Raw genomic sequence first — 144,179 nt, 5'->3', positions numbered from 1 at the left:
AAGATACAAATCTATTAAAAAACGAATAACTAAATAATACTAAAATGTACTGAATGTTATATGCATATAGTATTATATATTGTCCAAAATACATATATTATTCGTTATATAATATATAAAAATAGAATACTACAATCAGAGTGCAAAAAGTACTAAAATGTACTGAATGCTGTATTTCGTATAATCATATATATAATAGTCAAAATACATCAGATTGTTAATGCAACGATCATCTTTTCAATAACTCTTACAATTTTCATCTGATCGCAATCAAATTTTCACAAAAAGTTTGACAATTTTATTCTATAAATTATATAAATTTCAGCGGTTTGGAAGAACACAATTTAGTATTGAATTTTACATTTAAATGTCTTATATTAATTGTATGAATTTTATTATAAAATATTATATTATATATATTATATTTTAATTGTATATTATATTAATATTATAAACTAAAAGCACTTGTAATCTTTGCACGCAGATCAATTTTGCTTAAAATTTTTGCCACGCCCGCTTCCGCCCCCGCAAATCAACAAAATTTAAATAACACGCTTAAATTTAAAGTTAGCACGATTGTTGGTACATAGAATATTAACTATATGGAAGTATTTACGAATCCTGAATTTGGTTCCAATCAGATACAAATTGTAGAACTTATTAAAGAAATTTTTTTGTATAGGCAAACAATCTGGTATATTTCGCACTCTATGTCATGTTTCAGTATTTTCAGTATTACGGTATAATAATTTGGTTTATTTAAGGAATAATGTCGAACTGTTTTGTTTTCAATTTCAATAATTGGATAACGAGTATCTCAGAGTCGAGAACACTCGACTGTAGCTAATATTATAAATAAATAATAATAAAATAAATGTTGCCACTTCATTAAGCTGTCAATATCTGTACGAAATATGCAAAATTCTTGATCGGCACGTTATATAGTATTATATAAAGTACTGTGTAGTGAGTAAGTAAGTGTCTCGGCAGCATACTTGGTATTTATGGGAGAGTGGCAAGTGGTTATAGTATTCAACACCGACATTCACATAAAATTTCTAATTAACCAAAAAGCCTATTAAGGCCAACAAGGCTAACAACAAGCCCAGCACACACACACACACACACACACACACACACACACATACGCAGTGGAAACACAAACCAAATGTCTCTCCACAGTGCTACACTATTTTATGATTAGGCAACTGGCAAACATTCAACACCTTTTAGCGGTGCCTAATGAAATACTCGCCTCTCATTTTCGTTTCGTTCTCGTTCTCGTTTTCGTTCTCGTTTCGTTTTCGGTGCTCGTCGCTTTGCCTCGCTCTCGGCATAATTTTACTTATTACAATTTTATATTTTATAGATGGCAGCGATGGGGAAGAGGAGAGGGAGAGGGAAAAAGGGTGTCAAGGAAAACATATTCCAAAAATTACCAATTTTGTTGCTTACGATTATTACTTTGACAATGTGCGAGTTGCACTCTCGTTGCTTCGTTTTGCGTTTTCCGTTCGGCGTTGTCGCTGTCGCTGTTGTTGGTGTTGTTGTTGTTGGTGTTGTTATTAGGCTTGGCTTTTTGCTACACTCTGGAGATGACTTAACACGTAGCACATCATTAAAAATTTGGTGCCATTAATGCATAACACACACACGCAACATGATCAAATTGCCAATATGTCACACACACACGCACACACACTCCGTTGGGGTTGACTCGGAATGCATGAATAAGCAAGGGAAAGAGGAAGCGAGGGTTTCAGCGGGTAAACTAATAACGACAACAACACTGGCGAAACATCATCATCTTATTTACGTCTTTTTAACACCTTACCTGGGCCCAAGCAACACTCAAGGCATATGCTTACCCACCCACACAGCCACACACCCACACACCCACACACAAATCCAGGCATCGTATGCCGTTGAACAATTAACAAAAGGTAATGTAAAATTATAATTATCACACAAAAGCACATTTGTTAATTTAAGCTAAAACAAACACCCAGCCAAGCTCACCATACATGTATGTACATACTTCTTCTATATGTGTGCTCTTCGGTTGTATTCGTTGTAATCTGCTGCTGCCTTTGTGGGTCTAATGGGTGGTGCAATGGTTCACCAACTCCCCCTCTTCCTCTCTTCCCCTCTCAAGTCGCTTCGTCTTGGAAGACAAATTTTGTCGCCTAGTTTCTTGGCGCTGGGCAAAACGACCGATGCGTAACAATGAAAACTCCCCAATGTAATAAATATAAAAACAGCCGAAAAATATGCTATAAAATTATTTCGAGCCGCAACATCTATGAAACTTTCAACTAGAGGTGGTCGCAAAATGCTACGAAAATAATACGAAAATTTTTAAAAATTACAATTTAGGAAAAAGCAATAATTCAGAATTCGCTAATATTTATATAAGTGAACAATTTAATTTCAATGTATCATTAACAACTTATTCAAATATCCATAGTTTAAAAATGTGGTATTAACAGAATTTATTATAATGATTATGGAATAATTAATAACAAAAAATATTTAAATTAAAATCTTTACTTAATTCAAATTTATTATGAAACGCACAATAAAATACAAAAAATATATTTGAAATTTTAATCTAATTTACATTTATTATGAGATGCTTAATAAAAATACTTGTATAATGAATAATGTTGAATTAAAAAAAATATATGTAATTTAATATAAAACAAAACAATCAAAGTAAAATTATAACTTAATTTCAATTTATAATAAAACGCTTAATTAATTTTTCATAGTTTAAAATTGTGTTATAATAATACTATAATAAAAAATGTAGACTTTTCTAAAAAATAAATTCTTACTTTAATTCAATTTAAAAAAAAATAAAAATAAATAAATAAATAAATTATACATTATTTAAAAATACTTTTAGGACATAATTAAATTTTAATCAATATTGCAAAATTTTCTGAAATTCGAATTATTTGATATTTATGATCAATTTTGAGACTTAAAATGATTTAAATTAAAATGTTTATTTAATTTAAATTTATTATAAGCCACTTATTAAAACAAAATTTGCTAAAATAAAAAATATTTCAATTTTGTTGATTATATTTGAAAATTTGTATTTGATATAAACTTCATATGATAAATGAATTATTGTGTCTACTAAAAGTCAGTTCGACATATATTTTGAAAATATAGACAATTCATTTTTCTTCAATTATGTAAATGCGATATACGATATGTGTAAAGGCACGACTCACGCGACCATCGCTAACAGCGTCGCTGCTTAATGGGCACATGGCGGATATGGCACAGGAACAAGTAGATTTAATAGATATAAAAAGAAGGAGAAAGGCAGTCACGAGAAGGGGAGAGGGGAGAGGGGAGAAGCTGAGATGCGAAAGGCTTTAGACTTCATTGCATTGATAGTCAGTTGCTCAGCTGTCGGTTGATTTTTGGTTCGCTTGTCCTTTTTGCGGCACATAAATTTTATGTGCCAGGACCTCTGGCCTATCCCATCTGAAAATACAGGCACACACATACATTAAACCCTTTTCGTTATACATCACACACACACACACATGAACGCAGCTCATTTATGGCTCGGTCTGATAATGTATTATCATTCTCAAACAACGCGGAGACCGCTTATAGTTTTTGTTCTTGTCGCGCTGTTTAGAGACGACGACTCGAAAATATTCACACCCACACACACACATACGCACACACACACACACATACGCACACGCCTTTGAGGCGTTAATAATTTTTGTGTTTTTATTGTTGTTGCTTTTGGTGTTGCTGTTTTTTGAGTATTTTTCTTACTCTTTGCCGTAATTTATGGCCGTTACATTGTGGCGCTTCTTTGCATGGCAAACACTTTGGCATTTTAATGGGCATTAATGGCATGGTGTGAAGTAGTAGGTGGACACCAAAGGGGAGGTGAGGATGAGGGGGAAAACAGGAAGGAAGTTGTGCGCCTTCTCGCAGAACACATTAAAATTATTGAAGCCGACAATGGCCATTAATTCGTTGCGCTTAGCGCGCAATAATGCCGCACATAATTGTTTATTAATGAACTATAAGTATTTTTATTGACAACGCAGTTTCAGTTTCAGATTCAGTTTTCGTTGTCATTAAAGCCAAACTCCATTCATACTTTACCACAAGAATGTTGAAGGATTCTTCCAAATAAACAACAAGAAATATTGTAATATTGGCTTTTTTTATAATATTTTTGATCCTTTTTGATTTAGATATTTAAGAATTGCAATCGAAATTTGTTATAATTTGATTATACGTATAATTCAACTGCGTTGTAATGTAATTTGTTCAAATCCGAGTTTTTATTGATCTATTAAAACTATATGAAGTAGTTGCATTCAGTTGCATTCATAACCTCAAAGATAATTGTAAAGACGTGTCGATACTTATTGACAGTGTGACCAGATGAACTCAAGTAGGGTTGCCAGTTTCATATCAAACAAAATTTTAACTGAATTAAAATTATTTTGTTGATTTATATTGAGAATAGAAGTCGGGAAATGAAAATAGGTGCCAAGTCATAAAACATGCTAAATTAAGTTCAATCACATTTTTTTTTCGTTTTTTTATTTCTTATATCGATGTGTAGTTCTCATTTTATATACTCTCAATTTATTACACTTTCAGCTGGTTTGCTGCAGGAAAAATAAAACACAACGATAATTTAAAAATTGAATTACTTGACAACAATCATTAAGATCATTCGGATGACATATTGTTGACCTTTTCTTCGAAAACTCTGGCTAAAGGATCAAATCATTTTTGTCAGGTATTTAGTTGCATTACAACTGCACTATTAAGGTTGCATCATTCTATAAAAATGCAAAGAAAGCCAATTCGAAGCGCTGGATATGCTTGACATCTGACCTGTCAAGCTGCACACAAAAAGAATTCTAAGCTCTTAAATCGGTGGTGGTATGTAAGAGGTAGAAGAAGACAACTGGTATATATTCCGCTCTACGGTATGTTTTTAACGTAATATCATAAATAATATTTCAGTATTTTTTCGTATACTCATTTGGTAATAGAAAATGGCCGCCGAGTATCCCATACGAAAACATGCGAGTATTATTCTTCAAATACCGCAAAAATACTAAAATATATAAAATTCTATATTTTATATGGTATTAAAATATGGTATATTTAATGAGAAATAAATCAAAATTTTGAAGATTGACCTATAATCTAGAGGCTAAGTGTACAAAATAAATCTTGTTAAACTAATATTCTCTTTGCATATTCTCCATACCCAAAAATATACTAAAATATAGAAAAGCATATATTTGATATGGTACTCGAAATTGCACTCCAAAAAATGCAAATAATGTTGTTATATATGTATACACATGTATCAGCAATCTTGATATAAATTGGGAATCCCGCACAATGCATGCACTGACTCGCATACACACACACACAATCGCATGCATACACCCACACATATGCATATGTACATATACACTCACACCCAACGATGCGAAAGGGTTGCTTGAAAGCAATTTTCCATCCCCCATATGAATGCGCGCGTCGAAACCTATTGAATACGCATCAGATATCAATACTTGGCCACGGTCACGACCACGCAGAGAGAAGAGTGCGTGTGTGTGTGTGTGAGTGTGTGTGTGTGTGCTACCCTATGTGTGGAGGATTCGATTTCGGTGCCACAAAATGTGGCAGCCAATCGCATGAGTGCAGGCAGCTGATTGGACAAATTTCATGCGACTTTGACTAGCCAAATGGACAAAAGAACAGAGGACCCAAGGACCGACAACCATATAGTAAAAATACTATAATATATAAATGTGTATATGTGTGGGTGTGTGTTTGTATTTATAAATAGCAAAGATGCTGAAGCTGTATGGAAGTCGGTTGCAGTTGGCTTGGGTCGACTCCGAATGCCGCGCTGTAAGCTGTTGGAAAATGTGAAAAATTACATAATATGCGCTGAAAAATGTGCGTACATTTTTTGTTTGGTTTCTTTGGATGTTGCTGTTGTTGTTGTCGGGCTGACCAGAGTAGCTGTTTTGTTTTTTCGTTTTCGTTTTCGTTTGTTTTATGCAAAACTTTTGCGTTTTACAATTCATTGCATATTCAATTTGGTTGGGTCGACAACGAGAAGGACGACTACAACGATGAGGAAGCTGAGGACGAGAACGAGGACGAAGATTGCCACAAGGGCACCCAAAAAAAAGCAAACAAACAGCAAAGGTCCAAAGCATATTAATAAGGATTTCATTAGTTTTATACATTTCGTTTTTCTATTTTTTTTTTTTTTGTGGTTTTTTTTTTTGTTTGCGTGTGTTTGTTTGTGTTTTTAACGACACACTCACACATTTACTAATGGGTCGATACTTTTTATTTTCTTTCTAGAAATTTTCTGTTCGTGTTTTACTTTGGTCATCAGTCGAGTCTCAGTCCTAATAAATGGCTGAACGTTTAGATAAATGTCTGTTATTTTGTATTATCGTAGTTTGTTTGATATGAAAAGTTGAGCAACTGAGCGATGAAGCAACCAACCAACCAGCCAACAGGACAGCTGGAAAGTCAGAGGTCAGTTGAAGTAATTCGGATATTTGTCGGAAAAGCTACTTTCCAGGGGAAAACGCACTCTATGGGGATCAATCAGCCATGCGTTGGCCGGCAATCATATCAAGCAATATGCTGAGAAGTGTTCAAAATAAGCAATGTCAACGTAAAGATACCCTCTAAATGAGACGAAAGGAAATTGAAAAGATAATATTAATTGGGAAGTGTAAAAAAGTAGATGTACCAGTATATATATATATATATATATATATATATATATATATATATATATATATATTATAATTATTATAATATATATATATATATATATATATATATATATATATATATATATATATATATATATATATATATATATATATATATATATATATATATATATATATATATATATATATATATATATATATATATATATATATATATATATATATATATATATATATATATATATATATATATATATATATATATATATATATATATATATATATATATATATATATATATATATATATATATATATATATATATATATATATATATATATATATATATATATATATATATATATATATATATATATTATGATTATTATATATATTATATATATATATATATATATATATATATATATATATATATATTATATATATATATATATATATATATATATATATATATTATATATTATATATATATATATATATATATATATATATTATATATATATATTATATTATTATTATTATTATTATTATTATTATTATTATATATATATTATTATATATATATTATTATTATTATTATTATTATTATTATTATTATTATTATTATTATTATTATTATTATTATTATTATTATTATTATTATTATTATTATTATGATTATTATTATTATTATTATTATTATTATTATTATTATTATTATTATTATTACTTATTTATTTATTAATTTATGGTGATCATGACAACCCTACCTAGGGTTGCCAGACTTGTTGCTGGTCTCGGCATTGGGTCACTTCTTTGGGGATCTCCAGTCAGTCTTCATCATTCGCTTCCCAAGCTAACTTCTATTACCATATCCATTGTTGACTTTCGACTCAACACATACACCAAGCTTGTATATGTGTGTGTGTGTGTGTGTGTGTGTGTGTATGCGAAGGCTTCTTGTCTCTATTAAATTAATCGACGCTCATTTTTCCAACTTAACAAAACGCAGTGAAAAAAAGTATAAACGATAAAACATTTGCTGGCTGCTTGCCGACTGCCTCCCCTTCCACCCTTCCCCCCACCGCCCACACTCTTCGACGCTGCTACTGCATCCACTTATTTGCCAGTGTTGTCCCACCCATTTTACATTTTTTTTACGTCGTTTTGTTGCTTTTAAGTAGCACTATTTTTTAAGGATTCTGTTTTGGGCGCCCCCAACCGCCGCTTCGCATCTAAAACAATTTTATTTTCTGTGCGTTTTTCATGCTTATCAAATACAAAACAAACGCACACGAGGGTTGACTATGGGATTGTGTGCAGGGTTGGGTATGGTTTTTTTTTCCTTGTTGCTGGGTTGTTGCGGTTGTCGAAGAGAGGAAGGGAGAAGGGAGGAAGCTTGGTGCTTGTGGCATTTATGTTTCATTTGGCATTTTTGATGCGTTTTATTTTTTAATTTTTTGTCGGTTTTCTCTTTCGAGCATCACATTTAAAGTGACATTTCAATCAATCAGCGCGGGTCACTGGCCATAATGGCTGCCAGGGGTCTGAGGCATTTAAATGCACGATTTATGGCTGGCCATAGATTGTCCGATTAGTCTGTCGAATAATGAGCCCAAGCCCAACAAAAAAAATGGGTACGTGGAATGTCACTTCATTTCTCCAAAAAAAGGGAATACAAAGAACGCAATTTAACACTTTGCACATTTCGTAAGCTGTCTTATTAATTAAAGTACGGGTGCATTCACAGTTATGCACCTTCATCATGAATTGAAAAAATAATAACAAGTGAGAATGCTACATTCGAATGTGATTGACTGTCAGATACTTAGCCACTTTCAACAAAGGCAAAATATTGCAATATTATTGTTAAAATATACCAAATTAATATACCGGTAAAATACTAAAAAAAAATAAATAAAATTATCTATAATTGGTATATCGAAATTGAAAATATACCATTGAGTGCAAAATATGTGACAATCAAACCAGAGTTTTCGAATATACCAAAAATATGCCGAAAAATACTAAAAAAAATATACCAAAGACCAAATTTGTTATATTGATTAGTGCTACAATCAATATATACCATAGAATGTAAAATATACCAGATTGTCAGCCAGAGCACAAAAGATTCGTAGTAAGTTGCTGTTTTTGCCCAGACAAAAGTATTTTATAAATAACTTCCAGTGCGTTAAAACTAAAATTATATCTCTTATAGTCTCAGAGTCCTATGTGTTCATACGGATAGACGGACAGACAGACAGACGGACAGACAGACGGACAGACAGACATGGCTTAATCGTCTCGGGTGTTGACGCTGATCAAGAATATATACATATATATGTTACGTTCCTTCTGTCGGTATTGTGCCTACTTACTTACCGTATGGGTAGATCGTTCGAAAAGTGGGCTGTAATATATCGAACAAGAGCGTGTTTCTTGTATTCTAGAAATCTTAGCAACACGCATGCAATGCAGGGGAAATCAGTGAAAATCATAAGAAAGACAGCATAAATAAACACATCAACACAAAGGCAAAACTTTTTCTGCCCCACGGCAGATTCCACAGTTCTATGGCGTCTCCAACTTTGAGTTGGTATTGCCGTCTAAAGGATTCAGTCCCCCTTCCCCCAAATGCTAATCCCCTTCACATGTGTGAGTGCGTATGTGTGTGTGTGTGTGTGGAATGCTCTTCGGCTTTGTCTGAAGACGACGACAACGCAGCGGAAGTCGAAAACAAAAAACATTTTTTAATTGCTTCAGATAAGACACAGCACACATAACTTGTCCCCCATACCACAACAATTCCCCCCTCTCCCACTCCTGCCACCCCTATGGGGCAACAAATGAAAAACACAGATGAAGAGTTGGAAAAAAAAAAAAAAAACGTGCAAGACGAAGGCAAAGCAAGCAGTAATTTTACAATTCAGCGCACATTTTGATGAGCTTCATAATTTTTGCTGCTCATTGACGTTCCCACTCATATCACTTTGAAAATAAGTTACTCCTTCTCCAACTTCTTCTTGCCACTTCCACTTCCACTTCCACTTCCACTTGCAACTTGCCACATGCCACTTTCCACATTTGCCACCGCTCGTTGGCTAAAACTGAGCTCCTCATTTACACATTTGAGCTACGAAAGCAGATAAGCCACATTTCAGAAAGAAGCAAGTCAAAGACCAAATATTAATCGATTCTCTATATGGAAAGTTGAAGAGAAATGCCAAAATATAGAACTATAGAAAGAATATAGATGTGTCAACTAAATCGAATGCCAAAAATAATAAAATGAATTACCTTCACTTTCTTCGTTTCAGCATTCCACATAGTTGAAAATTCCCTATTCTTTCATTTTCTATAACAAATAAAACTTACAAATATGACATTATTTCAAGGTATTTCAAGGTATAAAAAAACAAATGTTTTAGGACGCAACAATAAAAAAAATTAGTTACAGAAAAATATTGAACTGAATTTAATAAAATATATCAAAAATGTTTAATACAAAAAGAAAACGATGAATTAAAACTGATTTAAGAATTTAAACCTAAGCTGCGAAAATGTTCGCAAATTTCTTTGAAAAAAGTATTTTATCAAAATAATTTTTTAAATTGTGTAATAATACATTTTCAGAATGTGTTATATTGTGTGCTCAATGGTATATTTTTAACGAAATAGTATATCAGTAAATAAAATAAAGTGTTTGGTATATGTTCGAATTTTGTCGGTATAATTATATGCTTTATTTTTAGAATATTACATTACAGTTTTGCTTTTATAAAGAGTGGGTACCAGGTATCTCATAGTCGAGGACACTCGACTGTAGCCCTGTAAAAGAAAAAATAAATAAAAATGACTCTTATTCGAAAACTCAAGTTTCCTATCTTAAATAATGAAGCCATATTTTTAGAAATTATAATATAATAATATAATATACGATAGAAAGGAAAATAAATAAAGTAAACAAATTTAAAAAGAAATAATTAAAATTTAATTTCAAATAATTTAAGACACCAGAGAAATGAAACAAATAAAAAATAATTTTACCATTTTTTTTTACGAATTTTGATAGAAAGCATTAAATGAGGCAGAAAGTAAAGTAAAACGCAATAAAAATAAAGGGAACTAAATTTTTAAGCAAATGTAAGAAATAATACATCTAAAACATGAAATAGTCAAGGTTTGATAAAAAAAAAAGAAATAAAACAAACCGAATGTGCAATTTAAACAGTTTCCGTGGCATAACAAGAATGTTTTTTAAAAGATAGTATTTAAAAAAAAAAAAACAAAATAACAAATTGTACTTTCAAATAAATTTAAAAAATGTTTTGTCTGCAGTTAGTGTAGAGTATTCAGAGTTAACAAATTTATTTTAAAATTAAATAAAATAGAATTTTTTGCCTGCAGTTATTGTAGAGTATTCAAAGCTCTTGAAGATACACCAAAATTAAAATAAAACAAGCCGAATGTGCAATTTAAACAATTTCCAAGGCATACAAAAATAACAAATTGTACTTTCAAATAAATAAAAAAATGTATTGCCTGCAGTTATTGAAGAGTATTCAGAGTTCTTGAAGATGCTTCAGAAATAGTCGTCAGACTGCTCGAATTTTATGGCACAGGTCTTGGCGCTGAAATGTCGTACATTCGTTGCGTGAACTCGTCTGTCACACAATAATCAAAGACTCTATCTGTGCATCAGTCAGTCAGTCAGTCAGTCAGACAGACAGACAGACAGACAGTCAGACAGTCGCAGTTCCACGTTGAAGATGTGGCACCTCCGCCCCTAGCTTGATGGTAGGCAGGCAGTTGGTGTGTTTACACAATTACATGCATTTTACGCTACATAAACGAGATTAGTGCGTCGCTTACTTTTGCCTAACTTCTTTTGACACAATGCCACACACACACACACACACACACACACACATACACACATAGGGTACGCGCAACGTCAGCCCCATTAACAGAAATCCTCCTCCCACTGCTCTCCCTTGGAATTGCTGAACAACAGTTCAGCCTAGACGAAAGTTGGCTAAAAAGATACGAGCCAACAACTCTTTGAGCCTTGAATGACTCTGACATGGCATATAAGACCATGAGTAGGAGTAGTAGGAGATGGTAGCGTCAATTGCTTTTGTTTTTTACTTGCCTTGAACTTTTTTTCACCCACCCCCACCTCGATGGGAGGGGAATGTTTATCAGTGTATGTGTGTGTGTATGTGTGTGACTCGTGCGTTTACATTGTTAACAAGCGCAAATTTTGCACATCTTTTGTTATACAACGAAATTTATAGAGAGAAAGAGATCCGAGCACACTTATACGACGACGAGTATTCGAGAGGATTCACATAATACTCCTCCTATTCCTCACATATCTATATTTTTTATGACTTTTTGTTGATCTTTGTCCTCCTCCCCTCACCTCACAGGCTCGTAGTTTATGTGTTTAACAAGCTCTATCAGCGCTTGTAAACGGGACTGCATCTTCATTATAAGTCTCTTTATTTAATTTTTTCCCTTCATTGTGGGGGTGGTGAGGAGGCAATGTCTTAAAATAACACATAAACACATCCTCGTTCCATTGTCCGACTTAATTCCCCTTAGAATAATATAAATATAGATAATCCTGAGCTCAATAAAATTTGTATTTATAAATGTAATGAAGACTGTCTGAGAATAAAGGAAGTAAAAAACATATACAGTAAAACATTTGTGTAATTCAAAGATGCATTAAAAATATATTTAAAATACATTTTAAACACACTAGCTCTTATGCTAAGAATATACCAAAGTAACTGCAAATAAACTAAAAATATACAGAATGTCATATTTGTTATATCGATATATATATATTTATATTCAATATATACCAGAGAGCACAAAGCGATCACGACCCGACATCATTTCATCAAATTTAAAGAACGCTGTGTAACAAAATTCGAATTATGCATCTAACTGGATTATCTTCTAATGCTCGACCATGAAATACTCGCCATTCACTTTCAATAAAAGCAGAACAGTCCGATTTTATGCTAAAAATATACCAAATTAATATACTTAAATTATACCAAAATATACCGTAGGCTATATTTGGTATATCGATATACTATTACATTGAAAATATGCCAGAGGGTATAAGATATCCCAGATTGTCATCCAAAGCAGCTAATACGCGACATCAGCTTATCAAATTCAAAGAACAGCTTGTAACAGAATTCGAATTATGCATTTAGTTTAACTGGATTTTTTTAATGCTCGACTTTGAGATAACCGTTACTCACTCTCAATAAAAGCAAACCAGTGCGATTTTATGCTAAAACTATACCAAATTATTATACTGAAATTATACTAAAAATATACCGAAGATTTTATTTGGTATACCGATATACCATTACATTCAAAATGTTCCACAGAGTGCAGAACAAAGCGATATTATACTAAAAATACATAAAATTGATATACCAAAATATACAACAATATACCATACGCAATATTTGGTATATCAATATACTATTTATTATATTCAAGATATGCAAAAAAACACAAAATATGCCAGATTGTCAACCAAAGTAGACATCAGTTTATCAAATGTAAAGAACTCTGTGTACCAAAATTCGAATTAAGCATTTAGTTTAACTGGATTTTTTTTAAATGTTGTTACAAACAACAGTCAACTGTCAACAGCTGTTGGACGCGGTGACAAAAAGTAACTGCCAAAGGCGAATGAAACAAACGAACTAAGTGAACAACGAGGCGGAGAGGGAGAGAGGGTGATACATAGGAAGGGGAAGGGGAGGAGGAGGAGGAGGGGGAAGAGCTCAAATCAAAATGCCATTAAAGCGTGTGACGTTGTCGCTTAAGTGGAAGTAAATATTGTCATTACTCAAGCTTAAAATTAAAATTACCCACCTGGATGGAGCAAAATGATAAACTGCATAAGCCAACAGCAGCAGCAACAGACCAAAATTTCGAATGCAAAACTTTTTCGCACAAGTGTGTGTGTGTGTGTGTGTGTGTGTGTGTGTGCATCCCCAACTCTCCCCGCCCCCAAAACTTGGTTGCCATACAAAAAACAGCAAAGAGCAAAGTCATTTTCATAACGACAACGACGCTAACTTCTTGACTAAGGTGCGACGCTTTCCTTCTCTCTCTCTCTCTCTCTCTCTCTCTCCTTAGACCATCTACCTCCCCCCTCCTCATAGCCAGCTGATGAGCTGTAACCCTGGTAAAACGAGGGGGGAGGAGATGAGGGAATCGGGGAATCGGGGAATGGGAAGTCGCGTAAAATGTGCTACGTTAAGCACATCTGTTTTTTATTGCTTTTAATTTGCCATTAATAACGCATTCCAAGGCAAACGGACGCCGGCCGCCGAAAATGCTAATTTATAAGCATATAGATAGATATTGTAGTAGTAGTAATAATAATAATAATAATAAGTATATATACAATTTATATGTATATAGAGCTATTTTGGAAATCCAATTTTAATATGCCCTTAGCCAGACAAACATTAACTCGCTGGGGGCAAAAGTCACAGCCCAGCTCAGCCCAGGGCAACTGCAATTAGAGACGCTGCGAACACAACAAGCCTTGGCCCATAAGTCAATGAGTTTTTGGCACTTTTATGGCCAAACATTACGCTGATGCTGTTGCTGATGCTGATGTTGTTGCTGATGTTGTTGCTGATGGAGGAGGAAGACCGAATGGAGGCAAAAATAGAGTTCATAATATGGCAAGGTGGCCAGAATGCCAACCTTTGACTTCAACTTGCAACCAAAATCACTCTGACTTCAAATTTGAGCTCATTGATTGATCCGTTCACAACAAAAACACATATGCTCATCAAAATAGACCAATTTCATTTGTCTTAAAAAACTGTACTCTTAAAACAAGACAGCTTTAAAACCAAATTCTTTAAACTAAGAACATTAGTATGAAAAATGCATTAAGATGTTCATCTTCTTGATATAGTTTTTAGTCAGAAATTCTTAGTACTATGTTAAGACCATAATATTGATTTTATAAGTTTTTTCTGTATATATGTAAATAAAGTTAATAATTTTGAAATATTTTGAAAATCAAAATTATTATTTGAGTTCGATAAAATGCTAAATACACAATTTAGCAAATAAAACATATTAATCAATGATTGCAAAATTCCAATTATTTTTTTTTCCATTTTTTAGTTGATCTTATAACTACTGATTCTTATATTCTATAATCCCTTAATTATGTAATTATCTCGTAATAAAATGAAAGTTAAATTGGGAAGTTAGGCAAAGGCATTTCTGCTTTATACATTTTTTTAGAAGAACAATCTTCTAATGTGGTGATATTTTTATATTCTATGGCATATTTTGAATGTAATTTGGTAATGGTAATTTCATTTGGTAATGAATTTATATATAGTTCATTAATTTGGTATATTTTGCGAATAATGCCGCACTGTTTTACTTTAATAGAAAATCACTGGATTTCAGCATTCATCAAAATATTTATTTTCATATAGTTAGAATGAAATCAGATTTAAAATTGAATATTGTATAAACATAATTGTAGATTCTTTTTTGTATTCGAGTATATCGCGCTTGCTGCAATTATGTAAATATGGAGAACAAGTTCATTAACAATTGAGAGAAGGGTAATGCACAGGGCATTTCGATAAAATGCGAAGAAAATTGTTGGGTATTAAATAAGTGTGGGCATTATCAAAAGCATTATTTGCATTATTGTGAGGGCTTTTGTATCCTGCACAGGACTGAGGTCTGTGAATTATGCAATAGACAAAGTCAGAAACGAACTGAAGGAAATAAAGCTGATGGGTGGGCAGTGTGAAGAGAGAAGAATGAAGAGGGGGGAGGAGAGGAAAGGAAAGGGAATGCAATGGTTTGCCACTAACCAACCCGTTCGTTGTCGTCGTCGTCAAATGCAAAAATCGCGAGGCGAGCTTCCTTTTCCTTTCACTGGCTGTGCAGCAAAATTTCCAAAAATTCTATTATTATTAATAGAGGCGAAAAGGGGAGCAGAGCTAGTGAGCGAAAGGGATTGTGGAGGGAGGGGCAAGTGGTGGAGAAAGCGGGAAAAGCTGGCAAATGAATGTGCAGACAACGATGCAAATGCGGCCATGACGACTGCCACCAGAATGAGAATGAGAATGAGAATGACGATGAGCTTGAGCTTGAGCTTGAGCATGGAAATGTAGAAAAGGAATGTTGAAGGGGTTAGGGATGAGAACAGGGGAGCAGGGGGAGCAGTGCTGACTGTCGTCGTGGTATGCGTTTGTCTTTTGCCCAAAAGTAGACTACAATAACCCGAAAAATGCACACAGTTTGCATTATAATGCGAAATTTTCGATTGCTCATTTGTGGCATTTACTTTTTACTATAAAAGTTTTATAGTGAAGCGGCTGAAGATGGCGCGACCAGCGACAGCAACAACATCGAGAGCAACAGCAAAAGCAACGGCGACGACAACGACGACAGCTACAAAATTTTACACAATGTCATCAACGTCGCTGACAATGTTGGGCTGCTTCTGCTGCTCCTTGGACAGAGCTTTTAGTCGGTCCGGCTTCTGAGCCACTATTCGACTGACACCCTCTTTCTTCACTGCCCCGCCCTGTCCTGCCATGTTCTCTCTTTTCCCCACCACTCACTTCTGACTGTCTACGCCCATCCTGCCAATTGTGTGTGCAATTTTTGCGCTCTAAACTTAAAGGATTACTTTTGGCTAATTTCGCAATGGAATGGAATAACAAGAAGAAGACAACAACAATTGCCTTTTGGCCAGGTCCGCTGAGAGCTTAAGAAATCGTCCAAATGGTCGTTCACTTGTTTAGGCATTGCCACGACAAGTTGCTTTGATGTTCATGAATGTGCATTCATTGGAATGGTGCATGGCATCTGTTATAAATATAGATATAGATATAGATATAGATATAGATATAGATATAGATATGGATATAGATATAGATATAGATATAGATATAGATATAGATATAGATATAGATATAGATATAGATATAGATATAGATATAGATATAGATATAGATATAGATATAGATATAGATATAGATATAGATATAGATATAGATATAGATATAGATATAGATATAGATATAGATATAGATATAGATATAGATATAGATATAGATATAGATATAGATATAGATATAGATATAGATATAGATATAGATATAGATATAGATATAGATATAGATATAGATATAGATATAGATATAGATATAGATATAGATATAGATATAGATATAGATATAGATATAGATATAGATATAGATATAGATATAGATATAGATATAGATATAGATATAGATATAGATATAGATATAGATATAGATATAGATATAGATATAGATATAGATATAGATATAGATATAGATATAGATATAGATATAGATATAGATATAGATATAGATATAGATATAGATATAGATATAGATATAGATATAGATATAGATATAGATATAGATATAGATATAGATATAGATATAGATATATATATATAGATATAGATATAGATATAGATATAGATATAGATATAGATATAGATATAGATATAGATATAGATATAGATATAGATATAGATATAGATATAGATATAGATATAGATATAGATATAGATATAGATATAGATATAGATATAGATATAGATATAGATATAGATATAGATATAGATATAGATATAGATATAGATATAGATATAGATATAGATATAGATATAGATATAGATATAGATATAGATATAGATATAGATATAGATATAGTCTTTACTCTCGGCTTACTTTCTTGCTCTGCGGTTCATCTGCAGATGAGAGATGCTTCCCCTACTCCTCGCCCAGGTAGATTAGGCACAAAGACGAAGTCAGCCACATCGTTGTCTCGTCCTTCGCATTCGCTTATATTAAAACCATTTTTCGCTTATTACCAAAAAATTTAAATATTTTGAAAATAATAAACTGCGGGTGAGTTACTAAGTGGCTGGCTGCCTGGTGGGTTAGCTGATGGCTGATGGCTGATGGGCTGTGGAGTTGGGTTGGGTTGAGTGGTTATAGGATCATCATAGCCCCATCGCTGGCATTGGCATTGCCATCGACAACAGTCGCAGCGGCAGCCGCAGCAACGCCCACAAAAGAGCAAACAATGTTGCTGGTTTCGGACCGAGTGGGATGAATAGAGGAGGAGGATAAAGGGGAGGCGGCAACCAAATGATGCTAAGCATGCGCTGGCCCACCTTTAACCCAACCAGGCTGCTGCTGATGCTGCCTGGCGTCATTACTAATCCTCCAACCCAAAAACCAAACCATTCGCCGACGACGCTCGCTGTGCGCTATCAGCGCGACTCGTGTTGATTGTCGCGCGTTGCCATCAATGATGCCACACACACATACACACACACACACAACAGGCAACTGCCACCTGCCGCATGCCACATGCCCCCGCCTATCATGGCCAGCATATCCATTTAGCCGGGTGTTTGTGGGTTTGCTGTAATGAGCATCATGCGTTCTATCTTGTTTGGCCGCGTCTGAGCTTCTCATCATCGTCATCATCATCATCATCATCATCTTCAGCATGGCGATGATAATAAGAAGAATCGGAGGGATGGGCATGATAATGATGAAGTCGCATAGTGTCATATTTTTATGATTTTTATGTTAATTCATAACCAGCCCCTTCGCGGTTGAGGCGAGAGACGCAAAGGCGAGAGACGAGCGCCGTGTTGCTGCCAAATGCTTTTTAATCCTTTTAATGAAAATTAGTTCCTCTCAATATCATTTAATATATTTTCTTTCGCTTGGGTTTTCATTACTCTGCAACTGCTGCTTCCCTTGCCCCAACCCCAACCCCAACTCCAACACCAGCCAGCTCATGCCACCTTGGCCTTTTTCGGTTCTGCGCTGTTCTGTTCAGTTGTTTTCACAGGCATTATCATAATTTCTGTTTGCAACCCTAAATCAACACTTGCCCCATGCTGTGCGTCTCGATAAAGGGTTACTGACTCTTCCCCCTACCCCTCTGCACCCGCTTTTCGCTTTTCGGTTGTGGCATATATCACAAGTAGCCGCTGCTAGTTGCCTCTGTTTCAGCTGCGGCTGCGGCTACCGTTGTCTTTGCCTTTGTCTTTGACCTTTTGCGTTTGATTTTCTATGCGGCGTTAAATGCCCCATCCGAGCACCCACCCCCCTCTATTTCCTCTCCCTCTCTCTCTCTCTCTGTCGCATCATCGTCGTCGTTCACGTGGCTTCTTTGGCAAATTGAAAACCCAAAAGCACTAAAAATTAATGTCCGTAGCGAAGGTGTTGCCATATTTCTTCAAACAACTGCCAGACCGGCTATCGACCGTAAGCGCAGACTGAATTCGCGATGCCACAATAAGCGAAGGCAAGCTGTACTCGTAGTTACTATACAAGCCAGTAGAAGTTAAACCTTCAACTTGATCTTTCTTAAGCAAACTGCATTTTGAGCAATCATTCTTGGAAGATATGCTCATGTTTTCATTTCATTATTTCTTTAAGTAGTCAAACATGTGCGATTTCATATACAAATTTCATCATTGCATACATATATGCATAGATATGTAATCTCTTAAAATTCATATAAATACATTGACCAGTAAGTCCAAAAATTAAGTATACGTAATTTGAAGTTTCATTTGCTAAATTCATACAACAAAAGGAGGAAGCTTAACTGAATAGTCAAAATATACGAATAATATATGGGTAATTCTCTGAGGGATGTCGCGTGCGACCAGCTTTTCAGTTACAAAAAAAAACATATTCTGAAACAATTTTAAAAATAAGTAAAGGTTATTTTTATAGCTCTAGATTAGTACTTTAATTAGAGCTAAGAATGGTTTTGGAATTTTTTTTTGTTTTGTTTTCTGTTCTGATAATTGCAAAAATTAACAAATTCGTACGCAAAACCAAAAAATGAACGAATTTATATATTTTATCGTAAAACAGAATAAGTTACTAAAATCAATCATACATAGCTGTAAAAATAGTGTCAATCCAAAGCTTTAAGAAAAACCTTCACTTAATTTTAAAATTGTTTTAGTTTATGTTTTTTTTTTGTCACTGTAAAGCTGTTCGCACGCGACATTTACCAGAGAATTACCCATATACAATAAACTGAATAAATATACGTGCTGAAATCAAGAATAAAATCTTAAATCAATATTGCTTGTATGTCAAAATTGAACCAAGATCACAACTCTAATAAATTTCGAAATTTTGAAATTCAAAATAATAATCTTGTTTAATAATCTAGTCCATTTTGAATGTATGTATTATACGGAAGTAGTATATTATATAAAATATTTGAGTATTATCGGAATATTAACTTGGTACTTAAAAAAAAAAAAAAAAAAAATAATTATATATTTGGTATACATATTTGTCAATAAAATAATGTCACGGCTATGCTTTTTTTTTTAAATGAGTAGCGGATATCTCAAATTCAAGCAAAACTCTGTATGTTTATGAAGGTTAAATATATAATGATTTTGGTTTCTTAACCAAACACGATAAAGAGGTCAATGGACAACTGAGCAGCATAATGAAGAAAGATTTCTAGGGATAAACTTGTATAGCATAGTTTACTCATTTTTAATGAAATTGTGCATAGCAGCGTTTGACATAAAGCTTACTAGATGATTACTGACAGCTTACTTTATCCGTGTCAATATATATTTAATAATATATAAAATTCATTTTCCTGACTGACGTCCGCTGTAGGTAACAATTTGGAATCTACTTACGACAAAAAATTATAAAAGAATCACAAAATACATTCACAATCAAAGAATTCATAGTATCTGGATTTCAAGTTTGACATGGGATTTTGAAAACGATAGCCATCTATATACATACATGGGGATATATACATATAGTAGATATATCTGTGTTGCGTACATTTTCGTTTTCGTTTCATCTCATTTTGTGTACATCCACCTTGAATATCCTTATGTTGATGACAGCGTAAAATGTGCTTTTAATAGCTTCTCCAAACAGTAGCAGCAGCAACATTGCTCCAAGTCACTATAGGGCATTTTCCATTTTAACTGGTGTGGTACCACCTCTACCGCTCACAATAATCGGAAAAATTTAATATTAGTACTTTATCAAATTTTGACACCAATTTGTACTTAAGTTTCAGCATATATCGGGCAATTTTAGAGCAAATCGCTCCATTCTTGGCAGTCATGATATACATACATCCTAGTCCGGATGTGACCTACAAATTTCGTGTTGATCAAATAAAAAAACATGAAAGTAATTTAGAAAAGTGAATAACATTACTCCAGCCTGCTCTTCTCTCTATTCCCTACACAGCACAAATCGGTGTTGGACAACGTGATGTTCTATGAGAAAAATGCAAATTGTGGCAATTGTGCGGAAAAGTACATAATAAGATAAGTATTGATGGATTCAGAATTAACAATGCTACATCATAAACTAGGGCTTACTGCTCAATAATGCTTAATTAATTTCTAAAATCCTTTTTAAATTTGAAAATTGTTTCTCAAAATGTAGCATTTATAAAATAACAAAATAAGCATATAAACACTCCCAATTTCAACAATTAAATATATTTAACATACCTAGAAACCTGCAAAATTATTATTCATGGCTTCTATTTTTTATTAATGGTTTTCAACATTAATAAATGAATAAAATTTGCAATCTTAGCTCAGGAGCTTTCGAATGCAACATCTGATTTAACAGCTGTTGTGCTGAAAAGAACTGTTAAGTTCCAATATTTTCGGAATGAACAGATTGATATCTTGTTAATGCATTGAAGATGAATGAAATGTTTCCATTGGGACAGCTACAGTCGGGTATGCTCGACTGCGAGTTACACGTGACCCACTTTGAATAAAATGTATCATACGGATATACCGCAATAATATTAAAATCAATAAATATGTAGCATACAGTGCAATTAAGACCCATAGTAATAAGGCGTTTTCCCTATACAAAAATATATCTTAAACTTCCTTCTTTAAACTTCCACAATTTTTATTTGATAGCAACCAAATTTTTTAGAATCAATAAAGACTATTGGTATTAGTGTGTGTTACAAAAATTAATATGCGTGCAAACATTTCAAAAAATTCGATCGAATATTTTTGGCCAAGCTATTGCCGGTGCTGCCACAGAATCTCGCAAATGATATTGAATTCATTTGAAAACAGCAAGTACTGTTCCACAGCGTTTCTAGACATAAAACAAGTTCTCGATCGTGTCTGGCATTTAGGCTTTCTTTACAAGCTCAAGTCAAGTGGTACCAGCCCCATTCTTCCTAAAATCCTACTTACATAGGTGCCTCTATTCTATGTTAAATGCGAATGGGCCGAGTCTGAAATCTTCGAAGTAAAAGCAGGTGTCCCCCAGGGAAGCGTGTTAGGCCCTATTTTGTATACCCTTTTCACTGTAGACATTCGAGTGCTTCAAAAAGAAGATCTCGTTTTTGCAACATACACCGACGACACAGTATTTTTAGCCACTTCAAGCATCAACAATCTTGCAGCTAGAACTCACAAAACTGGAACCGTGGCTGCTAAGATGGAATGTCGCCGTCAACGAAAGCAACTAAGCCCACTTGACATTCGCAACCCGCCCTAAAATCTACTCGGAGGTCCGACTAAATGGCACTACAACGCCTGAAGTTAAAAAAGTCAAATATCTCAGCTTAACCCTCGACAGAAGACTAAACTGGGCAGAACACATCAAAACAAAAAGAAAACAGCTGAGCCTGAAACTCCGCAAATGAGGTGGCTGCTGGGTTACAGATCCCAACTGAGCCTTAGAAACAAAGTCCTGTTATACAAAGTGGTACTCAAGCCCATATGAACTTCTAACATCGAAGTACTGCAAGGCTTCCAAAGCATTACTCTGCGAATACTAGTCAAAGCACCTTTCTATGTAAGAAACCAGGTGATCCACAAGGACCTTGAGATTCCAAGTATAACTGAAGAGGTTAAAAGGTGCGCTTTGATATACCAGGAAAGACTAGATCGACATTGCCACCCGCTGGCCTTTAACGTGCTTGACAATAGCCAACATCGCCGACGTCTGAAAAGGCACCACCCCCTTGATTTTCCCTTTAGGCCACTCAAGGAGTGGTAGTAAACATTTCCTTGTAAATATCCCCTGAGTGTACAAAAAACTACAAATTTTCTGACATTCCCTTCGTCATAGCATTTACTTATTATCAAAACAAAAAAATGAGTGCAAACATAACAAGTGCTGTTTATATAACTATAGTAGTTATGATTCCTGAAAATTTGGTGGCGATCAGATAAAAATTGTCGAAGTTATTAAAGAAATACTTTTGTATGGGCAAAATCGCCTACTTACTAGGGGTCTTAGTTGCTTTGGCTGAAAATCTGGTATATTGTGCCGTCTATGGTATATTTTGAATTCGGTACTATATCGATATACCAAATATACCATTTGGTATATTTTTAGTATTTTTGCAGTATAATTGGTATATTTTGAGAATAATACCGCAAAATATATTGCTTTTATTCAAAATGGGTAGCGGGTATCTCACAGTCGAGTAGACTCGACTGTAGCTTTCTTACTTGTTTTGTTATGTCTCTATCTCTTATAGTCTCTGAGATCCAGTGTTTCATACGGACAGACGGACAAGAGTATATATCGGAGATGCCTCCTTCTGATTGTTACAATCAATAATCAAAATATTGTACATCTACTACTGTGGGCAAAAAGTAAGGTGAATTTGTTTGTAAAATGAAAAATCTTTATTTATTCTTCTAAATCAATATCATTCCCTTCAAAGTGATCCCCTCCCGATAAAATACACTTATGCACACTTTTTTTCCTATCCTCGAAATATGCCAAATAGTCCCTTTTCGGTATAGCCATCAGTGCCTTCTTCGATTTAGCTTTTACCTCCTCAATCGACTCGAAACGCATTTCCCGAAGTGGTCTCTTCAGTTTTGGGAATAGTCAGAAGTCACACGGAGCCAAATCAGGCGAATACAGTGGTCTTGGAACGATATGCGTCGAATTTTTTGCGAAATGGTCAAGAAAAACGTGTACAGAAATTGGTCGTTTTTGGTACCAAACGAGATTTGACTTTTCGTAGGCCCAAATGGTCTTTCAAAATGGTTTTCACAGATCTTTCTGATATTCCGATCATATCAGTAAGGTCTCTAATAGTCAACCGACGATTTTTGCCTCCACTTTGTTGACGTGTTGGTCATATGTTGACGTCGATTGTCGTCCGGAGAGCTCCAAGTCATCAACACGTTCTCGACCCTCTTTGATGTCTTTGTACCACTTAAAACATTTTTTGTGACATGGTAGAATCACCAAAGGTCTTCCGCAACATACTCGGCGTTTCCGCAGCCGAAATTTCATTCAGCAAACAAAATTTGATGGCACTTCTCATTCAGACATTGTAAAAAATCGAAAAATGCACTCTTGGTCGTTTGGAAAACACAAGCGTAAATATATTTCTGATAATGACATTCAAATGAAATTTGGCCCAGATGTCATTAACAGTCTTGCCAACTTAAGAAAAAAAGAATTAGGCCGAATTGTTAGGCCCGCGAAGTTTAAATTGAAAATTCACCTTACTTTTTGCCCACAGTAGTACTTCACACACTAAAATTTTTGCATGGAATATAATGCATGTTCCATGTAACAGTTGCCATTAGCTGTTTTTAGAAATATTGCGACATTGAATAAAATACATTTTCTTTCTAAGTCAGATTTTACGAACAATAAGACATAGAGACATTGAAAAACCTGTCCTAATTATACTTCTGAAAGAAAACTACAGAAATTAAAAAAATACAAATTACTTAGAACAAATAAAATAAACATTAATGAAAATAACTATCCAAAAAATGAAATTAAGTATTAAGTAACCTTTGTTAGAACAGAAAAAATAAGAAATTGTCTTAAAGTAATATTGATTGTTCTTTTTCCAACTGTTTTATAATAACTCTAGGCAAAAGATACCAGAAACTCTTTACTGAGACAAAAAATGTGTTAAAATTCAAAATAAAATCTTGAATTGTATATCAAAATTGAGCCAAGAAGGATCATTCTTAAATAAAGATCGAAACTCTACAAAAAAAAACTAAATTGCCCAATCTTGATTATAATCAAACCAATAAAAATTAACATCTTATTTCAAGAATGGAAAAATCTCACAATTAAACCAATAAGGCAAAATCTTAAATCAAGGTCAATCAATCTTAGGCTTAGATTGTTTTTACAACAAAAAAATAAAATAGATTGCCTGTCAATTTTTTACACATTTATGTATCTTGTCTTATTTTTTTGAATATTAGTTAAAATGACCCAGGACCATAAAGATTTTCGGCATCTCTACATCTCTTTTTTACTAGAGAACTAGCAGAAACAAAACCACAAATAAGGTTCTAATTTTAAAGAGAGGAAGTTCCAACATTTTAAGAAACAAAAACAAAGTTCTTGAATTTGATATATTCTCGATCTTAAAAAAGATTTATTAATCTCAAAACGATGATTAAAGAACAAAATTTTGTTTTAAGATTTGTTCAACCTAAAAATCTTGTTTCAAGACTTTGTTAAGATCGTTAAAAGTTCTTAAATCAAGATTTGCGATCTTCTTTTCAATATAGAATAACACATTCTTGTGGCAAGATTTTAATCTTAAATTAAGATGTTTTTAATGTTTTGCATAATAGTCTTAATTTAAGACTTAGTGATTAAAAAATCTTATTTCAAGATTGTTTTTTTGTTTTAAGATCGAGAAAATCGTAAATCAAGATTTACTTTAGGAATGAAAGCGAAACAAAAAAGGTTTATCGAGGCTTATGTTTTAATGGAGACCGTGTTATCCGTGAGCAGTCCCAGTCCCAATCCCAGTCCATAGAAACTTTCAGATCGTATCATTTATGCTAGTATATAACCATTTGTTGGCATATAGAAAGCTTCTCGCGCAAAACCAACAAACGGTTTGGCCTTTTTCTCTCACATTTAGATGCTGATTTTTTTGTTAGGTGACAAACAGAGGCTGAACAGAGAGTTCGGACCGCGACCTAATGCATTTCTAACCTGACAAAAAGTGCGTCAAGCCAGCAGAGGGAAGAGGGGGAAGGGTACCGGATGACCGGGTCGAGTGGGAGATTTGTTGACACAGCGTCGCCACAAAAACATTGGCGGCCGCGTTAAATGAAATGAAAAGCCAAACGCGCGACCGCGAAAATCAAACAACAATAAAAAATAAAGAACAGTGACGGGGCAAAGGGCAAATGAATGGGTGGTGAGGGGGTTGTAGAGAAGAACAGGTAACCGTGTGGAAAAGGGGTTTTTGTTGGTCTGCTGATGGGCCTTCAGAGTGTGTGTGTGTGTGTGTATGTTGTGTGGGTAATGTGCAATGGCAATCGCAATCGCAGCAACGCAACGCAAAACACAAAAACGAAAAAAACAACACAACAGTAGCAACCGCAGCCGGAGCCAAAACGCGGTGGCAGCATAAAAAATAGTAGTTAAACCCAATTTGTAATTTGTTTGGCCAAATCGCGCGCGAGTGGCGATAAAAGACAACAATAAGAGCAACCACAACAAAAACAACAACAACAGCAACGTGGCAGCTAAACGCCGCTACAAAGCTAAAACAAGTAAGAAAGCTACAGTCGAGTGTGCTCGACTGTGAGATACCCGACTAAAAGCAAAACAGTGCGGTATTAAATTTAAACTATACGAAGATAATACATCGCTAAAAACTTAAATAAAATGATATATAATATTTGGTAGTACTGCATTCAAAATATACCATAGAGTGCAAAATATACCAAATTCTTAGATCGAATAACTTGATCTGCGTACAAACATAAGAACTGCTTCGAAACAACTTATATCTCTATACCTTATAGTCTCTGGGATCTAGGCGTTCATACAGACGGACGGACAGACAGCCGGCAGACAGACAGAAAAACAGACAGTCGGACATGGCTGGATTGTCTCGGCTGTTGACGCAGATCTAGAATATATATACTTTATACGTTTGGAGATACGTTTTCTGCCTGTTACATATATTTCCCGCAATCAGAAATTCATAATACCCTTCTACCTTATGGGTAGCGGGTATAAACAGCAGCAGCAGCGGCCCTTGAATCCTTTTCCACACTAATACACAGGCCAGCAACCTGTATGTGTGTGCTGGCTCGCGATGAGAAACGTGCCGATGCATAATCATTGAGGCCATTATCATTTATTTTACTCAAAGGCTGCGCTCTTGTTGCTGTTGCCACCTGCGCTGGAAAAATCAAAAACACACGCACCAACCACAACAACAACGACAACAACAGATACAACAACAATTATTGCCAGTCGCTCGGTTAGTTAAACCAGCGGCTAATGCAGCAGCTGATGACTAAAGCAAAGCAACCACGCGCCATCCTCTCAACCCTTTCTATAGACATTTCTTTTCGGTGTTGCTTTCCGCCAATAAGGGACAAATGCTTTAAGACCGGCAATGAGTTGATGTTGGGGTCTAAATGGACAGCAAGATCACTGACGAAGACGTATGTACATACATTAACAAAATAAATATGGTTTTTTAACACGAGTTCAATACTCTAACTTTAAACTACAAATCTTAGTTCATCTCCTATGTAGCATTATTTATATATTTTTTATACCCGCTACTTATTGGATAGAATGGTATTATAAGGAAGGAGTCAGAAAATACATATACTCTTGATTAGCAAATCTGTCTGACTGTCCGTCCGTCCGTTCGTCTGTATGGCAAGCTAGATCTCACAGACTATAAGAGATAGAAATATAACTTTTTTTGACAGCATTCGTTATGTTTTGCACGCAGATATACTTTTGTTTCACATTTTTGACTATTTGCGCTCCTTCAATTCGACAAAAATCGAATGATAAGCATTATTTGATACAGACAATGAAACCTGTAATATTTTTTATTCCACAGAATATCTATTGTACTTATTTCTTTTATTAGTTGGTATCTTGTATATCTTACTACTATATGGTATATTTCATAAATAAAATGAAAAATAAAAAGTAATAAAAAATCAAAATAAGAAAAAAAAAAAAAAAAAAAGAAATAAAATGAAAATAAAAACAAGGCAAAGAAGACTACGATAATAAAGTGTATTATTGCGGGGCATAAAGAACTCGGTTGAGCTGTCTTTTTTCATTAGTCTCATGAATACCTTCCATATAAATTCATAAATTAATTAATTAAAACCAATGTGGCCCGCGGATAGAGAAACAAACAGCATGGGGTCGGGGGAACGTTCTACGCGTTCAGCGACAGTTGAACATTGAATAAGCATTAAGCGAGAGTATTGTAAGATATTGTGAAAATATTGTAGACTGGACAAAAAGGGTTGTCGCAAAATGCAAAGCGCAATCAAAGTAAAGGTAACAGTAACGGTAAATGTAGCTGGTAATGGTGAAGATAAAGGTATTAAAGATATTGCCACGACCCGCTAAAAGTTTATAATTCTTAATTAGCAGCGATGATGACAACTCGCTCTTGGTCGTAAGCGAAAGCCAAGCACCAATAAAATGACACGTGCCCCTTTAGAGGAATGAAATGTCATATACATATTTATCTTCATGTAGTTAAGGGACTCTCTTGAGGTGGGCCGCAGCAGAGCAGTTAAGCATTCCAGTTTCCTTCAGTTTCAATAAAACTTGCTACACAGTTTTATTAGAAATTTTGTGTTCTACATATTAGCTCGCCGTCTATGCTTTCGATTGAACCAATGAAAAAGTTTCCTGCGATTGATTTACTCATTCAGAACAAAACATTTATGCTACACTAGGAGAAATGACAACAAGAATGAAGAGCTTTTCGATATTTGAAACTAGATTTCATTCTGAACAAGTAAGAAAACTACATTCGAGTATGCTTGGAAGTGATATACCAAATTAATATACTGAAAAAAGTACTGGAATGTGAAATGTACGAAAGGCAGCGAAAGCGAACAAAATGTGCCAGATTTTCAAAGGCAGCAGTCTTTAATTTTCATATAAAGATTTTTCGTATATACAGTGGCGAGCAAAATTAAGTGCATGTTCAGAACTCAGACTTTCGTCACCCACAAAATCATAAGCACACAAGATAATCCAAAAATGTTTTTTGTTTTATTTTGATTATTTTATTCATAATAAATTTTAAACAAAAACAATTAACATCAACAGCCAAGACGATCCAGCCATGTCCGTCTATGTGACTGTCCGTCTGTCCATATGAACACCTAGATCTCAGAGACTATAAGAGATAGAACCATAATTTTTTTTGACAGCACTTGTTAAGTTTGTTTTTGCCACGCCCACTTCTGTCCCCGCAAATCAATAAAATCGAATAACAAGCGTAATTTTAAAGCTAGAGTTGTGAATTTTGGTATATACAATAACTACTATAGTAACATAGTTATGATTCCATGAATCTTGGACAACACTTTTTTTCATCAAACTTATACTGATGGTGAGTTAGTAGTCAATAAGTTTCTACTATGAGTGTTTCTTAATTTATCTTTATCTTTGTCTTATCAGATTCGTCGTTACTTCACGCATCCTCGACTGCAACTTATACCGGATCACAAAAAACAAAAAAACGTTCTTGGACCCATTATAAAATTGGAATTAACTTCTTCGCATGAAACTTAACAAACTCAACTCGAACTCTTAAAACCAGTGAAGTTTGTAAACAACATTTTAAATGTTTGTTCACTTTTAAGTTGATACATGTATGTATTATGTAATTTGAGTTTATATTGTTACACTGGAATTGAAAGAAATTAATTTGAATTGCATAAGAAATGGAAATGAATCCTTTATGTATATATGTTATATCTAATGTTGAAGCTACAAATTTAGATATAAATTAAATAATTTTAATTTATATTGTTACGATGGATTTGGAAAGAATTAATTCCAATAGAAGAATATATGCAAATGAATGCATTTTTGGAGTGAAGTTTGAACCCAACATTTAAAGAGTTTCTTAAGTTTTTACTATATATATCTGTAACGAATTAATTTGAATTTAATAATAAATTAATGCTTTTTGTATGAAGAGACAAAAATGCTATCAAACTATTTTGAACTATGTAAAGTTTTAGTAGAAATGAGCGTTACTTACGTATAGTACTAAATGGCCAACTGTTGGGGCTTTTAGCAACTCAGTAAAGCGAAAAACTCAAGTTTGCACCACATTAAAACAAGGCAACTGCACCTGCACATCAAGAAGGCACCATAAGAGTTTTGCAATTCTTATTTTCGTTAGCTCGTAGCAAAATACTACAGGCTCCAGTGTCATCCGCCAATTCTACAGTATTAATTACACTGAAAAATATTAGCGATAAGAATAACAGTAATAAAATTGTAACACTAAATTTAGATTAATTCTATATTACTAAGTCTAGTCAAACCCTTAACGCCTAATTTAAATCTGTTACTTATGTCCAATACTTAAACTAAAACCACTAACCATACAATACATAGATGCGTCAAGTCATACATCCAAAATGTATCATTAAAAACAGTATTATTGCAACCCTAGTCGGGCCGAGCGCTGCGATTCGAACACCAGAGCCACTTCGGCTCAAACGAAAATTTGAAGTTCTATCGCAGCGCGCCAGTGGTGTCATTTCCGCTTTTTTCCCGTCAGAATTGGATTTTTTTATAGTGTGATTGCGGGAAAAATATGAAAGCAGCGGACAGCGGGAATTCTGGCTTTTTGACCAAATATAAGCAGCTTTTGTTTTAGTTTACTATTACTCAAATTTTAGTTATGTTTAAATTGAATTTAACAGCTGAAATGTTAAAAATATATTTCTATCGACAAAATATCGATATTTACTTGTATCGAATAACTTCCCTCAAAAGTTTGCACCTAAATTGGAGCGACTTGCATAACTAACATTGTGAAATTCGCTTGCGCTAAAACAAATTGACGATGCCAAGGGAAGTCTACAAGCTGCGAATGGTTTTGGAATTTGTTTTTGTGTTTTGCTTTTTTTTCTGATAATTGCAAGAGGCAACCGCACGTTGCACTGAACGCTGCGCGCTGCGTTAGAACTTCGAATTTTCATATGAGCCGAAGTGGTTCTGGTGTTCGAATCGCAGCGCTCGGCCCGACTAGGGTTGCAATAATACTGTTCTAATGATACCTTTTGGATGTATGACTTGACGCATCTAAGTATTGTATGGTTAGTGCTTATAAGAAACAGCAATTACACTAAAACTATATTTGTTTAGGAACATTGTTCCTTAACTCTAGCAACGTAACTGATAACATTTATCTAGCTCAAACTAATTATTAACGTAAAGTCAATCCCAATAGGCAACATGTACCTGTAAACATTATCCCTAAGGCCAAATAATTGTTAAAGTTGCTATAAGAGTAATAGATCAATAAAGATCACCATCAGTTAATTGCATTAACAATAGTTAACACTTCAATTTGATAAATTGTTAGTCAGCTGTTAGCTAGTCTTGAACCCCTTTTATAAAATTACAAAGATGGTTTGCGTATTGGCTAAACAAAATTCAAGCTTTTTGCAATATGTAAAAATAAAACGAGCTCTTCAAAAATTTTCAACGATCCGGTCAGTGTGAGATCCCGCAATGTGACCGCACCCGTTTTTTTAATGTACAGATATGGCCACACTGTAGCATTGTCGCCTAATTGACGCCTAATGGCGATTTACAATTAAGTTTATACCACAACGTTGAGCATCGCAATGTTGAAGGCACTATGCGATAATTGCCAATTGGCAAAAATTAAGAATTTAAACTTGACCGACCAGATGGCACTATACGAAACCATTGATGACAATTCGAATCGCATAAGAAAAAATCTGATCTATACCTGGAGACAGCAGTCTCGCATTGAACTTTATTCAGAGGATTTTGAGATGCTTAAAAACAACCGAACATTGTTGAACATATTTATGTCCAGCATCAGGGTGAAAGTGGAGCAAATGAAGCTGGAGCGTGCACCAATGGAATTTTTGAAGATCTGCGAAAATTTCTATTTACCCAGGGTACAAGCATTATCCTACACATTGGATGACTCTCGTAGTCGCGTTGAGGCACAACAAATATTGACGAAAATCTTTCCTGACGTGCGCTGTGTGAAGCCTGATAAACGCATTTGCTACTGCTCGTTGTCGAAGTGGACGCAGTTTCGGACGCTAATCATTAGAGAAGAGTTCTTGTGGCGCGACCCAAACCATTATTGTAACCTTCGACATTGCACGTTGATTGAGGATCTGATTGCACCTGACATCTACATTATGAGCCATTCATTTGATGGATTCATGCCCTTGCCCAAGCTGCGGACCATTACTATTTGTGTGTCCCACAGATATATAACCACGCCGCTTACCGCTCTCAAGGGTATAGACAAATACGGCGGTACTGAAGGCAATACAGACAACATACGCGGTTTGATGCTAGACGGAGTTTGGTGCACATATTCCGATCTATGCGGTGTGGTTAGCTCTTTAAGAAACCTTGTGCATCTGGATCTCGACCACTGTAGCTGCTTAATAGAGACACACCTCTGGACAATTGTAGCCAAAAGCCCATCGCTGGAGATCCTGGATATAACAAGCATGATTCTTGGACGGCACTTTTTTTTCATCAAACCGACGTCTCATGAATAGAACAATGCGCAATCGCCATGCTCATTTGACAGTCATTTACGCTAATATTGGCCAAAACGAAGGGCTGGTGAGTTAAAAGGCGAAAAGCTTATACTGAGTGTTTCTTAATTGATCTTTATCTAATCAGATCCGTCGTCACTTCACGCATCATCGACTGCAACTTATTTCAGGGCGCAAAAAACTAACAGGCATCCCTGGACCCATTATAAAATTGAAATTAACTCCCAAAATTGAAATTGTACCCAACATTTAAAGCATTTTTTAAGTTTTTTACTATATATATCAGTAACGAATTAATTTGAATTTAATAATAAATTAATGATTTTTGTATGAAGAGACAAAAATGCTATCAAACTATTTCGAGCTATGTATGTAAAGTTTTAGTAGAAATGAGCGTTGCTTACGTATAGTACTAAATGCACCACATTAAAACAAGGCAACTGCACCTGCACATCAAGAAGGCACCATAAGAGTTTTGCAATTCTTATTTTCGTTAGCTGGTAGCAAAATACTTAAATAGATTTATCTCGAGTTATATGTAGCTGCAGAGATCTAGAATTTTTCTAGCAAATTCTGGTTGTGGCCAGTTGTTATTTCTCTAGAATTGCAAACTAGCAACAGTTACAATTTAAAATAATTGCAAAGCATAAAAATTTGAACTTTATTAATCAGCTGATTGTCATGAAAATCGTATTATATCGATATCGATAATATACCGATATACTTGCTGAGATACATCCACACTTTGGTTTTTTTTTTTTTTAATTTGTCCACCTGTGTGTGAAAATATTTGTTGGATATTAAGAAAATATTAATAACTCAGTCAGTGCGGGAAAGGAAGAATAATAATTTCAGTAGCAATAGTTACAACTTCAATTTGATAAATTGTTAGTCAGCTGTTAGCTAAAACGAGCTTATCAAAAATTTTCATCGATCCGGTCAGTGTGAGAACCCGCAATGTGACCGCAACCGTTTTTTAATGTCATGAAAATCGCATTTTTATCGATAAGAATACCGAAATATTTGCTGAGATACGTAAATATTTCGGTTTTTTCATCTGTCCACCTGTCTGTAAAATTTGTCGGTTATTAAGGAAATAATAATTCAGTCAGTGCAGGAATGGAGGAATAATAATTTCATCAACAATGATTAACACTGTAGCGGTTTAATAAATTGTTAGTCAGCTGTTTGTTAAAACCAACTTTTTAAACATTTTCATCGACTCGAAATTAAATACCGCAACGTGACCGCACTTGTTTTTTGAAATGCCCTTTTACATATACGTTGATGGCCACACTGTAGCGCTCCAAGGCGATTTACAGTTACATTGATATACACCACGATGTTGGGCGTACTAAATGATTATTGCCAATTGGCAATAATTAAATATTTAAACTTGAGCGATCAATTAGCACTTTCGGAAGCCAGTGAAAACGATTGCAAAAGCATAAACATAAATCTGATCTCCACATGGGAACAACAATCCCGGATAAAACTAAGTTCAAAGAATTGTGCGACGCTTAAAAGAAACCGATCGTTGTTGAGCATATTTCTGTCCAGCATCAGTGTGAAAGTGGAGGAAATGGAGCTGGTGCGTGCACCAATGGAATTTTTGAAGAACTGCGAAAATTACTCTTTACCAAGAGTACAAATATTATCCTACACATTGGATGACTCTTGTAATGCTGTTGAAGCACAAAAAATATTGACGAACATCTTTCCTGGCGTGCGCTGCGTGACGCCTGATAAACATTTTTGCTACTGCTTGTTGCCAAAATGGAGGCAGTTCCGGAAGCTAGTCATTAGAAAATTCGTCAGAGTTAACGACCCAACCCGTCATTGTGACCTTCCACAGTCCCGGTTGATTGAGGAATTGGTTGCATCTGACGCTTACATGATTGGCCATTATTTCGGCAATGTTATGTATTTGCCCAAGCTGCGGACAATTACCATTTGCCTGCTCGACACATATGAAGAAACAAGTAACCCAACCTACAGACCGCTTTACATTTTCAAATTTTTAAACAAATACGGCGTCACTGAAGACAAGATTCGCGGCGTGATGCTGGAGAGAGTCTGGTGCTTCGGTGTGTGCGATGTGGTTAAATCATTAAGAAACCTTGTGCGTCTGGGTCTCGACCGCAGGAGCTGCTCAAATGAGAAAAGTCTCTGGAAAATTGTAGCCAAAAGACCATCGCTGGAGATCCTGGATATAACAGGCATGAATCTTGGACGCCACTTTTTTTCAAAGAACCGACGTCGCATGAACAGAACAATGCACAATCGCTATGCTCATTTGACAGTCATTTACGCTAATATTGGCAAAAACGAAGGGCTGGTGAGTTAAAAGTCGAAAAGTTAATAATAAGTGTTTCTTAATTTATCTTTATCTTTGTCTTATCAGATTCGTCGTTACTTCACGCATCCTCGACTGCAACTTATACCGGATCACAAAAACCAAAAAAACGTTCTTGGACCCATTATAAAATTAGAATTATCTCCTTTACATGAAATTTAAACTCAACTCGAACTAATGTTGAAGCTACAAATTTAGATATAAATTAAATAATTTTAATTTATATTGTTACGATGGATTTGGAAAGAATTAATTCCAATAGAAGAATATATGCAAATGAATGCATTTTTGGAGTGAAGTTTGAACCCAACATTTAAAGAGTTTCTTAAGTTTTTACTATATATATCTGTAACGAATTAATTTGAATTTAATAATAAATTAATGCTTTTTGTATGAAGAGACAAAAATGCTACCAAACTATTTCGAGCTATGTAAAGTTTTAGTAGAAATGAGCGTTGCTTACGTATAGTACTAAATGGCCAACTGTTGGGGCTTTTAGCAACTCAGTAAAGCGAAAACCTCAAGTTTGCACCACATTAAAACAAGGCAACTGCACCTGCACATCAAGAAGGCACCATAAGAGTTTTGAAATTCTTATTTTCGTTAGCTGGTAGCAAAATACTAAAGTAGATTTATCTCGAGTTAAATGTAGCTGCAGAGATCTAGAATTTTTCTAGCATATTCTGGTTGTGGCCATTTGTTATTTCTCTAGAATTGCAAACTAGCAACAGTTATAATTTAAAATAATTGTAAAGCATAAAAATTTGAACTTTATTAATCAGCTGATTGTCATGAAAATCGTATTATATCGATATCGATAATATACCGATATACTTGCTGAGATACATCCACACTTTGGTTTTTTTTTTAATTTGTCCACCTGTGTGTGAAAATATTTGTTGGATATTAAGAAAATATTAATAACTCAGTCAGTGCGGGAAAGGAAGAATAATAATTTCAGTAGCAATAGTTACAACTTCAATTTGATAAATTGTTAGTCAGCTGTTAGCTAAAACGAGCTCTTCAAACATTTTCATCGATCCGGTCAGTGTGAGATCCCGCAATGTGACCGCACCCGTTTTTTTAATGTACAGATATGGCCACACTGTAGCATTGTCGCCTAATAGACGCCTAATGGCGATTTACAATTAAGTTTATACCACAACGTTGAGCATCGCAATGTTGAAGGCACTATGCGATAATTGCCAATTGGCAAAAATTAAGAATTTAAACTTGACCGACCAGATGGCACTATACGAAGCCATTGATGACAATTCGAATCGCATAAGAAAAAATCTGATCTATACCTGGAGACAGCAGTCTCGCATTGAACTTTATTCAGAGGATTTTGAGATGCTTAAAAACAACCGAACATTGTTGAACATATTTATGTCCAGCATCAGGGTGAAAGTGGAGCAAATGAAGCTGGAGCGTGCACCAATGGAATTTTTGAAGATCTGCGAAAATTTCTATTTACCCAGGGTACAAGCATTATCCTACACATTGGATGACTCTCGTAGACGTGTTGAGGCACAACAAATATTGACGAAAATCTTTCCTGACGTACGCTGGGTGAAGCCTGATAAACGCATTTGCTACTGCTCGTTGTCGAAGTGGACGCAGTTTCGGACGCTAATCATTAGAGAAGAGTTCTTGTGGCGCGACCCAAACCATTATTGTAACCTTCGACATTGCACGTTGATTGAGGATCTGATTGCACCTGACATCTACATTATGAGCCATTCATTTGATGGATTCATGCCCTTGCCCAAGCTGCGGACCATTACTATTTGTGTGTCCCACAGATATATAACCACGCCGCTTACCGCTCTCAAGGGTATAGACAAATACGGCGGTACTGAAGGCAATACAGACAACATACGCGGTTTGATGCTAGACGGAGTTTGGTGCACATATTCCGATCTATGCGGTGTGGTTAGCTCTTTAAGAAACCTTGTGCATCTGGATCTCGACCACTGTAGCTGCTTAATAGAGAGACGCCTCTGGAAAATTGTAGCCAACAAACCATCGCTGAGGATACTGGATATAACAAGCATGATTCTTGGACGGCACTTTTTTTCATCAAACCGACGTCTTATGTGCGACGTCATGCACTATCGCCGTGCTCCTTTGACAGTCTTCTACGCTTATACTGACCAAGGGCTGATGACTTAGTAGTCAATAAGCTTCTACTATGAGCTTTTCTTAATTTATCTTTATCATTGTCTTATCAGATACGTCGTTAATTCACGGATCCTCGACTGCATTTTATACGGGATCGCAAAATACAAAAAAACGTTCTTGGACGCATTATAAAATTTTAATTAAATCCTTTGCATGAAACTTAACAAACTCAACTCGAACACTTAAATTAAAATTTAAAAATTGTAAATTTTAAAATTTCAAATGTTTGTTCACTTTTAAGTTGATACATGTATGAATTATGTAATTTGAGTTTGGTTCCGATCAGATAAAAATTGTCGAAGTTATTAAAGAAATACTTTTGTATGGGCAAAAACGCCTACTTACTAGGGGTCTTAGTTGCTTTAGCCGACAATCTGGAATATTGTGCCGTCTATGGTATATTTTGCATTAGCTATATCTATATCGATATACCAAATATATTATTTGATATATATTTAGAGTATCTTTGCAGTATAATCGGTATATTTTGGGAAAAATACCGCAAAATATATTGCTTTTATTCAAAATGGGTAGCGGGTATCTAACAACCGACTACACTCGACTGTAGCTTTCTAACTTGTTTCTACTTGCATCAAGAATGTATGTACTTTATAAGGTAGGAGATATCTCCTTCTGCTTGTGACTTTCTTTTCCTGCAGGCACAATGTTATGATACCTTTCTACCCTATGGATAGCGAGTATAAAAAGTTCTTCAATAATAATTTTAAATTTCAATAATCGTGTTGAGATTAATCATTTTTGTTTTTCGATCGAATAGTTCTTCAATATGAAAGCTAATTTACACACACATAAGATTTCGCACCCTGTATTATATTATATTATTTTAATATATATTGCAGCCGATAACTCATGAAAATTACTTAAAAATTTATAATTATTTAAAAACAAGAATAAAATATATGAATACATTTTATTTTGTATAACAATAAAAAAAATATTTAAACATGAATATAAAATCAAAAATTTGATTTGATAAAACCCTTTTTATATGTATGTATATAACTGTCATTAATAGTGTGAATTAATTAACGGGAAAACAAAGCTCAACCAATTTATTGATGAGCAAAATTAAAGTAAAATTGAGTAGAAAAGATATACACATCATACAAATTTGTGGAGTAGTTTAAGAACAAATTCTTAAAACTACGAACATTAGTCCAAAAAATGCCAAATATTTGAAATAAGACCAAAAATTCTAGATTTAGGTTACAAAACGCTGTAATCCATTGAAATTTTTATAAAGTTTTTATTTAAGTTTTAGTGTTTTCGATCATATCTCAGTTTGTTGAGCTAAAAAGAGAGAAGATCCTGGGTTCAAATCTGCGCGAATCGCTGATTACGGAATCGTAAGTAAGGTAACCAATCAACTGAATAACAGAATGCGATAGTTAAATCATAAATTGATAAAATATTAAATAGGTATACAAAAACCATTATATATCATATAATTTTTGTATCTTATAATAAGATTTAAAACTAATCGATACACTATTTTCTTCTTATCAATAAGAACTTGGGTCTTGTATTAAATGTTCTTGAAATCAAGATGTGTTTTCTAACGTTAAGATTATCATGTTCTTATCGTACTTTTGAGATCAAAATTCTTAGTACTTGATTTAACAATTTTTTGATTTCAGTGTAACTATTTCTATGCAATAATCTATCGATTATATAATAATTCGATTGCATGATATTCTTGACTTGGCTAACTTGCTTTCAACAGAAACACTTTATGTAATTATTAGTAGCCTTATAACATCAAATGTATGTAAGTAAGCAAAATCATAAGCAAATTAAAAAAAAATATGCAAAAGAGACGAAGAGAAAGCAATGAAGAAGAAGAAGAATATAGAAGTAAAGGAAAGATGAAAAAAATGCTGCACACACATAAATTTTATAGTCATTTGCGCATTTAATTAAAATTATGATAAAAGCATGCAAAATATTTCGCAAGCGCATATACGACGACTTATGTGTGTGTGTGTGTGTGTGTATGTGTGTGTGCGGGAGTGTTATATAGAGAAAAAAAAAACGGGACAACATGGAAACGGATAAATGAATATGTGTTGGAGTGGTGGAGGCAGGAGAGTGTACAAAAAAAAAGGAATTAAAATAAAAATTGCTTATAGCAAAAATCTTGCGCTGTAATTACATCATTTATGCAGGACGAATATGTCGTTTTGTTGGCACTGACTACCATCCTTATACCACCACCTCCCCCTTCCCCCTTCCACGATCTACTAGCACTTGGCGGCGGCCAGACCACATAGCGAAGCCGAAGGACCAGGACGAAGGATGCGAGCCAAGCAGCACGCGCACTCCGAATGTACATATGCGAAGTATATCTGTGTCTCTCTATATGTGTGTCCGGTATGTGTGTGTATGCGTGTGTGTGTGTGTGTTTGTGTGTGTGTGTGTGTGTGTGTGTCGCTGCCACTAAGCGAGCGTGTGGCAAATGCCTTTCAAATAAATACGAAATGGTCAGCGGAATAATAATCAGCGACGACGACGACGACGCTGTCTCGGTGACAAGGCGACACGTACAGCTCCACAAAAAATAGAAGAAAAAGAGATCAACGTTACGTTGCCTGCAACAGGAAACGGATATGCGAGCACACACCAACACACACACACACACACACATATGTAGACACAGAGGCAAGCACACACAGAGCATGACGAATGAAGAGTAAACTAAGTAGCGAGTATTGCTCACTGCAACATTCTATTAGACTTAGACTTCAAAGTATTTCAGTTAATAATTACAAAAATTAGTTTAGTTTTGCAAGAGTGTGTCAAGAGTGAGAAGAAGAAATAGTACTGATTATTAATATTATTATGAGTATTATTATTATTATTATTATTATTATTATTATTATTATTATTATTATTATTATTATTATTATTATTATTATTATTATTATTATTATTATTATTATTATTATTATTATTATTATTATTATTATTATTATTATTATTATTATTATTATTATTATTATTATTATTATTATTATTATTATTATTATTATTATTATTATTATTATTTTTATTATTATTATTATATAATAATTATTTTGCATTAAGAGCACAAATTTTAAGGCTTTAGAACATGGTCTTTTTCCAGTGTATAAAGATAGGGAATCAAGAAATACAAATGTTGTAATAAATTTATGTTATGTTATGTTATGTTATTTAATTGAAAATACATAATAACATATTTTCAGTCAAAGAATTAAATAAAATAAAGTAGTTTATTTCTCTAGATTGTTGCGAGGCATTTGCGTCCGATTTGTATCAAATACTCTAACTCTTCCCGGTTCTCTCGTACTCTTCTTTTAGCTGCGGTCATATCTCACTCTTTCCACACTTTCCACACACACTCATTATTAACCGTTGCCATTGCTGCCACGCCCACTCGCTGCACCACTCGGCACACATTTAATATGAGAAAGCATTTTCAATTTTTTATGCGCTCAGAAAAAAAATGATGACAACAACAACAACAACAACAACAACGACGAAGACGACGACGAAAATTGTTACTTGGGTTGGGGGATATGCATACCTACATATAGTAGTTGAGGGGGAAGGGGCGGGAGTTGGAGCTGGCCACATGGAGCCTTCGTATGCTCCACATGGTAGCAACACTCCGGAGATTCGCTGATGTCGCTGCGATACTTCCGCCAATGTGGCACAAACAACTCCACAAAAAGCCAAATTAAAGTCGAATTTCCGATGCACTTTTCAGCTAATAAATTGATAATATTAATTTAGCGAATTCGTGGGAATAATAAAAAAGAATCCAAAGAAATGTATGTTATATTACACATAAATGGAGTGGAGGTCAATTTGAATTCTTCTACTTAAATGGAATAATTGAAAGAAAAGAAATTTAAATTAAATATATAACCTAATTTTTAACGACATATACACATAGAGAAAAAATCAATCTTGAAATAAGATTTGTAAGTTGAAGAAGTTTTGAATAAACACTTTCATATTTTATTCCAGATTCAAAAGTAGATTACAAATCATAATTTAAAATTTTTTCAATCTAAATATATACAATATTAAAATAAGATTTTTAAGTTGAGGAAATCTTGAAATAAGATTAAAATCTTGATTGAAGAATGTTTTAATCTAGATTTAAAAGTAAAGTACTTATCATAATTTAAGATTTTTTCAATCTTGAAATAAGATTTTTATTTTGAATAAATCTTAAATTTGTATTTTAAGATTAAAAACATCTTATTTTAAGATTAACACAGATCACACTTATCAAATTGAAATAGATTGATTTCAAGTCAACAGAGTTTAATTTTCTTAAAACAATTATTATTAATCTAAATATAAAATTTGAATTCCCACTTAATGCTGAATTCCTATTTCTTGAGCACAATCTTTGAATACATTTTTAAATTCTATTTCTATATCATGTATTTTGCATGGTAAATGGTTTGATAATTCAAATTGGCAACAGTAATTTACCTAGAGTTTTGCTATATGTCCTCTGTAAGAGTATGAAAGTTAAGGGAATATGTTGAAAAAAAGCGCTTCGGCGCAGCGCTTTGTGGGCAGCCGAAAAGAAGAGGGAAAAATTGTAAAAAAAATAAATGTATTGCAAAAAAATTGCTATATATTTTTATACTCGTACATACAAATGTAAAGGAGCACTAATTTTGTAAGGACACGCGCGCAAAGGACGGACATAAGAGAACAGAGAGAGAGAGAGCAAGAGAAAGGAGTGGTAGTAAAAGGGAGAAAGACAGAGAGAGAGAGAGAGACTGAGGCGGAGGCGGAGGAGCATGTGGCGCATAAGTAGACGACGGCGACGTTGACATAAAAAGCGCTTGCCACACATGCACACACACACACATACATGCGTGTAGGGTTAGGAGTAGTGGTGGGTGGGTGGTAGAAGCGGAGGGGAGATGGAGGTTGGGGGTGGTTTCGCTCATGCTAAATGGCCGCTGGTCAGCAGCGGCGTACAAATGACGGCTTCCGCTTGTGCATATTAAGCGTGAAGGATAATAATTTTACACACACACACACACACACACTCAGATATTAGACACACATACGGCATATATAAAGCATAATTTTTTTCATAATGCATTCTTAACTTTTGTCTTTTCTTTTTTTTGGGTTTTTTTTGTTGACCAAAATGGGTATTAATATTACTTACGGTTAAAAATAAAAGCGCAACTTCTGTCTGACATGCTGCGGAAAGTGTGCTGTAGATAGAGATGGCACATGATGGGTGCGAGTGAGAAAGAGAGAGAGAAATAAGCAAATACATTCGCGCATTCGCTAACTGCTGTCAAAGCTATTCTCACAGCACTATCACAGCATCAAACAAGGCCAACACTATCGCATTTATTCACATGTACAAAATGCTTCGAATATTCGAGAAGAGATCAAGAAATACATGTATTCATAAATACATTCAAATACATATTCATTAAATAAATTCAATCGCAACTGATTTATATAGAATTCAATAGGATGCAATGATATCGAAAAAAAAAATCTAATTAATGTCAACTAGGAGTCGATTGCCTTAGAAGCTAGCACTTCCTTCTTTTAGTTATTATATTATTTTTGTATAATAATTTAACACGTAAATAAAATAATAATGCCAGAACAAAATCTAGATTGAAAAAATTTTGATTTACTATGATTTTTTTGATCTTCAAAAAAATAATCTTGACATAAGATTTTTAGGTTGAAAAAAATTTTAAATCACGATTTTTATGCTACATTTGCATTTGAAGATTAAAACATCTTATTTTAAGATCAAAATCTTCATTCGAAATTGATTTATTATAGATTTAAAAGAAGATTGCAATTCTTTATTTAAGAATTTTTCGATCCTAACAAAATCTTCAAACAAGATTTGGTTCTTCAATCATAGTTTTGAGAGTTTGAGTCGACATTCTGAATAAAAGCAAAACAGTGCAGTATTATTCTTATAATATATATATATATATATCTAATAACATACCGCAAGTGTACTAAAATATACCGAAGGCTTTATTTGGTATATTTATGAAGTTGTACATTCGAAATATACCATAGAGATCAAAACATACCAAATTGTCAACCAAAGCAACTAAGACTCTAGTTAGTAGGCGTTTTTGCAAAAGTATTATTATACTATAACTTATACAATTGTTATCCAAATGTGCAGGAATTACAAATACTGTAGTTATTATAGTATATTATGTAACAACTGGCTTCAAAATTAAGCGTGATATTTGATTTATGTCGATTTTGAGGAGCGGAAGTGGGCGTGCCAAAATTTCTAAGCAAACTTGATCTGCGTGCAAACATAACAATCTACATATATCGAAAAATTATATCTCTATCTCTGAGATTTATGTGTTCATACGGACGGACAGACAGACAGACAGACGGATATGGCTATATATATATACTATATCGCAGATGACTTCTTCTGTTTGTTACATACATTTCCTGGAGGCACAAAGTTATAATACCCATCTACTAAATGAGTAGCGGGTATAAAAAGAAATATTATTGCGCTGCTAGTTGCATTTTTTTTAATCAAATGCTGGAATCCAAGAAATGTTCCATTTCGGTAATATGAGTAAATGTATTTAAGCAGAGTACGCACTGCACTTATTTATGGCTGCAGGTGAGACAGCTATTGCTAGTGGCATTGACATTAAAGGGGGGGTTCTTTAGGGGGGCAGAGTTGGCAGAGTCAAAGCTGCTGTTGTTACCACTGGAGACTACTGGTGGTTAGCCAATTCGAGAATGTTCAAGCTAATCACATACAATTCAATTCGTTTTACAATTTCGACTAATTTCCATTTCAATTAACTTGCTAAAATGTAATTTAGAGCGCAATGCGAAAGAGCCTTGTACCAGCCAGTCAGCCAGTCAGCCAGCCAAAAAGGGACGATGATGGCACAATGATGATGATGTAGTTGTTGTTGTTGTGGTTGTAGGTGGTGGCAATGATGATGCTGTTGCTGTTGCTGTTGCTGTTGCTGTTGCACTGACAGCAACAGGACAGTCAGAGTCCAGACGGAGCACACATAGCTGAAGGCACAAATCTGTGCGGTTGGTAAGCGCTCAAAATCGTAATTGGACTACAACTGTAAAATCAAACAACTAACTACTCCCCAACACACAGCCTCACAGACTCACAGCCTGGCCAAAAACACACCAACTGACTAACTGACTGACTGACTGACTGACTGACAGACAGACAGACAGACAGACAGACTGACTTCGCCGACAGGTGAATCGCATCGCCCACGTTCCATCGTGTTTTTGGGCGCGCACTGACGAACTGACAAAAGCATAAACGAATCATCTACATGGCTGCATTTTGCATACACTTACACATACATACCCTTTCACTCACACACACACAGAGATAGACCCTTCCACTCACACAGACAAGCTAGCTGAACATTTTTTGTTGCCTGCAAGGCGTGAGCGCAACAGTTGCAAAATAGTCATTAAGTCGGATGCAGTCGACGGCAAAACAAGCAGCTAACTTGCCCAAATGCTTCGTTGATCAGTAATCAACATTTCCAAATTATGCCCCAATGACACTGGCTCTAACTCTCTGTAGCCCAACACAAAATTCCTAATTACCTAAAATATTGTAAAGAATAATTCCAGAGATTACATTTTTTACGACCAAATTTAAAAAAGTCTAAAGATTGACATTAATTTATTGATTTCTACCAATAGTGTATAAATTTAAATGCCCCTTATAAATAAATAAATTACCTTAAGTAATTAATGTTTTATAGTACAACCAATATTGCTAGGAAGAACTGCAACCAGTATGATTATACCCGCTTTCCAGCCAAGAATTGATCTAGAACGTTTGATCTTGATTTAAAATTTTGCCTCCTTTGTTCAATTTTAAGATTTGTCCATTCTTGAAGAGATTATAATTATGAGTTTAAAGATTCGAAAATCTAGATTTTTTGTAGATTTTCGATCTTGATTTAAGAATAAACCATCTTTGTTTAATTTTGACACACAAAAAATTTTGATTCAAGATTTTATTCTTGATTTGGCACGTTTTTTCTTTCTGGGTATATCTCACAGATTATAAGATATAGAGAGTCGATAGCATTTACAACGCCCACTTTCGCTCTCGAAAAATGAAAAACAAGCTAGAGCGATTTTCGCTACATACAAATTTGGTTGTGATCAGATAAAAAGTGTAATTATTTTGTATGGCAAGCAAGTAAGAAAGCTACAATCGGTATATTTTGCACTGTGTGGTATATTTTGAATATAGTACTACATCAATATACCAAAAATAGCCACTGGTATATTTTTCGAGCATACTTTACCGGAGCTTTCTTACTTGCTTTAATTACAAATTATAACAATACGTGCTATTGCTATTTTTGATCTAAAGATTCATTATAAGTTATTTATTTCTATTAAACAATTTTTTTTTATGGTATAAAAAGTTAATGTCATTTTTGTTGTTTTTGGAAATTTCTAATGTATAAATAATATTGAAATATCAATAGATCATTGTTATAATAATCTAGATACGTTTCAACCACATAAATAAATTTATAAATTTGGTAAAGATTTTGCATTTAATAAATGATACAAATGGTTTTATTTGATTGTATTTTAGAGTTGATTGAATTACTTAACGGATTTTTTAAAATTGCTCACGTACAATAAAAGTTATTAAAAAAATAATAATATCAATCTATTAAACGTCTATTCGACATTAGACGCCAAACAAATTTCAATAAAATACTGCAAAAAAAATTAAAACAGTGCTGTCGACATTTGGAAATTTATTTAATTCATCGAGGCAACTTTTAGACCCCACACAGTGTTCCGTTCCGTTCCGTTCCATTCCATCCCATTCCGTGCACTATTTTGGCCTATGTAGCGTTAAAATGTCGACGCTTTGCAGTTGCATGGCACAAATTTCACGTGTAATAAATTTATTTGACTTGGCCAAGCCAGAAGGGGTTCGTTCTCTAACCAATCGCAGTCGGAATCGCAGCCGTAGAAGGAGGAACAACGGATGCACCATTCGCCAAAGTTACGAACTCCTGCGACAAATTTTGCACCGGGCAAAAGCTCTGAAAGGGCTTCAAATATGTTCGGCAATGAACATTAAGCGTTACTCACAATTTCCTTCACTTCGCGCATCAGCAATAAGTCCATTAACTATATGGCTGGATTCACGCATTGATTAAGAATTACAATTTAGTAGTTATTGTATGTTAGTTATTTCGATTTTATTTTAAATTCGAATTACTCACTAACAAATTATTCCCTTATTTTATAAAATATTATAGTTTCGTAAATAAAATACATTTATTTTGTGACAATCGTCTGGAATGTATTTAATTAGTTTTCTTCCTATATGAAATGATTATATTCTGAAATAAATTTTTTACATTTGATTTTCAAGGTGTGGAAATAAAGCTTCAATAATAATACTCTACAACAATAACGGAAATTATTTGATTCTTTTCTTTTACATTATTTTATTTGTTGTATTTTCGTTGTTATTGTATTCCTTTATTTTATTTTTTACTTTAATTTCTTCTTTTCATTTATATATTATTTTATTTTAATTTAACTTAATCTATTTTTTTTACTTTATGTTATGTTTTTTTATTTTATTAAATTTTTATTTATTTTCATACTTCGTCTATTTACTTTTCTTTTCTCTTATTTTCGCTTATTTATGCCTAATTTTCTTTTCTTCCCTCCAATTCCCTCATATTTCTTGTATTTTCTCTTATTTTTATATCATATTATTACATATTATTTTTTCTTATTTAATTTTATTTTCATTTCTCTAATTTCATCTTTTTTTTCTTTTTTTACTCTATGTTATATTATTTTATGACATTTTCGTTTATTTTCATATTTTCCATTCTATTTTCTTCTCTCTTCTCTTAATTCCTCTTGTCTATTTTTTATTTATTTTTCTTTTCTATTATTTTATTTTATTTATTTTATTTTATTTTTATTTATTTTCTCATATTTATGCAAAATTATTAAATTGTAATTTTGTCGTCTTAACCTGAAATTCATTTGGGATTTGTTTTTGAAATATTTCTCTTTTTGATGAATTACTTAAAATATAATAATATATATTTTGGCGTTGCTCCTTTTCGGTATGGGCAGTTTCACTGTTAAGGTTTTCAGATATATGTATGTCGGGAGGAATCTATCTGAGGTGCATGAGCCAAGGTTCTCTGCTAGATACACGAAATGTGAATGTGGAGGGAGATAAAAAAAGAATTATAAAACGCAAAGTTTTATACAGAGCTGGGAATGGCAATGACAATGTTTCCTCTGCGTGTAACTTTTGCTCAAGGATTTATAGTTGGTTGGTGGATGTGAATGGGTTGCTGGCTTGGCTTGGGTTGGATGGGGACTTGGCACAGGGCAAACCGAGTTGTCATGGCGACGCATCATAGGCACAGCATAAGCGCCACTTGGAAGCTAAATGTGAGCATGTATAAGTAAATTGTGAATGTGAATCTGAGTCTGAGTCTGAGTCTGAATTTGAATCTGACTGTAACTGTAACTATGACTGGTTATGGGCTTGAGTTGGAGTTGGAGTTGGAGTTGGAATTGGAGTTTGGGGGTCTGAACACTGAGCACTGAGTACGTGAGCGTGCGCCGACGTCGCCGCCTCAAAAGCCATTTGTGCTTAATTGCGTGTAGGGCAACTAATGAGCGGAGTTATATACCGACCGAGGACCAAAGCGACGATGCGCGGCTGTTTATAATTTTCGAAAAATAAAAAAATAGCGCAAAAGAAATGAAAATTATATTTATATTTATATACACAGTCAGCTAGCGTCGAGAGATATAATACAGAGGTGGAAGTGTAGGACAACAGTCGCTGGCATTTATTTATAACACAGCGACGACGACAGCAGTGCTGCGAAATATTTTTTCAAATAAAATGTAACATTCATTTGCGAATGGGTCTTTCGCCTTCTCTTTACGAAACTTTTGCATTTGAATTATGCGTGCCAAAGGGTTTGCCACTCGCCAGTTTCCAGTTTCCAGTTACCATTTGCCATTTGCCACAGTTCGCAGTTCTCTGTTCTCAGTTCCCAGACTTTCAGCTTTGTCGAGCTGGGGCCATTAAGCGAAAATTATATTGGCCCGAAAAGGTAACAAATGCGCTGCCAAGGTGCTAATATCGATGCTGACACTGCCTACCAGCTGAGAGGCAGAAAATGTTCGCAAAACAGATGTGTTTCGAATATAATGAAGCTATTTCTTAATTCCAATCCATATTTAAATAATACGATTAATTTATTTTTATTTAAATAGCTTTGCCAATACAAAACTCATGTTTTAAAGAAAAGTGAAAATAGTGAACATATTTTCATATGTTCAATATAATCAAATGATTAATTATACTTAAACAGTTTTAATTTGTATACCCTCATCCGGAATGGTAAAAGGAAAGAATATGTTAGCCTTGTGCCTTCAGAAAAGATATGAAAAAGGCAGTGTTCAGTCAAACACTTTTCGAAATCATTTTGTATAGATGTTTAACATATCTATGTTAGTTACATTTACAAATATATGTACATCCGCAGAAATTTCCCACTTTTGCTCAAGTACAAAGATATATTATATATTGGTTCTTCTTCTTCCAGTAGAAAACTACAACTCGATAACACGATTCATTTAAACTGCTAACATTGACTTATAATATCGAAAGTTCTTTCCACTAAGCTATACCACACCATCACAAAAACTCAACCATAAAAAAGCAAAAAATTATTCATATATATATATATATTAACCCCCGCTAATAAACTTATCGGAATCAATACATGCACTGCTATCGATAGCAGTTGATTGGTTGGCATCACGGAATAACAACACGCTGTTTATACCCGCTACCCATAGGGTAGAAGGGTATTATAACTTTGTGCCGACGGGAAATGTATGTAACAGGTGGAAGGAGGCATCTCCGACCCTATAAAGTATATATATTCTTGATCAGCGTCAACAGCCGAGACGATCTAGCCATGTGCGTCTGTCCGTCTGTCTGTCTGTCCGTCCGTTCGTCTGTCCGTATGAACACCTAGATCTCAAAGACTATAAGAGATAGAGCTATAATTTTTTTTCGACAACATTTGTTATGTTTGCACGCAGATCAAGTTTGTTTCAAATTTTTGCCACGCCCCCTTCCGCCCCCGCAAATACAATACAATAATTGCTATAGTAGTTATGATTCCTGAAAATTTGGTTGCGATCAGATACAAATTGTCGAACTTATTAAAGAAAAACTTTTGTATGGGCAAAAACGCCTACTTTCTAGGGGTCTTAGTTGGCTTGGCTGACAATCTGGTATATTGTGCCGTCTATGGTATATTTTGAATGTGGTACTATATCGATATACCACATATACCATTTGGTATATTTTTTAGTATTTTTGAAGTATATTTGGTATATTTTGAGAAATATACCGCAAAATATATTGCTTTTATTCTAAATGGGTATCTCACAGTCGAGTACACTCGACTGTAGCTTTCTTACTTGTTTTCATTTAAACGAATATACTCAAAATTGTATTTTTCCACATTGGCTATGGCTTTTACCTTTGTTCACAGAACGCTCAACTAATAGCCCCTACGGAGAAAAACTTAATAGAAAAACAAACAAAAAATATGTACTTAACCGATAGTTTGTCATATCGTTTATCGATACGCTGTATTAAAAGTCAGTTGAATCTTTAACCTTGAAACAGCACGTACTTTTTTCGTAATAATTAATTGTTTATTAATGGATTTAGTCACCGCCCAAACTGATAGTTTTATGTGGGTAGATAAAAATCTATTTTTCAAACAGCAGAGTCAGTCATCTCCGACCCTATAAAGTATATATGTTTATTATCGATCAGCGTCAACAGCCGAGGCGATATTGACATGTCCATCTGTCCGTCTGTCTGTCTGTCTGTCTGTCCGTCCGTATAAACACCTATGCATTTGTTATGTTTGCACGCAAAACAAGTTTGGTTTAGATTTTTACCACGATTTAAGATATATTTGAATACTACTCGTATATTGGTAACTTTAGCTGAATTTTGTACTCAAATGTCAAATATTGGGTATATCTTTGTAATTTTTCGGTATACTAATTCGATACATTTTTATGAATTACGCACTATTTTGGTATTACGGAAAATCAGTATTCGGTAACCAGCACGCTTGACTGCAGCTTTCTAATTTGTTTTGCATACATTAAAAAAGTTATCGTAATTGCAAATTTCTTATTGCCATCTGAAATTAAACCCTAAACCATCGGCAATTTTATTAATATAATATTTTATTAAAATTGCAAATTGTTAAAAGGAACAAAATGTGGCATTAAGTATTAATCATTTTATATGCCTTTAATATGATCAAATTATTAATTGTAATTTTCAAACTTTGTAGTGTTGAGTTAATTGTGAGTAAAGGTTTTGCTGTTGACACAAAAATTGGTTAAACGGGTTGCTGTCGCTTATCTGGCAAATGAATTTTAAGTAAACAATAGAAATTAAATCTAGAGTTGCGTCTCATTAAGTGAATGGGGTTTTAAGTGTTCCACGGGCGCTGTTGTTTTTTTTTTGGTTGTTCAGTACAGTTGTGCTTAAGCCTAGTTAGGAATTCATGAGCGTATCCCAAGGCAGACAAACACCATCATCACTTGCGGTCACTCACGAATGCTCGTAGTTGGAGTTGGAGTTGATGTTGGGGTTTGGGCAACGCCAGTCGCACTGATTCATGTGGCCTGGGTCTGGGCATGGACATGGGCACGAGAGCAGCTGCTACTCCAGCTGGCTGGCTGGCGAGACCTTCTTACGAATGTAATTTTTATTTACACAATTTTAAGCTAATATTACGTTTGAGCCACTACCAAAGCCGGACAGAGAAACCGAGAAAAATACAAAACAAGAATAAAATAAACCAAGTAAGAAAGCTACAGTCGAGTGAGCTCGACTAACAGATACTTGCTACCCATTTTGAGTAAATGCAAATATTGCTGAATTCATTTTATAATATCATAAATTAATAAACCGAAAAAAAAACTAAAAAAATATACCAAAGTACATTGTAGGTATATTGATACAGTATTATTATTATTATACCATATAATGAAAAAGCCAACGGAACTAGGTCTTTCTTTAATATCTTCGTCATATTTAATCTACTCGCAATCAAACAATCAGGATTGATAAGCACTGTATTTATTATTGTTTGTGCCGAAATTTGCGACTCTAGCTTTAAAATAACGCTTGATAGTCGAGTTTTGTCAATTTGTGTGGGCGGAATTAGGCGTGGCAAAAATTTGAAACAAACTTTATCTGCGTGCAAACATAACAAGTGCTGTCGAACATTATATCTCTACCTCTTATAGTCTCTGAGATCTAGGTATTTATACGGACGGACGGACAGACAGACGGATATGGCTATATCGTCTCGGCTGTTTAAGAATATATATTCTTTATAGGGTCAGAGAAGTCTCCTTCTGCCTGTTACATACATTTCCTGTGGGCACAATGTTATAATACCCTTCTACTCTATGGGTATCGGGTATAAAAATGAGAAAAAAACGCGCCGGCGAATTTGTCCCAAAAAAGGATTAATGAAATAAAATTATCTCTTTTTCGGCGTAACGCGAACCACTCGCGCTCTTAGTGGGAGTGGGATAAGGAGGGGGAGAATGAGAGGGAGATGAAGATAGGCGGACATATGGGGGTGTGGCAGGGGGGCGTGTAATGCGACAGCCTTCTGTTTTCTCTGTGTAGCCGAGTTCCCTTTATTTTTACTTGTTTTTTTTTATTTTTTATGCTTTTTCCCCTTTAATTATAATGCCTATTTCTACCGTGTCTTTGCAGACGATTTTTTTGTTACCTTTTTTTTCTAACTTTATTTGTTGTCGTTGTAGTTGTTGTTGTTATTGCCGTTCAGAGCAATTCTCATATTTTAACATTTTTAAATGCATTCAAATTAAGTAGCACGCGATGGGTTAGCTAACTTAAGGAAAGGTGGTTGTGTTGGCTGTATAAAGGGTTGCACAAACAAGATAAAACAAGAAGAAAATAAGAGAAAACTAAATTGCATATAAATAAAAAAGTCTATTGCTCGACCAAATTCTTGTTGTAGCAAAAAGGAAGGGTGGCATTGTTAAGTGCTGTGGCATTCTATGACTAAACGTAAACGTGCAAAGACAGCATCAATAATTGTTAAAGCAGCCAGAAGAGTCCAGTCTATGATATTAATTGAAGAAAACCCTGATGTGTCAAACGTTGTTGGGCGAACTGCTTTAGATGTCATTTAATCAAAATCCCTTTGTTTCACTTAATTCATTAAAATCATTCTCTGAGAAATTAGGTAGGTAGGTGGGATCATAGACCAGTGGAGGTCCGTAGATGTCTCGGTGGAGGGTATCTTGGTCTCAGAAGTTGCACAGCATGGATGCATTTTTGGCAAAAGCCAGCTACATCTTGGGTGGTAGCCGTGAAACGTCACGAAGTTCGTTATGGCACGGCTAATCGAAGTATTTCATCCGGAGTCGGGATAACGTTGAACATCCGTTACATTTTCTGCATTGTTCGTAATACTCAGCTTTGCAGCATGGACATCCGACAAACAGTGTCAGTTAAAATGCCGAGCATTAGCCTACAGTCTTTCATTGAAAGCTGCATGACGTTTTTGGTTAAGTTATTGTTTATTGAAGCACTCATCAGCCTTGCAGATCTGCGATCTCTTTGCCTTCGATGCCCTGGTTGCTTGGGATCTCGTAGATGCGGACCTCCGCAAATGGGTTCAGCGACTCTATTGCTCTTCTGCTTTCAGGACAACTTTGGACTTGACCACATTGATCTTATTGCTGGCTATCATCAAAGATGTTAATCGAGTCGGAATTGCGCTGTATACCCCGAGCTCTTCTTCAGCCTTGCCAATGGCGAAGACTTACTCCTGGAAGTTGCTGCAATGGCCAGGGAATTTGTAGGAGTGTTTGGAAATCGGGTCGGAGCAGTATACGGCGGTCCCGACTCCTTTATCCATCTTCGAGAAATTAGCTATTAGCTGAAATTCGATTACACTCTGATTGATTGTGCTCGACCCGCAACTCATTTTGAAAACCGTGCAGTGTTATTCTTAAAGTATACCAACTTAATTTGCAAAGAAATACTAAATTACACCAAATTATATATTATACATTCAAAGTATACCAATATTTCTTAAATAATATTAAGCTGATCTAAAATAAGTAAGAAGCATACAATGAGTTTGAGATGCAATAATACCAGATTCTACAAATATACCAAAAATATACAACAAAAATACTAATATATACCGAAGAAGCATGGTATATCGATATAGTATTATGTATATTAAAAATATAAAGATAACATAAATCGAATAACAAGGGTAGGGCCAAAATATTGGTATAGACAATAATAAATTTAGTATTTAAGATTAATGAAAAATTGATTGCGATCAAATGAAAATTGCCGACGTTATTAAAAAATTAATTTAAACAACAATTATTTCTTTAATAATTCCTGATCACAATAAATATAGTTTTTATTGTATTGAAATAATTAGAGCTCTATTTCTTATAGTCTCTGAGATCAGGTGTTTCATACGGTCAGACAGACAGAAGGACGGACGGACATAGCTCATATGTATGTATATCGTGTTGGCTGGTGACGCTGATCAAGAATACATACAATGGGGTCGGAGATGACTTCTTCTGCCTGTTACATAGATTTCTACCGTCGAAGTAGCGGGTATAATAAACTAGTTAAAAAATCAAACATTTACTTCTTGATTCGGTATTTAAATGTTCAACTAATTCAGTGTGTGGAATAACATGGTGAAATAAATCTGCAATCCTAGATCTAGGCTACAAAATTCTGAAATCAAACGAGTCTTCTTTTACAATTTGAATATCTTTGGCATTGTTAACATCGAGATTCAGTTTTATTTTTATCGTGAATAGTAATAAATAGTAGTAAATGCTACATCATATAATAAATGCTAATTAAATAGGAATAATAAAATTACATTTTTTGTTTTGTAGCATTTTCTTAGTTGTGTGTTGAGTGTTCAGTAATTCAGTGCTCGATGAATATTCAGAAGTGTTGCCCCGTTTCTGGTTTTGCTCTGCTGTCGAAAAGTGTGAATTAATTCAATTAAGCGTAAAAGCCAAGGCTCAAAATGTGGTCGGATTGAAATTTGCTGACACATAACAAGAGAAACAGCTTGCTTCCGTCTCTTGCCGGTTCTCTCCTCTCATTTTCTAGTGGGTGCAAGTCCAGAAGTGGACGAGAAGTTGCGCTCGCTCGCTACTGAGAAGTTTATCAAACAATGGCCACCAGGATTTGAAAAAGTCGCGCATCATTTCGAGCGACAAATGACTACTGACTAACAGTCGGACTGACTGACTGACTGACTGACTGAGTGACGACAGTGGAGTGTCTATCTGTCAGGCTCTTTAGCTGTAGATTTGGCGTCGGCTCTGCTGCTGTGTTGGCTAAATGAAATACATAAATGTCATTCATTCATTCATTCATTTATGCAAAACTTGTAATAATGACAACTGTGGTATGATTCGGTAGCTCAAGTATTGTGAGGAAGGGGTGTGGGGGGTTGGGGGCAAGTATTCGTGAAATCCGTGCAGGCGATGAGCAATTTTTGTTGACTCCGTAAGATTTTCATGGCGCTGGCGCCCAACGTGGGGTGGCTGTCAAAATTTTCTGTGAACGCGCGCGAAAAATGTTTGTGCCAAGGTGTGTGCAATGGGTTTGCTGTGACGACGACGACGATGAGGATGATGATGATGACGATGATGATGATGCCAGGCGACGACTGACTATTAAGCTCACCTTTTCTACGCTCTCCACTCTGCATCTCCCTCACCTTTTCTTTATATTTATATGTGTATATATGTATTCGGATTGTTGTTGTTGCTGCTGTGTGCGGTAATAAAATTCTTAATGTGCCATTAAATCCTTCCACTGGCAACGTCATCAGCGCGTCATGACTTTTGTGAGCCGCCGTCGCAAGCAAGAGGAACGCCGACTGGTCTTTGGACCTGGATAACTGCTTGCTGTCTTGGAATTCCGCCAAGCCAAAGAAATCTAACGAACATTTTGCTACGAAATGGCACGTAAATAAATTGCAAAGATTTGTCGTCTGTTGAGGATGCGAACCTGGCAACAACAGAAACAACAGCAACAACAACAGCAACGACGACATCGACATCGAGTGGAGTGAGTCAAACACCTGCCCCATAGACAACGCTGCGCTGTGGTTTATCCGTCTGTCCGACTGTCCTACTTTCCCCCCCCTCCCTCCACCTATCACCTTTTCTGCTGAGCAAAAGGACAACAAATGAGTTAACATTTTTGGCGTTGCTTTGCAAAAGCCTTGGCAATCGTTGTACCTACTGATGACATACTCTTCCTCTCACTCTCCAACTCCAACTCCAACTCTTGCCCGCTGGCTGCTGTCATTATGATTATTGTCATTTGGTTGAGGTGATTCAATGCATTTAGATTGCATAATTAAGTAACGCGCGTATTTTATGAAAATCTTTAACGCAGACTTCTTTAATTTTACTCTTTTATCTCAAAAGTAAATGCGATTTTTTGAGCCAAATTCAAAATATGAAATACGAAATACGAAAATTTCGTAACCACATGCACAGTGGTTATGAGTTTATTTTTGGGAAACATTTTGTGGCTTGTGCTGCATGCGGCACGCTTGAGTTGTGGCAAATACACAGACCTATCACCTGCAGCGCAGAGCAAGGGAGCAGAAGAATGAGTTTTTGCAGTACTCACAAGCACAAAAAGAAATGCGTGCTTCACCCAGTTGCAAACAAAACAAAGTCTAGCAAAATTATAAAGCACTCAACCTGTATTACAAGTTTTGTTGTTTAGCCTATGGTTTCGATTGTGACAAGTAGCACAAGCACACACACACATACACATACACAGCGTTAGCGTTTTGCAGTTGCAACTTCGAGTATTTAATACCTGTCGTCATTAATATTCGCTGCTTCTGCTGCTGCGGCATGGAACAAAAGCCCACTTGTCGATATTTAACATAATTGTGCAATTGTGTGGCAGGTATGCATACATATGGTATGTGCCACATGTGTGGCACATGCATGCAAAATCAAAAAAGAGTTCAAGTGTCTGCATTTAAGTCGCAAGCGGTGCCCCCAAGTGTCGCCTGCCTCCGCCTTCGCCTTCTGTCTCCTGCCTCTTGCCTCTTGCCTCATGCCTCATGCCACACTCAGGCAGTTAATGGTTCTCCTTGTTGCAAGCGGATGTGCAATTGCAACAAGATGTGTCCTCCACATGCCCCCGATAATTACAGGCGTATTGTTGAGCTGTGCTACAGCCACAGAACTTGCATTTAGTTTGGCTAGACCCCAATTTTTTTGTAGAATCATGTTTTCGAATTGATTTTTATACTCGGCACAAAAAAAAGACAAAAGCTTGTGGCCAAAGACAACAACATAAGAAACAAGTATGAAAGCTACAGTTGAGTGTATTCGACTATGAGAAACCCATTTCGAATAGAAGCGAAACTCTGTGGTATTAATTATAAATTATACCAAATTAATATACTACAAAAATACGAAAAATATGCCAGATGGTATACGCGATACCCATTTTAAATAAAAGCAAAGTAGTGCGGTATTAAGTATAAAATATACCAAAATTATATACCACAAAAATACTGAAAATAAACCAAATGATGTATATTTGATATATTGATATGGTACTACATTGAAGATATATTATACTATAGAGTGCAAAATATACCAGATTTTCCCAAAAAGTATTTTTCCAGCAAAAGTATTTATATAATTACTTTGTCTGTATATTTTAGGCGAAACAGAACGTTTTTTATAGAATTTTTTCCCCTTCCTAAGCTCAAGAAAGGACCTCCTCTCTCCCTTGGAGCAATACGGTCCTTTACACACTAAAATTTGATTTTTTTCATAGTTATAGTGTATTGTCGTATAAATTACAATAATAAACTAAATTAAACTCACTTTTCATAAAATTAAAAACTATTTCGGCTTTTTTCGTGGAAGAAAAGAAAAAACTGCTTTTCCAATGTTCAGCCCAAAAGTGGTGCACTTATGTAAAAATATCAAAATTTCAGAAAAACTGAACAAATCTAACGGGGTTTTTGGTTGTTTCCTTTCTTTATGTTCCATTTTACAAAAATAATGTGCTAGGGATCAACTAACAAAAAGGAATATGCTAAAAATTCGTTATTTTGTTTTTTTTTGTCGCACTGCTATTTCAAAGATCACAGCTGTATGTACATATGTATGAATGTATATCGTCTCTACTGTTGACCAAGACTGGGTGATCAAGACATGCTATGTAGTAGTTGCTTTCACAATCTCGTATATTTTCAACCCAATGGTTTGAATTTAATAGTATACCGATATAGTAAATAAAGTCTTCGGTATAAAATATATTTTTTTTTTTGGTATATTAATTTCATACATTGTTAAAATAGTAACGGTCCTTTTTGTTTTTTTGCCTTTTTTCGAACACACTTCACTGTAGCACTCTAAATTGTTTTTCAAACCTAGTAACTTTTGTTGTCCATATTTTTGTTGGATTCTTTTAGAATCGAGTATTTTTTGTCTCCCAAATTTTTTTGCAATTGGTTTTTTTGTTGGAATATTTTCAAGTCAAGTTCTTAATAATTTTTTGCATTTTTTTTTTGGGTTTTAAATATAGCAATCTTTGTATTTCAAGTCTATAGTTTTATTGTAATAAAACTGAGACGAAAGTCTTTTTTTCTTCATAACTTTAGTAGGCGAACAATTAAAAATTATTTAATCAAAGTAGGCGATAAGTTGACCAGCGGGCTGTGCTCAGAGATTTAGTCTCATTCGGTTGCCGTTCACAGTACAGAGCTAATGTAAAGTAGTAAATTTCAGAAGTCAAGTCAACAGTACAAAAAAAATTCTGGCATAATTAATTTTCTTCGTTTTCGGCTTTCACAAAAATTTCTTCAAGTTACCATTCAACTCATTAGGTAAGAAAGTGCGCTATAATTGAATTGAATACATCTAAATTAAGTCGCAACACACACAGATCGAACACACTCATCATGCAACCAACATCATCGCGGTTCTTCGGCTGTTTGTGGAAGCAGCAGCTCTCATCGATGATGCGTCGTCAACTGCAATTGCAGAAGATCACCTCACGTCAATTGGCATCGAAGGGCGGCCGCAATAAGGTGAAAATGATGTCACAACGCGAGACTTCGACTCAGACTCGGACTCCGAATCTGGCTCATAATCCAATGCATCCGGCGCATCCAATGAGGCGCGAGACGAACATGTGGAAGGATCCCCTGAGCACGGACACCAAGTGGTTGAGCGCCCGCGATCCCCGCCGCTATAGACCAGACTTTGGCCAAACCGAGCCACATTCGTTGCGCAAACAATTCATGCGCAGTCCCGACGAACGCACTCGCGACGCGATGACTCGCGATTGGGAGGCGGCGACTCAATTGAATGAGATCGGTCGCCGTCAGGCGCAGTTGGTCGCTCAGCAGCGCCATCACGATAAGATGTACAAGCAGTTGGACAAAAGTGAAGCGACTTCTCGACTTGGACAATCTCGATCCAAATATGCGGCCAAGCAGCAGCGTCATCATGCAGCTGACCAACGATCCAACGAGGATTAGTGTGAATACCAGTAAAAAAAAACGGAGAGACGACATCAATGAGAGAACAGTTCATAATTCATTTCTACCATCAACTCCTTCGCATTGTCTATTATGGTGTGTGGGGTAAGAGAGAATGAAACTGACTTTTATTTCTACGGTAGTCGATGGCATTTAATGGCCACGATATCTGCCGATTGCCACAGCCACATTGTCTATGAAATGTGTATAATTTAGTATAGTATTATTTAGCATAGTTTTATGCTCTCTCTCTCTCTCTCTCGATATGACTGACAATCTCTCCTTACACTTTGGGCATTTGACCACTTTCTCTGACATTTAGGCGTTTTTTGAAAGTGTCCTAATTAGAAAATTGTTCTGTTCAATGCATTAACAATGCATCAAACTGTTAATTCTCAAAATATTGGAACTTAACAGTTAACAACTGTAAAGACAGCTGTTGCATCCGAAAGCTCGTGAGCTAAGTATTTCATTCATTTATTAATGTTGAAAACCAATAATAAAAAAAGAAGTCATGAATAATAATTTCGCAGCTTTCTAGGTATGTTCAATACATTTAAATGTTCAAATTGGTCGTGCTTATATGCGCATTTTGTAAAGCAACATTTTGAGGAACAATTTTCAACTTTGGAAAAGATTTTTGAAAATAATAGCATAATTTAGCAGTAAGTCAAAGTGTGTGATGTAGCTTTGTTGATTCTGAATCCATCAATGGTTGTCTTATTCTGCACTTTTCCGCACAATGTGCGCCATTGGCATTCTTCTCAGAAAACCTTACGTTTTCCAACACCGATTTGTGCTCTGTAGAGAGAAGATGAAATCGCAGTAAAAAATGTCGAATGGTTTTCTCGAAATAATGAATGTCAGTTCAAATAGAAAATGCCCCATAGTGCAATGTAAGATTCGTCCAAAGATTCTTTCAAAAACTGAATTTTCTTAAATTATTTGTATTTCGAGATAAGTAATGTTGGTTGTGGTATCGAACGTAAAGTCTTTTTATACTCCGATCTTAAACAGTTATATTTTCGCTTGCATTCGTCTACTAAAAATGTTAAATGTTATTTACAGATATTTGCCGATGGGAATTTCATTTCAAGGAATGTTGTTAAATTTTATTAATTACCGAAAGCGCGATGTTTTCCAAAATATCTTGGCTACTTTTCTGTTTACAAAATTTGGATGTGCTTTATTCCATAATTCTGAATGATTCTCAATGAAAAACAATAATTTATTCGAATCCAACATCTTAACCAATAAAAGCGATTTCAATATCAGTTACTTAAAATAATTTGTTTTTGTCGACTTTCTTTTCAAAGCTGCTGAGACTATTCCATTTGGATCATTTTTATTTCAAATGATTTATCACAGTTTAATGCTGATTTTTTTTATCTCAAAATATTTCTAATGATTCGATCTATTGCCATAGATCGTAATAGATAAATAAGCTGAAGGAAGTTTTTTAATGGCGACTGGAACAAATAAATTTTGTAATTTGATTGAAATATCGATGAATATCTGATTCCCGGCAACTTGATATTGTCTCGATGGAATTGATGAGCTGTTCTCACAATATTTTAATATTTCTTTTTTTTTCAGAACATAAATTTGCAATATTTTTCGATAAATACCGCACTCTATTGCTTTTTCTGAAAAAAATATTGCCACACGATTTTAGCTGTCTTACTTTTTATTTACAAAGATAATTGAAAATTCGTTGCTTTTGGCAATACAAACAAATTAAATACCTTCGATATGGATTGTGATTTTTAAGTGTATTATTTTTTGGGTAGCAGCAATATCACAAAAAAAATAAAAAAAAAATTTTGGAAACGAATTAATGACTCATTGACTTCTAATTACTTTAATATTGGTAAACAATTTGCAAATTAGAAAATTTAGCTTAATTGATTTTACTCGAAAATTTGAACGGTTCCACAGAAACCCAAAAATTATTAAGGTTTTTAGCAATTTTATCAACAATTTCGAACTTGGATGTTTAGCATTTTATTATATTTTTATCGTTTTAAAACCATTGGCCTTAATTTTTATATATTTTTTTAAATTTTATAATTCAGGAAACAGGAAAGTTGTCTCGAAATGCATGAAAAGTTAACCAACAACTCTAAAACCTATTCACAAGATTACTCTTTGTGATTGGGAGTAATAAAATACAATCAAGATAAATTCCCTCGAATATTTTCACAAATTACACCATAATAAGAATGTGGCATCGCTGACACGGACTTCGAAAATCTCAATCGAAAAGGTGAAAGCACTAAACGCCAGAAAGCCGATTAATACCGAAATCATTGCGCTCAAAATTTGTCAGCGGAATGGAATTGAGGCGGAATTGAATAGAAGAGTATTAAGTATAGTGTTTTAGCAAATTTGGTTAATGCCAAATCAAAGGTTGCATTTGATATTCTCAAATGATTTTGGATATTTTGTTCTGGGCTCGTCGTCTTCCCTTGACGAAAGAGCTTTTTGAAATTATGTTTGGTTTTGGTTTTGACCAAAGCGCTAGCGTTGAATGAACAAAGGATTTCGACACCACAATTGCAGCGAGCAATTTAAATGTATTAAGGGTCGCTGTTGAGCCACAGAACACGGAACAGAGAACACAGAATGTGTACATAACACAGAACACGGAACAGCTGCCCAAATCGCAGAAGGCCGCAAAAGGCGCAACAACTACAATGCAACAACATTGGGTAATGGCAACATTTAAATCAGTTTTAAAAACTAAGCAGCGAAGCTTATGGCACGTCTCAAAGCAACAGCAAAAGCAACAACAGAGCTGACACAACATTTAGAATATAAATTTCGTTGAACAAATCTCAGGCGCGGCATCCCCAAGGTACAACGCGTTTGCAGCGGGGTGATGCGGGGTGCGTGGAACGCCGAACGGGGAACGAGATGCGGTAGCCAAGTCAAGTCACATGTGCACCGGAAGAGCGACAACGACATGGTCCAGGGTTGCCAACAGGGTTACCAACTTCCAAGTGCAAAGCAAGTGAACATGGCGTCAATGATTCTCTCTCTTATAATAATAATAATAATAATAATAATAATAATAATAATAATAATAATAATAATAATAATAATAATAATAATAATAATAATAATAATATAATAATAATAATATATAATAATATATATATATATATATATATATATATATATATATATATATATATATATATATATAATATATATAATGATAATGATAATGATAATGATAATGATAATGATAATGATAATGATAATGATAATGATAATGATAATGATAATGATAATGATAATGATAATGATAATGATAATGATAATGATAATGATAATGATAATGATAATGATAATGATAATGATAATGATAATGATAATGATAATGATAATGATAATGATAATGATAATGATAATGATAATGATAATGATAATGATAATGATAATGATAATGATAATGATAATGATAATGATAATGATAATGATAATGATAATGATAATGATAATGATAATGATAATGATAATGATAATGATAATGATAATGATAATGATAATGATAATGATAATGATAATGATAATGATAATGATAATGATAATGATAATGATAATGATAATGATAATGATAATGATAATGATAATGATAATGATAATGATAATGATAATGATAATGATAATGATAATGATAATGATAATGATAATGATAATGATAATGATAATGATAATGATAATGATAATGATAATGATAATGATAATGATAATGATAATGATAATGATAATGATAATGATAATGATAATGATAATGATAATGATAATGATAATGATAATGATAATGATAATGATAATGATAATGATAATGATAATGATAATGATAATGATAATGATAATGATAATGATAATGATAATGATAATGATAATGATAATGATAATGATAATGATAATGATAATGATAATGATAATGATAATGATAATGATAATGATAATGATAATGATAATGATAATGATAATGATAATGATAATGATAATGATAATGATAATGATAATAATAATAATAATAATAGGATATACTATAGCTAAGCAACTCTTTTGTAGGGCACACACGTTTGACCCCCAGGCCCCCAAAGTGCATTTCGCCTATTTAGGGTTTCGAGTTGCGTTCTTCTTCGCTTGTTTTTTATTGTTTGCCCTTTTCGGTGTAGGCAAATGCTGGGCTGTCCAAAAAATACGAGTGCAACCGCCCACCTACAATATACATATGCAACTCTGGAGCTCTACTTTTGACCTCCCTTTGCCCTCTTCAGCCACTAACAAACGTCAAAATATAATTTTTGCGTGGATTTGCGTTTGCAACAACAGCAACAGCAACAACAACAACACTCACAATAACAACAACGAGGTAAATAGAAAATAGAACATTTTTTAGCACTTTTACAACTGGCTGCTGCTTATCGCAATGCTGCCAACGAGAAGCAGCGACGGAGGCACATTAATGTGGCCTATGTGGCTGCAAACTAAGGACGATGATGAAGAGGAGCAGAGCGGGAGGGAGAAGGAGAGTGGAAAGGGGAAAGGGTTTGTTGAGGCAGTTTGCCGGCGTTGCATGTCCTACTGTGAGACATAATTTTTAATAATCTACAACACGACCGGGCTGAAAAGTGACAATGCTGGAGGTCCTAGTTCCTCTCTCTCTCTCTCTCTCTCTCTCTCTCTCTCTCTCTCTCTCTCACTCCCTCTCACTCTCTCTGTCTCTCCCAAAAATATACGCGCATGCAAATGGCTTAATTTAATATACAATTATACCCTGTAAGTGGATAACGTTGAACAGCGATCACATTCCAATCCAGGCATTATTTTTTTTTGCCTTCTTTAGTTTTTAATAAACCCATTATTTTTTTAACTAAAGTTAATGAATTGACATCTTAAGCAAAATAAATATTCATACACTAATACTAAATTAAAGATACTTTTTATAATTAGGTAATTAAAACTATAAGTATAACTAATAATACAAAACACATTAAATTTTCTTCTGTATTATTAGTTAATTATAAAATAACTTAATTTTATGTTGAACTTGTACTTTTAATTACTTAATTATTTAAACATAAAAAGTTTAACTTTAAATGTATTATTCACTTAAAATACAAAACAATAATAAATTTAATTAAAAGTTTCACATTTAGTTAAGCTATTTTTATAATTAACTACACAAAAAGAAAAATTAAGAATAAATTCTTAATTGTTTGAATGTCAAAACTTAACCTAGAAGTTTTATTCTTAAATCAAGATCGAAAATATATATTGCCCAATCTTAAAATTCAAAATTATAAGCTTGTTCCATGAATGGAAAAATCTTAAACAAAGAAGGCAAAATATTGTAATAAATCAAGATGAAACCATCTTAAATTTTGATTGTTTAAAACCTACAAAAATAAAATATATTTCGTGTTTTTTGTATACATTTTCTTTTAAACATTTATGTGTGTTGTTTACTTTTTTTTAATTAGTTTACAATTACTTACACCTTTATTATTTTTTTTGTAAGATCGAAAAGATCTTAAATACAGACTTGCAATCTTCTTTTCAATCTAGAATAAAGAAAACTTAATTCAAGATTTTAATTTTAAAATGAGATGTTTTTACTCATCAAATGAAAGTTAAGCATAAAAATCTTAATCTTAATTTATTTGTTTCAACCTAAAAATCTTATTTCGATATTGTTCATTTTAAGATCGAAAAAAATCTTAAATCAAAATTTTTTCAATACAGATTTTTTCTCCCTGTGTATGAATACAAAATAACAATAAATGCCATTTAAAGATCGACATTAAATTTAAAATAATAATAAATATCATTACTATTTTAACTTTAAATGATGATTTAAGAAAAATGCAAACATAGAAAAATTTAAATGAAGTTGAAAGTTTGACTTTAAAACATTTCCTTTTTCAATACATTTCAAATTTATTTGAAATTCATATGAAAAGCATATTTATTATAAGTTAGAAACTAACAAAGTTAATTGACAGTTTGGTACAGCAATGAAATATATTTATTAATATAAAAATTAGGACAAATTAATTAAATAAATATAATTAGATAAAAACTTAAAATGATTATGAATTTAGTTAACTAAAAATAACATAATATAATAATAATATGATATAATTGAGATTTGAAATAATTTGTGGCTATTTTATTGATACCTTAAATTAAAGAAATAATAATAATTAAGTATAAAATAAAAATAATATTTGTAAATCTGATATCGAAATGAAATATATTTACTGAAAGAAAAAGCAACACACAAAATAATTGTATTTATTATAGTAGTTAAAAATAATGGTTAATCGTCATTGACTTTCTTGAGTGAAATGATATACTAATTAATAATTATTAATAACACAAACTTTACTTTTAAAAATAAAATTCATAACTCCAAAATAGTTTTAAATTGCTGTATATTTTATCCGAGTTTATCCCGGGCAATCAAAATTATTCCAAGTATTGTAATTAATATTCGCAATTAAATTTTGGGTATTATTTAAAAAGGAATTTACTTTTTATTTATAAGCAGTATCTGTAGGTCGAGCATACTCTGTCGACTGTTGGCCTTTGGCAAAATGGTGAAATGGTGAAATGGTGCTAAGGATAATGTGTGCATGTATAGGAATATTCACGCAGATTGTCTTGTCTAAGCCAGAGATTGATGCTGCTGCGACGCAGCGGCCAAGAAAGAAAAATAAAAACGAAAGTCACAGCAATAGCAACAGCAACAGCAACAGCACCTCAACCTGCAATTGCCGCCTTCCATTTTCACTCCCCACCTCACTGGCGAGCACAATCCCAGTTGCCGTAATTAAATTACATGCGAGCAACGTTAAGTTGCCTACTTTTAGGCTGAGACATTGTCGCCTGCATACATAAAGATGGCTAGAGCGAGAGAGAGAGAGAGAGAGAGAGAGGGGAGAGAGTGCCGTGTAAAGTGAGGTAGGTGACTTGTGGGTGGGTGGTATTACACATACGACTCGTAGGCTGCGGTCTGGGCATCTCTGGCAGCCACTGAATGTTGTAATTCAAACGACAGCAACGGGTTAACATTAGCGCACTTTTTATGGCCCGCGCTGGATAAGTAATCCTTGCTCCTTGTTGTTGTTGTTGTCCTTGTAGTTGTCGCTCTCCTCTCTTGCTGCTGCTGCTGCTGCTTGCGGCTTTTCTCGCATCTCTATGATTAGCGTTACAATTTATGCCAACCGCAAAGGCATTTGCGGCATCAACAACAACTGCAACTCATTCGCGACAAAGTCAACTCTTGCAACAATGAATGTTTCTCATAAAGAATCAATGCTTAAACAAGACAACAACAAATATAATAACATAATTCTTTAATTCTGTCTTTAATAACAATAATAATGAATAATGATATAAATCAAATTTCAAATTTATAGAAATTGTAATTTTAAAAAGATTCCAAATATTCAAAAATGATTTAATTTATATTAAACATTCTCGATCCACTGAATTTATATAATTTACACAGAAATTCAAAAATTATTTTCATAGCAATCTATTATTGTGTTCGTTTGGATTTCGATTTTAAATAACAGAAAAAACAATGCGGTATTATTCTTAAAATATACCAAATTAATATACTGAAAGAATACTAAGATATACCGAAGGCTATATTATTATATATATTACACACAAAAATATAACAAGCGAGCGAGCTGCTCAACTGTGAGTATTTTTTGTAGTATTTTTTAGTATATTAATTTGGGTTTCGATTTTTATTATTATTGTTCATAAAATATAACAATATTGGAAATATACTAAGCTGTAACGAATGTTACATTTGTTATATTACACACAAAAATGTGACAACAAGTATAATATAACAAAAATGGAAAGCTATATATTTGAGTGAACTCAACATGAAATCAGTGCTGTATTCATTTTAAAATATACCTATTTAATATACCACAAAATACTATAAAGCAGATCTATGGCTATGTTTACTAAATTGTTAAAATATCTAACATATCTTATTATGTTCAGATTATAATTGGAAAACCAATTTCATACTCTCATACTTCAAATAAGTATGGATTATTTTAAAAAGTAATTAAATTATTTTTTTTTTAGTCGATAGTCTTTAGTTTATGGAAACTATCAAGAAATATCGATGGCGCAGACTATCGATAGTTCTCCACCTCTATTCTACACTAACTAAGCTAAGCGTGACTTAATTCAAGCTATCTGCTCTCTTCTCACCTCGATTTAGTCAACAGCAGTTGTCCCGCTCTCACCTCATTCCAATAATGGAGCATTGATCACGCTGAGTGTGCAACAGAATTTCAAGATGGCGTCTGTGTTGAATTTGCTTGTGAACTCTGCTTGTGACCGTGTGGTGAGTTGAGAAGACGAAAACCCACCACAGACACGAATGTGGGCATACATATGAATGTATGTACATATGTATGTGTGCGAGTTGTTCGTGGGCAGCAGCTGTGTTGACCAAATGTGGACTTAGGACGTGCTTTTAATTTTTAAAAACTGCTTTTAAAACGTGATAAAACACGTTGAAACTGCAAATAGTTGCACCACACATATATGTATGTATGTATGTGCATATGACATTCTCCATGTGTGTGAGTGTGTGTGTGTAATAGATGCTAACATATTTATATATAGAACGATATTTTTTATATAACGTGCGCAAATCCCAAACCACTGATGTGGCCAAAGAAGAAGAAAAGGAAAAGCTGCAAAAAAAAACCAAATACGGAGTGAAGGGAGCGAAAGAGAGATAGCGTAAAAAAAACGCTGTGTAAAGCGTGCATTTACATAATGAAAGATGTAGCAATATGTGACTGCTGCACACCCCCAACTCCCCCTCCCACCATCAGCACCATCGTGCAAGTCCAGCTGCAGATGTCGGGGAAAGGGATAAGCAGCAAACGGGACATCATGTGCGTGCCATTTTTTTTTTTGTTTCATTTTGCTATGCACAGGAAAACAAAAAAAATTAAATTATAAAATATTGAGGCGAGTAAGAAATGCGCAAAGGACACACACACACACTAACACACACAGACATGAGCACAAGCAGTGCAAATGGGTTTGAGTGTTTGTTGGGTGGGGTTGGGGTCTCAGTTAAAAGCAGCGCACTGCTTGCCTCGGTTGGGGGTTTGAGGCGCTAGATGGCGCTGTGAACCACACTTACCGGGCACACACAGAATTAATGTCCTTTTAGATACAAATGCAATTTATAAAGCCCGACGTGTGTGTGTGTGTGTGTTTGTGCGAGACGCCCCAAAAAATGCTTTCACATGCTGCTGCCCCACACACACACACACACACACACACACACACACACACACACACTCCACATGCCCAGCACATTTTTTTGCAACATAATTTTGAATAACATTAAAATTATTAGCTACAAATGCATAGCAAAAAAAAAAGCTTAAAAAGAAAGAAATGGGCGTAGCCCGAGGCAACAAATGTGCATAATGAGCTCTGGTCAAATTCACAGACGTCAGGTTGGGGTTTGCGGCACAGCTAGCCGAGATTTACGCGCGACAGTTCGCTCTCTCTCTCTCTCTCTCTCTCTCTCTCTCTCTCTCTCTCACTCTTTCTCTCTCTGCTCTTCCTCTGGCGTCGTGGGACTAAACACTTTTCAGTTGATATCGCAAATCCTTTTTCGCAGCGCTTACATAATGATATGTGGCCAGCCGCTTTTTTATACCCGCTACCCATAGGGTAGAAGGGTATTATAACTTTGTGCCGGCAGGAAATGTATGTAACAGGTAGAAGGAGGCATCTCCGACCCTATAAAGTATATATATTCTTGATCAGCGTCAACAGCCGAGACGATATAGCCATGTCCGTCTGTCCGTCTGTCCGTCTGTGTGTCTGTCCGTCCGTCCGTATGAACACCTAGATCTCAGAGACTATAAGAGATAGAGCTATAATTTTTTTTCGACAACATTTGTTATGTTTGCACGCAGATCAAGTTTGTTTCAAATTTTTGCCACGCCCACTTCCGCCCCGCAAAACAAAAAAATCGAATAACAAGCGTAATTTTAAAGCTAGAGTTCCGAATTTTGGTATATATAATAACTACTATAGTAGTTATGATTTCTGAAAATTTGGTTGCGATCAGATAAAAATTGTCGAAGTTATAAAAGAAATATTTTTGTATGGGCAAAAACGCCTACTTACTAGGGGTCTTAGTTGCTTTGGCTGACAATCTGGTATATTGTGCCGTCTATGGTATATTTTGAATGCGGTACTATGTCGATATACCAAATATACCATTTGGTATATTTTTAGTATTTTGCAGTATATTCGGTATATTTTGAGAAAATACCGCAAATTATATTTATTTTATTCAAAATGGGTAGCGGGTATCTCACAGTCGAGTACACTCGACTGTAGCTTTCTTACTTGTTTCCATCTTGTCGCTGCCTGCGGTCGCTGTGTGTCTGCAAAGCGAGGGGAGAAGAATGATAGAGGGGAGAGAGTGAGAGAGCGCTAGAGAGAGAGGAAGAGAAAGGGGAAAGGGGCGAGGTGAAAACATGCATTTGCATGCAATTTGCGTTTGTTGATTTTTCGGTCCACTCGCAATAAAAAGACAAAATAAAATGCCGCCAGTTCGGGATTTGCCCAAGAGACTCGATAAGCATCCGCCACTTACTCTACATTAATAATCCACACACATACACACACACACACACACTGAGGAATCAACATTGCGCCAATTGCAATAAGAAGAAGACTTTCGGGGCATAGAGAAAAACAGCTTGAAACACTCAATAAGAATTTGTTAAGACATTCCACATCTCACTTGAAATACTGAAATATACTAAACTATACAGATCGTCATATTTAGTATATCGATATACTACTACATTCAAATAAGTAAGAAATCTGTGAGTTACCCGCTGCCCATTTTGAATAAAAGCAAAGAGTGCGGTATTATTCTTACAGTATACCAAATTAATATTCAGCAAGAATATCAAAGTTAACCGAAATTTATATTTGGTACATTGATACAGTACTACATTCATAATATACCATAGAGTGCAAAATATACCATATTGTCAGCCAAAGCAACTTAGACCCAATTTTACGATATCAAATTGTTTCTTAAGGCCCAACACCACTGTAAAATTTAAAAAAAATAAACAATTTATTTTCCCTCAATTTGAGTTTTTTTAATGTAATAGCAAATCAAAACTTTGAACGCGTTTTACTCAAAACACAGTTTTTTATACCCGCTACCCATAGGGTAGAAGGGTATTATAACTTTGTGCCGACAGGAAATGTATGTAACAGGTAGAAGAAGGCATCTCCGACCCTATAAAATATATATATATTCTTGATCAGCGTCAACAGCCGAGACGATATAGCCATGTCCGTCTGTCCGCCTGTCCGTCCGTCCGTCTGTTCGTATGAACACCTAGATCTCAGAGACTATAAGAGATAGAGCTATAATTTTTTTTCGACAGCATTTGTTATGTTTGCACGCAGATCAAGTTTGTTTCAAATTTTTGCCACGCCCACTTCCGCCCCTGCAAATCAAAAAAATCGAATAACAAGCGTAATTTTAAAGCTAGAGTTACGAATTTTGGTATATACAGTAATAACTAGTAGTTATGATCCCTGAAAATTTGGTTGCGATCAGACAAAAATTGTGGAAGCTATTAAAGAAATACTTTTGTATGGGCAAAAACGCCTACTTACTAGGGGTCTTAGTTGCTTTGGCTGACAATGTGGTATATCGTGCCGTCTATGGTATATTTTGAATGCGGTACTATATCGATATACCACATATATATTTTTAGTATTTTTGCAGTATGTTTGGTATATTTTGAGAATAATACCGCAAAATATATTGTTTTTATTCAAAATGGGTAGCGGGTATCTCACAGTCGAGTACACTCGACTGTAGCTTTCTTACTTGTTGAAATTGGTACGCAGCATAGAACAAACAACATTTTCAACATTATTGCTTGAAATTTTGACTTATGCTTAGATCGCGATTTCGCAGAGAAAGTCGTACGTGTTTTTATACCCCATATACCCATAGGGTAGATGGGTATTATAGCAGGTAGAAGGTATATATTCTTGATCAGCGTCAACAGCCAAGTCGATTTAGCCATGTCCGTCTGTCTGTCTGTCCGTCTGTCCGTATGAACACCTAGATCTCAGAGACTATAAGAGATAGAGCTATATAGAGCTTTTCGACAGCATTTGTTATGTTTGCACGCAGATCAAGTTTGTTTCAAATTTTTGCCCCGCGGTTATGTTGATGTGTTGGCTGCTGTTGTTGTTGAATTTTTTTGTGAGCTTTAATTTGTGACAGTCGGCTCTTTGCCCAGTGATTATGATGCCTTTTTTCTCTTATTAATAAGAACTGTATTCTATATCAAATGATTTTGAAATCAAGATGTGTGTTCGCGATTTCGTGACTTGAATGTTCTTGACACACTCTTTAGAAGGAAATTCTTAGTACTAAGACCAAAATCTTGTTTCTTGAGCATTTCTTTTGGCGTAATATTTAATTGGAGATATATTTTATTTTATTTAGCTAATTGCTTGCGTTTCAGGTCATATTTTTGTGTTGGTCAGTAAATTGTGGAGATGCCTTACAGCTTGTTTCCATAGCACTATATATCTGGGTTATCTTCATATAAGAGTATTTCAAAATGTTTAAAATGTCACATTTGGTATATCGATATAGCACCGCATTCGAAATATACCATAGACGGCACAATGTACCAGATTGTCGGCCAAAGCAACTAAGACTTCTACAATTTTTATCTGCATAAATACTATAGTTATTATACGAGTATACACCAAAATTCGTAACTCTAGCTTTAAAATTACGCTTGTTATTCGATTTTTTTGATTTGCGGGGGCGGAAGCGGGCGTGGCAAAAATTTGAAACAAACTTGATTTGCGTGCAAACATAACAAATGCTGTCGAAAAGCTCTATATAGCTCTATCTCTTATAGTCTCTGAGATCTAGGTGTTCATACGGACGGACGGACAGACACACAGACGGACAGACGGACATGGCTAGATCGTCTCGGCTGTTGACGCTGATCGAGAATATATATACTTTATAGGGTCGGAGAAGCCTCCTTCTACTTGTTACATACATTTCCTGTCGGCACAAAGTTATCCTATGGGTAGCGGGTATAAAAAATTCTAAGACCATTCTTAGTTCTAATTAAAGTGCTAGTCTAGAGCTATAAAATAACCTTTAATTATTTTTAAAATTGTTTCAGGTTATGTTTTTTTGTTTCCACTGAAAAGATGGTCGCAACGCGACATCCGTCAGAGAATTACCCATATTCAGAAGAGAATGCGAGAAGAAATGGAGCTATTGGTAAATAAGCCAAAACAAAGCGGTATCGGGAACACAAATGGATGGAAATACCGCAAGGAAGGCGTTTGCAAATATAGATTTTTTGATTTCGATATTAATTTGTTAAAAGACTTGAAAATATTTTGATGACCAAATCTTTTGAGTTTGCAATAAATACTGAAAAATTTTAAGATTTTTGTTCAACGACTGCAAAACTCTATAAAGCCAAGTATCTACATAGGTATAACATGTCATCAACAATACACAACATTTTAATACATGGAGCTCAGATAATAGAATTTTCTGTAGTACCTGTCGGCTGCCTGGGAGGAAGTGCATCAGAAATTTTATAAAAATTATAAACGATCTCATGCACGACTCAAGAATTCAAGGCTGAATAACATGATGGATGTTTTCCATATATCCATGGACTCTTCTGATCCCCTCTTATCTAACCTTTATACCAGCAAAATCAGTCAAATCAAAATATGAAAAAAGTTCTGTCATATGAATTGTTGGAACTTTTAGAAATAACATTCAAGATGATTTTGACTCCGACTCTGATAGTCAATTTTCTTTTGAGCTGGAAGCAGAAGAAAGTTAAGAATGTTTAATTTACTAAAATAATTGTTTTCGAATATTAACAACAAAAAGAACCAAAATTATCTTTCTTTTACTCATTTAGTTAACACTGCGCTTCGGCGTAGCCAAATCAAACTAAAAGTTTGTTAATATCTTTATAATGATCTTAATATCAAATGTGCCAAATTACAGCTCTCTACGAACATTTTTGGAATACATGACTTACAAAAAATGTATGTGAGGTCATTTCGACCAGTGTGCATTAGTTATATTTACAATATTTGAAATGATAAATTTATTAATTTTTGGGTATATTTTCTTTTATTTTTGTGTTTCTTCTTCTTGTTTTTGTTATAATTATATCATAGTGTAGTGTTACATAAGTCTTAGCTAAAACATCATGCAAAGTTCGCAAGAAGCACTTTTCAATTTGCCATCTACAAATGCAGTTTGCTTTGTGCAGCACTTGTTGCAGTTGCAGTTGGAGTTGTTGTTTCTATTACTGCTGCCACTTTTGGTGGCTTCATCCTGCGCTTGCGTCGCTTGCGAGCCTTGCGGCGTCCGCGATCGAACTCTCTGATGTGATCAACAATGAAATGCTTAAAGTCATCGCCCTCATATTGGCGACACGACATTGTGAATAATATTAGCGAATTAATATAGAAAAAAAATCTTATATCATAATTATCCATAGTTGTATTTGTGCCATGCTGCTTCCGCCTGCGCTCCCGCTCCTCCTCCTCACGCTGCCACTTGCTGCGATGCCACTGTTGTGGCAACTGTTGCTGCTGCTGCAGCTGTTGTTGTTGCTGCTGCTCCTGTTGCTGACGCTGATAGTTAGAATAGTTGTGCTTGCGCACTTTCGGCGATGGCAGCAAATGCAACATCTCGTCATCGTAATCATTGTGGCGTCGTTGGCGCTTCTGGTTGCTGCTTCCGCTTCCGCTTCCGCTGCTGGCAATTGTGTTGAAATGTTGATGTAAATAATCGTAAATGCTCATGCTTCGAATGGTGACCAAATTGATGGTGTTGCTGTTGTTGTTAATGATGTTGCTGATGATGATGCTGTTGTTGTTGATGTTGTTGATGTTGCTGATGCTGGACGATGCGTTCGTATTGTAGTTGTTGTTGCTGTCAATGGTCATTTGCCGTTTAAATGGTCCCGATTTATGCGGCGCCACATGCTGTAGATACGGCCAACTGCCGCACGCCTTCTGCGCGCTAGTTGTCGTTGAAGTTCTCATTGTTGTTGTTAGCATTGGCTTCTTCTGTTTAGTCGTGTGTGTTGTTGTTGTTGTAGTTGTTGTTGTGGTATTTACATCGCGAACATTGTGATCTACAGCAGTGACTGCAACGCGTCAATGGTCAGTGATTAGCGGACCCCAGAACATTTTCGATATTTTTGTATCGTCCTCGGTCAAAAAGAATTGACGTCCCAAATGAACAAACTCCTTTAGCGACAACTGGCCATCGCCATTCTTGTCTATCACAGCAAATGAAACGGCAGCATCCTCTTCGGTGAGTCCCAGACAGCGGAAGAAGAGCTTATATTGTTCGAGATCCAAGTGGCCAGTGTGATCAAAGTCAACGGCCTGCGAAAGCATGAAAAACAGAAATCAGCATATTAATTAAGTGCATCTTTAGCATTCAATTGCCACATCAATTACCTTAAACAAATACGGCAAAAAGCGTCCAATGCGCTTGGCCATTTTCTTGTCATTCAGTCGATGATGCAGATCGGTTAAGAATTGCTCGGCATTAACCAGATTATATGGCGTTATCTCGCCAAATTGCTCCTCCCACGTCTGCTTAATCACATCGTTGAATTCGGCGGCCACTTCGGGCGACAAATGGCCCAAATCGCTGAAACGTTTTGCCAGCAAATTGAAATCATCATATGAGATGACACCATCGTGATTCACGTCCATAATGCGATGCAAGGTGCGCATCTTGCGGCGCCAAAACTCAGAGTCGCCCTAAAACGGAAGATAAAAATGAATATAAGAATCGACATAACAATTTTAACTTAAATATTTTATTTTGCTCTACAAAGTTATTCTAATTTTCAAAATCAAATTTTAATTCAATTCCGAATTGTGCAACTGCTTGAACTGCTTGATGCACTTCTTCTCGAAACTCGAATGCCGCATAGTCCAGACACAAACCATACGCTGCTTGCTACTGCGCTTGCGCCACTTGCTAACAGCAAGCGAAGAGTTCAAAAAACGACATTGAGGCAAAAGTCCAAAAATTACAAAACCCGTTTCGAGCATTTACACAATTCAATTGTTGTTGTTGTTGTTGTTGGTTTTGACCACGTGGCCACGTGGGCCGCGAGTTCGTTCACTTACCCGCTCGCTGCGCTTAACATTAGCATTGCGACGACGTCGCTCGAACTCATCATCCGAATCCGAATCGCTGTCGCTTTCCTCGCGACGCATTGTGGCTGCGCCTGCTGTTTTCTTTGAATATTGGCGCACTGCTTGAATCATGGCTGTGCGGCCGGACATTAAATGCCATGGCGCATGTGTTGCACAGCTCAAATTTATCACAACCAGGCGCTGCAAAAATACACAAAACATAGAGAAAATTCTTTGAGTCACAGTTGCGCAATTATTGTGAAGCAGTTCATATATCGACTGCTTGGCGGATACGCCCACACACTGCTTGCTTGCTCTATTTTAAATGAAACGCCATTGCTGTTGTTTTCGCTAGCATATAAATCAAGTCCATAAAATGATGTTTTCGTCTATTTGTTTGTTTGTTTTTGTTTTGTTTTGTGCTTTGTGTTTACTGTTGCATTAACAACACGCTCGCCCTTCAGTCGTCGTAGGTATGTGTGTGTGTGTGTAAATAATAATTACATGCGATGTACACATGTGTTGTTGTTACTCTTCTTGTTATTGTTGTTTTTATTATTGCTAAGGTCAGTTCTGGATTCTTGTTTTGGACCGGTTTTTCTCTACAAAAGATTTCACTCGCTATGTTGGCCATGAGTGGAGTGCTCAACAGTTTGAGAGTCACCACGTGGCGGAAACCCAACGGAAAGTATCAGACCAGTAGCTGCTCAACTTGCACTGCAAGCAGTTGAAACTACAACTTCTCCTTGACCTTGTGAGTGCAACTCTCGCATACACACATACACACACCACACACAGATCTCTTTCTATTTGTATTTGTAAAGCTCATTAAGTGCTTTTCTTCAAAGATTCAATAACATGGAATTGAATCTATTAATGAGTTTTCGGTTGCTGTTGACAGTTTGTTTTGAGATAACTTCACTCAACGTTTCTTTTTTCCCTTTCCCCCTTTTTTTTTGTTTGTTAATTACAAGACCCGAAAAGTTGTCAACAACATTCAGAGGCAACTCATTTTTGGGTTGATAATGGCATGAATATGATAATGCTGATGTGGATGATATCATTTGAAAGCATACAAAAAAACAAGTTTCTTGTTGCTGGGCCTTAAAGATTGGCTTAAATGCAAATGACAGCAATCACGAGCCTCTTTTTCAAGTTTGCTCGAAAACACGAAATCTTGAACAAAACAAAAACCAGATCACAAATAACATTTGATATATGTATGTTTTTTATTGTGTGGAAAAGGAAGTTGAAGTCGAGCAACAGGTCAAAAAACAAAAACAAAGCACAGTAAGCGAAGGTTCAGGCATTTGCTAGAACGAACGAATGAATGAAATTCACATGGTGGGGGTGGTTTGGGTCACAGCTAAATGCGTGCTCTTTACTCTAAAACTGTGCAAGGGTCAGCTGTCAGCTGTTGTCAGTGACTTCCGTTTCCTCTCCTCTCACACAGGTAACTACTTGTTATTGTTTTTTGGCGCTTTGCGCATGCTGAACTAAGTTGCGTGCAGAATTTGCGCAGTTTATAGACGCCCCACATATTGTTTTTGGTGGGGGGTTTTCGGGGGATGGTTTGAAAGTTGTTTTCGCCCAGTGCTCATTGTTGTTGTTGTTGAAATGAAAGATGTGCGTTTTCAACAGCATTGTTGTATGTTTAGTTAATGATTGTGTGAATTGATGAATTAATGTGCTGATCTCTACAATCATCATAATAAAGTACATACATATATCATTTTTCACTGTCTATTGTCAAAATTCGTCTCGTATTTTTTTCTACCCCGTGCCACGCTTGCAAAGTGCTTCTCAAACCCAACTCTACATCAGTCTCCCCCTCTCTATCGCACACACGAACACATACAGTTGACTGTGGCCTCATTTCTTGTAACTATAACTGATGCCCTCCTCCCACTTGCATTTGTTAAACGCTACTTTTTTGGAGCGCTTTGTAATTAAATTAACACACAAACACACTCATATACATATGTAAAGAGAATGAGAGAGATGCATACGAATAAACAGACGCTTACATTATTGTTGTAATCGCCCGTTGGCTGCTGGGTTGAGAGTGGTGAGGGGGGGTGCTGCAGGGCGCCCATCGTTGCGGCCATATTGCGTTCCAGGATTTCTCTCGAAGTGCGCAAAAGACCGCGGCTTACAATGTTGAATGCCATCTCTTTCTCTTTACAGTTCTTCTTATATTAACACTCTTTGTTGTTGTTGTTGTTTTTATTGTTGTATCAGGCAAGCGAAAAACAGTGTTGTTGTTGTAGTTTAGTTGCTGCTGCTGTTGTTGTTGTTTTTGTATTTATTGTTGTTGCAGTTGCAGCGCGCATTTATGTATAAAAAACCGGTTTGAAGACAACAAACACACTCACACAAACCACAGATACACAGTGAAGAAAACTCTTTCACAAAACAAAAAAAATTTGTTGCAGTTTTGTTTGCTTTTGCGTATTACACTTTGCTGCTGCTTCTCCTTTCTGAACTTCTTCTTCTTCGTCAACTTCTTTGCTTTTGATTGCTTTCCGTTAAACACAACCGTTCGCTGGCGCGTTCGAATTCGTTTTGACAGCGGCAGTTGCGGCGAAAAGAAATGAAAACACAGCGACGACGACGACGACGACGGCGACGTTGTAACAGAAGCAGCATACATATGCATGTTGTCTTTGTGTGAGTGTGCTTATGTAGAGGGGAGTTCAAGCATGGAAGGGCTGCGGCGACGTTGCCAGAAAAATACAATACAAACACACACACACACACACACACACACAACCACTTACATAGAGCTGGCAAGAAAAACAGCAAAAAGCAACTACAAACAGATGTTGCACGCCGGCCAAATGTGTTTTATAAAAAAATCGACAATGCAATTGAATGAAGAGAAATTTAACGAGTAGAAATGCATGTAAAAATTACGGTAGTTTTATTTGTATACTGTTTATTGATAATGTAAACGAATAACTTTTTTGTATTTAGGTCGTCTGATGAACGAACAAACTAAATTCACACACACACATACGCACACAAACATGCACGCATACAATTACAGCGAAATGTAACGAATGGTCGAGCGAGTGAGTTCTCTGTTTTCGTTCTACTTCTACTTCATTGCCTCACGCACAAATAAGCACACACACAGCCAAGAGTGCTTAACACACACATACAATCAACGTATACTGTGTACGTTGGGTGTGTGCTTCTTGTTTGTGCTGTTCAAATATTGTGCCCCTTCCCCCATCCACCTAAAATTCTCCTAATCAATCTTTATAGCCGACCGATAATGCGATCCTGCTGCAGCAGGTGCTGCAAACTTAACAGCGATGACAAATGTTATGCAAGGTAACAGACATGCTCAATTTAACATCTGTTACTGCATCAGCTGTTAAGCATACAATATTTACAAACATTGCATACTTATGCAATTACATGCACACATCTGTGCCTGTGCCTGTATTTGTGTGTATACGTGCACTAGTTTTGTCTTATGGTGTTTACCAGGCAAGTTGGCTTAGACTGCAAATGGCCCCCAGCAGCGTTGTTGTTGGTGTTGCTTGCTGTCTGCGGAGTGCAATGCACTCGGGGTGCATTTGTATGTATTGGTGACTGTCTGGCTGAGTTTCGCTGTGTGTGTGTGTGCCTGCATGTGTACGTGTATAAGAACATCGTGCGCATCGACATCGGCTGACTGCCAAAGAGTCACGTAACAAATCCAAGCGCCACTGAATGCAACCAATTAACATAGAAGCATCAACAATAACAACAACAGGTTCAAGAGAATGTGCATTCGTTTACCTTGCATTCAAATCGAATCTATCAATTACATTTTCCCATAGTACAAACTACAAACAAACACATTTCACGTACAGAGGGCTCTCCACTTTAATCAATTTTAGTCAGTTTTAATATTGAAATGATTTTTATACATACATCAGAAATAATCGCAGTTCTGCAGACATTGTTTTTTATGTTTTCAATAAATTTTATTTTGAAGAACGAATCCGCTCAAAAGGGGTGTTCGCTATGGAGCTTTCACTGTATTCGTAATGTACTTGCGTATTCATTTGCCCAAATTTATCCCGCATATGCATGCACAGTGACACACAAATTATTTGCTGCTTAACAAGTGTCAAATTAAAGTTCGCTGATACGTGTCAAATAATATGCGAACCACTGTTCAACGCACACACGCACTTACAGTTACAACAAAGCCACGCTTAACCAATACAAATCAAGGCACACGACCAATTGAAGCTTGGTATGCAGATCATGTTCTTTTTTTGCTTGCAAATATTTATTCTATTGTTGATCAACGTTCTTCCTGTAATTTCACCGAGGTGAATGAACAGCTGTGAAATTGAATTACGTAATAACAATGCAATTGCACATACTTACATATATTTATCAATCCATTTACTATATCGTTTGATCAATATTAATTTGTAATTATCGTATTTTCGATCGTGGGCAGCATACTAAATGTGACGTCACGGGCGCAAGCCAGGAGTCTGAAAATACAGAATAAAAAAAGACTGCGTAGTTTCAAAAGTTTACATTTACATGCTAATTGTACATACACACATACATACATATGGACACAGATGGATGGTTAAGTGAATTTGGATAAAAATAAGAAGTTTCGTAGAATTTTAAGTGTGGTGCGTATGTCTGTATCTGTATGTGTGTGCTTTATAAATCTGCGCCCGCGCCCGGCTTATTAATATGCGGCACCTACACACCAATAAACATGTGTAGATGTATGTTTGTGTGTGTGAACATACACGCGACAGTTGTAATTGTAAAGTGTGATTGTTGGAGCAAAGCATAGATTTCAATGTCCGTCTATCGGGTCTATCGGTATGTACATAAGTATGTAGTACATACTATGTACATACTATGTACATATGTTTGTCTGTATATGTACATACATATGTATCTGTATGTATGTATGTATGTACGTCTGTTTGTAAGCGTGCTTTGTTGTTGCTGTCTGGCATTGTTTAGAAGCTCAAGCTCTGCTTCTATTTTCGCACAGTCTCTTTGAATTTAACATCTGTGTTTTTGTTTTGGTTTTTTACGTTGCCTGCGCATTTGCCGTTTGGCGCTCTTTCCAAGGTTTCCATATCGTGTTTTCGAGATTTCCGCAACGCCATTTTTTTTTTGGCGTACGTGTTGCGGTGTTGCGCCTCATTGTCGTCTGCCGGCTCCACGCCAACAACAACAACAGCAGCTGATAGTTTCTGATACACACACACACGCGCGCAAACGCAGCTGTATTTGCATGTTGATCTGTAATGTGTGTATTTTCGAATTCATTGGTGGGGTGGGAGGGAGATGCTGCGCTTGATGCTAAGGCAGATAGAAGAGTTGAGTTGACTTGACCCAATGCAACATGAGAGCGAGAGAGAGAGCGTGCGCGACGCCGGTCGTTGTCGTCTGTGCTCTCGGGTCGTCAGCTCGCGAGCTCGGCATTCGGCTGTGCTCTGTGCTGAAGTTTTTGTATGCGGATTTTGGCACGTCGTCATGCCGGCTGTGTCACTAGCCTCACTTTCGTGTCTGCCTTTTTTTCTTTTCTTTTTTTTTTGCTTTGCCTTTGATCTGCTTCTTGCATAAAATGACATGAAATTAATTGCGTCGTTTTGTGTGCGTTGTATATGTGTGTTGTATGTATGAATGTGTATGTGTGTTATGTATGAATGTGTATGTGTGTTATGTATGAATGAGTGCGCGTTTATGTGTACAAGCGTGTTTTTTGTGGTTGGTGGCACGACTAGACAACATATGCAACGTCTACGTGCGGCATGCAACGTGTCCTTTCTGTTGTCGTAGGTTCTAGTCGTTTAATTTGAGGGCCATAGGAGTGCTACGCATACACACTTAAGCACTCACATGCATAGACAGCAATACACATACACATCGACAGCTATGTATGTGCATGTTTACAGTTATTCATGGACAACTGAAACTGTCGCCTTATCAGCGACCTGTTTATGCTATTTTTCATTTATCGTTACTTTTGTTGTTGCCATTGATAAAAGCAACAACAACAACGACAGCAGCAATTGCGTCCATCATAATTTTGTAAGTGTCGCGCGGCGACTTTATGTAAAAAAAAAGAATAAAAACAAAAGATTAGGCCAAAAAGTAAACAAAGCGAGGTCCGCTCCACAAGTTGCATTCTGAATACGTAATGTCACGCGACAAATAAGATGGCAACCCTCGCTTAAATGATTAGTCCAAAACAGATTTGGTAACGCTTAAATTGGACAAATAGGAGCAAGACTACGGGTAAACATTTTTTTAATTTATTTCCCTCTATGTGTGTTTGCTTTTAAGTGTGAGGTTATGTCACACAACCAAAGTTCAGAAGTTGGCCTAGCTTTAAGCGAATTTTGTGCAAAATCAATTTAAATGTTGTTAATGATTATGCGCGCAAATTAAAAACTATTCTAGAAACACGAAAAACATAAGTGCGACCTTGTGCAGCAACAAATTTGTTGTTTTCAACAAAAAAGGCAAAAATAAAAAAAACACAACAAAACAGCGAAATCAAAACAACATGTGAAAAGTCTAAACAAACACAACACAAATGCATGCACATGTAAATATGTAAATATATGTGTGTGTTTATTGTAGTGCTGTAATCCACACCAAAAGTGCCCCCACTGTGGTGGTAGCCCTGACAGTCTGCGACGATGGAAAGGCTTCGTCGTACAGTGTTTACTCAATAAATGGGTCAGTGGACGAATGCGATCGTGTTTCTCTCGTTCACATACTAATCAATAATACACCTACATACATAATTTGCTTTTTATTTTCAAATTAATCGTAAATATACATACATATGTAAGTAAATAAAATATATTTTAAAAATATTCTTCTAATCAATTGCTTGTTATTTGTAATTCACACTGTGCTATTTAGCGATAAGACAGACGCCTCCAACATGCTGGACAAGCGCTAAGTGGTAAATGCTAAACTCCATATTTCGATGGCCCTTCGACCAGCAGCAGACTATTGTAAATTTATAGCTATTTTTGGATGCCAAAATATTGTTGTGCTTTATCTTTTGAAAGAAAATAAGGGTAATTTGAAAAGTCGGCGACGTTGAAGTCGGCACGTTAGCCAAAAAAAGCAAAAACAAGAAATATGCGTAAACAAAATTGTAAACGAAAAACAAAAATAAGTAAACAACAACAAACCGTCACAATTGTAAAGTACTTATCTGCTTACATTTTTTGGGGTCGCTTAAAATAATCAAATTGATGGATCTTTTGCAAAGTGTAAACACATGGGGATAATGCCATTGGGGCCTTTAGCATATGCATGCGACAGGTGACATAAGAAACAGTTTACATAATGTCGTGTAGCATCGTATCTCTGGGGACTTCACTTATTTTTCAAATTTGCGCGCCGAAGTAGAGCTGCATAAATGTACAAGTGTGTACACACTTCAAGGAAAAAGTTTCAGTGTTACCACTCATTTAATTGGTATTTAATGAAGTGTAACCATAATGCTAGAATTCAAAGCAAAGTAGTTAATTTTAAAATTCTACTCCCCTTTCTTTTAATTATTTTTATTATAATTTATTTAAAAAGGAAATAAATGATTGACTTTCAAATTCATGTTTATGATTTGTTCAGAAATTATAATGGGGATACTTAATTCCTTTTCATATTCATTTGAATATATGATTTAAAATAGTTAAAATAGGCATTTATCAAAAACAAAACCTAACCACATTGTCCAATTAATTATTGTTAGATTTATTGTGTCAAAATTGTTATCTTCTATGTCGAAAATACTTGGTTTTTCCTATTACATTGTTCAGTGTAATTAGTGAATGCGGTATATTTCGGTATATTTATCGACGTAAAAAAGTAAATATCAAAATTGGCGTTGCAGCCACACGCCGCGGATCTATGCAGAAAAAAGGAAAAAATAGCAGCAGCAGCAGTGATAGATTTATTGATTTTAATATTGAAGTTTTGTAGCGAACACGCGCTAAAATCAATTGATTTATACCAATAAAATGGAGGCTCTGGTGAATTATAGCAGCGAGGACGACAATGATGAGGATGGTGGCTACGAGATAAGGGTAAATACTCCAAAAATTAAATGACGAATGGGTCAACAAGAAACTGAAATTATCGAATGCCGAATTCTCAGCGCACTTTTTTTCGTTTTTTTTTTTGTGTATACATTTTGCCGAAGCGTGCATGCTGCTTATGTGTGTGTGTGTGTGTGTGTGTGTGTGTATGTGTGATTCTCCAAGTGCGCGTGTGTGTGTGAGTAGGGCAACTATATAAGCAAAAATATAGCAATTTGTTGCAAGTCAAAATCAAAACAATTGCACACACGTACCCCCCTCTTCCTCCCCCAATACTCTACTATCTAAAAAAAAATAATGTAATGTAGTTGTATATTTAGTGCTTTAGTAAAATAATGCGAATTTGCTGTTTCTGAATAGTTGAAAAATTCCCCTAGGCACCACAACATCAACAACAACAGCAGCAGCAGCAACTAGAAGATGCAGCTGTGGCATCCACATCCACATCACGACGTCGTCGTCGTTCACGCTCCAGCTGCTCACCGCAATCGCAACCGCCGTCATTGGAGACATCATCTTCAGCAACAACAACATCTGCTGCTGCTGCCGCCGCCGCCGCTGCCGGCATGCGACATAAAAGCAAAAACAAAACTAACAGCGAACGTCACAACAACACCAACAGACGTCAGCGTCGACGCTCGAGCAGCCGCAGCCGCAGCCGCAGCGACGGCGGCAGCGACAGTGGTGCCAGTGATGACAGTGCTGATATAAACGACAAGGCGAATAAAAAAGGTCTGGCAACGCTGTCGCCATCAAATGCCGCATCCAAGGTGGCGGCTGCGGGCGATCAACAGTCGCATTCACAAATGCCGCAAACGCCGCCTTTGCCAACCGCTGGACAACGCGGTGGTGGTGGCGGTGGCTCAGGCGGTGGCCATCATCACCACCATCACCATCATCATCATCACAGGAGCCGAGGCAGCCGACATAATAATACTAATAATCACACTGATGAGGTAAACTTTTCATTTCAATTTGCCATTATAGTTAATATAGAAGTTGTCGCCTATAAAACAATTTCCAATGTACCCCAAGATTGATCACAAAGCTGACTGAGCATAAAAATATTAAATATACCGAAAGACATCTATAGCAAAAATTGCAAAAGAGAATTCCATTTAAGAACTGAAATATCGGCCTAGCAACAAATATGAAAACTACACACAAGAAAACTTGTAACCATTCTTTGTTCCCCATATTTAATTGTTAATGTAATAGCGATGCCAATTAATTTTTGTTGTTAATAGTTCGTGACATATGTATATTTAATTTTTATTTCAACTAAATTGTTTAAAACATCTGAACATTTTCAAAAAAATTCTTAAAAATGTATTCAATTTAATTTGGTATATGATATATGCTGATAGTTGAAGAAGATATAATGAAAATATCATAGAAATCAATGTATAATAATTGAATCTAACAAACTAAATTATTTCTATGCATTGTTACGTTTGAACGGAATTTTCCCAAAGGCGGGAATTCCCATAATTCACCAGTTTTTATGTATTTAAACAACTGAAAAGGTTTTGTGGGTCTTTGGCACATTGGAAATATTTATAAGAGGCATTTTATTTATTTTTGGTTGTAGTTTAAACTGTTTGTTTAACTGTTGTCCATGCGTTAACTTTCCATACATGTTTTACATGGTTATCGACATACTATACTATATATTATATGTATATACGTTTTTAATCTATTTTTTACAACTTAGTTGCCACTTGACAATGGCTGTTTTTTTTTGCTTTTGTTCATTGTTGTTTTTCCCCCCTCACTCCTGAAATGAGAATCTATAAATTGATTTTTTGTTTTTGTCTGGCTGCCTTTCTATTGTCTGATTTCCCCCACAACATGTGTGTGTGTGTGCGAATATGTGTGTGTATGCTGGTCGAGGACTCTTCTATTTCCTTTTTTTTTGTTGGTGTCGGATTCAAGGTTGTTTGTAAATTAATCTCTATGTATTCTATTAGCAACTATTCTAATTTGTAATTTTGTTAGTGTATTAGATAATTAAGCTTAAACATTTATGCAACCTTTATATTTATATATGACTAAAATATACCATTTTATTATTGTTATTATTATGTAAACAAAACCAAAACCAAAAGCCAAAAGTAACAATGCAAAAAGTCTCGAACTCAAACTCAAATCTGACGACGACTCCACATCGACTTCGACTTTGACTTGACTTGACTTGACTTGACTTACGATGACTTGAGGACAGTTTTTAGAGTTATTAGAGTTGTTTGCAACGCGCCCAACAGGGTTTGTGTGTCCCACTCCTTTAACTCCTTGAAACACACACTCTGACCGCATGGTTTGCGACAAAGAGCGAATGATGATCGAGACGCATCAATGTGAGTATAGCAACAAATAATAACAATAACAAAAAATCCCAAAAACAAAAAAAAACAAAAAACAAAGAAACAAAACCAAAAACTTAGCATATTTAATCTACACACACTTATCAACAAACAACACACAAAAGGAAAGAATTGCCGCCGCATCAATGTGATCTGAACATCATCATCATCACCATCGTCATCAACATGATCATTACTTGCAGCCAAACGAATGGACAAGCTAATAAAGGACACGAATTTCCAACATCAACAGCAACTTCAACAGCAACAACAACGCCACAGGCAACAGCTCTTTTATGTTGGGGCAACGTTTTAACAAATTGTGTTATTTGTCACGTTTTTATGATTTCCAAGTTTTGAATTGATTGCAAATTTCATTTTAAATTGATCACTTTCTCGCTCTTAGAGAAGTTTGCTGCTGCCTGAACTTCGTTGCCAAGCAAATGAAATTAATATAACAACTTGCTGCCTTGTGTCTTCTCGTTGCAGGAGGCGCACGGACGCAGCATCAGCGGAGGCGGAGGCAACAGACAGCGTGACTCGGAGCGTAGCAGAGACAAGGAGCGCGATAAAGACCACAGCAAGGTAAGTCCGTCTCGCTCTAATTGGTGTTTGTATCCCTCTCTAATCGAAAGTTCTCTCTTTTCTTCTGCACCACAGAGCGAACGGCATCCTCATCGCACCAAAGAGAGCAACAAGGATAGTGATTACAAGCGAGAACGTGATCGCGATCGCGATCGTGAACGAGAGCGAGAGCGAGAGGATCGTCGCGGCAGCGGAAGCGGTCGGGACAGGGATAGGGAAAGGGACAGGGATCGATCGCGACATCACAACAAGGACTCACGCTCCAGCAACAACAACAACAACAATAACAACTCATCCTTCTCTTCGACGTACAAATCGCAGTCACAGTCGCAACGTCGCTCCTATGACGATCATCGCAGTCGTCATCGTCGTCGCGACTCACGCTCCCGATCACGTTCGCGTTCACGATCTCGTTCACGCACGCCCGCGGGAACGCCGTCGGCATCGAATCGCCGCCGTTCACCACAACAGCAACAGCGAAAGTCATCCGGAGGCTCCTCATCACAAGCGCAGACATCACGCAAATATCGAGCACGCGGCTCGCGCGACTCCAGCAGCCGCTCCAGATCGCCCAACGATCGCTCAAACTCGCACGCAAAGAGGCCAAACGAATTGGAGTCCTCTCGTGGCTTGGCAACACCTGGAGCACTACTCCTGGGCAAGACGGGAGGAGCTGGTGGAGCCCTCTCGGCAGCTGTTGCCCTCGCTGCAGCGGCAACTTCAAGTGGAGCCGGCGCCTTAAGTGGCGGCGCCGGTTTGCTCCCCACACCTAACTATGCACCGAAGATACCATCGCTAATGTCCCTAGAGCTGAGCACACCGCCCATTGTGGAGGCACAACATCAACAACACCAACAGCAGCAACAGCAGCAGCAGCAACAACAACAGCCGGCAGCCTTGCAGTTGCCCAAATACTATAATCCGGGCATTATCAATGCCAATCGCTATGCGGAACAGCAGCAGAAACGCAAGTTACTGTGGGGCTCCAAGAAGAGCGAGGATTCGGCCAACAAATGGGGCAATGCTCACTTCTCCCAGGACTCGGATGGCAAAGTGGCCTCCAAGTTTATGCGCCTCATGGGCATTAAGAACACCGGCGACAACAACAACAGCAGCAGCGGAGGAGGCGGCGGCAGCGGCGGCAACAACAGCAGCATCAACTCAGCAGCCACCGCAGGAAGTGCTGATAAAGCAGATGCAACGACTGAGCCGAATAGCAATGGCAGCAATGCGTCTGGCTCAGGATCTGGAACTGTGCCAACCGATGTGCAGCAGCGTCAGCGCATGTTCTCCAACATGGAGCAACAATACGAAGTGGCACGTGCCGCGACACACACAATGCGGGGCGTGGGCCTTGGTTTTGGCTCCCAGCCACGCACCTATTAAGACGGCGACGGGATGAGAGAGAGAGGAGAGGGAAGGGAGTATAAAAGAAGAGAAGAGCTGAGCTGAGAAGAGAAGAAGAAAAATTTAGCAGCCACACACGACACGGCGAGGAAATTTGGAACCCTTTTGATTGCAAAGCTGTATATAGAACGACGACGCGACGCATCAAATACAACACCTCAGTAGTCACCTCACACAAACACTCACACACACAACTGTTCTGAAATAGCAATGTTTATTTGTCTTAACGAGGAATTTCTCTATTTTTTTTTTTTATTTCAAATAAATGTGCAAGAATTGTTCCAAATAATCGTTGTTTAATCGGGGAGGAAAAGGGAGGGAATATTATATATTTAAGTGCTTGGTCCGATTCTGATTGCGATGATTATATTTAGTAATTTCATACTATTCAGAATGTAGATTATTTTGATAAAGCTTTTGCAGAGATAAGCCTTACAACAAAATATGTGTATAATGCACCCTTTCCCAAAGATAAGAACAATAACTACAAGGCTAAAATTGCGGAATATGTTTTAAACCCAGCATAACAAAGAGTTCGAATGTTTTTTTTTAATTAAAATGTCATAGAATGTGGAATGTGAATAATAACTCAAAATTAGGTTTTAATTTAATGCACTAATTTTAAAGCTAATTAATATTTCAATTTATTTAATTTTGAACAACAATCAATATTTTCGTTTTTAATAAAATATAAATCTAAATCAGATATGGGCAATTCTCAAAAAATGGTAAACCACGACCGAAAAAAAAAAAATCTTTACATTCATCGTATTTTTTTGTATAATGTCATAAAGAAATATCCAAATTTTCATAATACAATGGATCCGTAGCATATCTCCGTTGTTTTTATGAAAAAATTTGCCTGCAAACTGAAAAAATGTAATTTTTGCACTTTCAGCTCCTTTTGTATGCATTTTTATGTTTAATTATTTCACAAGGAAAACATAAGATATGTTTGCATTTTTTCTACCAAATCTCTTAATAGCAATCCAATAATAAGATAAAAAATGCAAAGTGAGCGAAAAAATGTTCAATTAACTGTTAATTTGTATTTTGCTTCTTATCTATGTTCAAATCGTACGTTCACGACCAAAAACATCATTTTATTGTAATTGCTCCGCAATAAGTGCAAGCTGGTGAATGAAACTTCGCGTGTTAAGTGATTTTGGTATATATATTTTAAATAAAAAAAATCGTTGGGGTTACTCTAACCAATCTTTTTTTATTGATTGTCAAAGTAGCGTACGTTCGCGACCTTACCTATAAGCATATGTCGATTTTTACTAGCGTCGCATGGATTTAAAAAAAAAATTTTTTTTTTTTTTTGTTTTTGAAAACTATGTCGTTTGCAGTTACTTATTACTTGTTAGTTATTACTTATTATTTATTACATATTTTTCTTGCTATTAATAAATTTCAGTACATTTTTCATATTTAATAAAAATTTATTTTTTTGCTTTTAAATGTTATTAGACACATTAAATTGAGTTAACTCCGTTTGTTTTTATGAAATATGAAGTTATTAATAAAAAAAGTTGTGGTAAAAATAAAAATTAAATAAATAAAACAACATGGAAAAATCGTACGTTCGCGACCGGAACTTAATTAAATTAAAAATAAATAAATGGAGATATTTTCTTGGGAGTAGACTTAATAGAAAGCTATATGATTCTACTTTAAAAGTAAAGTTATTTCTTTAAACTATTCCGTCTTAATTCGCAGAGTTTTGCATTTTACTGTATTAAGCCAAAGTCGATTTCCATTTTGCGTACGTTCGCGACCGCATGTTTTTTGACAATATTATGAAAATTAAAATTCGATAAGCCCCATAATTTACACTAACCAAAGAGCTAAACAAATGCTATCGAAGAGTAAAAAAAAAGTTTCAGGAAACGTTTGTTTTCGATTTTATTTTTTTAATTTATCTCGTACGTTCGCGACTTTGGGAAATGCCCATATGAGAAAGTGTGATTCACTTTTGTTTTTTATTTTAACTATTATGTCTAGCGTATCACAATTTTTGTGTAAATTTATTTTACATATTACAATCATAATTGCTTGAGTGAAAATTAAATTAAATTAAAAATTCTATAAAAAAATCACACAGATAAGCCAACAAATATTTCTCATTAAAATTTGATTAACATTTCGTAATCATTTTAAAAAATAAAATAAAAATAAATTATAAATAAAAAAAAATATATATTTCTCATGCATATTTGATTAAAATTTCATAATACTCAAGAAAGTTAGTATAGAAACTATTTTTTTTGTTATATTTTGACACTTTCTTCTTATTTCTAATAATTTGATTTTTTAAAATAAAATAAGACTATAATTTATGTTAGCGAATAAAAAAGAAAAAGAAAATTATATTTTTATTTGCCTAAAAAATAAATTGAAATATTTAAAAACATAATTTTTGAACGAAAGCAGCTAAATCTAGCTGTTAAACGGCTGAGTGCAGAGTGATTGCGCGTCACAGCAGCCAGCTATTTGGCGAGCACAAATAAAGCTGGGCGATAACTATCGCATGCGCCGTGACGATATATCGATATCAGCGATGATGACAATAACAATAATCAGCTGAAGCAGCTCTTGTGCCACGCAAAATAATAAATTAGTTATTTTTTAAATTTAAGTCAATTGAACGTGCAAAGCAAGTAGCAGACACTACCCCAGGGTGCATGCAACATCGGAACGCAGAGAGCAGGCAGCATGTCGTGGCTAAACAACAGCCTAAACACCATTAAAGGACAACTGACGAACTTGGCCCAGGAAGTGTTGGCCGACACCGCTGGACCCGGCGATGAAGAGTATCGTGGCGATGAGCTAAACACGAAGACGGCCCTCGAGCTGCTGACGGAGACGCAGCTGCAGAAGGAGCAGCTGGACAAGGTGTGCGAGGATAAAGATCGTGAGGTAAGTTCGTCGACGTCGTCGGTGGAAACCCCCGAAATTGCAATTGCAGTTGTTGTTGCGCAGTTGTTGTTGTTGATATTGTTTCGTGGTTGCAGTTGAAGCTGTGTAAGCAAGTTGAACGCACTTCGCACTTGTAGGACTTCGTTGCTCTCCAGCAGCAACTGCCAACAACAACAGCAATTACGAAGAGCAACAGCAACAGCAACTTGCAACGTTGCGTTTTATTTGCTTTGCCAGAGACATGACATTTTTGTTTAATATGCCGCCTTCTTCTTGCCCAACAACAGATTGCAGCACTACGCAAGCAGATTAACACATTGAAAGGCCAAAAAATTAGCAGCGACAGCGACAACAACAAAGCAGCAGCTAAAACTGAAGCTGCCGGCGACACCAAATCGCTGGTGAGTGGCAAACAACACATTGATTAACATGGCTATATTTGTGGCAGCTGCTGCACTTCCTGCTTGCAACATTGCAGCACGAAACTATATAACTTATTCAATGTATATCCACATAATATGCTGTACATACATCTGGGAACTTTGCTTTCCCATATCGAGCATTGTTTGCCAGCAGTCACGATAAGCAAATGGCATCGGTTGCACATCAAATATTCTCGCTCTCTTTATGCGCTCTCTATATATCCCTAAATTAATATTTAAATTGTGATAAGACAGCAAAAAAGTCAGTTCAGGAGCAACGGCAACAACTGGCCTTATCTGTGGCTGTTGTTGTTGTCGTTGTCGTTGCCGTTGCAACGTGTCATCTTATCAATGCTGGTTACCTGCTGCTGCCACATTATGTTGCGCATAGCGATAAGCAGCAAGTCCAACCCCAACTATTACTATTATTATTTTCTCTTCTATGGAACTTTACGAAATTTTCTATTTGATTTCATATTGTGTTAAGTTTTATTTGCTCGCTCTCCACTCCACCATAAATCGGATGTGTTCTGTTCTGTTCTTTTCTGTTTCTGTTTTTTTTTATTCGCCCATATGCTCCACTCCTGTTCATATCTCTCTGTATATAAAAATATGTAGGTACACATCCTCGTCATCTGCCCGCCACCCTATTTGTTTAATTTACCGAATTATTTCTGATTAGGTCGCCTATCATCAATCCATTGCTCCATCCCATCCCCTCTCGACTCTATCCTATCCTATCCTATCCTACTCGACAATACCCTACCCTTAACCGAAAGCGAAACCCTTACCTCCCCACAGCGACCTGCGACCCAACTGATATCATTGTGCGACTGCAATTGGGTGGGGCTCTGCTGAGCATGGGAATGGGAATGGGAATGGGCTTGGGCTCTGTATCGTTCTCTATTTGTGTTCACCGTACACAACTGTACTTGCTTGATACCTATGAGAATACTTTTCGAAATGGGTAGCTCAGGATTTTAGAACTCGAACTCGAAATATTATTTACTTCTATTTGAGTTAAAAATTAGCAATTCCCAGCAATTAGATTATAAAATAATAAATAAATAAATACTTGTTCCATGTTTATAATGCTAGCAATAACATGTTTCATATCAAGAACTTAATAATTTTATCTACAACAATAATTTCAATATAGTAATATCTATGTATAATACTTATAATCAACATATCAACAAAAAGAAAACAAGAACTCGTAACTACAGATTGAAGTTGAAATTTTTAATGAATTGGAATACTTTTCGAAATGAATTCTAGAACTCGAACTTGATATATTATTGTCTTCTATTTAACTAAAGAATAGATTTTAGCAATTTCTTTCCCAGCGATCAAAATTTATAAAGCTAGCAATAATATGATTCACATGATTATGTACAACAATAATTTCATTTTGATCATATCTATAATAATTATAACCAAACCTAAATCCTTTACCGGCTTACATATCAACTAAAAAAAACGAGAACATTTTCAACATTGAGGAATTTATGATACTAAAATGTATGTTTATATTTCTTGTTATATGTATAAAATAGTTAGCATTTTAATAGATGAACATTGAGGCAGACATTCATACAAAATGAATGAATGAAGTGCTATTAAAATCAAATTTATATGAGCAAATGATTTTTGTAATCGAACGTTCACTCTCTTCAAATTATTTGTATATTTTTAACAATGAATATGCTTTATAGAGAAGTGACAACTTTATGAAATTCCCATTACTTGTGGAATTCATATCTTTATTGATGGTGAATCTTTTAACACTTCACACCAAGTGAATTGATAGCGTTTGTCTGCATTATTAGGCATAAGTTGTACTCGGGATACTGCGAATAATTACAAATAATTTAATTTACTTTCTTTCTTGATTTAGTTTTCATATTTTCTTGTGCATTCTTTAAAGCATTTATTAATTTTGATAAATAAGAATTGGCTTGTGAACTTTCTTTTAATTTGTTTATCAGATATCCCACGATATGTGAGTTATAATTTAATTTAAAAAATATTATGTAGCATGTATAAGAACATATTTCTGACTTTATAAAGTACATATATTCTTCAACCCCCGAGACGATATGACCATGTCCCTCTGTCCGTCCGTCTATCTGTCTGTCTGTCTGTATAAATACCTAGATCTCAGAGACTATAGAAGATAGAACTATAATTTTTTTCGAATGCATTTGTTACGTTTGCAAGCAGATCAAGTTTGTTTCAAATTTTTGCCACGCCCACTTCCGTCCTCGAAAATCAATAAAAATCCAATAACAAGCGTAACAAAATAGAGTCTTGAATATTGGCTCAGACAATAATAACTATATTTTTTATGATTCCTGAAAATTTGGTTGTGATCAGATAAAAATAAAAATTGAAGAGGTTATTTAAGCAATATTTTTGTATAACGCTTCCTTACTACGAGTCTTAGTTGCCTTGGATGACAATCTGGTATATCTTGCGCGCTATGATATATTTTGAGTGTGGTTTTATATCAATATACCAAATATATCATTTGGTATATTTTATAGTTAATACCGCACTGTTTTGCTTTTAATCCAAATTGGTAGGCGGTATCTCACAGTCGAGCACACTCGACTGTAGCTTTCTTACTTGTTTTTGTATTGTTTGGGAACTTTGCCACTTCCACTTCTGTCCCCGCAAATTGAAAAAATGGAATAGCAGGCTAGAGTTACACAGTGATAACTAACTATATTCTTTATGATTCCCAAATATTTAGTTGCGATCAGATACAAATTTTAAAAGTTTCTTAAGAAATAATTTTACATGACTGATGTTGGATCTTTATTGCTGTGATTAATAATCTTCTCTATTTTGTACTGTGTGGTATATTTGGAATGTATTAGTATATCGATATACTAAATATTGACTTTGGAATATAATAATTTGTTTTTTATTATTATTAATTTGGTATAAATCGGAATGCTTAGCTTTTATTGAAAATTATTGGTGGATATCTTATAGTCGAATTGTTAACACATTCTCAAATATTCCAAGTAACTTGAGTTATAATTTAATTTATTTAGTATATAATTTTTTATTTGAGAGCTTCTCAAGATTATAAATAGATGCATAATACAATATTTGGAAATTATTTGTATAGTGAATGTATTTGTTGCTATATTATTCATCTCCTTTTGCTATGAAGCTTTGTAGAGCTTTATTAATTAATTAATAAAGCGTGAGTTATTTAAAGTTTAAAATTTAATCTATGATTTAAAGGAGAAGTGGTTATAATTATTGGAATCCTTTTTCATTATAATATTGTTAAGTACGATGATTATTTGGTTGGTTTGTGTGACCAAAGTAAAAAAACAGTCCAGGTGTCTCATTCTCTCTCGTTCGGCTGGATATCGGATGTTATCTGTGGGTGCTTTATTCGTAATCTATCTGTCGGATCGATCGATAGTAGCCGCCATATTGTTGTGCATAATTGAGGCAAGCGAGCGGGTTGGCGACAAAGGACAGATAACAGATAACAGAGAGACGATGCGACCCCATTAACCTTCCTCCCCCAGCCCATCCCCACCCTCAAAACATTTGAACCATTTGGTTAAACTTGGTCGATTGTTATCTTATCCGGGCATACGGATGCGAAGTGGCCAGGCCATGATTCGACAGTGACAACTGTTGGCTTATCAATATCGAAAGGTTTTTTTTGTTGGCCGGAGTTGGGGTTGTTGTTAGGGGTTGGATTCCGGCTACCTATAAAAGGGCGACTCACCTGCTCATTGTCATTCATTTCATTTCGTGCGATCGTCAACCGATTCTCCCGGTTCCCGACTCCGACTCCGACTTCGACTTCGATTCCGTCTCGTTTAAAACCCGCATAAAGTGTTAATTTCTTGAAACGTTTTTCTGTTTTTTTTTCTTAATTTTTTTTTATTTGAACTTTTGTTGTTTTTTGGTTGTGCGTCGCAGTTGTTGTAGTTGGTGCTTGGCCTGAAAAACCAAAAACGCAATTTGCATTCGAAAATCGTGTGAAATTTTCCAAAAGAAGGTCAACCACACACAACGAACACACACACACACTCATAGAGACTCATTTAACAGTCGTGCGAGTTTTTCTTTTCTCTTCGGTTTTGTTTGCATTTTTTTTTTCTACTTTACATTTTTGTTTTTGCCGGAAATCGCGATTGCAGTTTTCATACGAGGTGAGTTACAGTTTTCCCCCCGCAACTAAAAAAACCGCCCTTCAAAACAAATAAAAAGAAAGGAAACGATAAACAAAAAAAGTCTACAAAATAATAGAAATATGTTATACTAATAATATATTTGCCATGCGCCAGCGGCTCTAAAGCCAAATTAGTTTAATTGTTCAATTTAAACGCAATGATTACGTGCGGCAAAGTGGGACAAGGAGAGCGAGGCGGGCAGACGCACCTGGCGTTGATAATGAGTCAAAGCAGTGGGTGGGGATGAGCAGGGCAGCATCAAAATTGAAAGCTGGTTGACATGTGGTCGGGTAATGAAGCGACGCTGCAGGAGATTGTGGAGAGCTCTCGATGAGTGGAAGGGAATTAGAAGCGAGAGTGTGGGTGGCTGGCTGCCAGAGGGCAAGGGACGGTAAAGGGGTAAAGGGGTAAGGGGGTAAAGGGGTTAAGGGAAGCTGGCATGCATTGGGCCGGAAGCACGGCATGTTGGCAGCGTCGCGTTCCAACAACAAATATAAACTTTTTGGCATTAGCAACTAATGTTACATGTCAAATACAGTAAAGCGATAGGGGGAGAGAGAGGGAATTGAGAGGGAGGCGGAATTTGAGTTGATACCAATGGCTAAAGTTAGCGTTAGGTCATCATCACAAAGCGACTCGAGTCAGGAACGAAGTTTGCTAGATGACTTGGGTGGGATGAGTTAAGAAACCAAGGAAGATAGGAGGTCAGGAAGCTAAAAGGTGAGGGCTAAGGAATCAATGAGTCAAGAGATTAGGCAACTAATAGGTGTAGCTAGTTATAGGAAGAAATTAGGGCATATATTGCTAAGAGCTTGGGGAATAAAGAGCTTTACAAGATTAGGGGTGGGAGAGCTAAGAGCTCAGGAAGCTTAGAGGACGATGAACTAAAAATTTGGCAAGTTCCGAGAGCAAGGAGTTAAAGCTAATTTGTTATGGAGTTACTGGACGAGAGCCAAGATATCAGGGAGTTGAAAGGTAAGAGAATGGGGGAAAAAGACGTTGACGGTTTTAGAACACAATAAACATGAATGATGGAAGGGGTGATGTAATTTACTAACCTGTAATTCAGGTGTTCAGGAAATTGAAAGTTAAAAGTTATCAATTGATATGGGTATTATGTGGCTAAAACATCAGGGTGTTAGGTTAGGAGAGAAACAAAAGATCAGGAAGTCGGGATCATGAACATCCAAGAAGCTTATGTGATGTTAGAAGAAGATTAAGTTAGGACGTCAGGTGTTGATGAAGTTACGTGTTGTGGGCGACAGGTGATGGTTTTTTGGCCACGTCAGGCGCAATAGCAAACAGCGAATCGTGTTCCATTTGACAAAGTTGATTTGTTCCGCTCGGTCAAACTGTGTCAAATGGTTTTCAGCTGCAGTTGTTGTTGTTGTTGCTGTTGTTGCTGTTGCTGCTGGCGTCGGTGGGACGGCATTGGTTCTGCCTGTTAGCCATGGATCGATCGGAGGAGCCTTGTCCAATTTGCGTGTCAATCGTCGATCATCACACCAACACACCAACACACAGTCATATTTCATATGTGTGTGTTTATATTGTGTGTTCATGTTCATGTTCGTCTTTCCATTCGCTTGTTCCACATGCGACAGAGAAAGGGAGAGTGCGTGAAAGAGACAGTGACTAGCGAAAATTATACATATTACGATGAGCGAGCTTAACTCAAATGTTAATCTTTAGCTCATTTCCTGGTTTCGCTATTTTGCTCAACTTTTTTGAACACGCAACTGTTTCGTACGTTGATACCCTGTAAAAAGAAATTGAAACTCTTGACTTTCCTTTTCTTTTTTTTTACAAAATGTTTCTTTGTAATTTATTTTTGTGTTGAAATATTTTTAAATGTTTATATGTAAATCATAATTTATTGAGCTAAACCAATTTCATCTTTCTCATATTAAATTTGCTTTTATTTTGCCTTCCTATATGTCATCGATATTACATATTTATTTACAATTTTAAAATATTCATTTACTTGCATAAAGTAGTATTTTAATTACAAAATATGAGTTTAAACTTTTACAGTATTTTAACATTTTCTGAGAATTGAATTTCAATTTAATATGCAACTGTAAGATTTTGAAAGGAAGAGAGTTACAATTCAATTTGATATTTCTGGTATTTAACTTGAAAATAAATGGTGAAAATATTTAGCAAAAATAAGCTAACAATATAAAAATTTAACTTTGATCGTAGGTAAAATCACAAAACAACTAAGAAAGTAAAATCCCCATTCTCATTTTCAATACTATACAAATATATCAAAATATTATTGAAGAAATACTGAAAATGAATTTAGAAATATTTGTGAAAAAGCAGAAAAGAGTTGCAATTCAGTTGAATTCAATTCATTTCCTATACTCTACAAATATACCAAATGTATATACTAATATATGTACGTATACATATATATAAGAAACTTGAATATCAATTTAAACAAAACCTTAAAATGCAACTTAAGAATTAGGAAATATTTATGAAAAAGCAGAAAAGAGTTGCAATTCAGTTGAATTCAATTCATTTCCTATACTTTACAAATATACCAAATGTATATACTAAAAAATACGAAACTTGAATATCAATTTCAACAAAACCTTAAAATGCAACTGTAAGAATTTGAAAATATTTGTGAAAAAGCAGAAAAGAGTTGCAATTCAGTTGAATTCAATTCATTTCCTATACTCTACAAATATACCAAATGTATATACTAATATATGTACGTATACATATATATAAGAAACTTGAATATCAATTTAAACAAAACCTTAAAATGCAACTTAAGAATTAGGAAATATTTATGAAAAAGCAGAAAAGAGTTGCAATTCAGTTGAATTCAATTCATTTCCTATACTTTACAAATATACCAAATCTATATACTGAAAGAATATTAAAGAGGAATTTCAATTTAAAATTAGCCTCAATATGCAACTATTAGAATTAGGAAATATTTGTGAAAAAACAGAAAAGAGTTGCAATTCAGTTCGAAATTGGAAATTTGAAGTTAGCCACAATAACTGCAAGCACTGATCCATTGATAATGATGATGACGATGTTATGATGAGTAGTAGCTGCTGCTGCTGCTGTTGTTTTTGGGGGGATGTTTGTTGTTAGCGAACTATCAACGTGATCGAAAGGTCGTATAGCGATCCATCCATCTGTCCATCCATCCATCCATCCATCCATTTATTCAACGTGCCAGTTGTCATTCAGAGCCTAACCAAATACCCAAATGGTCAAGCAGCGAGTTACCCATTGAATGAACCTGCAGCTATGGGGGAGTTATTAACCCCCGGCCCCCCCCACTCCCCTTGAAATTGACAATATATTTAAGTTGTTGTTGTTGTGTTGGCTTCTCAACTGGCCAGCAAATTGTTGCATGTCGCTAAGTGCAGTTTCTGTTGCTGCTGCTGCTGTTGTTGTTTTTGTTGTTGTTGTTGCTAGAGAGAGACCTGCAATTATTTTATTACATTTTGATAGCTGACATTGTTCGTAGTTGTTGTTGTTGTTGTTGCTGCTACTGCTGTTGCTGTTGCTTCTGTAGGTTTCTATAAACAATCAACGAAGCGAGCAGCAATTTTCACTAACTGCCCAACTGAGAAGCTAACAATGCCATTGCACAGTGTCCCAATCCGAGTCCAAATCAATTTTGGCCTGTGAACACACACACACACACACACACACACATATACATGTGGTTGTATTGTCATAATTCACACACAGATGGCGCTGCTGCAACAACTTCCGCTCAGCTCAACTCAGCTCAGCTCGACAAGCATTCAAATTGTCTCGTCGCGTGTGTGTAACGAGGCTTAGACCGAGGCCTAAACGATGGTTTAGACTCCTACTACCTCCAACCTCCAACGTCCCCCTCAGCACACACACACACACACACACACACACACACAAAACACATTCAACTCATATCTCGATGCGGGCAGCAGCTGCAGCTGCATTTCGACTTGACGATTTCATTCAAATTTCAATTTTCATACTCGATTCTAAGTTTTTCAACTCGACTCGACTCGCTTCGCTTTTTTTGTATTCTCTTGTTTAACCTTCGTCTTAAATTATATGGGTGCAAACGTGCTTACATGCGACACATGCGGCTCATTGTTGCCACATGTGCCACATAGCCACATAATTCCAAGTACTCACAATCAATTACTTGGCTAGTTAGTAAGTTAGTTAGTTGGTTAAGTTTGTGCTCCGATATCGATCAATGTTGTCCTTCGAGCTCTGGTATTTGACTTCAAAATAAAGGGGAGAAAAAACAATTAAAAAATCAAATTTTCTTTATAGTTAACAAATACCACATATAGAGTACAAATTATACCCGACCCTACAACATAATCCGTTTTTAGCATATAAAATGATATATTCCATTTTGGTAAATACATTTCTTGAAGGCACAAAGTAGCGGGAAAAAAACAAACATGATAAAGAAAATTCTTACATTATCCAAGTACAAATGAAAATAAATAATTTATTTTCCTAGATTTTCGATAGGCAACAACATGTGTTTAGTATTAAGAATAACATCAGAAATTTTTGAGTTGGTTTCGATTTCAGATTGTTGCATTATTTTTGTATAAGCATAGTTTTGAAGATGTCAGTCATGAAAGCTATAATTTGATACATTCAATAATAACTACAGTTTTTTATGGTTTCTAAGATGCGATCGGATAAAAGTTGAAGAAGTTATTAAAACAAAAAAAATAGTCATATTTTATGAATATACCAAAATTTAATTTAAATTTTAATTTGATATATTGTTCAAATTATTTGTGCTACTTCTTAATAAACGTTTCAATAAATTTTAACTTTATTGTGATATTATATTGATATACTAAATCTGACTTTCGGTATATTCATTAGGTATATTCTTGAGATGGTTATTACTACTTAATAAACGTTCTTTACATTCCAATAGACTTAAAATTTATGGTGATATTATATCGATATACCAAATATGAAAATCGGTATATTCATTTGGTATATTGTTAAGATTATTATTACCACTTCTTAATAAACGTACGCATTGTGTTCAGTTTTTTTTAGCAATTATATTGAATTATATGCAATACAATAATAGATCGATTCACTTTTCATAATATCATAATATATAAATTCAATTTCATACCATATTTGCAAATAATACTAATATACTAAATATGGAGCTACTCTTGACTTCAATTCTTATTGCGATAGTCTAAGGTACAGTTCTCATAAATTGTTTCGATGGCTATATGCATAAAACAATATGTAATACACAGCTTTTCAGGAGAACTGCAGACTACAACAAGTGGCTGGAGTTATAAGCTGTTTTAGCAAATTGAAATAAATCTTTAAACAGCTTTTTCACTAGTATTTCATGTGGTTTTTCTCACATGTTATCGCATAATCTCAACAACTGCTGCGGTTCTCTCCTCGGTCTAGTCTCAATTATTGACTGTAACCAGACGCATTGCCTCGAGCCTCCTTCCCCTTCCCCTTCCCCTTTCCCTCCCTCTCCATCGTCCGTTAGCATCTCAAGTGTTTCTTGTTCAAAGCCAAATGCTAATAAGCATTAAATTATGAAAAGATTTTTCGTTTGCAGGCCAGTCGGGCCATAAATGACGAAATTTAAGCGCCCATATTTATAGCCCAGACTTTTTGCACTGGAAAAACTACGTGCAAAGCTTTTCTCAGGGTAACAACCAACAACTAAGCCCCAACCGGGGGAGCGAAGAGTGCAGCACAAAAGCGAATACTGCGTTAAAGTTTTTATTGGCAACTCGCGCAGTTGCATAAACACAGCAACAGCAACAGCAACAGCAACAGAAAAGCGACAACAAAATTGAAAATATGTTTTGTTTGCTGGCTGCTTGGCCAGCCAGTCAGTCAGTCAGCCAACTAAAATCGAAAATCCCTGAAACTAGAACGCCCAAATAACCCATGGACCATAAAATCTTTAAACAAATTGCGCAAAGCGTCACGTCGTCGTCATCGTCATCGTCATCGTCGGTTTTGCCATCTCTTGACTGACAAAACACAAAGTGTGCTAACGCATTTTTTCTTATATATTTTTTGTTGCTTTTTTGGTTTGCGTTTTTCCAATTAGCCAGCAAACCAAGAGGTTTTCTCCTTTGTGGCAGCAGGAAGTCGCACAGCAATGTGGGCCACTGGGTCAGGCGAAAAGCAAAGCAAAGAAATAAAAGATCACAGCATAGTTTGCAGCGCAGTGAATGAAGAAATTCCAACTTATATTCAGTGAGTTGACTTGACTTAAAATGCAATTCTGCTTGAACTAAAATAGCTATTTCTTTGACAATCAAAGAGCAAAAGGAACTCTTTTCAATAATAGCATTTAGTTCAGAATAATAAAATAATACTGAACATTCGCAGCAAGTTTGGCATTATAAAAATCGATTTTGCTTTAAATCAAAATCAAAAAGAAGTGCTTTAAATATAGGTTATTGTAATTTAGAATACTATAGTCTTTATGATTCCTAAATTACGATCGGATAAAAGTTGAAAGAGTTATTTAAGAAATAGTCATATTATATTGATATACCAAATATAACTTGCGGTATATTAATTTGGTATATTGCTGAGATTATTATTACAGCTTCTTGGTTCACTACATTCCAATAAATTGCATTTTTATAGTGATATTCTATCGATATACCAAATATGGCTTTCGGTATATTAATATCATATTATGTTGTTAAGATTATTATTACGGCTTCTTAGTAAAAGTTCGTTACATTCCAATAAAATTAAATTTTTAAGCATTGATCAAATGTTATTTTTGTTTTATGTGGTTTATTGCATAAGATGCAATACAATTAATAATAGATCGCTTCATTCTCCATAATATAACAATGTATAAATTCAATTCCACTGCATTTTAGAATTTATTCTTTAATTTTTAATTTTTTTAAATAACTTGTTGAAATTTTAAGTAATTTTGTTGTTTTTTGGCATTAAAATCAGCTCAGAATTTATGCAAAAAATTACTACAAAAAAAATTCTACGAGTTTTTCAAATTACTTAATACAATTTGTAGCTGAAATCTTTGCCAAAACTCTTTTGTTATTTCCACAAGAAATGCCAAAGTTTCTGTGGCACGAAATGCCATTGTCAACGACACAACAACATGGCCGCCGGATATCCTGTGGCACATGTGAATATTCATTGGAGTAGTCTGAATGCTCTCGGCATCTCTGTCAAGTTGAGCTTGTGTTGTGGTTGAGACTTGCTGCATGTATCTGTGTATCTGTGTATCTGGCTCTCTGTGTTGTGCCTCGCGGTAGTGCAACCGCATCCGTTAACGCTACCATTGTGGCAGATGCTGTCGCTGTCTCTGTCTCTGCCTTTGACTCAACTAGAGATGGACGTGTGTGTGCAACACGTATTGGGATTTCATTATAGTGATGTATTTTGGCTAAGAATAAGGAAATTCCTTAAATTTATAGTGAAGTGACGGAAAAGAGGCTGAATATGCTTATATAATTCAATTTAGTTTTAAAATCATTTATTTTATATTCATTCATTTATTTTGAGCATATTTTGTAATAAGCATAACATAGGAATTTTTAGTGCATACAATATGAACCGAAAATTTGTCGTAAAAGTTGTAGGAATTATTTTAGAAGTAGAAGACATTCTGCCATATTTTGAATGTAATAGTGTACCATATTTAGTATATGACATTCGGTATATTTTGGTATTTCCCCAGTATACATTAATTTCGTATATTTTGAGAGTAATTCCGTTTGACCATTTTACTCTTTTGTAAATATTCAAATTGAGGTATATATATTTAGTATATTTAGTATATTGATATACTAAATATGACTTTCGGTATATTTTGGTATTTGCCCAGTATACATTAATTTGGTATATTTTGAGAGTAATTCCGTTTCACCATTTTACTCTTTTATAAATATTCAAATTGAGGTATATATATTTAATATATTTAGTATATTGATATACTAAATATGACTTTCGGTATATTGTGGTATTTCCCCAGTATACATTAATTTGGTATATTTTGAGAGTAATTCCGTTTCACCATTTTACTCTTTTGTAAATATTCAAATTGATGTATATATATATTTAGTATATTTAGTATATTGATATACTAAATATGACTTTCGGTATATTTTGGTATTTCCCCAGTATACATTAATTTGGTATATTTTGAGAGTAATTCCGTTTCACCATTTTACTCTTTTGTAAATATTCAAATTGAGGTGGTATATTAATAAGAATAAATCGAGTTTTAAAGTTTTTTGTATCGTGCGTGCTCTGACACATCTCTGACCAAAGAGGGGCAATCTAATGACCGAGTTTGCTCCCAACTCTTGAGCTGACTCGACTCGACTCGGTATTCGTTTGGTTTGGAATTGAAGCGCGTTATTTGAATTTGATTTCTTGTCTGAATTTTAACAGCAATGTGTTAAATGGATGCCAATACAAAGCGGCTCACCGATTGTCCATTTGCCATAGCTCGACTTGATGTTGTTGTTGTTATTGTTATTAGTTGTGAGTCGGCGGCGGCGTCGATTCTCCGTGACGTGCCACCAGGTACCGACAACGATCCATTCCAAGTGCTATGTACCAAAGAGAACGCACTAACAACATGCTCTGTATACACACACACACACACATGCACGCACACGTACATATAAATATGTATAGGTATCTGTGTAACTATGTATCTGCATCTATATCTATGTATCTTCATATCTTTGTGTAGCTGTAGCTCTGTTTGCCCCGCTCTAGATAAACTTTAAACATTTTGAGACGTCAACAGAGACAGAGACACAGGCAGACAAAGTTTTTTTTGTCATTGATCATTATGCATCCGCATCCGTGTAAGATACATTTGCTTGGTATCTATGGATAGAGGCGACTCTCCACACACACACACACACACACGCACACACATTTGTAAGCTATGCGACTGCGGCTCGTTTGCCACATATTGATCGAACGTGTGCAAATAAAATACAATTTAAATATTTATTATCTTTGCAGTTCGTTAGCATCTTGTATCTGTTTAAACACAGCCTCGACTTGGCCTCAATTTTGATCTGCTTTGCCTATACTCCACATACATATATCGCTCTTCCATCTTATTTCATATATAGCATATCGATTTGTTTCTATACCCGCTACGAATAGAGTAAAAGGCTGTTATAACATTATGCTGGCAATGTTAATAACAAGCTAAAGTCGATTTTTAGTACTTACAATAATATCTACACTATTTATAATTCCCAAAAATTGCATTACAATCGCTTAAATGTTGTAGAACTTATTTACTTGATATGGACCATATGACAACCTGGTATATTTTGAGTTCTATGGTATATTTTAAGCGGAATATCGATATACTAAATATAGTCTTAGATATATTGATTTGACTATTTTGCTTTTAATAAAAATGGATAGGGGCATCCCACAATCTGGTATATTTCGAACTTTATGATATATTTTCAACGTAATATTGATATACCAAATATTGTCTTTGGTATATTTCAGTATTTTTCGGTATACAATTTTGGCATATTCGTAAAATAATACCGCAGCTGACATCTCACAATCTGGTATATTTTGAATTTTATGATATGTTTTGAACGCAATATCGATATACCAAATATGTTTAGTCTTCCGTGTATTTCAGTATTTTTGGTATATATAGTATTTCAATAATACTAAACGACTTAGTTTCATATCTAGTATATTTTGTGCTTTATGATATATATTAAACATAATATCGATCTACTAAATAGGATTTTCGATATACATATTTTAGTATTTTCTTCGATATATTTTAGTATTTCTTTTCGATATATTTTTAGAATAATACCGAATGGTTTAGCTTTTAGCTGGGTAACGAGCCGCTCACAATCCGGTATATATTTTAGTATTTTTTTTGCGCGATTTAGCTTTTATTCAAAATGGGTAGAGGGTATCTCACAGTTTAGCACACTCGACTGTAGATTTATTATTTGTTTTTTTTTTTGTTGACGGCTGTTTTCCTGGAATATGTACAATTTATACAATTGGGTCGACAAAATTGGCGCCATTGAGCCGCCCGAGTTGCGTCTTAAGTTTTCTTTTCCTTTTTATTTTCAAATATCACAATGCAGAACCTGGCAACAATTCGATTTGCATTTGTAACAGAACGAAACGCATTAGAACAAACAAATACAAAAAGGAAAAAAAAAACAGAAAAACAGAAAAGCAGAAAAGAAAACAGAACTTGTAACTTGTTTCTGTGACTGTTGCTGATAAAGGAAAAGCCCCCCAAAACTAATTAACGCCTGCAACGTGTGTTTTGCGCTTTGCTTGTGCTCTGCGGGTCTCTGGCTATGAGTTTGGGGCTTGTTGCTGTTGCTGTTGTTGTTGTTGCCAGTTGCTGTTGCTGTTGCTGATATCGTGCCAGCAACTGGCAGCTGGCAACTGGCAAAGGGTGCGAAAGAGAGCTCCTGAAATTGAAGCGTAACAGAGTGTGCGAAAGGGAGCGAGTGATGTCGAGTCAGGTATACTTCACTGTATTTTTATCTGCTAATTAAACACAGACGCTCGATCGCAATACAACGACAACAACAACAACAACAACACCAACACCAACGACAACAACAAAAAAACAAAGCTACATTAACAGCCCCGTTTAAAAGTCAACGACGTGGCCATATAGAACTTTGAAGTATGTGTGTCGTTATATACCCACACACACACATACATACATATATGTGGATATATATTCACGTATCTAGCTATCTGCATATTTTCGACTCGAGGCGAGTCGAGTCGAGTTGAGTCGTGGCGTTAGAAGAAGTCCACAAATGTGCTCTAGAATTTGCACAATTTCGCTGACAGCAGGAATAAAGCTGCATTGCAAATGTGCTAAGAGATAAAACAAAAACAAAAACTATATTCGCACCATCTCTATATAGATACATCCTATCCAACTAGACGAGCCCGCTTTGCTATGCTCCTCAGCTGTTAAATGCTGATGCTGATGCTTAGCCTTAATTACACTGCTAAAAAACCAACTTCGATTCGATACTGATTTGTTCGATAACAATGAGAGATTATGATTATATACTTCTTCGATTATTGGAGCAGATATATAAAAGAGGAATATTGCTGGCACATTTTCTCAATTAAAGTTATTTTAATGCGGCTGGAAAGTAATGAATTTAATTTTATATTTTTTTCAAGTATTTAATAAAGTAAGAATATTACTTAAAATTCTTCTAGCTGTTTTTTATTGTCTCAGATATCTGAACGGACAGATAAACTTGTTAGCATATTTCTTTAACTAAAGTTCTTCTATTGATGATAAGTTTTTCGCTAAGATAGTCGAATATTGATCATTTAAATTGTATATTCGTTTAAGTATTAGGTGATATTGCTTTCAAATTTGCTAGCTCTTATTCACAAATGTCAAAGCAGATTTCTGCAATAAGAGTTCTGTTAGTGTTGATTTGTTTTGTATATTGCATATTACTTCAAGAATTGAATGATATAAGTATAAAAGAGGAATATTATATTACCATTGTGGCTGTTATTCTTATAGTCTTAATCGGATGAACGGGTTTCTGCAATTAAATTTTCTTTTTGATAAATAGCTTTTCGTTGAAACAGCAGAAGTTAGAATCGATAAATATATATTTATTCGAATATTGAAATGAGATAAATGCTAGCTTTATTTCTTGTGATCGCAATGAAAGATCTTTCTTCAATGTAAAGTATAAACTACATACATTTATATATTTTTGTGAATATTGAGAGATGAAAATGAAATTTCTGCCTGAATAATTGTAATTTCGCTCAGTGTAAGCGTTACAGTTTGCGCTTTTGGAGTGTATCTGTATCTGTATCTGTATCTACACCCTAGACTCCATGCTACATGGCGCACATCTAAGACTGTCCATCTGGAGAGGCACACACACATAGAAACAGACACACACACACACACACACACATATAGCACTTGGATGCGACACCTATGCTAATGTTTGTTTGCCCATTTCCAACAAGTTGTTGCTATCTCTAAAACTAAAACTAAAATTTTGAGATCACTTGTGGGCAACATACATACATACAAAAAGCGCAGCGGACGTCGCAGTCGCAGTCGCAGCGTAGTCGACGTCGACGACGACGTTGACGTCGGTGTTGAGAACAAACAAAATGAGCAAAATAAGCAAATAAAAGTGACGACGACGTCGCCGTCTCTGTCTTCGTTGACAACAACAAAGGCTGAAATAAGTACACATGCAATAGCAACAACAACAACAACAACAACAAAAACCAAGAATTCTTTTTTTTGTATTTTTCTCTTTTACCAAAAAGCAACAACAACTACAACAAACGTCACTTAATTTCAAGTTAAATAGCCGACGCGCATTATTTGAGTTTTGAAATGGAGAGCACAAGTCGAAGTTGCACACTCACACTCACACACACTAACACACATGTATATATACATATATATTATGGCATCCACATGGATCTAGGTACACTCACACCTTATGGACATTGGAAAATGTTAAATGTGTGTGCACAACTGGACGACGATGTCTTGACTCTGTTTGAATATGATTAGATGATCGATGTGCAGCTAATAGATTGTTAATCCCCCACCAACTGCAACTCGAATGCAGCCAGACGGAAATGAATACTTCATATCACGAATATCATTCTTTAATGTCGCTGCGATCAATCGAATCAGGGCAGAAGATACAGTTCCCCTAAATAAGGTTCATTACAATTTATTAATAGATAAAATATTTCATATATATTCTTAGTATTCTTCCCTAAAAAGAGTTTAAAGATTCCAGGATTCCAAACATTCCTATCCAACAAAACTAAAAGTTTCGAGATTGATAGCGTCAAAGATAGAAATCTTCTTTGCAATCCTTGCTTTATCTTGCAAAATCTGTAGTTTCATTTAGTTATATCTTTATTTAAAACACATCTGACTAATATAATATCTCATTAGTTTGAAGCAAATAATAATGCAATGTTTTAGTAATGTAAAATGTTGTAAGTAATCGAGAAAATTAAAGCGAAAAAAGTGAATTTTAATGGAACTGTAATTTCTTATTATGAAATCATAAAGTTTTGATTTTGTACAGTTCATTCATAATGTTCTAAGTTCTCGTTGATTAGCGTTTATTAAAATTGGAAACATGAAATACAAAATGCTGGCTAAGCTCCAGATGATCCACGCAGCTCTACAGTCCATTGCACACACATACATACACATACAGAGACAGCACACACACACTGTCGAATTCACTCTCAAGCTTACGGTGCAATGTGCTGACGGGGCGGCGCTTGGCCGACAGGAATCGCCATAGAGCTCCGCCGGACACACACACACACACACACACTCATGCAACCCAAGCAATTGTGTGCGTGTGTGTGTGTGTGTGAGAGTCAACAGTTGGTCGTTGATCGTTGCGCTGCTCTTTGCTGTCGCTGCCAATGCGCTGCAGCGACGCCAACGACGACGACGTCGACGCGCTGTTGACTTCGGGTCGGGGTAATCGGGCCGGGCTACACATCGATACCGATCGTTGTGTGTATGTGGGCTATACGGGCATTCGTGTGTGTGTTTGCGTGTGTGTGTGTGTGTGTCGCGACTCTCAACGTTCAACGCTCAGCGCTTTGCTATTTTCACCCATGGCGCACTGCATTGCGTTCACTCGTCGATCGGTCGCGTTGCGGGAAAGACGTGAACCCGGACCAAAGTTCTAATACAAAAATTCAACTATTGCCGGTTAAACATTAACACACACAAAAAAAAAAAAAAACCATAAACAGTTTTGTTGTTTAGGGCACATTACTTTACTTGACTATTTTTTTCCGTGCTTGCTAAAGTTGTTGCACAAAAACGCAAAAAAAAGATTTCAAACGATCAAAAATAGTAAAAACCAAAAAACGCAACGACGTCGCTGCCAATCGCCAATCGTCGTTGTCATTTGTTTGTCGTCGTTGACGTCGCTGTATATATATTTTTTTTGTTTTGCCGCTCACCGTTCAGTGCCTTGTCAAGTGAAAATTAACCGGGTTTTTTTCCGTTCTACGTACTTTACTATAATTTAGTTACAGTTTTTTCTATTTTTTTTTTGTTTGTATTTTTGTTCGTTGTTTGATTTTTTTTTTGTCGCGGAAACTGCAACTAAATTCTTGTACAAACAGCAAAAAAAAAAAAATTAAAAACACTAAAACACTTTTAAACGGAAAACTTCGACGCGAGACTTTGTGACAGAGAGCGCCATAAATTCTCAGAGCTGCCAAATCAAATATTAAAATTTTGCTGACAGCCGACAAAATGTAAGTTTTTTTTTTGCTTTGTGTTTTGGGTTTTTTTTTGCTAATTCTCATTATATTTACATATGTATGTGTAAGTACGAATACGAGTACTTTTAACTTGTACTTGCTTATGACTGTTTCACAGAAGTGTCTGGTCAGCAACGAGATATCGTTGTCATTGTTGTTGTTGTTGTTGTTGCCTTGACTTCTCGACTTTTGTCTTAACTTTTGTCTCAACTTGACATCTCCTCTTATTAGCGTTGTATGTTATAATTTTTGCTGTTTTTATTTTGGTTTTGGTTTTTGCACTGCGTGCATTAAATTATAATTTTAATACCCTGTACCCATAAAATTGCTAAAACTTATCATCGTACTTTGTACGTGCAACTGCTTGAAGTAGATCCTATTAACTCACGAAGTTCTTTTCAATGATCTTTACCCTGTACACAGGGTATTCTTTTTTAGTCATTTAGTACACCCAACAAACGCTGAGTGGTATTCAATGACCGAAAATTGTTCAAATTTTTGTAGTTACTTTATAAATATATACGACTTTAGTGCACTGTGTGTGTGTGTGTGTGTGTGTGTGTGTGTGTGTGTGTGTATTGGGAACAAGTTTCAGATAGCAATCGCCAACTTTGAACATCATAATTTAATTGTTAATAGCTTTCGAGGTCTAAGAACTTCAAACTTGACGATTACTCGCTTAGCTGTACACAAAAGTGACGAATGAATAGGATAGTTTCGTCAAGTTTCGTTGAGTTGAATGCCGCAGCTTGTGTGCGCCACCCAAAAGCTGCTTGCTACGACACCGTCTGACTGCTATGGCATCTGCTCCTCTGTTGTTGAGGATTGGATGCATTTCTTGGTATCGTTTTTGGCGAATTCCGCAATTGCATTTCGACGTTTCGGGAGAATGCAACCGAACACGAACTGGACGCAGAGAAATCAGAGATCTACACTAAAACTCAAAGCCAAAGTCAAACAGCAATTACTTTTGGCAGATGGTTGAGTTTCACAAAATACGATATGAAACGATACTTTTATATGTATGTATGTATGCATGTGTACACATTATACGAGTATCGTTCCCCCGGGGCCTCTTTGACCGACGACCAACGACCAACGAGGCGCTTTGAACCCTTCATCCTCCTGAGCACGCTGGCAATGATTCAGTGCGAGGCAATAATTGTTCCAATATTTATTTATAAACAATCAAATTGACGCAGGCTTAGTTGGGGCATATGGCATATGGAACCCATCGCAATACTTTCCATTTGCCGCGAACCTGTTGGGCTGGGGTTTATGGCACTGGGCACGCCAACGATAAGATAAGTTCCAGTCCCAATCGCAGTCGCCAGTCGCTGCTATAGCTGCTATAGCTGCGGGCCCAACCAGCCAATGCCAATGGCAATGACAGCGGAGTTCTACTACTAAAATGTGTATGACAAATCGCAGAAACTACTAAGAAACAAACAGATACAGAAACAGAAACAGAAAACAAAATCAAGCAAATACTATATCTGTAGCACCCTCTTGATATAATTATAAAATGAATTGTTACCATTACTATTACTGCATGATATATGTACATACTTCAAATATTTCTTAGATTTACTCATTAACCAAAGTTGACTCACATTTCTGTAGAATTCCATAGCATAATGCCTTCCCCTCATCGTGCCAATTGACATTGATAAGGTTTTAACGCAAAAACGAAAAAAAATCGAAAAAACGAAAAATAACTCAAATGGAAAATGTCTACAATTCCACAAAGTTAAAGTTTGCTCGTTCATTTATTTATTACTTATTGCACATGTTTGGAAATCCATTAATACTTATGCTGCTCTCAATTTGCCTGGCTGCACTTGATAAAAATTCTGTTGCTTACTCGATAAGGTCAATGATTTCAAAGAACTGGAAATATTTGTTCTCGGAAAAATATTAATGGGATTTCTGCTTTTATTTTTATTTTACCGATTTTATGTGCTATATAAAATTTGTTTCTGAGGATTTTAATTTTATTACGTATACGTTTGTCATTGGCAGTGTTCTAAAATCAATGGTATTTATCTAGATCTATAGAATATTGTAGAATTTTTGAGCTATCATCAATCTTCATTATGTATTAAAACTTGACTTGTGCTACCTATAATTTTGTCGACTTGTAAACAAGTGTTTGATAATAGTTTTTGTTTTCTTTCTATGAATTCATTAGTTGACTTCTCAATATATGGATATCTTCTACACTGTAAAAAAAGTTTTGATAATCATCGTACTAGGAAATTTCGTCTAAAAAATGCGTGAAGAACAGAAAATATTTCAGTTAGAAAACATGTCTTAATTTCTAGAGTATTTGATATAAGACCTAATTCTTATTAGTAGGAGAAAAGAAGCTTATGGAATTAAGATTATATGGTTAAGATATTGTACATTCTATTTTATTGTGTTTTTTTTTCCGTATACTAATTTTATTATTTAATACACATTCAATTATTCGGTTGTATATCTTAAGCATTCTATTTACAAAATATTTATCATCGAATCGCGTAGCATTTGAGTCCAGAACATTCTCAGGCTAGAACGAAGAAAGGTTGACGAAAGCTCGACTAACTAGAACTTGGAATTTCGATGGATTCGAGATTATTTGTAATCTTTGTCTAGTATTTTCGGTCTTATTTTGAGTATTAGTTGCTTTGGATGACAATCTGGTATTTTATTTCGCTCTGTGGTATATTTTGAATGTACTTCTATATCAATATACCAAATGTCGTTTGGTATATTTTAAGTATTTTTGCCGTATCTTCATTTATTTTGGTTTTTCATAATGGGTAATGGGCATTTAGCTTTCTTACTTGCTAAATCGAATGTTTTTGATTATTAAAACTGGTCTTTTTTCAGTGTATGCATATTTGAAGTATTTTTTAAGTTGACAATTTTTAGATACAATTTTTTATACAAATTATATTGTATCTACCCTACATATATAGTATTTGTAATTAACGATATTTACATAAAGTTAGTTTGTATCTGCAGTCTTTTGGCACAAAGGCAAACTTTAAAGTTTTCTTCTTAGTTTTGACACGTGTTTTTTTTTTTTCGTTGTGTATTTCTCTTTTTGACAACTGTTTACTTCCGTTTCCGTTTGCCGCCGTCTAATAAGTACTTGCCTCAATTCAGTTATACTCCACAGTACTTGTATCTGTGGCTGGTGACTGTATCTGTATCTGTAGCTGTATCTGCGTGTGTATGTGTTGCCTTTCCCTTGGCGTTGGCATTTTCTTTATCTTATCTGTCTGACATTTTGTTGGCGTTGTGTTGCTCTCGTTTATTGTTGTTATTAGAGGCATTGCCGTGTTTGCATTTCGGTTGTCTATGCTATGTACTCGCTGTGTACATATGCTATGTATACATAGAGATATATACGTGTGTACATATGTATGTATTTGCTTTGGCTGTATTTGTCTCTAGTTTTGGATATGTGTCTCCCTACCTCACACACTGACGCACAACATGATCGATTGTCTCTGTGAGAGCGAAAGAGAGAGAGTGAGACAGTCTAGTACTTTGTCGTCCGGCTTATGAATAATTTTACTAATATTTGTTTATGAAACACAAGTGTTTTTCACACCCGCACACACACATCGTTACATGCCTGTGTGAAGATAACCCAGTTTGTACAGGTGTCTATAGAATACTTATGCGTATAATATATGCACATAATTATACAAATTATATTGTATCTATATACCCAACATATATAGTATTTGTATACTCTGCCTTTGCCTGCATGCTAGTTCTTATCGTTGCCGTTGCTGTTGCCGTTGCCACGCCCACATATCTTCGACCTTCTTTTGTTGTGCTAATTTTAATTAAATTTGCTCCGTTTACGATCAGCCATTTTGGCTTCTCGTTCGTTATTGTTTTTGTTTCTGTTTCTGTTTCTGTTACTATGCTTTCCTTTGCGCCCAACAACCGAGCAACCAACCAAGCAACCAACCGAGCAACCAAGCAACCAGTCATCATCGTCATGGGTTTTTATGACGATTTTGTTGCTGTTGCTGTTGCTGTTGCTTTCTTACCATCGTGCTGCGAAACTTTACCTTATCGCATTTCGTTGTCGAATCGCTTTGCGTCGGCCATCTTTCAACTCGCCCCGACTTTAGCTCGACGCGAGACTCTTTCATAAACTCATTAACGTGATCATGTCTCACGCGGTAAAACCAATGATCACCACCTGATGCGTCGTTTACAAATGAAAGATGCTTTCGATTCGGTTATGTGGCTAGGATTTCTCACTTTTTTTAAAGTTATACAGTTCCTGGTACAGTTGTGTTTGGTTTCCCCATTGAAAATCTGGTAACATATTTAAGTTTATCGCTCTAAAAGCTATATATTCATTATATATTCATAAACCGATCGTCTAGCATAATTTTGCTGTGAGGGGTATAACTATATAACAAGCAAACATAAAAAGTCCAAATTTAATCGAAATAAGGGGATTTTTCGTGTTTCGTGAGATTATTTTGTTTTCGTTTATGATATATCGTCTTAGTTAAAATTACCAAGATAAAATAAATATTTTCGAGTCCATAAAATATATTCTTCTACTAAAAAAAATCAGCCATAAGGTTGGAATAGAATGGTCTAATTTAGCAATCGGAATAAGGGGAACTTCTGCATAAAAACATTATAAAGCTTGACTAATAAAGCTTACAAAATATTTTTAAGTTAAGATTAGCATGGTAGAAAGAAAATTTGAGGATGTAAAAATGTATTATTCTAGGTGGCAATAGAATAATCGAATATAGTTGTAGAACTTTAGCGAAATAAGGGATTTTTTTTTGTTTTAGTTATAATGAAATATGTCTAGCAAGGTACAAAAATATTTTCGAGTGTAACAAATTTGTTATCCGTTTGTTTATAAGGAATAATAGAATAACCTAAGAAAATAATTGAAATAAGGGGAATTTCTGCATATCAACTAATTTGAAGGTAGTTGAAAAGATCAGTATGGTAGAAATGGTATTTTAAAGTATGAACATCTATTGTACAATGTAGTAGAATAATCAAGTATGGCTGTAGAAAGTTATCGAAATAAGGGGACTTTTTTATTTATGGGATAATTAAATATCGTGTTGGTTCAAATTAGAGAGATAAAACAAATATTTTTCAGTGCAAAGAATATATTTTCCATAATATAACAATTGGCTAGAAACCTAATAAAGTCGTTGGAAATAATTGAAACAAGGGGAATTTCTGTATAATATATATTTGGAATGTACCGGAATATATAAGCTTGGTAGAAATGTGAAGTGGGAAAAATCTATTCTATTTAGCAATATAAACCGGAAACCCGGTATTTTGATTTTTGGGATAACATTGAAAATGAGAATTATCATAATAGTCAAAATTAACAAAGTAAAAATATTTTCTAATGTTGTCTAAATATGAAATGAGAAATTAAGACGATAGGAAATTTTCGCATTAATTATATAGAAGACAATGACAATTCAATTATAGAAAGGAAAATTTGATAGGATGGTATATTAAAGATAGAGAGCAAAAGTAATGTAGTTGTTCATAATAGATAAGAATGAGAAGAACAGATACATTTAAATGTAGTCAACAAACTATGCATTTAGATAATATTTAGTACGGATGAATCATGGTTTATTTAATATTTAGTTGTGAAATTCATTTTCGGCCGGCGGGAAATGTCTGTAACATTTAGAAGAAAGAATCTCCGATGCTATAAAGTATATAAATTCTTGATCAGCGTCAATACTGTTTGACCCTATGAACACCTATATATCAGAGACTATAAGAGATATATTTTGTTGACATCACTTGTTATGTTTACAACGGATCAAGTTTGTTTCAAATTTTTGCCACGCCCATTTCCGCCCCCGCAAATCGACAAAAATCGAATAACAAACATAATTTTGAAGGTAGAATTGCGAATTTTGTTATAGACAATAATAACTATAGTGTTTCTGGTTCCACAGAATTTGATTGCGATCAGACAAAATTTTAAAAGTTATTTAAGAAATGAACTTATGGAAAATTACAGCGATTGCAATTGTAATTTGGCTACTTAGGCTGACAATGTGGTATAATTGGACCTGTATGGTATATTTCGAATGTAGTACTTCATCGATATACCAAATATGATCTTGGTAATATTTGGTATATTTTAAGAATAATACTAATATTCAAGTTGGGTAGCAGGTATATCACAATCCTGCACACTCGAATGTAGCTTTCTTACTTGCTTTTTTGTACTTTAATGAATCTTCTCTGTTGTTGTGGAATCACATTTTGAATACTTTCGTTTTCTTCCACATATTTCAAGATCTTCGATCTCTTTGCTCTCTCTTTTCCGCAGCAATCTGGCGAGGAGCAGAATGTGGAGGACAGCTGGTGCTGGGAGCCCATGGGCTCGGAGTCGACAGAGTCGACAGGCAAACCACAACCAATCACAGGAAGCGGCATGGTGGACGTGGCACTCGATGGCGCTGCAGCGGCACTCGATGTGTCAAGGTTGAATGATTTGGTGGCAAGTCTGGAGCAGCAGAATGAGGAGCTGCGCAATTCATTGGAGGAACTGGACGCACAGCACGATCTGGCCATGCAGGATGTGCTGGGCCACAAGACGCAGCTGCAATCGCAGCTGACGGAGCTAAAGCAGCTGCAGGCCGATCGTCTGGTGGAGCATGAGTTGGCCATGGCCCGGCTGCAAGCACAGTTAGTGGAGGATCGGGAGCGGCAAAGGAGCGCGGCTCAGGCGCAGTTGGAGCTGGAGCAGCGGGTGGCGGAGCAGTCGCAGGAGCTGCAACGCAATGTCCTCGAGCTGGCCGAGATGCAGCAGCTGCTGGAGAAACGGGGCGCCGACAACGGCGAGCTGATCGAGCGTGTGCGTCAGGCCGAAGCGGAGCGCGAGAAATTGAAGCGCGAGCTGGAAGAGTTGGCCAAGCTGGTCAAGGAGAAGAAGACATCGGAGTCATCGAACAGCTCATCGACGGGCAAACACAGCGAGGATGAGTTCATTGTGGTGCGCAACGCGGATGCGTTGGCTGGCTCCAGCTCGGATCCAGATCCCGATACGGAGGCCACGACGCCACCGAGCAAGGAGAAGCTGCGGGACAAGCTCGTCTCGCTGGAGGCGCGCATTTCGGAGCTTTCGACCCTCAATGCCAAGCTGCAGGATGGCGACCTGGAGCGTCAGTTGGCCAGCAGCGTGCTGAACGAGCAGCTGTCGGAGCTGGAGACGCGACTGCGGATCAGCGAGAGCGAGAAGGAGCAACTGCAGCTGGAGCTACAGCGCAAGCTGCAACAGCTGATGCTGCAGAATCAGGAGCTCAAGCTGAACGCCGAGGCCGATCAGGAGACGCATGCCAACGATCTGGAGCAGCAGCTAGGTGCACTCCGAGCCGAGAACAGTCAATTGCGACAGGAGCTCGATGCGAGCATTGCCCAGGCCAAGTTCCGTCAGGCGATTGCCGAGGAGAAGCAGGAGATCACCGACCTGGATCTCGATCTGGACGATGTTGGTGTCAGTGCTGACAATGATCCGCACAAGCTGCGATCCCTGCTCGAAGCGTTGCTCGCTGACAACTCGGAACAGGCGCTGGACCGCACGCATCGGTTGCTCAACGAGCGCTGGCAGCGTTTGGACAGCACCGAACAGCGTTTGGTAGATCTGCAGGATCAGCAGCTGATCGCGGAGCACGAGAAGAAGACCCTCGAGGCGGACATATCGCAGTACATACTGCAGTGCGACGAGCTGATGAAGAACAACGAGCTGCTGCTCAACGAGCTGGACAAGTTCAAGCGCAACAAACTGGAGACCATCGAGGAGCACCACGAGGAGACCATCGCTCAGCTGGAGTCGCAGCTGGAGGAGGCACAATCCCAGTTGCAGCAGCAGCAATTCCAGTGGCTAGAGCAGTCAAGAGCCAATGAACAGCAGCTGGCCGAGCTGCGAAGTCAAGACGAGGCACAGCTAAAGGAAAAGCAACAAGAGTTGACGCATCTCAAGACACAAACCCTGGAGGTGGAAAAGCTCAAGTTGCAGCTGCAGCAGCGGAACGAGGAGCAATCGCTGCTTAGCCATCAGCTCGAGAGCCAAAAGGAACAGCTGCTGCTAATTGATGCACTCAAGCAGCAGCTCTCGGAGGTGCAAGCACAATTGAAGCAAACGCTGGCAGCACAGGAACAGCAACAGCTGCAGAGCACAGAGCAAGTGGAGCAGTTGGAGTCACAGCTGGAGCTGATCAAATCGTCGCAACAGAGCACAAGCGCCGAGAGGAGCGAGCAAGTGGCGCAATTGGCTGAGCAACTGCAGCGGAAGGAGACGCAGCTGGCGGAGACGTTGCAGCAGATGGAACTGTTAAGATCACAGCTAGACGAAGTCAAGGCACAATTGAAGCAGCAGGCGGAGAAGTTGCAAGAGAGCGAAGTGCTGAGATCACAGCTGGAAGAAGTCAAGGCACAACTGAAGCAGCAGGCGAGAGAAGCCGGAGAGCAGAGCGAATTGGCTGAGCAACTGCAGCAAAAGGAGACACAACTGGCGGAGACGTTGCAGCAGATCGAAGTGTTGAAATCGCAGCTTGTCGAATTCAAATCACAAATCCAGCAGCAGGCGGAGAAGTTGCAGCAGAGCGAAGTGTTGAAATCGCAGCTGGATAAAGTCCAGGCCCAATTGAAGCAACAGGCACAAGAAGCCGGAGAGCAGAGCACAGCAGCATTGGAACTGGAATTGAAGCCGCTCAAGGCGCAACTTGAGACGCTGAACAAGGAGAAGCTTGAGCTGATCATGGCGGTGCAGCAGAAGCATGCGGAGAACACACAATACTATGCGGAGATACAGCGATTGCAGCCGCTGGAGCAGCAGCTGGGGGAGCAGCTGAAGGAGCGTGAAAAGCTCTGCGATCAGATCAATTTCCTCAAGGAAAAGTCCGACATACTCACCACAAATTTGCTCACGGAGCAGACGAATCAACGGCTACTGCAACAGCAGCAGGTCGAATCTCAGGAGCAACAGGCGAATGTGCAACGTGATCTCGAGCGATTGCGTGCCCATCTGCTTGAGATCGAGGAGCTGCACACTCAGGAGAGCGTCGAGCTGCAGCGTGAACTCGATGAATCGCGTGCCAAGCAGACGGCCCTTCAGCAGGAGGTGTCCAAGTCCAGCACCGCCTACACCTCAGCAAGGTGAGTGATTGAGAATTTCCCTGTGTCTCATTAGTTAGTGCTACCAACTATCTCTTATAATTTCTAGTTATCTATGACATATTTTGAATGTCATAGTATATCTTTATACCGAATATATCCATCGGACATTTGGTATATTTTAAAAATAACAGTATATCGATATACCGAATATTTGGGTTCATATATATATATTTGGTATATTTTAAGAATAATATTAAATCGATATAACGGAATATTTCTGAGATTATTAATTTCGTGTATTTTAAGATTATCAGTATATCGATATACCGAATATTTGGGTATATGAATTTGGTATATTTTAAGAATAATATTAAATCGATATAACGGAATATTTCTGAGATTATTAATTTCGTGTATTTTAAGATTAACAGTATACGATATACCGAATATTTGGGTATATGAATATTTGGGTATATATTTTAAGAATAATATTAAATCGATATAACGGAATATTTAAGTATTTCTGAGATTATTAATTTCGTGTATGTTAAGAATAACAGTATATCGATATACCAAATATAGCCATCGGCAAGGTGTGTGATTGAGTATTTTCACTATCTCATTAGTGGTCACGACTGTCTCTTTTAATTTCTGGTTATCTATGGCATATTTCGAATATAATACCGAATATAATCATTGGTATATTTTAGTATTTCTTGATTATTCATTTAGTATATTTTAAGAATAATACCTCACTAAAAAGAATATTATATTTTATACTAGTGGATCAAGTAGACCGTTGCTGATTCATCATTCGCTGTTCGTGCACCATTATAAAAAGCAATTCGCCCCAAGTCACGCTGTCGATAAGCGTCGCGGCGAGACGGCGACATTTAAGCATGAGCTCAAGCACTTGCCTGTCTGTCTGTCTGGCTGTATGTGCTAATTGCATTCGCTCTGTTTTCGAACTAATAAAATCATCGATTATTATCGATAACAGCCAATAACGGAAATTAGCGGCAACACGTGCGTTCACTTTGCTAATTAAAGTAACTGTAAATCTACAACTTGAAAATATTAAAAATAATGCAATATTTGCGATAGTTGTGCAGCCAATTTCAATATAATCATTTCAGCTGCAGTTGAGTTAATATTAAGCAATTTATCTGTCTGTTAATATCTTGATTGATAAAAGAGTTGGAGTAAATATACAATATGAAGACAGGGTTTTTGCTTTTATAGTATATACAACATAAATAATAAATAAAAATGTAGCCAATGTCTATACAATAATTTGGGCTGCAATATATAATAGAGTGCAGCTGTTGAGTTAGTATTAGCAATCTTGTCTATCTGTCTGTCCAGTCACATAAACATCGATATTTCGGTGATTATAAGAGTTGGATTAAATATAGTTGAAGACAGTGCTTTTTATTTTTAAAGACACCATAATTAATAAACAAGTAACAAAGTTTCAGTTGAGAGTGCTCGACTGTAAGTTATTACGGTAAGTTGTTATTCTTAAAATATACCAAATAATATACCGTAAAAATACTCCCAATTTTGTATATTTGACACTCGAGTACTATGTAAATATACAAAAATATACCAAACATACCCATTAGTATATTTCTAGTATTTATCGCCGTATATTAATTATTTTATTTTAATATTAATATGGATAACAAGTATATCACAGTCGAGCATACTCGACTGCAGCTTTCTCACTTGCTTTTAGTTAATTCTGCCTTTTCTGAAAACAAACAAGTAAATAAAATGTAATCACAGTGACCCTAGTATTATTACTTCATAATAACAACTATTGCTATATTAATGCTTAACAATTCATTGTCAATTTCTTTGTCGCTGCACAGCATCCGGGCCAATCAGCAGGCGGAGACGCTGCAGGCACAACACGCGCTGCTCCTGCAACAACGCGATGAGCTGCTGACCAAACTGGGAGTGCTCGAGGATCGTGAGCTGAAGCAACAGGCGGCGCTGACCAATCTGCAATGCGCACTAGAACAATTTCAGAATGGTTTGTTAGAGCTTTCAACGATCTTCAAGAATTCGAAAAAGTAATTGAAATTAATTCGTTTCGATTTAGACAAGGAGCATGAGATTGAGATGGGAACACAGCGCATGCGTCGAGAGCTGCAGTCGCAGCTGGAGAAGCAGACAACGCTGCAGTCCGAGATGGCGGCACTGCAGCAACAGTTGACCGAGGCGAATCAGGGACTCCGGGCTGCGGCACGTCTCTCCGATCAACTGGAGGCCGGACAGCAGACGATCGCCGTGTTGCGAGATGAAGGTGAGTGCGCTTTAGCTATTCAATTCCCTATCAAATTTGTCTACTAACCCAGCAAGCATTTAATGCGGAACTCGTTCGTGTCTCTAAAAAACAACAAAATCAAATAAAATCCAATTAAATAAACGCACCATTAAATTACCGCCTAGCAAATTACCAAATAACCTCGGCATGTTCTTAACCCACGATTCACATCATGGTTTACCCAGCGCCTTAATGTTAAATGCAAAACTTCTTATCACGCATAAAAACCGCACCAAAGTTCTTGATAGAGAAGGAGAAAATAGAAAAGAGAGAGAGAGAGAAAGAAAGAATTGTGCATGTGTATGAGTGAGTGAGAGAGAGAGAGCGAGTACGAAAAGAAGAGAGAAAGAAGAGGAGACGTCACTTCACCCGGATTCTCAAAGGTAAATATCAGCTGGTAATTCTGGGAGCAATGCCATATATGAAACACTCGGAATTTCAGTTGGTATCGACTTTTTTGAATTGCAATTTATCATCAAAAAAAAAAAAAAATAAAAAACACATAAAACGATAATAAAAAAACGTCAGATCGCACCTACGGCATTGTGGCAATATTATTGGCTGTAAATTCTACTTAAGTTGGTCGTCAGGTAAAATGCAAATCTTCCCCTTCCGACGCACATAATCCCCAAACATTTATCCGCAACCAGTGTGTGTGTGTGTGTGTGTGTGTGTGTGAGGATTTATATAGTATTAGTTGGCTGCACTAACTGAACACAAACACCAACACTGGCATCACCGGAACCAACTGCTAACTATTCTACCTCACATCTCCCTATGGGTTCTACACACACGGAAGCAAACACCTCATGCCTACACACACACACTCACACGCGCACACACATATACCAACACTGAAGCAATATACCAAAATGAAATATACTATTATATACTAGCTTGGCTTTTATGTTGTATTGCTTTAATTTACACAAATTGTTCAATCAATTTTTTTGTTTAATTTGTAGCTTAGATCTTTAATCTAAAAATTGTCTTTTAAAATCTTCTGCAGTTGAAATACTAAAAATAAGTTTTGGTATTTTTAACTGCAAAGGATTAAATATTTCACTGTTCTTTCACTACTTTTTGTGTTTTAGTTCTGATTTATTAACGTATTGTAATTTGTTGTTGATTATTAGTTAATGCATATTTATAATTTATTTATTGTGAACGAATCTGTATTATGTATTTATTTATTTATGATTTATGATTTATGTATGTATGTATTCGATTTATTTATCAGTTCTTCTGCGTATGAAAAGCCCGTATCGTATAACCGTAATATCCGTATAACGTATAACGTATGACGTATAACCGTAAAAACCGTTAAACAAAATACCAAAAAGAAAACAGAAAACAATTGCCTAGATGTTGTTGTTAATTTATCTGCAGCATTGATTAATCTCAATTTGTAAATGTGAGCGATTTTTCGGGAATTTGACGCACTCACTTTGCAATTGGAGATTGCTCGAGATTGCAGCTTATGCCACATTACATATACATATACACACTCCCACACACACATACATATATATATATATATATATAAATACATTTATATATTTATAATATATATATATATATATGTATATAATATTGTACTTGATTACTTTTCTCTGTTTGTTGTTTGCCCGCTACCTAAAATTTCAATATGAATTGTATTTAGTTTTGCAACATTTTTTTTTCTCGCTGCATTTGCAATTTGATTTGTTTTGTCGTCGTTTTGCTAGCAACAAAATTCTAGTACTCGAAGTTTGCCTATCCTACGTCCCACCTCCCAAAATATGAAATGCAGTTAGAGCTGACCGAATGACTGACAACTGACCGCAGCCGCATCTTTTTGCCACAAGCAAGCCAACAGCAACCGCATCTTGCCACACCCCAAAAAACTAAAAAACAAAAGCCATTGCCTCCGCCTCCGCCTCAGCCACCGCCACCGCCAACGCCACCGCATCACGTCTGTTTTAGCGTCTGTACGGTTGAGTATTACATCAGGTACTGGTGTGACTTTTTAACCAACAACCAGTACTTATGTCATACTACGCCGTGCACTTGTCGCACTAACCGCATGCTGAAGACCTACAAATCAAATAAAACATATACTTGTATTGACAAAATGCAACCAAAGCAAAGCGCGCGCGCTCTTCGTGTATCTATTAGTCTATTCTTACTTTATCTATTAAGCGTACTTTAGTTCGATCGATTAATGCATTTCATTCATCATCAGTGGACAGCCTGAAGCATGCCAATCTGAAGCTGGAGCAGAGCCTGAGCAACAGCGAATCAAGTCAGACGGACAAGATTGACAAGAGTCTCATCAAGAGCCTGCTCATTGGCTACGTGGTCAGCGGTCATGCCCACGACAAGCAGCAGGTGCTGCGCATGATTTCCTCCGTGCTGGACTTTAATGCCCAGGAAGCCGACAAGGTGGGACTCAATAAGCCGCAGAGCAGCTGGCTGGGCAGCATTCTAGGAGGCAGTGGCGGTGGCAGTGGTGGATCCTCAGCTGCTGGCACAGGTAAGCGAAAAAGTCTGCGAATGAAATGCATTTGCCAACTAATACTCTTCTCGTCTGTTTTTGTGTTCAGGTAACGAGAATCTGCTGCAGGCATTTGTGCAATTTTTGGAACAGGAATCACAGCCGCAAGCATCCGCACAGACGCGACCCACGCTGCTGAGCATGGCCAAACAACTGGAGGCAGCTCCACTCCCAGATGCAGTCCACAGTGCAGTGCCAGCAACAACTTCAGCTGATGCTCCGGCAACATCTGCAGGAGCAACGCCAATGGCAATGGCAATGGCAATGAGTAGCAGCAATGAGCAACAGGCTGGAGCGACGCCGCCAACGCCGCCGATGCAAAGGCTTCTCATGAGCAGCAACGAATTTGCACCGACTCGCAATTCTAGTTCGATATTAAAGGATATTCTGAGTGACTCTTGATTGTTGTAGAATATCCCGGACTTGTGTTTGTCTGTGTGACTCTCGTGTTTTTTTTTTGTGTCTAATTTAATATTAATACATATAACAAGTTTTGTAATTGTATATCAAGACGTGCAATTCCCTAATTCCCCCCCTCAAAAAAAAAAAAGAATGAGTATCGTTTATCGTCCAAGAACACTCCAATCCTTGCATGCTTGCAATGCCAATCGATTCCAATACCAATATCCATTTGTGTAATGCCTCCTCAATGTGTGTGTGTGCGCAAGCGCATCTGTAAATATGTAATATGCAATATGATAATACTATTCTCGCAGGGGACACCATTAGATTAGTTCGGTGTCCCGCTGGCTGCGATCTATGCGCCTTAATAGCAGCTCGCCTGACAGCAGCAACTGAACATACAAATATTAATAAATAATATATAAACAAATTAAACGCTGTTTCTATTCAATATGCAAATTGTGGTGATGGGTTATAATCAACAAAAGGAAAATGAATGAATGAATGAATTTAAGTAAATGCTTTGAGAATTGGATGTCACTTTCAATATAAAATAAAAGCAGTTCTATGGACTATATGACAACTAAAGGCAATCTGAATGGTTTAAGCCCTTTAACCTGATAGTAGTAACAGTATAAATAAGGAAAATTATATCATAGTTAAACAAAAATAAGAATACTTCAATCGAACGCAAGATAATGAGGTATTAATTTCAAAATATACAAAATTAATATACCCCAAAAATTCAAAAAAAAAAAAACATTCCAATTTGCTAATATAGATATATATTACATTTAAAATATACTATAGAGTGCAAAATATACCAGATTGTCAGCCAAAGCAACTAAGACCTCTTGTAAAGAGGCAATTTTTTGTCCATTCAAAAGTATGTATTTCTTTAATAACTTCTACAATTTTCATCTGATCGCAATCAAAACATGAATCATAAAGACTATAGTTATTATTTTATAGGATTGAAAACTGTTACAGACTTTTTTGAGTAGTGGGTATAAAAACAAGTAAGAAAGCTTAAGTCGAATGTGCTCGAAGGTGAGATGACCGCTGCATAAAGGCAAAAAAGTGCGGTAATATTCTTAAAATATTAAAATATTTCTTATACCAAAAAAAGTACTTTTCAAAAATACTGAAGTCTGTATTGAGTGCAAAATACTAAAGGGAAAACCAAAGGCTATTTTTGGTATATCAATATACTATTAAATTGAAAATTTACCATAGCACATACATTTCTTGTAGACACAAAGTTATAATATCCTTTAATGGGTCTCGGGTGTAAATAATTTGAGCTGTAAGTGTATTTTGAAAGAAGAAAGAACAATTCATAAAGATTGCAAAGCTTTTGTTTATATATTATATTTAGTTCCAAATTGGTTTGTGTCCACGTTTGCAGCAGAAGCGAACTACTTTGGTTTATGTCTGCGATGTGTGGTGAACTCTCAGCAACTGTGTGAGTTTCGAATTTGTCGTCATGAAACAGTCTATAAGTACAATGGATCCATTTCAATAAAATATGGTTAAAATGAAGAAAATCTGAAATGAATGGAAAAAGCTTTAGTTAACCTATTCTCACTCAAAAACTTTGTTGGTTAATAATAGAGAGTGAATAAAAAATTGTTTTTAACTCGTAGAAAGAAACGTAGCATACTTTTAGGATCATCTACAATTGCAATGCAAATGTAGGGGAACAAAGTTTACAACCCTTTACTTAGTCCTTAAAAACTTTAAATCTGAGCACTTGTCCAAACGCAAAACACTCAAAGGTGTGTACTATTTGTAGCATCATTTAAGACAACGAGATGCTCATGCAATCGGACATAAATATATGCAGATGCATAATTTCATCTTCAAAGATAAGAATCGAATCCTTATGGTGATTATTTTGCTATCCATCGTCACAAGGCCTCGGTGGCGCAGTAGGCAGCGCGTAAGTCTCATAATCTTAAGGTCGTGAGTTCGAGCCTCACCCGGGGCAGGTAACTTTTTTGCTGGTTGCCGCCAAGCAACAATGTTCTATTAATAATTTGCTGTTTTACCTTTGGCCAAGAGTAATCAAGAATTTGTGCATCTAACTTGCATCAATACACGTACATATGTAGAAAGTATTTTTACATGTAACATGTACTTGAGGAACCACTGAGTACCATTGAGTGTAAAGCCATTTTACGGTGTTATTTATTACAATTTGTCTTCAATTTTATCGCGTTATTATCAGCATTATGGCGCATGTGTAGCTGACTCAGGTGCGCATTCAATTCCTTGGACTTTGGGCCACCTCAAACTTAATCACACTTTGGTTAGATATCAGAAAAATAAAATACAAAACCTCAAAGTGACGCGAGGAATGTGAATATAGCGTGACATTTATTCAGAGGAAGTTTTGTAACCGATGTGAAAGCTAGTTTGTTAGAAGTCCAAATGAATAATTAGAAACTAAGAAGCTTAAGGTCTTTGCAGACAGTGCTTTAGTAATGCAGTTAAAGTTAATTTTCATTGTATCTAATCGTTTTAAATAAATAAATAAATTTGAAACTAGAGTCCAAACTAATTGAATTCTCCCTCTCTCTCTATATATATAATACATATGTATAAATGGTGAATTCTTTAACCTTTCGCTTATCAGCTGAATACAGCGGTAATTATTTGTGTTTTGGGGGCAGGTCTTAGTTGATATATGCATGTAGAAATGTGCGTATACTGGACTATATCGCGCAAATATTTCTTTTATTATACCCCGCATTTATGAGGTCCCTATGCCAAAAAACAAGTGAGAGACAAAGACACACCCACTTTGCACTTTGCTCCACAGTGTTATTAATAATTGAAGCTTATCGAAAAACAATTGTAAAATGCAAACCATTTTAAGTCGACGACTTGACCAAAGTTCTTAAGCGGATAATTTATTTTAGACCAACCATCGAGGAAGTCGCCGTTTGTTCAACTAATGCTATGGCTTTTCTGTTTGGCCATGTAAATGAGACAAAGAAGTTTCCAAAATATAATCACGAGCCGGACACATTCAAATATTGTGCACAAATAATGATAATGTTCAAAGAAAGCTGAAGATTAGAAAGGTGACAGCGAGCATTATTCCAATTTATTCAAATTGAGACAGGAGAGAAATTTGCTTAAGAACATTTTCTAATATCAATATAATTTCAATTTACTCAAATTGAGACAGGAGAGAAATTTGTTGAAGATCATATTCTAATATCAATATTTAGTAAAATTTGAATTCCATTTAAGTATCCATAGACAATTGATTAGTATTCATTCTTCTTCGACTATTCAAATCCAAATTTCAAATTATATTCAAGTTGCTATTTCCGAAATTGTTTACTAGAGTATTAACAAGTTGGCTTCTGGAGTTCAGCATTTCGTTATTCATTGATCAATTTGTAAATTGTTATGAATGAATAAAGTAGAAATTAGTGTGCAAGATTTTGCGTTTATTTGATAACTAGGTATAATAAGCTCATGAGTTTTTTAGATTTCCAATCAATTCCTAGTGCAATGCAAATGGAAATAGTTAGCAAACTTGAAGCCGAATGTCTGAAGATCACCGATCAAATCATAAGTATTCACATACATATTTTTACATATGGCGCCACAAGAATAAGTATTACTCTATACTTCAGTGTGATTTCTCATTTGACTAAAAGCAATCCCCTTGGCAATGGATGCGATGAGGAAGAGAACTTTAGGCTGTTTGCCAGATACAAGTTACAGTGGTTGCAAAGCAATTTATTCGCAATGCAAAGCATTACAAAAAAATATATATTTTGTAGTATTTTCATTATTTAAGGTTCATAGCATTTCTTTTGATTAAATTAGTATGCAGCTGAATAGAAGCTAATTATAAATGAAACATACAAAAATATAGTGAGCAACAGTAATATACACACTCGTATATATGTATTTATTATATATATATATGTACATATATGTTTTATATATGATTAATAAAATGGGGAATATAAATACATGCTAGATAATGAAAAGTTTGTATGTACGAGTATGATGAAGAAATTTCAATAGGAAGAAGTTCATAAAATAAAGCATTTCTAAAACAAACTCATTACAGGGTAACCACCAAACTTGATTCGATCACTAAAATTTTTAACTTGCTTTGAAGGCGCTTTTTAAATGTAAGTTTTCGGTTTATATCTTATCTAGTGCACTGTGATCATGCTTTGGGGCCACGTTCAACATTGAACTTGGGGACACTGTGGCTGATGAGCAAATCAAATTGTAATCGGTATTCCTATCGTAATGTATTTATGAATATGTATTTAGCTCTGTAAGTGTGTGTTGTACATATAATAATTGCATGTGTGTGTGTGTGTGTGAGCATCGGAGTGTCTGTGTGTGTGTGTGTGAGTGCTTACTGATAATCGCGTCCCGCTCCGACGCCAGCAATAAATACGAACGGCAAAGGCGCAAAAATTCTTATCAACGAAAATGTATATTATAAATACAGACAAATAAAAATTTGTTGTTGTTTATTATTATTATATTTTTTTGATTGTTGAAATAGTCGAGCCCAAAAAAAACGAATGCCGAACATTAAGAGGTGGCAAAGGTCGGTGGGGCGAGGGCGGGCGAGTAAAACTAAAGACCAAAATAACACAAATACATGTGTAAAAGCGAAAGTAAATGTCGAAAACGCCGCCGTTGAACATGTCAAATAAATAGCACAACACTCATACAAACGAACTCGTGAGAACACACGCACACACACACACACGCACACATATGAGTGGCCGCACACTCACACACATACGAACAACAAATACGCACAGAGAGCGGTATTTATGTGTGTGTGTGTGTGTGTGTGAGTGTGTGTCTTTGTATTTCACTTCGGTGTTTAATACTATAATTCACAAATTTGTTTAGTTCAGTTCGCGCTGGAGAACGTTACGGAAAAGTCGTCGTCTGTTGTTTTCATTATTTTTCTCCGTTTTTTTTTTTTGCCTGTTACGTTGGCGTCGCGTTGAGCAGCAAACAACAACAACAACAACAACAACAAAATAAAAATAACACAACAACAACAACAAAAGCTAAAAGTATGCCGGCTATGTGTGTGACGTGAAAATTTTACGCATTTACCAAAGAGTTTAGCATTAATTAAGTGATGTTGTCGTCTAACCTTTTGCGCCAGGCCAAAAAGACACGTGCTCTCTGCACCAGATCCTGACTGAATCACCCTGTGGTTATGTGATGACATACAATACTATTAATACGATACGATATGGAGTGTGTTAGTTACATGGCCACGCAGTTATTGGCATTATCGGTGCAGACCTGAGGTGCCGTTTAATGTCTGCTATCAGCCATCAATCAAAGTCTTCAACTGATTTAGCTTGTCCCATTGTCGCTTTCTCGCATTCTCGCATTGTCCCATTGCATTCGCGCACGCGCGCACCCTGTTGCCAATCAGACTCTCTCTCTCTCTCTCTTTCTCTCTCTCGCTCTCGCGCTCTGTCTGCGTTGCCCGCCATTTGCTAATTGCTTGTGTTTGTGTTTACAGTGGCTAGCATAAGGCGAACACCGCCTTCCACGTGCTGTAAAATACTTTTATTAGCATAATTCACTAGTGTTGCGCTTTTTATTGTGCAAATACCCTAATTATACTCTGTAAAGTATGTAGTTTTAAATACGCGTGACGTGAACGCAATACGTTACACATTGCGGAAGTTTGCTGCAACGTTGTTAATTCGCTTTGTTTGATTTCACAAAAATTCTATTAATTTTCCTTTGCCAGAGATAAGAAATTTGGGGTATGCACTTGGCTTCCCCATCTGCGCTACCCTGTAACATCAGGATGGTGTGGTGAGATAACAAAATGATGCACACTGAGTATTAAGCAGTCGAGTTAGCTCATCTTCTTCTCTGCGCGTTGTTGACTCTGCTTTATAGCGACTCGAGAATCATATAAATTATAGACCCTAGCGCTAATGTTTGTTCTTAGCTTAGTCGTTATACAGTTATACAGTTAGTTAATCAGCTCGGCAGTATACCGCACAAGTTCATAAATATGTTATAAACGGAGGATTTCGGAGTCTACAAATTTGCCATATAGCTAATTTACTACAGTTTTGTTTTGTCATTTCCTCTGGAGGATCTCTGATCGCTCGTCAATTTGCTGATAATGATTGCGTCAAAAATCAATATATACATATAGGAAATAACTACGTACGCGCTTAATTGAAGTACTATATGTATGTTACATATATGTTTAGCATCTGTATTATCAGCATATTGAATAATCAGCAATCAGCTGATGGGGGATTCTCTTCGAACAGAGCGTTACAGGAAAATGCGGCTTAAGAATTTAAAATCACTTGTCGGAAATGTCACGTTTTTTTCTTTGCCCCGAATATTTAGATACCTGATTGATGCAGAAAGACCGATATAGTTATGGTCACCTTGAAGTTGGCACTAACGGGGGGTCGAAAGCGTGACTGTCCATGGATATCGTTACCTCACCACGTGTGTGTTGTGCTTCTTGATTGATTACTTTGACAAGGTTTCTGGTACACACACGATGACAGTTGCCGTTCAGGAGTCAACGGCGTCTTATCACAGAACCTTGGGCTGACCACAATAACTACAATATCTCAAACTCATTACATTAAGACATTCGCATAAATTATGACTGTCCAGTTGTCATGTATAGCGTCAGTGTCTTCCGAGTTCCAGTAAAGTCTGTTTGCTTGGTAAATTACCAAAAATATTGCAATGAAAGTTAGTGCTAAACAACAAAGTTGCTAAGTGGAATTCCCTGGAAGTTGTGCTCTCCAACTATTTGCAGCCAATTATTGTGTCTGGGTCTCTTCAAACTGTGGGCATGGCTTTCAAAATATTGTGAAATTAAGTTCTTGAATATTTAATATTATTCGTAATGCGTTAAGGTAACATCTTATCTCAGATGCTGAAAAATGCTGTTTGAATTTGCAACTAAAACTGTCTTTATACGAATCTCTTCTACTGCCACTTTTTTATGTAATAACTTATACTCGATGAATTTTCAATTAATAACGTTTTATACGGAAAAGTTTTCAAAAATCTCTTCTATTGCCTATTTTCTGAATGATTACTTCTGATATAAACAAACAACCTACAGTCGAGTGTGATCGATTGTGAGATGCTCGCAACCCAAGCTAAACAGTGCGGAATTCGTTTTGAAATGTACCAAATTAATATAGCGTAAAAAGAATAATAATGTACCAAAGGCTATATTTAGTATATTGATATGGTACTACGTTTAAAATATACCATAGAGTGCTAAATATACTATATTGTCATTCAAACCAACTAAGATCCCATTGCAGTTGGCGTGTTTGTCCGTTCTAAAGAATTTTTCAAATAACTTCTATACTTTTTGTCTGATCGCATCCGAATTTTCAGGAATCATAATGCACCAAAAACCGACTCTAGCTTTAAAATTACGCTTGTTATGCGATTTCTATCGATTTGGGGGCGGAAGTGGGTGTGGCAAAAATGTAAAACAAACTTGATCCACAAACATAACAATTACTGTTGAAAAAGAATGAAATCTTTGTCTCTTATAGTCTCTGAGAGCTAGGTGTTTATATGGACGGACAGACAGACAGACATGGTTTTAACGTCTCGGCTATTAAATCTTCTTTTTTTATTTGATACCTTATGCATTAATACTTTTATTCGATGAATTTAGAATTACTCATATATATATATATATGAATATTTTAAGAATGAATTCTTTTGCCTTTTTTCTGTATGATAGCCTCGATTATTTTAACTTTGATTAAATAATTCGAAATTAATAATGTCTTATACATAACATAAAAGATTTAAAGAATCTTCTTTTCTCTATTTGATAAGTTATGTTAAAATAACTTTTATTATATGAATTTGAAATTAATAATGTGATATAGGATCTCTTTTATTGTTTATTTTCTATATTACCATATAGCTTATATTATCCATTATCTTATTTTTATATTTGATACCTTTTGTTATAATATCTTTTATTAGATGTGTTTGAAATTAGAATTAGAAATGTTGTTAAGAACCTTCTCTTCATTTGGCATGCGATTACTTCTGTGCGTCACTGTTGCAACAGTTAAAAGTTTTCTCATGTTCCTACATATAACGTTATTTGAGTTGCTAAATAATAATAACAATTACAACAGCAGCAACAATTTAAATGACGACGACCTTCAGTAGCTGGCAAACTGCTGCATTATACGTATTATATGCCATGACTGGGCATCGGATCAAGCAATGGGCGAAAGGGGCACAACATACATATGTAGATAGTAGCATTTAGTGAGGGGTACGACGATGCTCGGCTTTAGACGAAAGAGGAAAGTTCGCTCGGGAAACTGACTAAACTTCTGGCTGATCTGGACAATGGCTGCTCTCAGTCAGTTCATCAACTGTTGTGGCGCCATCAACAGTAGAAAAGAGTTAAACATATTGTGTCTGTAGAATTTGCCAAATTTCGTTGTTCGTCTCTTGTGGCGATCACTGTCGTCAGTCGTCAGTCGTCAGTCGCGTCAATTGCAGATATCGTTTTTGGGGGCCACATAAGTAGACCGTTACGCAGGCGGCTTTCCAAGTGGAAATGTTTGAGCTTATCAGCGCGTGCCAATTTCGTCGTTAGGCTGTCACTTTGCGCCTCAGTTTGGTTCGGTTTTATGACGAGTCGACAACGGACTCGGACCCACCGACTGGAAGATATCTTTCGACTCGATATCGCCAACAGCAACATTTGTTGTCGGCATTTCAGCATTTATGAGTGCAACTCACTTGGTATGGTCAGTGCTTGCTTTTATGATGCGCTCGTTCGTTCGCTCACCCGATCGGAACAAGTCAAAGTCTCAAGAACCCAACATGGCTAAATTCGATACAAAAAAAAGAAGAACAAAATCGCAACTTTGTGGCGTCGCGATAACAACAAGAATAACACCAATCATTGAAGGTTTTTTTTTTTATTATGGTATTTTTTTCGGGTTATTTATATAATGGGTGTTACTTTTTGTGGCCGTCACGTTTCCAGCCCAAAAAATGAACGAAAATTAACAGGAATTCAATTAAGTACAAACAAAAAACGAAAAAAGAAAGCTGACAAAATATCATTTGTGGTCAGTGTGATCAGTGGCAACATTGTGCTCGGTTGTGTCGCAGGTTCATCAATCTCGCTGTGGTTTGTTAACCAAATTCATTAAAGAAATTGCAAGTAATGATATGCTGGAAATAATTATGAAAACTAATAAGGGGCCAAGAATTAATCAAAACACGAGTAACAAATCAATATTTCTGAGGATCTTGTGATTCTAATACTTGTGATAATAATTACTTGCTCTTAAATAATATATGGTTAAATAAAATTCATTTATAGTTTCAAATGTGTGAACTAATCTTATCTGTGGCGTTTCAAAAACTTAACAAACATTCCGGAGAAAAGCGTGTAGTTCGTTTTTATAAGTACTCATACTTTGTGTTTTTGGGATCGTATCTTTAAGTGCGGTCTAGTTTGGTAACTCCGTGTTTCTCTTATCTCATCAATTGATCGCATAAAACATACTGTGAAATTGTCAACTTGTGTAAATTTGTTGTGCCCAGTGAATGAAAAACTACATTTAAATTTAAAATAGTGTTTATGACTTACATACAAATGAAATCAAATCGTTTTACATGGAATAGTGTTAAACGATTGCAATTAATCGATAGTAATTAATCAATAGTACAAATGTAAATGAAATTGCCAGTTTCGATCAATTTGTCAAGCATCAAATTAACTTCAAAGTTTTTCTTATCTCGAAAAGTTACATAATTATTAAATTTTTTTTAGCGTGTCAATTTATGTACATAGAATAAAATGATCATTAATGCAATTAATCGATAGTAAAAATGTAAAATGAAAATATCAACTTGTGTAAATTGTGCCAAGTGAATGCAAAAACTATCTTCAAAGTTGAAATTAGCTTCAATTCGTTAAATTACATACAAATTGAATCGATTTTAGTATATCACTTTAGGTAGAATAATTTTCATCAGTAATGTGATCGATAGTAAAAATGAAAGTGTCAACTAGGCTAAATAACATAGATAGTGACAAGAGAATGCAAAAACTATCTTCAAAGTTACATTCATCTTGAATTTGTCAAATGACTTAAAAATGAAATCAAATCATTTTATTTAGAATAATATTATGAATATGATTAGTCGATAGTATAAATAACAAATGCTGCATGATTGCAATAAATATAGCAAGTAAATTAATCATTATTGAGAATAAGAAACAACTCATTTAGTTTGTAATTAGAATGAAAAGCAATTTGCTAAATTCATTTGATCGAAATGAATACTTCAAGCAAACATTTTAATTCAAGACTTGCGACAGCAACGATTAGTCGACAGGTCAAATGAAAGAGAAGAAGTATAATTAAATCGGAAACAGCTGAATCAGTTTATTTCAGCATTTCAATGTCAACAACAACGATTGCAACAGTTCTCAATCAAGCTCCAAGCTAGCTACATTATATCGAAAATCGTATCACTCTATAATAGATGTTACATCAACGAACCAGTAAACAATTCAGTTGTTGTTTTTTTTTTGTCGTTTTATATAAATACATGTATGTATTTTAGTAGTTGAATAATTATTTACATACGAATGTGTGATATTGTTTAGTTAATATTCAGTGTCAATCTCCGGGAGAAAAAAACAACACATTGAAAGCGAAACAGTCACAATGATATGCATAATTTGTGAATGATTTTTGGGGTGTGCTGCTCATTAGCTATTTTGGATAACCTCTGTGATCTGTGAGCGAGAATTGTTAGCTACAGATTGCTTTGCGGTAATCAATCGTTGATCTGATGCTATTCATCTCTCTCTCTCTCTCTGTATTTTGTAGGCTTAAAGAGCGTACACAAAAGCCAAAGATCAGTGACCACCCAGTGTGATGCAAGCAGTAAGAATTGAAGCCCTTTAAGATGACTGATTACAAAAATGGCAACAGCAGCAACCTCAACAACAACCTTAACAACAACAACAATAACAGTGGACTAAGACTGACGGTGCCCAAGGTGCAGAACGCTGCTGCAGACCAACCGCCAAAGTATGATCAACAAAAGCCACCCAGGCAGATAACAGCAGATTCAATGCAAGCAACAGCACCGCCTCTCATCCAGCCCCAGTCCCAGTCCCAACCCCAGCCCCATCCGCATCACCAAAGGCCGCAGCAGCCAATAAAAAAGAAACGTCGGGACAAAAGCGATCTGGGCGATGATTTTGTGGCGCCCGATGGCGGTTGGGGCTGGCTGGTGGCCATTGCCAGTGGCGTTAATATTGTAAGTAGTCGATCATCATCATCATCATCATTTGACAGCCACAATTAATTGATTGATCCTCAACAAAACAATTGCACTTCCAGCTGGTGACGTTCGCGCTGGCCCAGCAATTTGGGATCATATTTCGCGATCGCATGGCCAGCTTGGGCATCAGCAGTTCAAAGCTGACGACCATTATCAACACACAGATTGCCGTTTCCGCTTTTACGGGTGAGTGGGACACCAAAAACAGTTGCTCACATTCCAAATTCCAATTCGATATATCGCTACAATTGTCCTTTATCTCAGTGTGATGTGTAGAAGTTTCTTAGCCATGATTGTACGGATGTGAACTTTGAAATAGCAGTGAGACAGAAACAAAATTACATAACGGTTTTTGTTGTTAGTTGAACGCTTGCACATTGTTCTTGTAAAATGGAGCATACTAGAAAGTAAAAATAAGAAATAAGCAACAACCTTGTTAGATTTGTCCAGTTTTTCTCTTACGTTAATATTATTACACAAGTAGGCCAGAAATGTTGCAAACGTTGCGATCACTTCGTACCATACAATCTAGTATTATATCCAATCGGTTGGTATATTTTAGTATGTTTTCTGTATATCAGTTTGGTATATTTTAACGAGTATATGTATCTCACAATTCAATATTATATATTAATATAATATATATTCACGATAATTCTATAGTCATGCGTTTATTAAAAATAACTGTAACTTTCTTACATTCTAAAATGATACAATTCAAAAATCTTAAAATTCTCATATGTCCAGGTATCTACGAGTATGTATGATCTTTAGTTTTGTCTAAATCTATAATCTTCAACTTCATCATTAACAACAAAGAAATCTGTACGATTTTTAGTAGAGTTTCAATTTGTCGCTTCGACTATTGAAATGCTTTATTTTTAAGGTTTCAATTGAAAGCGTTATCTGAACTTGGAATGCGTACAGCTTTGGCTGTCTTTCATCTTTACAAACTTCCAGCTGAGTTCTTGCTAATGTTTTGCTTATCCACCCATCAAACAGGTCTGCTCAACGGTCCACTCTTCCGCCGTTACACGTATCGGGCGGTGGCCCTCTTTGGCTCGGTGCTGACCTTTGTGGGCCTCTTCTGGATGGTGTTCGCAGACACGTTCACCGTGTACATCCTCAGCTTCTCGATTATCTATGGCTTTGGACGCGGCCTGACTGTGTCGGCCTCCTCGCTGGCAGTGAACACGTTCTTCAAGGTGAAGCGACGCACTGCGACCGCTTATCAGTTCGGTGTCGCCGGCATGGGACCCATTGTCTGTCCTTATTTCGCCACCTACATGCTGAACATGTTTGGTGTCCAGGGCACAACGCTGCTGTTTGCGGGTGCCTCGTTGCATACGATCGCCTGTTCGCTGATCTATCAGCCAGTGAAATGGCATGTGGTCAAGCGGGACAAGGATGCGGAGGCGCTGCAGCCGCCAAAGACACAGGCGCATTTGGACGACGAGGACGATGACATCATCAAGCATGTAGTTGAACCGGAGACACCAGTGTTGCCGCGCGCCAACGATGGATGGTTCGGATCACGAGCCTCGCTCAACAGCAGCGGGACTCGGAATCGCGTCAATACCTGGGACAAGCAGCAGCAGCAGCAGCGGCAGCTGGATGGAGAGAATGGTCACTTTGAGCTGAAGCGATTGAACAGTCGCGACTCAACTGGACGTCAACAGCGTAGCATTTCCATTAGTCACAGCATCAAGGAGGAGCCACACGATCACGAGGAGGTCGAGTACGAGTTCGAGAAGGAGAAGGAGCAACAGTTGCCGCTGAAGCCGCCGATCGAACTGATCGATGAGGACGAGGCGGAGCGACAGCGTCGCAAGAAGTTGCCCTTCTATCGCAAGGTCGTGATCTTCTTCGATCTGGACTTGCTGCGGGACATCACGTATGTGAATCTCGCCGTGGGCATCACACTGATCAATTTTGTGGAAATCAATTTCGCCATTTTGACGCCATTCATATTGAGCGATCTGAACTTTAAGCCCGATCAGATTGCGTTCGCCATGTCGCTGTTGGGCTTGTTCGATCTGATCGTTAGATTTCTGGTGCCGCTGATCACGGCCAAATTCAATTTCAGTAATCGCACATTCTTTGTCATCGGCATCTTGGGTATGTGCATTGGCCGTATCTTCCTCTCGATGACCTCGAATTTCTATGTGATGGCTGCCATCTTCCTTTGGCTGGGCCTCAACAAGGCCTTCCGCACCGTCTTCTGGTCCCTGATCATTCCCAGCTATGTGCCATTGAAGCGTCTACCTGCCGCCGCCGGCCTGCAGTTGCTGATGTCGGGTCTCTTCTCGATGGCCTTTGGTCCCGTGATTGGTAAGTGTCTCTGCATCTCTGCATGTCTGCATGTGGTGTGTTTGTGTGTGTGGCATACTAATACCCTAATATCGTAATATACATAGGTCTGATTAGGGACAGAACGAGCTATGCGTTCACGCTCAACTGTCTCAATGCGTTGTGCATCATTGCAATTGCATTCTGGTATCTGGAGGACATAGTTCGAGCACGCTCTCCCAAACCGAAGCCAGTCGCCAAGGTGGATGCGAAGTGAGGCCTCCAATCTGAAAGTACTGAAACTGATGTCTGCCCGCCCAGCTCCCCAACTCCCCAACTCCCCAGCTCCCAATCCAGCCACAACCCCAACCCCAACCATAATTACATCCAAGTCGACGTCCAAGTTCAACTCCCTCCCATCCCACGTTATGTGGAGTTTAGCCAAGCTTTTTGTTTCTTGTTGATTTATTATTATTTTATTACCATTAAACAATTTTTTTTTTTGTGAAACACGTTTATTATCCGTGTACATTTTGTATATATGTATAATTGAATGTAGCAAATTATTTTTATTAATTATAATAACTGTTAATAATATGCGTAAGCTGCCCAACTTGAAAAAAAATCGTATTTTCGACTCTTTATTAACTGTTGACTGACTGACTCGTGCCGCAATCAATTCTCATTTGATTTATATTCCACCGCATTTCAATTCACGCAGAGCACTCTACAATTAAACGGGTCACAACGATCAGATGATCAATTTGTACCTCTTTTTAGCTTGGTGTGATTTGAAGAAGGTATTTTTGAAATCGTGTGTAGAAACATTCTTTGGGGTTTAAAAAGAATTCATAGAGTCAGCTGGTTAAAGTGATGTAAGTCTTTTTTATATGGGAGGTTATTAACTGAAATTTAAATTGTATTGAAAGAGTAAGAACAAATTGGAATTTTGTGAAACTTGACATTCCAATAATAATGAAAGAGGCTTCAAGACATTCCTTAGAATAATATGTTTAATTTGATTTAAATTATGTTGAAAAGCTTTGAAATATATATTTTTTAGATTGTACAAAACAAAACGTGGTTTTAATGAAATATTTCTTTTGAGATCTTCAATTATTAAAGGCATATTCAAAATGAAATTAAACTAAAATATTATTTGACAAAATTTTCTACACTGAAGAAAAGTTTCTAAATCAAGATTTTGGTCTTAGCACTGTGAATATCCTTCTAAAGAGTGAAAATCTTCTTGATTTCAAGAACATTAGATATAAGACCAAGTTCATATTGTTAAAAGAAATTAATCTAATCACAAATCTGATTATGAGTTTAAAGAATATTTCATTATATTTTATTGTTTTCTCACTATTTAGGAAATATGTATTTAAGAAATAATTTTTATATTTTTATTAAACGGCTGCCGCATTCGTATTATATCTGGCTTTGCCTGTTTTTTTAGTTTATGGTATATTTTGAGTGTAATAGTATATCGAAATTTACCAAATTAATATACTCCAAAATACAAAAAATATACCGAAGGATATATTTGGCATATATATATCTTTCGGTATATTTTAGTACTTTTAGTATATTCATTTGGTATATTTTTATAATAATACTGCTCTGTTTTACTTTTATTGAGTAGTCGAGACTCTTCCTTATTTGTTTCTAACGTGATCTTATTTTGACATCCCATGAATGAATGTTTTTGATTTTAGAATCTGATGTGTTTTTTTTTTTCAGTGTCATACCTTAGGCAATTAAATATGTTGAGTTGAAGAAATTTGTGATTGTTTGACAGGCAAATCAATTTCAGATTAAATTATCCTAAACTAAACTGAATAAAATTGTCATGCTGCTGATTTGGTTAACATGATTAACAAATGCTAAAACAACTTCCGTCAATAGTTGAAGCATGCGAAATATTGATTAGAAGGCAAATAGTATATCTCATCGTCGACTTTGTCACTATTTGCTTGCTTGTGTTTGTCTCTCACTCGCTCTCGTTCGCTCTCGTCTCAGAAAGCGTCAAGTCATGCCGGGCAGCTCATCATCGAACGATGTGTCATGCAATTGCCGGGTAATTGGATAGCGTGCCGGGCATTGTCGCAACTAACTGACAATGTTGTGAAATACGTTCCGCAATGTGCGTGAGTGTGCATGAGTGTGCGTGTGTGTGTCTGTGTGTGTGTGTAGCAACAGGCTGTAAACGTTTGTGTTCGCAGCCCTTTGGCTGGACACAAAATTTGACTGATTAATGAAAAGCTTTGCAGCCAGACAAACTGATCTTAGTCCTCAGTCTGGTTAATATGCACATGTAAACCGGTTGCTGTTGCTGCTGTTGGGTTGCGGTTGGCTCTCTGCTCTGCTCTGTCTGTCTGTGAGCTTGTCAGTTGTCAGTTGCCGGCTGAACTTGGTCAATAAACTAACCGCACAAATGCGCATCCTGCGCAGTGTAGACGTCTCCGCGATTCGCAAAGTGGCTGTTAAATTAAGAATTTGCATAAAATCGCTAAAGAATTGAAGATGCAACGCTTAAACATACTATACTATATGTTGTTAAATCGGAATAAGACCGCAGTTTGAAAGCAATGAAATAGTAGGAGTTTTAATAGCTCCTCTGTCCCATTCCATGTTAGTTTAGTTAGCAGCTCCCATAAAGACCCAGATAAATTCCAATTCCGTAAACAATTCCATAAATAACAAAATAATAATTCTCATTGCCGTGAGTCAAGTAGAAAGTGACTTTTAAATACTATCATATACAAGCGACAACAGGTTGACGCATTACCTTCGGATTCGGTTCTGTTTAAAAAAGAACTTCCACTTGTTGCGTTTCTCTCTCCTGTAAATATTTGCATGCATCTTCTTTTTGTATGAGTTTCCGTTCCTATTTATAGTCGCTTTATCTTTATGGCTCCTTCGGAACTCATTCCAATCTCGTTTGGTAACTCACCTGTCTTTACGACAACTAAAACTGGAAAGCTAATCGGAAATTTGTATTCGGATTGAATTTGTGTCAAAATTAAAAAACAAATTAAACGAATTCAGCATTGAATAATTAGTAATTAGTATTATTATATATTATTATTATTCCTCTGCTAGGTGTAGCAAACTAATCCGAATATAATTGTGGACTGCTAATTGGGGTCTCCCAAGATGATAATCATGTTTCGTATGACGTAAACACAGTGTTTATCGTTCCAATATAAGGTGAGGAGTCAACAAATATATGCAAATAAATGTATGAATATATCCATGTGTGTGAGTGTGTGTGTGTAAATTAGATACATCAAAGCAGCTTAAAACAAATAACACGCGTGCACAGATACAGATACAGCTACTAACAGAGATACAGATACAGATACAAATGCAGATATTAAACAAACCTCAGGCAAAGCTACTGGAACTCTAAAGTCACGAGAGTCGTCTAAAGAGTTCTCAACACAATTTATTTACAATCAAATTTACATATTAGGCCAGTTCTCAGTCGAAAAATATCCCGTGAGAGAAAATAATGAAAAAATAAGCTTGAAACCATTTTAAAAATAAGTAAAGGTAATGTTTTAAGCTCTAGATTCGTACTCTATTTAAAGCTAAGATTGATTTAAGAAACTTTTTACGATTTGTTGTGTTTTCGTACTAATTTGTTGTCTTAAAACAGAAAGATAATTCCATAAGATTTGTATTTATTCAAAATATCTTTTGTCTTCGCTTTAAATCGTGAGAGAGAATTACTAATATATATTTTTGTAATTTTCAAAAGTCACGACACAACTTTTCAGTAAATTAAAGCAAGCTGATAAGCTGATAAATTTGTGAAGCACTAGAAATACCCAATCGACCAACAAACCATTTCACTTTGAACCTCGCAATTAATTTCGAGTAATCATTTTCAGCGATATTATGTTAACTTGTTTATGATTGGCACTAAAATGTGATTCATAATGTGTGTGAGAATGGATTGCGTTATTATTTGATTAAGCGGGCATAATTTTACAATTTCGAACTTAGATAGCGACCCTCGATCTAGTATAAGTGAGTGACACTCATTATTATCTAAAATAATAAATTCTCATGGTGAACTATAATATGTGTAGACACAATATTTATATGTAGTATTAAATTTGCGATAATTGCACACGATTTCCGCATATAGTATGCACACACACACACACTCATACATTTCTACACTTATTTGATTGTAAACAGACACACATAGTTTTAATATACAATTAAATGTTCTCTCTCTCTCTCTCGCTCTCGCTCTCTGTGTTTGCGGTGTAATCGACTTTATGACGGCGCTCTAACCACCTGTAGAGGGCGCCAGCGTCGGGCAAGGGCAGGGCCAGAATTAGAGCGAGAACGAGAGAGAGAAAGAGGGAGAGAAAGCGACAGCTTAATGTGGTAACTACGTCATTAATCAATGCATTCTATGATAGAGAGTGGAAAATTGGTTAAAATAATTGGATTGTTTGATTATTAATAAACTCGGTTCGTAGACTTCAGCATGATAAGCTTCGTAGCGGCGTTGCGTCACATTGTGATTATGATTGTAAGCTTATCATCATTCAATGAAATAGTTCAGTGCAGTTTGAACTTGGCAAAGCAGCAAACATTAAACTGACTTAAATGCCTCGATGCGTGCGGTAGAGGGTATGTGTGTGTGTGTGTGTGTGTGTGTGTGTGTGAGTGGGGTGTATCGATAACATCTGGGCAATTGCTAGTTAGAAACAATTATCCATCAATCTTTTGGGCTATCTACCTGATGTTATCTATGATTTGTGTTTGTGTGTGTGTGTGGCCGTCGTTGGTCAGTTGGCAGCAGTTGGTCAAAGTTCCATCTTCATGTCATCATTAAAATCAAAGTAACGCTGCCGCTTCCCAACCCACCAAACGGATCGAACGATCGCAATTAACATTGCTAATTTCAGCGTCACAATGATAATGTATATTCTGTGAGTCGAGTTGCTGCGAAATCATTGCAGTTCACTGCGAGAGAGAGAGAGAGAGACAGAGAGAGCGAGCGCGAGAGAGACTGCAAATGATGTGGTCAAGTGCAGGGTCGAGAGATCTTTTCACTAAAAGCCCGGTTTGTCTACTGCGGTGGCCCACGCATTTGGTTTAACATAACTGTATTTCTGCCGTCGCTTCCATTCCGTTGTGCTCTGCTCTCTTTGCTGCCTTCGAGTGTGTGTTGCGATGGTGATGCGTGCCTCTGCAAGTGCGCGCGTGAGTGTGTGTCTGTGTGTGTGTCGGTATGTGTGTTCTTCAGTGCTGCTTGCGTGTGTCAGTGTATGTGTGTGTGTATGAGTGCTTGTGGCTGTGGCTGTGCCGCCGCCTGCCTGTTGTAGATGGCGATAGTCGTTGCAGTTATGAAAGTCGACGCATCGAACACCCTGTAAACGGCGCTTCCCCAAGAGTGATAGTTGAAGCTTAAGTGAATTATTAGAGTACGGCAAATGCATATTAATATGTTACAAATAAGTAAGTAACATAAATTAAAGTCAACAACCAGCTTACGATTAATTTTTTAAATATGAACATAGCACTATGAAATTGTTTCTTCATTTTAGTACAAGCAAACTTATAAAGACAAACTATATAAACACAATATACCTAAAAGTAATATTAAGAGCTAAAATATTATTACAACACAAATGTGGTATAATATTATTTGTTAATTTAAATACTCGTATGTGTAAATTACTGGAACAAATCATTCAAAATAATCGAGCACACAAAAAATATGAATATCTAAAATATTCATAACATACTTGTTATAAATTTAGTTTGCAATAATTATCAAATAAAAAGAAAATAAATATGAAATAATAGTAATTCATTTATAGAAGTAAAATGTGTAACTGAGAATATTTTAAGTTTCTTTTTGTGGACAAATAAACCAAAAAAAAAAATCATAGTATTACAATAAATTGTTATCTTCATGATCGCTCAAATACCCAAAACAACACGCATTCACTTCAGCCAACGAAATGATCATGCTTGCAAGCAGCTGCTGCTAATAGTACAGGGTATAGAGCTATAAAGCAGACAGCTCAGGCTTGTGCCTAACAAGTCGAGTGCTGGACGCGTAGCAGTTAACAGCGAGAACGTCAACGATAGAGCTACAATATATTAGCAACCGAAAGCAGAAGACGTAGTGAACAGGCTCCTTAAATGTAATTATAGTTGTGTTAACATTAACATTATAAAAGTAACATAATATCACCACATTAACAGTGAACTCGTATAAGTCGTTTACATTTCAAGTTCTGTTCTTCTTTTTTTTTTGAGTGTGTGTGTTTTGAAATTTAAACAGCAAATGCGCCAAAACAATAATCGCAACCTGATATTCTATCATCTTTTTTTCTAAGTGTGTTGAGTGAATGAGTTTATCAATGAAGGTTTTTGATTAAAAAACAAAAAAACAAAAAAGAAAACAAATATCAACAAAAAAAGTCGAAGAAAATAAAACGTTTGAACTGAAGTGTAGCGGTTGAAGGGCGCTGTGAGAGCTGTGAGAGCTGCGAAGCAACAAGCAAAACAGCCTCAACAAGTGTTTAATAAAAACGCAAAATAAAAA

General features: G+C 35.9%; 7 protein-coding genes, 2 long non-coding RNA genes and 1 other non-coding gene across 24 annotated transcripts in view; 8 read left to right on the top strand and 2 right to left on the bottom strand.

The window, feature by feature from the left end:
* Positions 1 to 33,806: 33,806 nt before the first annotated feature.
* On the top strand, positions 33,807 to 35,008 carry LOC132795371 (uncharacterized). Its single transcript, XM_060806043.1, has 2 exons — positions 33,807 to 34,828; positions 34,895 to 35,008. Exons 1-2 carry the CDS (start codon positions 33,833 to 33,835, stop codon positions 35,006 to 35,008), a joined length of 1,110 nt encoding a protein of 369 aa, XP_060662026.1. The 5' UTR covers positions 33,807 to 33,832.
* Positions 35,009 to 57,987: 22,979 nt separating this feature from the next.
* On the top strand, positions 57,988 to 60,091 carry LOC132796841 (uncharacterized). Of its 2 annotated transcripts, none has more exons than XM_060808161.1 (3): positions 57,988 to 58,146; positions 58,206 to 58,899; positions 59,872 to 60,091. In XM_060808161.1, the coding sequence occupies exon 2, from the start codon at positions 58,222 to 58,224 to the stop codon at positions 58,801 to 58,803; it is 582 nt and encodes a 193-aa protein (XP_060664144.1). In that variant the 5' UTR covers positions 57,988 to 58,146; positions 58,206 to 58,221; the 3' UTR covers positions 58,804 to 58,899; positions 59,872 to 60,091. The 2 variants fall into 2 exon arrangements, with proteins under 2 accessions (XP_060664144.1, XP_060664145.1); XM_060808162.1 differs by having other exon boundaries at positions 58,206 to 58,908.
* A 13,680-nt stretch (positions 60,092 to 73,771) lies between these two features.
* Positions 73,772 to 77,797, bottom strand: LOC132796100 (sarcoplasmic calcium-binding protein). 2 transcript variants are annotated; one of them, XM_060807142.1, is made up of 4 exons: positions 77,582 to 77,797; positions 75,115 to 75,324; positions 74,431 to 74,739; positions 73,772 to 74,355 (listed from the first exon to the last, which is right to left on the bottom strand). In XM_060807142.1, exons 1-4 carry the CDS (start codon positions 77,780 to 77,782, stop codon positions 74,122 to 74,124), a joined length of 954 nt encoding a protein of 317 aa, XP_060663125.1. In that variant the 5' UTR covers positions 77,783 to 77,797; the 3' UTR covers positions 73,772 to 74,121. The 2 variants fall into 2 exon arrangements, with proteins under 2 accessions (XP_060663125.1, XP_060663126.1); XM_060807143.1 differs by having other exon boundaries at positions 77,151 to 77,675.
* Positions 77,798 to 78,986: 1,189 nt separating this feature from the next.
* On the bottom strand, positions 78,987 to 80,373 carry LOC132796260 (uncharacterized). Of its 6 annotated transcripts, XR_009633536.1 has the most exons (4): positions 79,698 to 79,961; positions 79,516 to 79,628; positions 79,319 to 79,441; positions 78,987 to 79,235 (listed from the first exon to the last, which is right to left on the bottom strand). It is a non-coding gene; the product is annotated as an uncharacterized LOC132796260 (long non-coding RNA). The 6 variants fall into 6 exon arrangements; XR_009633539.1 differs by having other exon boundaries at positions 78,987 to 79,441; positions 79,512 to 79,628; positions 79,698 to 80,373; XR_009633538.1 differs by having other exon boundaries at positions 78,987 to 79,441; positions 79,702 to 79,988.
* An 811-nt stretch (positions 80,374 to 81,184) lies between these two features.
* On the top strand, positions 81,185 to 82,316 carry LOC132796714 (uncharacterized). Its single transcript, XR_009633582.1, has 3 exons — positions 81,185 to 81,408; positions 81,757 to 81,966; positions 82,045 to 82,316. It is a non-coding gene; the product is annotated as an uncharacterized LOC132796714 (long non-coding RNA).
* Positions 82,317 to 83,024: 708 nt separating this feature from the next.
* LOC132797222 (arginine/serine-rich coiled-coil protein 2) lies at positions 83,025 to 87,853 on the top strand. Of its 3 annotated transcripts, none has more exons than XM_060808824.1 (4): positions 83,025 to 83,219; positions 83,609 to 84,187; positions 86,084 to 86,179; positions 86,255 to 87,853. In XM_060808824.1, the coding sequence occupies exons 1-4, from the start codon at positions 83,154 to 83,156 to the stop codon at positions 87,563 to 87,565; spliced, it is 2,052 nt and encodes a 683-aa protein (XP_060664807.1). In that variant the 5' UTR covers positions 83,025 to 83,153; the 3' UTR covers positions 87,566 to 87,853. The 3 variants fall into 3 exon arrangements, with proteins under 3 accessions (XP_060664807.1, XP_060664809.1, XP_060664808.1); XM_060808825.1 differs by having other exon boundaries at positions 83,028 to 83,219; positions 83,592 to 84,187; positions 86,255 to 87,852; XM_060808826.1 differs by lacking the exon at positions 83,609 to 84,187 and having other exon boundaries at positions 83,026 to 83,219; positions 86,255 to 87,852.
* A 2,319-nt stretch (positions 87,854 to 90,172) lies between these two features.
* On the top strand, positions 90,173 to 124,354 carry LOC132797221 (thyroid receptor-interacting protein 11). 3 transcript variants are annotated; one of them, XM_060808821.1, is made up of 7 exons: positions 90,179 to 90,508; positions 90,796 to 90,909; positions 115,861 to 118,688; positions 120,524 to 120,687; positions 120,757 to 120,960; positions 123,206 to 123,496; positions 123,567 to 124,354. In XM_060808821.1, exons 1-7 carry the CDS (start codon positions 90,305 to 90,307, stop codon positions 123,917 to 123,919), a joined length of 4,158 nt encoding a protein of 1,385 aa, XP_060664804.1. In that variant the 5' UTR covers positions 90,179 to 90,304; the 3' UTR covers positions 123,920 to 124,354. The 3 variants fall into 3 exon arrangements, with proteins under 3 accessions (XP_060664806.1, XP_060664804.1, XP_060664805.1); XM_060808823.1 differs by lacking the exons at positions 123,206 to 123,496; positions 123,567 to 124,354 and adding an exon at positions 121,013 to 121,489 and having other exon boundaries at positions 90,173 to 90,508; XM_060808822.1 differs by lacking the exons at positions 90,179 to 90,508; positions 90,796 to 90,909 and adding an exon at positions 109,344 to 109,493.
* A 1,482-nt stretch (positions 124,355 to 125,836) lies between these two features.
* On the top strand, positions 125,837 to 125,909 carry Trnam-cau (transfer RNA methionine (anticodon CAU)). Its single transcript has one exon. It is a non-coding gene; the product is annotated as a tRNA-Met (tRNA).
* A 2,931-nt stretch (positions 125,910 to 128,840) lies between these two features.
* Positions 128,841 to 138,605, top strand: LOC132796362 (uncharacterized). 4 transcript variants are annotated; one of them, XM_060807511.1, is made up of 5 exons: positions 128,841 to 129,000; positions 134,845 to 135,280; positions 135,364 to 135,490; positions 136,307 to 137,635; positions 137,722 to 138,604. In XM_060807511.1, exons 2-5 carry the CDS (start codon positions 134,924 to 134,926, stop codon positions 137,868 to 137,870), a joined length of 1,962 nt encoding a protein of 653 aa, XP_060663494.1. In that variant the 5' UTR covers positions 128,841 to 129,000; positions 134,845 to 134,923; the 3' UTR covers positions 137,871 to 138,604. The 4 variants fall into 4 exon arrangements, with proteins under 4 accessions (XP_060663494.1, XP_060663496.1, XP_060663495.1 ...); XM_060807513.1 differs by lacking the exon at positions 128,841 to 129,000 and adding an exon at positions 132,622 to 132,733 and having other exon boundaries at positions 137,722 to 138,605; XM_060807512.1 differs by lacking the exon at positions 128,841 to 129,000 and adding an exon at positions 133,080 to 133,160 and having other exon boundaries at positions 137,722 to 138,605.
* Positions 138,606 to 143,669: 5,064 nt separating this feature from the next.
* The window catches only part of LOC132795795 (uncharacterized), a 12,288-nt gene continuing 11,778 nt past the window's right edge, over positions 143,670 to 144,179 (top strand). The window contains exon 1 of the mRNA XM_060806693.1: positions 143,670 to 143,775. The gene's annotated coding sequence lies outside the window, so the exon portion shown is untranslated. The remainder of the gene's footprint in view (positions 143,776 to 144,179) is intronic.

Source organism: Drosophila nasuta, chromosome X (genome assembly GCF_023558535.2).
Source record: "Drosophila nasuta strain 15112-1781.00 chromosome X, ASM2355853v1, whole genome shotgun sequence".
Lineage (NCBI taxonomy): Eukaryota > Metazoa > Arthropoda > Insecta > Diptera > Drosophilidae > Drosophila > Drosophila nasuta.
This window is presented reverse-complemented; position numbering and strand designations above follow the sequence as displayed.

Excerpts from the sequence above, each read along its gene's own strand:
- LOC132795371 (XM_060806043.1), top strand. The coding sequence starts at position 33,833 with ATGTTGGGCGTACTAAATGATTATTGCCAATTGGCAATAATTAAATAT. Across the intron at positions 34,829-34,894 it reads TTGGCAAAAACGAAGGGCTG|ATTCGTCGTTACTTCACGCA; the intron begins GTGAGTTAAAAG and ends TTGTCTTATCAG.
- LOC132796841 (XM_060808161.1), top strand. The coding sequence starts at position 58,222 with ATGCAACCAACATCATCGCGGTTCTTCGGCTGTTTGTGGAAGCAGCAG.
- LOC132796100 (XM_060807142.1), bottom strand. The coding sequence starts at position 77,782 with ATGCATATGTATGCTGCTTCTGTTACAACGTCGCCGTCGTCGTCGTCG. Across the intron at positions 75,325-77,581 it reads AGGAGAAGCAGCAGCAAAGT|CGCCTGGTTGTGATAAATTT; the intron begins GTAATACGCAAA and ends GTATTTTTGCAG. Across the intron at positions 74,356-74,430 it reads TTTTGCCGTATTTGTTTAAG|GCCGTTGACTTTGATCACAC; the intron begins GTAATTGATGTG and ends ATGCTTTCGCAG.
- LOC132797222 (XM_060808824.1), top strand. The coding sequence starts at position 83,154 with ATGGAGGCTCTGGTGAATTATAGCAGCGAGGACGACAATGATGAGGAT. Across the intron at positions 83,220-83,608 it reads ATGGTGGCTACGAGATAAGG|GCACCACAACATCAACAACA; the intron begins GTAAATACTCCA and ends AAATTCCCCTAG. Across the intron at positions 84,188-86,083 it reads CTAATAATCACACTGATGAG|GAGGCGCACGGACGCAGCAT; the intron begins GTAAACTTTTCA and ends TTCTCGTTGCAG.
- LOC132797221 (XM_060808821.1), top strand. The coding sequence starts at position 90,305 with ATGTCGTGGCTAAACAACAGCCTAAACACCATTAAAGGACAACTGACG. Across the intron at positions 118,689-120,523 it reads ACCGCCTACACCTCAGCAAG|CATCCGGGCCAATCAGCAGG; the intron begins GTGAGTGATTGA and ends GTCGCTGCACAG. Across the intron at positions 120,688-120,756 it reads ACTAGAACAATTTCAGAATG|ACAAGGAGCATGAGATTGAG; the intron begins GTTTGTTAGAGC and ends GTTTCGATTTAG.
- LOC132796362 (XM_060807513.1), top strand. The coding sequence starts at position 134,924 with ATGACTGATTACAAAAATGGCAACAGCAGCAACCTCAACAACAACCTT. Across the intron at positions 135,281-135,363 it reads TTGCCAGTGGCGTTAATATT|CTGGTGACGTTCGCGCTGGC; the intron begins GTAAGTAGTCGA and ends TTGCACTTCCAG. Across the intron at positions 137,636-137,721 it reads GGCCTTTGGTCCCGTGATTG|GTCTGATTAGGGACAGAACG; the intron begins GTAAGTGTCTCT and ends TAATATACATAG.